This window comes from Halichoerus grypus, chromosome 8, assembly GCF_964656455.1.
Source record: "Halichoerus grypus chromosome 8, mHalGry1.hap1.1, whole genome shotgun sequence".
In the NCBI taxonomy this organism is placed as follows: domain Eukaryota; kingdom Metazoa; phylum Chordata; class Mammalia; order Carnivora; family Phocidae; genus Halichoerus; species Halichoerus grypus.
In genome coordinates this window covers 79026588-79166001 of record NC_135719.1, presented here as the reverse complement: position 1 = coordinate 79166001, position 139414 = coordinate 79026588, and the positions used below count along the sequence as shown (strand labels likewise).

General features: G+C 46.6%; 7 protein-coding genes, 1 long non-coding RNA gene and 1 other non-coding gene across 15 annotated transcripts; 5 read left to right on the top strand and 4 right to left on the bottom strand.

The window, feature by feature from the left end:
* Positions 1-1792: 1792 nt before the first annotated feature.
* Positions 1793-15403, bottom strand: RNASE10 (ribonuclease A family member 10 (inactive)). Its single transcript, XM_036118007.2, has 2 exons — positions 14046-15403; positions 1793-2461 (listed from the first exon to the last, which is right to left on the bottom strand). Exon 2 carries the CDS (start codon positions 2454-2456, stop codon positions 1809-1811), a length of 648 nt encoding a protein of 215 aa, XP_035973900.1. The 5' UTR covers positions 2457-2461; positions 14046-15403; the 3' UTR covers positions 1793-1808.
* Positions 15404-29566: 14163 nt separating this feature from the next.
* On the bottom strand, positions 29567-37891 carry PNP (purine nucleoside phosphorylase). Its single transcript, XM_036118028.2, has 6 exons — positions 37676-37891; positions 34731-34900; positions 31737-31840; positions 31359-31534; positions 31042-31232; positions 29567-30263 (listed from the first exon to the last, which is right to left on the bottom strand). The coding sequence occupies exons 1-6, from the start codon at positions 37684-37686 to the stop codon at positions 30046-30048; spliced, it is 870 nt and encodes a 289-aa protein (XP_035973921.1). The 5' UTR covers positions 37687-37891; the 3' UTR covers positions 29567-30045.
* Positions 33794-33949, bottom strand: LOC118551911 (U12 minor spliceosomal RNA). Its single transcript, XR_004925298.1, has one exon. It is a non-coding gene; the product is annotated as a U12 minor spliceosomal RNA (small nuclear RNA).
* Positions 37892-42587: 4696 nt separating the features above from the next.
* LOC118551882 (uncharacterized) lies at positions 42588-48097 on the top strand. The gene is made up of 3 exons (XR_004925292.2): positions 42588-42631; positions 46380-46677; positions 47566-48097. It is a non-coding gene; the product is annotated as an uncharacterized LOC118551882 (long non-coding RNA).
* An 8022-nt stretch (positions 48098-56119) lies between these two features.
* On the top strand, positions 56120-59752 carry PIP4P1 (phosphatidylinositol-4,5-bisphosphate 4-phosphatase 1). Of its 2 annotated transcripts, none has more exons than XM_036118029.2 (7): positions 56120-56434; positions 56756-56946; positions 57322-57428; positions 57874-57979; positions 58186-58238; positions 58340-58430; positions 58913-59752. In XM_036118029.2, the coding sequence occupies exons 1-7, from the start codon at positions 56272-56274 to the stop codon at positions 59054-59056; spliced, it is 855 nt and encodes a 284-aa protein (XP_035973922.2). In that variant the 5' UTR covers positions 56120-56271; the 3' UTR covers positions 59057-59752. The 2 variants fall into 2 exon arrangements, with proteins under 2 accessions (XP_035973922.2, XP_035973923.2); XM_036118030.2 differs by having other exon boundaries at positions 56121-56413.
* Positions 59753-59837: 85 nt separating this feature from the next.
* APEX1 (apurinic/apyrimidinic endodeoxyribonuclease 1) lies at positions 59838-63100 on the bottom strand. Of its 2 annotated transcripts, none has more exons than XM_036118024.2 (5): positions 62978-63100; positions 62518-62643; positions 62132-62316; positions 60915-61107; positions 59838-60607 (listed from the first exon to the last, which is right to left on the bottom strand). In XM_036118024.2, exons 2-5 carry the CDS (start codon positions 62573-62575, stop codon positions 60090-60092), a joined length of 954 nt encoding a protein of 317 aa, XP_035973917.1. In that variant the 5' UTR covers positions 62576-62643; positions 62978-63100; the 3' UTR covers positions 59838-60089. The 2 variants fall into 2 exon arrangements, with proteins under 2 accessions (XP_035973917.1, XP_035973918.1); XM_036118025.2 differs by having other exon boundaries at positions 62947-63020.
* Positions 63101-63401: 301 nt separating this feature from the next.
* OSGEP (O-sialoglycoprotein endopeptidase) lies at positions 63402-68528 on the top strand. Its single transcript, XM_036118027.2, has 11 exons — positions 63402-63684; positions 65336-65455; positions 65651-65826; positions 66321-66416; positions 66552-66601; positions 66748-66826; positions 67397-67462; positions 67576-67666; positions 67906-67981; positions 68080-68178; positions 68326-68528. The coding sequence occupies exons 1-11, from the start codon at positions 63570-63572 to the stop codon at positions 68363-68365; spliced, it is 1008 nt and encodes a 335-aa protein (XP_035973920.1). The 5' UTR covers positions 63402-63569; the 3' UTR covers positions 68366-68528.
* A 5496-nt stretch (positions 68529-74024) lies between these two features.
* On the top strand, positions 74025-88301 carry KLHL33 (kelch like family member 33). Its single transcript, XM_036118016.2, has 5 exons — positions 74025-74381; positions 80254-81006; positions 84399-85323; positions 85439-85606; positions 85712-88301. Exons 1-5 carry the CDS (start codon positions 74372-74374, stop codon positions 86262-86264), a joined length of 2409 nt encoding a protein of 802 aa, XP_035973909.1. The 5' UTR covers positions 74025-74371; the 3' UTR covers positions 86265-88301.
* A 9647-nt stretch (positions 88302-97948) lies between these two features.
* On the top strand, positions 97949-135858 carry TEP1 (telomerase associated protein 1). 5 transcript variants are annotated; one of them, XM_078053426.1, is made up of 56 exons: positions 97951-98174; positions 98924-99078; positions 101585-102265; positions 103381-103563; positions 103872-104006; positions 104736-104897; positions 105316-105477; positions 105799-105876; positions 107870-107994; positions 108188-108345; positions 111608-111717; positions 112225-112315; positions 112549-112735; positions 115063-115231; positions 115863-116021; positions 116201-116278; positions 117211-117341; positions 117645-117704; positions 118826-118984; positions 119584-119760; positions 119993-120113; positions 120707-120831; positions 121092-121205; positions 121300-121417; positions 121576-121770; positions 121886-122061; positions 122160-122316; positions 122431-122610; positions 123043-123135; positions 123432-123564; positions 123720-123870; positions 124109-124242; positions 124463-124551; positions 124817-124931; positions 125360-125600; positions 125798-125921; positions 126778-126902; positions 127029-127128; positions 127321-127476; positions 127620-127832; positions 128092-128245; positions 128348-128560; positions 129150-129310; positions 129550-129663; positions 130822-130929; positions 131296-131428; positions 131523-131599; positions 131707-131839; positions 131979-132115; positions 132261-132385; positions 133453-133596; positions 133738-133837; positions 134774-134879; positions 134985-135190; positions 135313-135417; positions 135639-135858. In XM_078053426.1, the coding sequence occupies exons 3-56, from the start codon at positions 101609-101611 to the stop codon at positions 135759-135761; spliced, it is 7980 nt and encodes a 2659-aa protein (XP_077909552.1). In that variant the 5' UTR covers positions 97951-98174; positions 98924-99078; positions 101585-101608; the 3' UTR covers positions 135762-135858. The 5 variants fall into 5 exon arrangements, 4 of the variants coding, with proteins under 4 accessions (XP_077909555.1, XP_077909554.1, XP_077909552.1 ...); XM_078053427.1 differs by having other exon boundaries at positions 98896-99078; XR_013440616.1 differs by lacking the exon at positions 135639-135858 and having other exon boundaries at positions 97949-98174; positions 135007-135190; positions 135313-135398.
* Positions 135859-139414: the final 3556 nt, after the last annotated feature.

The following is a 139414-nucleotide window of genomic DNA, read 5'->3' as shown; positions in this document are numbered from 1 at the left end:
CGTTCCGCGTCTGCCTTCGGCTCAGGTCATGAATCCAGGGTCCTGGGATCGAGCCCCGCATCGGGCTCCCTGCTCTGCAGGAAGCCTGCTTCTCCCTCTCCCACTCCCCCTGCTGGTGTTCCCTCTCTCGCTGTGTCTCTCTCTGTCAAATAAATAAATAAAATCTTTAAAAAAAAAAAAAAGAAATTGGGGAATAAATGAAGAAAGAAAAGGAAGGTTAAAGCCAGATCAGAGTAAGCCAAATCTTTTTTTTTTTTCCTTCTTCTCTCCAGTCTCCCATTTATGTATGTCCCTGACTCTGGAGTGTGTTACTGTCTAGTAGAATGAAGCAGAGGAGCCCCCTAGGGTGAGGGAATCTCAAAATTAAGTCACCCAGCAATTTTCTCAGATTCCCTTCTGTGCCCATGCACGTCTAACTACACTTTTTCTTGATAGAAATTAATTCAGAGGAGATAGGCTGAGGGCAGCCACTTACATCCTCTATTTATTCCACCCCATAGTATTCCTGCTCCACAAATAGATCCAATCCCTTCTCTACTGAAATTATTCTTTCACCAACGTTGTTCTGCAGAGCAAAAAGGGGAAGAGGTGATGACTGAAAATAAGACTCCTTTGATCCCATCCATTCTGCATCATTGAACACCTAACGTGAGCACTAGTCTGCTTTCTGGACATAATTTGGAAAAAAGGCTCCCTTTCTCCGCCCTCCCTCCAACTCCCTATGCCAAACTTTTTAGACTATAGAACCAACATCTTCTTACCTGGCATAGTATAAATCATCAGTGTTGGCTGAATAAATTTCTTTTTTTTTTTAAAGATTTATTTATTTATTTGAGAGAGAGTGTGCTTGCAAGCAGGGGTGGGGGCAGAGGGAGAGAAAATACTTCCTCCTGAGGGCAGAGCTGGGGGGCGATGCTTGATCCCACTACCCTGAGATCACAACACAAGCTGAAATCTAGAGTCTGACACTTAAGTGGCTGAATGAATTTCTAAAGGGATTCAGAGAAAGAAGAGGGAGAGCCCAAAAAGAAGAGGAAAAGGAAAACAGAGAAGGGGGGAGGTGTCAGCTGGGGGGGGGATGCAAAAGAAAAAAACAAAGAGATGGAAAAAGAAGCAAAACAAAGAGGCAGGTAGCACAAGTTGGGAGGAGAGAGAAAAGGGTTGAGAAGGGTCAAACAAAAGAGTGCTGTCCTTGCCGCATCACCTGTTCTAGCTTAGTCTGCACCCCCACGGCACCTTCCCAGCAGACTCCTCAGAATAGTCCACTCTTTGAGGGACTCAAGGAAAGAAACCTGATCCACGTGGTTCAGCAGGTGCAGTCAGAGCTAGAGTCACTCATTTGCATCTGCAGCACAGAGGGGCCATGTGGAAAGCCCCAGAGGCTCCTGTGATGGCCCTAGAGGCTCATGAACAGCAGCAAAGAACATGGGTCTAGGATGCATTAACCTCTTACAGTCCATACCCAAAGGCAAAGAGACCAGGGAACAGGCTGATGACCAAAGTCACCACAGAGACTAGGGCAGTTCTTCACCTATCTCTCTCCAGGGCAGGAGAGACGGAGGACCTAGAGACACTACAGATCATTACCTTATTCTGCCACCTCAAACCCCAGGAACAAAATGCAAGTTGGATGAAACCTAGGGCAAAGAAGAATTGTGTTCGCAGGGGAGAATGATCCAGAGTAGGCCAGCCTCTCTTCCCAGAACCTTTTTATGCCGAACACCCAGGACGAGGAAAACGGTATGAGAAAGAAGTAGGAAGGAAGGGAAAGAGGAGAAGGATGAAGAGGAAGAAGAAGATAAGTCGTTTCATTGTCCAGACATTATCTGGACCTTCATGTCATTACAAGATATAATAATATACTTTTCAAAAATGAAAGTGAGGTAATTGCAGTGAGGAGTGACCTGGCCTGGTTTGGACAGCCTGCAGAGTGTCAAATCGAAAGGCCGGGAGCTTCTGTGGCATTTGCCCCCCTTGAGTTCACAGGCAACCACAGGACTGTTACAGACAGCTTTGACCGTATCCAGATCCTCATGGATGAATGTGTACTGGTTTATGCACGTGCGATTGTGCTCCTTCAGCTTGTGTACCATTAGGCTGTTGCATTCCCTGGCCATCAGGTCAGACCTAAGGTAGTCTTTCTGGCTCTGAAGGAGAGGCTCAGCTCCGAGCATCTTGCTTCCCTGAACTTCGTCTTCCCCGAGGACGGTGTCTTCGGCCCAGCCCGGTTGCACCACTCCTTTGTTGCTAAGCAGCAAGGTTTCTGTAGTTCGGCTGCCCTCTCCTTTTGTGGCCTTGGTCTTGTCCTCTGAGTCACTGGACCACAGCTCACTCAGGGACTGATCGCTCTCCTCCAGGACTGCTGCAGCCATCTGAAGCCCCAGCCCCAGGCCCAGCCCCAGGCCCAGTAGGAGCAGCAACATCATGAAGAAGATCTGAACCAGAGTCAGCTTCATTTTTCCTGGAGGGCCGAAGGGAAACAGAAGGACTGACTTTGAGATGAAACTTGGCTCCAGGAGGGACCCTAGACTCCCTAAATACTGACACCATAGTCTTTGGGGTCTCCTCTCCCTTCTCCGCATTACCCCCTCCCCTCAAGGCAGAGATTCTTTCTTGTTCTTTCCCCATTTCTCTGGTCCCTCCCCACAACATTCCTGTTGCTGTACAATAACGTAAGAATCTTGCACAACAGGAAGATGAACAGGAAGACGACCAGGAGAAGCAGTTCTGAAATTGGTTCGCATATGGGGAATCAGTAGGGAAAGTTGACATCAAATGGCTCCTACACAGAAATTAGTTCCAAATAACCTAAGAGAATGGTTGAAAAGCCAATCAAGTACGGTGGCATACTGTCCTTGAGAGAAATTCTTATAGAAAGCCTTATTCTCGGTAAAGGACTAGAATTGCCATAGGACACAGTCTCTCTATTTTTATCCCAAATTAATTTTTGCTCATTCAAGTGTCTATTACAGTCCTCGCTACCCATCCTTCCCCTCAAAAGATAAAAAGGAATAGAAAAAGCACTATGGTCCATTCTTACTCCTAAGCTGAGGCTACGCGGTAGGGACGGGTGGCACTTTGGGGGGGGAGGCGATGCCCAATTTCACATCTCAGGCCCCTGTTAAAACTACATCGTGTCATGCCAGAACCCTTCTACTACTAAAGATCTCTTAGCACTTGGGTATTTCCTGCTGATTAGTCTTGTACTCTCAGGGAAGAAATGGCATAAGAATGAAACCAAAAAAAAAAAAAAAAAAAGCCCCCAGAAGTGACCTGCTGGGGTTCCCCTGCTAATAAAGATCCCAACCAGTGCTGAGCGGAAGAACACGTGTCTTTGTCCTGTGAGGCCAGTTTCATCCCCCTATCAAAGAGAGAACTTCCCTATCAGAAAAAAAAAATTGCTGTAAAGAACATTGAGACAGGGACGCCTGGGTGGCTCAGTGCTAAGCGTCTGCCTTCGGCTCAGGTCATGATCCCAGGGTCCTGGGATCGAGCCCCACATCGGGCTCCCTGCTCGGCAGGAGGCCTGCTTCTCCCTCTCCCACTCCCCCTGCTTGTGTTCCCTCTCTCGCTTTGTCTCTCTGTCAAATAAATAAATAAAATCTTAAAACAAAACAAACAAAACAAAACAAAACATTGAGACAATTGGTAAAATTAGGATAGTCTGTGGAGTAGATAGGATTATATCAATGTTTGATATACTGAATTTGAAAATTATGCTATGATTATTTAAAAGAATATCTTCATTCTTAAAAAAATGAACCCTGAAATACTAAGGAACAAAGGGGCATGCTGTAGGCAACCTACCCTCAAATGGTTCAAAATATAGATTATATGTATGTGTATACATGTGTTTACAGAGAAAGAAAATGATTTTTTTTAATGTGGGGGGAAAATTTTTTTAAATTATGTATCTGGATAGAGGGTTATTCAGGAGTTCTTTGTATTATTGTAACTTTTCTTTAAAGTTTAAAATATTTCAATATTTAAAAAATTTTTCTAAAGAGAAAGAACTTCCCATATTGTTCCCCGGGGCACTCAACACTACTGGGACTTACCTCCACACCTAAGTAGCTTCAGAGACTTTTGTGTTCTCTTGTTCCCCAAGTTCTTCCCTCCCAGGGTTTCCTTCTTTCTAAAAAGTGCCCTGGATGCTGGTCTGTAGAAAAATGGCTAGCTCCTGCTGGTCCATGTGCTTTTAAATCCAGACTTAATTCCTAAGCCCACCCTCCTTCCATTCCTCCCACCAGCACTGAATAAACGCTCACTCAATTCTCTCTGCTCCCACACACACTTTGAAGTAAGGCTATTTGGACATTGAGACAGACCCAGACATCCAAGGCAGGAAATGACCCCAGCCTGGGAAACTGCAGAGTTTCGTTTTGCCAGTTGTCTCACTCCTGGGTTACACCCACTATCCTGAGCTTTATCGCAGCCTGATCTTGCCAGGAAGCTCAAATCAAATCATTGTTTAATATTCTCCACATGTACATCCTTTAACCCTTCCCTGTCGTTTCTAGCACATCAAGATCTTTGGCCTTTATTTGGTTATTTTATAACCATTTAATAACCATATTCCAACATGGTTATTTTGCTTTTTACATTTTAGACTTGGATCATGACTTAATTTGAACATTGGAATATTTGAGACAATCATAAATTTGCACATACCTTAACCTATGAAGCCTAGCCCTGCCCTCCACTCCCTTCTCCCTCTTTCCAACCCAACCAATAACCACATTCCCATCAGAACATCCAGATTTTGCAAACCTGATAATTTAGCCCTAGATAAGACCATATCCAAAGCAGCAGCATCACTATGGGTCCCTGTAGTCTGGGTGAGCAAATCCAGGAGGGTAACAATGTTGATTCTATTCACTTCCTTAGCTAAAAGTGACAGCATGAGAGATTTTTTAAAGCACTCTGGAGTTTATTAAGGCACTACAAAACCTCTTTCTGGATATAAACAAGGCTCTTCAGGAGGATGCTTTGCTTTGTCATTCAGGCAGGAGTTTTCAAATGGGGTCTGGGAGCTGCCTCTGTGATTGGCAGGGTCCACCTGGCTGACCTTTCGCAGTGCTGATGTTGATAATTTACAGCAATAATAATAACAACTAACCAATATTGAGCATTTACTTTACACTAGGCATTTATTACATTTCACTGTCTATTTGCCTGTGCTATCCCTCTTTGGTGTCCATTCTGCCCATTCGTTCTGGTGAGGTCTATTGGCAACATGAAGAGGGCATAAAGAATACTACTCTGCTAAGCAGCCCCACCCCTCATGCTCACTCTCTCTCCCACTCTCTGTCTCTCTCTCTCTCAAATAAATAAATAAAATCTTTATAAAAAATGGGGTGGCTCAGATGGTTGCATGTCTGCCTTCAGCTCAGGTCATGATCCCGGAGTCCCTGCTCACTGGGACCCTGCTTCTCCCTCTCACTCTGCCCCTCCCACCCCCACTGGTGCGTGCGCTCTCACTCTCTCTCTCAAATAAATAAAATCTTTAAAAAATAAATAAAAACTAAATAAAATCAAATATGGACTTAAAAATATGGACTTCCACCTGTAGTCAGGATGGAGGAACAGTGATTGGGTTTTGCCTAAAACTCCTGGAAAAATGAACAAATTATATGAAACAATAGATTTTCAACACATTGGACAAAGGCAATGAAGTCCAGCGATCACTGAGAGAGGGGAAACAAGTGGGATGAGCCTACTTCCCCAGCTTACTCCCTGGGGACAGTTTCTAGGCCAGGTGGCACAGAGACGGGGATGCAGGCAGAGTCTTTCAGTCTCCCTGAGATGAGGAGATGGAACTGAGAGTCCAAGGAGGACCAGGCAACTAGAGTTCATGGGGCAGAATACCAGGGAGGACAGGACTGCAGAGAAAGAAGTCCAGGGACCTGCAGTGGGAAGACACAGCTACACATCTATCAGAATAGCTATAATGAAAAAAAAAATAGTGATAATACAAAACACTGGCAAGGATGCAGAAAAACCGGATCTCTCATACATTGCTGATGGGAATATAAATGGTACTATTACCCTGGGAAACAGTTTGGCAGATTTTTTAAATACTAACTACATACTTATCATACAACTCAGCAATCACACTCCTGGGTATTCATCCCAGAGAAATGAAAACATATGTCCACACAAAAACTTGTACACGAATGTTAACAGCAGTATTATTAGCCCAAACTAGAAACAGCCCAAATATCCTCCACTGGCTGAGGGGCTAAATGAACTGCAGTACATGCACACCATGGAATCCTACTCAACAATAAAGAGGGATGGACTACTGTTACTCATAACAACCTGGATGGGTCTCAAAGGCATTATGCTGAGTGAAAGAAATAATAATATCAAATGGTCATGTACCATATGACTCCATTTAGATGACACCCATACAATATGGAGAATAGTGTTTGTCAGAGGTTTGAATGGTGGGGATAAGGACACAGATGTGACTCTAAGGAGGTACCACAAGAGAGATCCTTTTGTAGGTTTTTTTAAAGTAATCTCCATGCCTAACATGGGGGGTCAAACTCATGACCTGAGATCAAGAGTCGCATGTTCTACGGACTGAGGCAGCCAGGTGTCCCCACAAGGGTAATCTTTGTGGTGATGAAATAGTTCTCTACCTTGATTGCAGTGGAGATTGCACGAATCCACACATAAAATAAAAAGACACAGAACTACACACACACATACATTATGCTAATGTCAATTTTACACATCATGCTAATGCATAAGATGTAAACGCTAGAGGAAACAGGTGAAGGGTACATTAGATCTCTGTGTTTTATTTCGGCAACTTCCTATGAACCAACAATTTTTGCAAAATAAAAACTTATTTTAAGTGTTAAGGCTCATTATAGACGTCTTACCTAACAGTATGGAGAAACACATGCATGCACACACAAGTCCCTCATCTAGACGGTGATTGACACTTGATATATACCCCGCGGTCTTCTGCCACCCCACTCAGCCCTGTGTGGATGTTAAATTCAACATGTCTATTAAAATTACAAGTTGAGATGTCAGCTGGTAGTTAAATATAGTGAATATAGGAGCTTGTACAACTGAGAGTCCAAGGAGGACCAGGCAACTAGAGTTCATGGGGCAGAATACCAGGGAGGACAGGACTGCAGAGAAAGAAGTCCAGGGACCTGCAGTGGGAAGACACAGCTACACATCTATCAGAATAGCTATAATGAAAAAAAAAATAGTGATAATACAAAACACTGGCAAGACGAGTCTGAGCTGGTGACACAAACTTGGGAAACATCAGTATATGACCCGGTATCTCAAGTATGAGACTGAAGGAGCATAGAGAAGATTGGTTTTCTACTTTGTTTTGTTTGTTTTTAAGAAAAGACAACATCGGCTTGTTTATTGATAATAAAGATGAAGCAGAGAAGAAAACCAATAATGCAAGAGTGAAAGGCGAGAACTGTTGGAGCAACGATGGTTGAGTGCTCGGACTCCGAAGACGAACTGCCTGGGTGTAGGTGTGAACACGTGTAATTACATCTGTGAATCACACTTCAGGGTAGTGAAAGGGACATACAGGTATTTGCTATGAAAGCCTGGATGTGGTGACATGGTTGAGAAGCATGGGTTCTGCAAGAATTAGTAACGGTCAGTGGTGTTTGTCCGCTGCGCACGCGGGAGCCCTTCCCTCACTCTGCGGTGGTAGCTGCTTCTGCCCAGTGACAGAGGACTGGAGGGGTGTAAACCCAGCTCAGCCTCGGGCTGGATGCTCTCCAAGCTATGAGGAGTTTCTTAGGATGAGAGACATGAAAACAGAAGAAGGGAAAGGGAACAACGTTCCACTAATAAGGAATTCAACTCTGCTGTGCATCCCAAAGAAGCCATTGGCTTTTGCCCCCAGGGTTTTCATCATGCATATGCCCACCAGATGCACCAAGGTTCCGGGTGGGGGCAGTGGGGTCGGGAGGCATTTTTCAGAGATGGACATGTTATTTGAGATGACCCCATGTGGAAAGGCTGACCTCTGTTAGGACTGCAGAGTGCTCAGTGGTGTGCAGAGCCTAGCGTCCGTTTAGCCGGACCCACCAAACGCAAAGGGACCGCGCTATGGAGGAGACGCCGCAAGCATCTTGCTAGTGAACGCTTCCTTGTGATATCATGCATTGACACTTTCCGTACAGAAACCGTTCTGAGGTTATGCTCTGCTCGAGGGTGGCCAGCCATGGGGGTGCGTAGAGACTGAAACCTAACCATGGTCTGCGCAACCAAGTGCGCAAACTGGCACAGAGCTGACTTCACCCAGAGGAGGTGCCTTTCCTTCCAATTCATACAATGGTGGTATTTAGGCTTTCTGGGGACCTAAATAGATGGCTTTGCGTTTTAGTTCACTTTCACCTAAATGACCTTATATGACCCTTACAACTTCCCCAACAAGTAAAAGGAGCTAAAATTAGTTCTCTTGTTTTACAGTAACCCTGAAGCCTTAAGATGTTAAGTGACTTGCCTCAGGCAGCAGAATGGGAGCGGGAGGCTGATCTGTGGGCTCCCACTGATCATTCCTTCTTTTATCCCATCTGTCTTGCCCCTGATGGTGTGTTCCAGTTGAGGTCATTTTCTCTTGGATCTAGAGAACAACTGGTTACCACTGATGCCAGAAACAATCTTACAAATATCTATCTCATATAAGATGGATATTTTCAGTTCTTTTTTTTTTTTTTTTAAAGATTTTATTTATTTATTTGACAGAGAGAGACACAGCGAGAGAGGGAACACAAGCAGGGGGAGGGGGAGAGGGAGAAGCAGGCTTCCTGCGGAGCAGGGAGCCCGATGCGGGGCTCGATCCCAGGACCCCGGGACCATGACCCGAGCCGAAGGCAGACGCTCAACGACTGAGCCACCCAGGCGCCCCGGATATTTTCAGTTCTTATTAAGAATTCCGACAATTCACATTTATAAAATGAACTCACATAAACCTGGTCACAACCCATAGAACTCAACCCTTCTAACCTCTGCCAGATCTTTTTTTTTTTTTTTTTAGATTTTATTTGTCAGAGAGAGAGAGAGGAGAGAGAGGGAGAGAGTGAGCACAAGCAGGGGGACCAGTAGGCAGACTTCCTGCTGAGCACAGAACCCAACGTGGGACTCGATCACAGGACCCCGGGATCATGACCCAAGCCGAAGGCAGATGCTTAACCTACTGAGCCACCCAGGCATCCCCAGATCCTTCATTCTTATACTCTTTTTGTACCCTCTAATTGCGGCAGTCCCCCTGGTTGGGGCTTGTCTTGTGTAGGCCCTGTCTAGCCCTGGTTCCATTTGGTAGATGACCCTCTGGGGGAGTTACAGCACTACATCTTGTTCTTTCTAATTGAGTGATTTTGGCACCTTCTGTAATGTTGGAGGAGTTTTGCTAATTAACATATGATCAATAAAACAGACCACAACCACCCCACTCTGGTGCATCAGGAACTTCCAGAACCAACAGAGTCTACAGAATGAACTCCCCCAAATCACATCTAAATCCTACTCCTCTGCTAGGAAAGATGCCAGCTCACCAACATTCTGGGTTGCATTCTCTTTTTCTTTCTTTCTTGTTTTTTTTTTTAAAGGTTCTATTTATTTGACAGAGAGAGAGCACAAGCGGGAGGATCAGCAGGGAGAGGGAGAAGCAGGCTCCCCGCGGAGCAAGGGAAGCCCGAAGCGGGACTTGATCCCAGGACCCTGGGAGCATGACCTAAGATGAAGGCAGTCGCCCAACCAACTAAGCCACCCAGGTACCCTGGGTTGCATTTTCTATAAAAATTATGGTCATCCATTTTTATCCATCAGCACAAGTAACATGCACTGACTTCTTTGAAATAAACTTAGTTACCTTTTTTTAAAAAAAGATTTTATTCATTTATTTCAGAGAGAGAGAGAGACCAAGCATGAGCAGGGGGAGGGGCAGAGGGAGAAGCAGACAAACGCAGACGCTTAACCGACTGAGCCACCCAGGTGCCCCAGACTTAATTATCTTTAAAGACATACTGTGTAAAAATTTTTTTGAAATGGCTTTATTACTGGTTTACATACCAAAGAAACAACCAAATTTCCTTGTGAGTTGCATTATTCTTATTAAGAATCTTCATACTTTTTCATATCTGAAAATTATCAGATATAAACTAGCCACAGGCATTATAAGGCTCTGTCACCTATGGGTAGTTTTTGTTTACTGCTGGCCTGAAGGCTCCACTATAAACTACCGACTAGAATTTGTGTCTTGAGTAAAGGACTGTGTCAAAGCCTCGAAAAAGGACTGCACCAGATACTTCAAGCTATTGACACTTTAAAGCATAGATTCTTAAGGACAGGTTTTTGAGTTAACATCACTTAGACAACTTTCATACCAAACCAGTGGACTGAGCCAAGATTTCCAGAACTCTTCTTAGTCAATAAGCAGACAGCTTCATGGGACTGCTCATTCAAGATCCTTCAGAACAAGAATTAGTTGTATGGGACTGAAGGAACTGATAAGGGAAATTTGCAGTTATATGTTTGGAATATTGTTTTAATGCTGTACTTCAATGCTAATGTTGTTTTAATGTTCTATTCTGAATATCCAAATAAGGCTTTTTTCTTTCTTCTTAAACTCTCTGTAACCCATAACAAATTACTAGATTCTGCTTTTTTCTTTAAGATTTTATTTATTTATTTGAGAGAGAGCACAAGAGGGGTCAGAGGGAGAAGCAGACTCCCTACTGACCAGGAAGTCCATGTGGGACTTGATCCTGGGACTGGGACTCCAGGATCATGACCTGAGCCGAAGGCAGTCGCTCAACCAACTGAGGCACCCAGGCGCCCTAGATTCTGCTTTTTTAAACTGAAATAAACATTTTTTAAAAGGATTTTATTTATTTATTTGACAGAGAGAGAGAGACGGCAAGAGAGGGAACACAAGCAGGGGGAGTGGGAGAGGGAGAAGCAGACTCTCCACCGACCAGGGAGCCCGATGCAGGGCTTGATCCCAGGACCCTGGGATCATGATCTGAGCCGAAGGCAGATGCTTAATGACTGAGCCACCCAAGTGCCCCTGAAATAAACATTCTTAAATGATGTCTCACACACTATCACCAAGAATTCAGAAACTTACCAAGTTTCCTTACTTTTCATGGTAGTTATTTGCATAAGTTCAATAAGAATTTGTCCTCCTTTTTACCAGGATATAATGGAAAAATCGGTATGCAACGAAGGCCTTGCCCAGAAGTCATTTTTGAGAATGATGCTTGTTTAATCCAATATGATGAACTAATGTTTACAAAGTCCTCTCAGGAAAACTTGCACAGGACCTGTTTACAGGGTCCCAGTTTTGCAGTAGGTGAGGAAGTTCACTTCTTGGCAGGCCAGGAACTTTAGGAAATTGTGGGGACCTTGAGAAGAAAGCAATTCACCCAAATTTATAGGTACAATGGGAGAAACCTAGAGGAAAGAGTTTCTTGGGCTTGGTTTTTCTAAACCCAATGTAGTGAATAATAGAGGCTTTTAAAAGTCCAATCTGAGATTCCTGAAGGAAATTTCTGGAAAGAAGTAAATTTTGTGGCCTTGTCAATAATATATGGCTCTAGATTTACAAACCAGTTTAAGAAGGCCTATGTGGTCAAATGAACACTCTTGCTGCAAGTGTATAAATAATCAGGCCAAACCAACAGTATTGCCTCTTACTTTTTTTCTCACCAAACTGAGAGTTTCTTATCCTCTCTCTCTTATCCTCAGTGCCTAGCACAGTGTCTGGCATAAAGAAGATGGGCACCATTACTTACTGGAAGAATAAAAATCAGGTTATGAAATTGTATTTGTGCCTGATTCCACCCTCAAGGCAGTGATGGGGGGCTGGGGAGGCAGGGTGAGGGGTTGAGCTCACCAGGCTTGGTCTCCTCTGCTCAATTCCCAGCTTCAACTCGGGGGAGGGGGAGAATCCATTAAAAATAAATTAGCTTCAAAAATACTCTAGGAATAAATGAACACATAAATAAAGATAATAAGATAGGGAGGAGAGATGAAACAAGATGGGCAAAATGTTGATTATCGTTGAGTTGCGTGTGCTGGACACTTGGGGGTTACTTATACTCTTCTCTCCACTTCGGTGCACACTTGAAGTTTTCCATAATAAAAAGTTTTTTAAAATCGCCTTGAGGGGCATCTGGGTGGCTCAGTTGTTAGGCGTCTGCCTTCGGCTCAGGTCACGATCCCATGGTCCTGGGATCGAGCCCTGCATCGGGCTCCCTGCTCTGCGGGAGGCCTGCTTCTCCCTCTCCCACTCCCCCTGCTTGTGTTCCCTCTCTCGCTGTGTCTCTCTCTGTCAAATAAATAAAATCTTAAAAAAAAAAAAATTAAAAAAAAAATAAATAAAATCGCCTTGAAGGGGAAGAAAATTACAAAAAGGAAGCCCAAGGGTTCTGTGAGAAATGGAAATGAGGGATGAATGAGGATGGGCAGTTTTTCGGTTTGGTTTTTGGATTTTTGCGTCCAGTAATTCAAACCATTCCCTGACCCACTTTTGCTTTCCTCTTCTGGCTGTTCACTTCCGGGAGATTTGCAAAACACCAGAGGTTTCGGGAAAGAGTGAGTATAGGGAGGGAGGTGCTCAAGTGGCACCGTTTCAGCGCTGAAAGCTGGCGATCCTCACCCCACACACTGGGCTTTGGCTGAGCCCTGTCAGCCGGATGCTGCCAAGAGTAGAATGGGAATGGAATGCTCTCGGGGCTGAGGAGGAGGCAGGAGAGGGGTGTATGCATGTGGGTGAAGTCAGTGCTGGAGACCAGAGGAGTGACACCAGGAAAGTGGGAAGCACTGTGCCCTCTATTTGTCATTCCTTGCCCTCACTGTGACACTGAAGGAAATCAGGATCCAACGTAGTCAGCCTGGCCCTGGGACAGAGGAACCTGAACCAAAAAATGGACATTTTTCTCTTACGTTCACTACAAATTCTCCTTCAGATCATCTTCAGGGCAACATGGCTGCACGTGGGGCCAGTGCTATGGGTCAACACAAGATAAAAGTCACCTCAGGACACATGACTCTTAAGGTTTGTTTCCATTACACCCCCCAAAAATTCTCTCCTACTAGCGGGTCATACTATGGAAGATTCGACTGTGTGAAATACATTTCTTTAACATTCATCTTCTTTCCCTGCCTTTTTTTTTTTTTTAATGAAATTACCCCCCAAAAGCTTGACACATTTAATTGGGCTTGTAGTCAGTATCAACCTAGTGTGATTCCCTATAACAAAATGCATTGTCCCTGGGAGTGACAAGAAATAGTAGCTAGCATTTATAAAGTGCTGATTATGTGCCAGGGAATTGTGTTAAGCGGCTCTGTTTACACGATCTCATCTAGCACTGTGAGGTAACTGATACTCTATCTCCATTTTATAAATGTGGAAACAAGGCTCTAGGAAACTTCAGTAAAATACCCAGGAGCGAAAGACCAGTAAAGGACAGGGGCAGTATTTGGCCTCTTTTAGAATGGCCACAAAATACTGAAAGAGTGAACTTTGCCAAGAAAGAACCAAACTTTCAAACAATTGTCATTATATGATATTTCAACTTGAGGTAGTCGTCAAACAAGTTTTAGCGGAACCGCATTTAATTCAATTGGCAAAAAGCCCCTGAAACCAGAAGAAGATATACCAGCTAAACTAGTGGCTTCTAACCTTTTAATCCCCAGGGACACTTTTTATTATTCTAGCCCTCTTGAGTCCCTATAAGCTACATTTATTAAGTTATCTTTATTTCTCTTGCTTAGACAGAGAAGAGATAACAAAGGCAACCAGAAAGGCCCGGTTGGCCACAAGGAAGGGCTTCCGGGGTTGGAAGGATTACCCCAGAGCCCCCTCGGGTCCTATACTCAACTCACTGGTCCACACATGATCTTTTTCTGTACATCTGCTGTTTTTCTGACTCGCAGAGTTGACTCATACCAACCACTCCCAAAATAAAACTATAAACAAGAGTTGCACTGAAAAATATGTACAGTGGGCAATAAATCACCAAGGACATAAGAGACCAAACCTCAAAGAGATGTTTGCTTGGTAGGCAGGGGTGGTGAGTAGTTCTGAGGTTCAGTCAGGCCAGCATGAGGATGAGGAAACATTTCTGATTCCGAATTAAGCACCGAGCCAGCATCTTATCCCTGAGTCATGGTGGCTGATAAGGAAGCAATTCCCAAAATTTAGACTTTCTCTTTCTGATCTCCAAGCACCCCCTGTCTCCTTCTTAAAGTATATTTGTAAGCAATATTACTCAACCATCCAAAAAAAGAAAAAAGAAATCTTACCACTTGCAACGACGTGGATGGAACTAGAGGGTATTTGCTAAGCAAAATCAGTCAGAGAAAGACAATTATATGATTTCACTCATGTGGAATTTAAGAAACAAAACAGAGGATCATAGGGGAAGGGAGGGAAAAATAAAATAAGACAAAATCAGAGAAGGAGGCAAACCATATGAGAGTCTTAACTACAGGGAACAAACTGAGGGTTGTGGGGGAGGGGTGGTGGGAGGGGGGATGGGGTAACTGGGCATTAAGGAGGGCACGTGATGTAATGAGCACTGGGTGTTATATAAGACGGATGATTCACTAAACTCTACCTCTGAAACTAATAATACATTATATGTTAATTAACTGAATTTAAATTAAAAAATATATTTGCATGCTTGTTAGTTTGTATCCTTTTATACTTTACCTGTTCCAAGAAAGGATTAAAGGCAGCCCACAAAACTATCTACAATGAATGATAACACAACTCAAATTTAGGTAAGAGGAAAGAGGCAGAATACAGTTTGATTGGTTGAACTTTAGTTGTGAGGATGCTAAAATCATTATACTTGCCTAAGCCTGAATTTTGGTCCCCAAAGCTGGAGTCTGTGGGTTCTTAGTGCCCCCCATTGATAGATTAGGAATTTGGGTAGAGTAGGAGTTTGATTTTACAAATGGTGGTTACTATTTTTTTTTTTAATGATGGTTACTATTTACCAAATGCTGATCTGACCTAACATAGTTAGTAGAATCTCTGATACTAATACAATATTATTTTAAAAGATTCACTTCCAGATAGTTAGGAAGATCATCTTATTTAATTTTCCTCTTTCTGAGCATTCTTTTTTTTTTCTTTTAAGATTTTATTTATTTATTTGACAGAGAGAGACACAGCGAGAGAGGGAACACAAGCAGGGGGAGTGGGAGAGGGAGAAACAGACTTCCCGCGGAGCAGGGAGCCTGATGCGGGGCTCGATCCCAGGACCCTGGGATCATAATCCGAGCTGAAGGCAGACGCTTAACAACTGAGCCACCCAGGCGCCCCAAACTTGTGGTTTTCATTAAGATTACTGAAATGTTAAAATTAGCTCACAGACCTCCATGTTTATAAACTTACATGTAGGAGGGGCGCCTGGGTGGCTCAGTTGGTTAAGCGACTGCCTTCGGCTCAGGTCATGATCCTGGAGTCCCGGGATCGAGTCCCGCATCGGGCTCCCTGCTCGGCAGGGAGTCTGCTTCTCCCTCTGACCCTCCCCCCTCTCATGTGCTCTCTCTCTCAAATAAATAAATAAAATCTTTAAAAAAAAAAAAAAACTTACATGTAGGAAAACAATTTTGAAAGGCAGCCAACAACAGTATTAAAAAAAAAGTCTAGGTCAAGCAAGGAAACACGAGGGCCCCTCAATCTGCAAATCAGATATATTTTCCTTACATAAAGAAAACATGGGAAAAGGACAAAGCTAAAATTTCAGAGTAAAGGGGCTTGCTTTTTCTTCATGAAATTGTCTCTGTTGCCCTGGCCAGGTCATGATGATGGCGGGTGGGGGGCAATCGGTGGTTCAAGGAGCAGAGGCTTTTTCCACGTGAAGCCCACAGACCCTGGTAAGGTCACCAGCAGACAAGCCAGTCCTATGGGCATGATGTTCTTAAATGGCAGATTACAATGCCAAGGACAGAAACCACTCACCAGAGAGAAACTCTGCCTTTTCTGTACTTTCTTGAGATTAGAGACCAAGTTCACTTGGGTTGGCAGACCTTGGTGCAGAATCTAGCACAGAACAAGTAGATAGTACGGTTTGGGGAGGTAGAGAGGAAGGGAGGGAAGGATCCCAAAGCAAAGCTCTAGCCCACAGCCTGGAAAATGAGCTCAGGGGAAAAGAAATGTCCTGGACTCCTCTGAGCAGTGTCCTTCTGGCAGGTTTCCAGATTTCCATGCTCTTAGAGAGTCTCTTTCTTTCCTCCCCAGCATCTAGTTGCTTTGGCTTAGCTGGCTAGGTAAGTGATTGAAGTTCTGCCTTGAAAGGTGAGAGATATAAGAAAGGGGAAAACATTCAGAATCTGTAGTAACACATATCGATAAGTAAGACATATGCAGACCTTCCTGAATTCATACTGATCTTCTCAGGTGAGATACTGTGTTATGTAGGAGAATGTCCTTATTCTTAGAAATGCATGCTGATGGGGGCACCTGGGTGACTCAGTCGGTTAAGCGTCAGACTGTTGGTTTTGGCTCAGGTCATGATCTCAGGGTCCTGGGATTGAGTCCTGCATCAGGCTCCGTGCTCAGTGTGGAGTCGGCTTGAGATCCTCTCTCCCTTTCCCTCTGCCCCTCCTGCTCATGCTCTTGCTTTCTCTAAAAAATAAATGAATCTTTAAAAAGAAAAGAAAAGAAAAAAAAAGCATGCCTGACATACTTAAAAGTTAACCGATGTGATATCGGCAACAACTTACTTTCAAATGGATCAGGAAAAGAAAAAGAAGTGTATATGTGGTATAATGCTAACAACTGAGGGGCGCCTGGGTGGCTCAGTCGTTAGGCGTCTGCCTTTGGCTCAGGTCATGATCCCAGGGTCCTGGGATCGAGCCCCGCATCGGGGTCCCTGCTCGGCGGGAAGCCTGCTTCTCCCTCTCCCACTCCCCCTGCTTGTGTTTCCTCTCTCGCTGTGTCTCTCTCTGTCAAATAAATAAATAAAATCTTAAAAAAAAACAAAAAACAATTGATGGTAGAAGGTACACCAGTTTTCATCACATTGTTCTTTCGACTTCTCTACAGGTTTGAAGGTTTTCAAAGTAAAAAGTTAGGGACAAAGTAGTCGTTAAAATGTCCAAAAAATATATCAAATCCATTGTAATATACCAAACTGATAACAGTGCCTATCTTGGCTGAAGGGTTCTTTTTTTTTCTTTCTTTCTTGTTGTTCTTTATATTGTCCAATTGTTCTACATTAATAGGTATTGTTTTGGTAATCATGTAAGATTTTTATTTTATTTATTTTTATTTAAAATTTATTTTTAGGAGTACCTGGGTGGCTTGGTTGGTTGAGCAGCGGACTTTTGATTTCAGCTCAGGTCATGATCTCAGGGTCCTGGGATCGAGCCCTGCAATGGGCTCCACGCTCTGTGAAGTCTGCTTGTCCCTCCCTTGCGTCTCTCTCTCTCTCCCTCTCTCTCTCTAATAAATAAATAAAATCTTTATAAAATTTATTTTTAATAATAAAATAAAGATTAAAAATAAAATAAATTTATTTTAAAACTGTATCTGTTTTTGTTGTTTTTTACACAGGGCTTGAACTCATGACCCCATGATCAAGACCTGAGCTGAGGTCAAGAGCTTCACACTCGGGGCGCCTGGGTGGCTCAGTCGTTAAGCGTCTGCCTTAGGCTCAGGTCATGGTCCCAGGGTCCTGTATCGAGCCCCACATCAGGCTCTCTGTTTGGCAGGAAGCCTGCTTCTCCTTCTCCCCCCTCCCCCGCCCCCTCTTGTGTTCCCTCTCTCGCTATGTCTCTCTCTGTCAAATAAATAAATAAAATCTTAAAAAAAAAAAAAGAGCTCACACTCAACCGACTGAGCCACCTAGGTGCCCCAGAACTGTCTATTTGTAAAGGCCACAGCAAGGACTCTTCTTTCTGCCCCTGTGGCCCCTCTCACTGCCCCAGACCCCGTGCTCGGCCGCCCCAAACCCAGACCCAGCCAAGCAAGCTCCCTACAAACCATGTTTCTCACTAGTGCTCCCATGCATATCACTAGCTCCATAACCTTCTTCCCCACAAACACTTTCCTCATAAGCGAAGGCCCACACAAACAAAATCTCTCTAAATTGCTCTCCTGGAACAAAAAGCTTCTTTCTCCTCTGACGGCTCCTCTGTGCAAAGCTTCTACCCATAAACCAGTCCATCCCCAAGGTTCCTGTGTCACCCTTCCCCCACCTATCCTCTCTGAGTCAGGCCCCTGGTGAATTCTTCCTGCTGTGCTGCCAAGGGGTTCTCAATTGCTGAGACAAAGAGTTGCCCTTCCCTGCCCGGAGCAGTGAATTGCTTCCACTTTTGTCTGGGATCAGTCACAGCTCCCTCCTCTTCCTGAGCCAGCCTCCCAACTCCTCAGCTCCCATCCCAATTGGGAGCAGGTCAAGCAGAAATGGACATGCGTGGTGTATAATTATTGCAGCATGAAGGCACAGTGTAACATCCCATCTTCCTTTCAGGGAACTGGAGTGTTGGGAAAGCATACTACTGTTACTCAAGCTTTTTGCAAACAAGCCCTAAATGTTTCCAGAGACTTCATTTGAATAGAATGTTAGAGGTTGTAACGTCGAAGAGTCCCCTCTGCAGCCTTGTCAAATAGTCTGCTAGCCCCTGCTTCAACACTGCAAGAATACAACTCGACAATTTCTTTTTTATGGAGGTCCTCACAAACTGAGTGGAATCTCTCTCTCTGTTCTAGTCTTAACTCTCCAAAGCTGCACAGAAAAAATTGGATTCTTCTACATCGGTAGCAACAACCCTATTCAGACAGAGGACTGCTCCTCACTGCCCCATTTCATCTCCATTTGCCATCAAGCTTAAGTCCCTTCATACCTTTCATATTCGATCTAAACATGTGATGTGTTTCCACACAATAACCCCCACAAGTCACTCTCTGTAGATGCAAAGGTACGGAGATGAAAGTCCTGAATCTGAGTCCTGGATTAGCCATTCCTTAGCTGTGTGATGGTGGAAAAGTCAGGTGACCTTTCTTTAAGCCTCTCTTTTTTCATCCGAAAAGTGAAAATGAGAATAACATCAGTGATATTTACTCAATGGTCTCTATAAATATCAAATGGAAAAAAGACAAAGACTGTGAAATCTTTTGTGGGCTGGAAGATCCTGTGTACATGTTCCAGGCTGTGGTTATTCACATTCAAGGTCAGTCAGAGCTGGGTGTCTTCCTCCCTCCACCATAGATTAGGTCTTTCTCTACTTGGCTTTTTTTTTCTTTTCTTAAAATTTGGCCACACATTTTGTACATCAGCATCAATGTTTCTTTTGGAATGATTGTGGCAGTGATTACTCCAGGGGAATCGGTCTATTTATAATAACGATGGTCCAGCCTCAATTTATAAAAAAATGCTTCACCATAATAGCTACAACTTCCCTCTGTACTGGCCATTCTTCCACGCTCAGTCAGCTTTATCATTGCTTCCTTCCCTCCACATCTCAAAGCCTGGCCACATTTTTCTCAAGTATGCCCCAAAGTCTGGAGACTGTGGGGTCTCTAAACTGGATTTGAGTGTTGAGGTTCCGAGGAGGACAGGTTGCATTCTCTTGAGTATCTTTGAAGACTATGTGACAGAGTCATTACCTGCCGGGGACCACCTTGCAGAACCTTCTCTGCTGCCCTCTTATGGACAGCTCTGAAGTCAAGCCAAGCTCCCAGGGTGGACTCGTTTCCTTTCACTACCAAGGGATCCTATTGCACAATCCAGTTGTAACTGTACTGTCATGTAACTGTAGCAAGTCATAAGGCACTGTAGCAATCATCAAGTAAAGGTCCCATTTAACTCCCAGACAGTAGTACAACCCATCTTGTCGCCTCCCTCATCATACCCAAGGCCCATTGGGTTCTTTCCATGTCAAGATGTCTCCCATCATTAAAGATATAATTTAAAAAAAATTTTAAGCCCCTTGCCTTGACCCCCACATCCTTCCTCCAGCTAACCACTTCCCTACATTGCAAAATTTCTCAAAGGGGTTGTACATGTTGTCTCTACTTCCTCATCTCTCATTCTTTCTGATGGCCTCTCCAACCAAGATGTCATCCTTGTTGCTGCACTGAGACTACTTGTCAAGCAGTGACCTTGACCACTCTCTTCACTTGCCCTCTAAGATATCCTGCTTCTGATTTTCCTACTACCTCACTAATGATCATTCTCAGCTCCTTTGCTGGATCCTTCCCCTCATCCTGATTTCTGTCCCTATATGATATCCAGATCATTTGCTTTAATGCCATCTATATGTTAATGACTTCCAAGTTTATATGTCTAGCTTACATCTTTCTTTGATTCCAGACTCATTTATCCAACTGCATACTCCTCATGTCCACCTGGAGGTCTAGACTTTTCAAATTTCACAGCTGTAAAAACAAATTCTTGATTACCCACCCAAACTGTTCCACTCTTAAGGGTCTCATCTCAGTAAAGGACAAATTTTTGGCCTGCTATATTAGGCAGGCCAAAAATTTAGGAGCAATTCTTGATTCTTCTCTTTGTATCACACCCAATTCCCAATAAACTAGCAAGTCCTATCTGCTCCATCTCCAAAATATCTCCAGAATCTGACCTCTTCTTACCACCTTCATCACTACCACTGGCACAAGCCCAAACTAACTTTTGGCCTTGTCTACTGCAGTTAGTGCCCTATCTGATCTCCCTACTTCCATTTTTGGCCCATACAATTGATTTTTTAAAAAATATTTCATTTATTTATTTGAGAGAGAGAGCATGAGCTAGGAGGAGGGGCAGACGGAGAGGGAGAAGCAGACTCCCCACTGAGCAGGGAGCCCAACCAGCACTGAAGGCAGTTGCTTAACTGACTGAGCCACCCAGGCACCCCTTAATGGTCATTGATTTTCTACAAAGTAGGCAGTGAGGGTTTTGTTTTTGTTTTTTAAGGTAAACCAGTTAAAAATCCTTTCGGTAGACTTCATGCTCAAAATAAAACCCAAACTTCTTACCATGCCCTACAACAGCTGCTTACATCTTCAACCTTACTTCCCACAATTTCTGTTGTTCACTCCACTTTAATACCATGGCCTTCTTGATGCTCCTAAATTGCTAAGTCTCTTTGGATCTTTATGCTAGTTGTACTTTCTGCTTCTACACTCTTCCCTAATCATTGCATTGCTCACTCCCTCATTTATCCAGGCCTCTGGTCAAATGCTAGCTCCTCAGGAAGGCCTTCCCTGCACTAACCCACTTGAAATATCTCGCCCCTTTATTACTTTCTTTTTTTAAAAAAAAAATAACCTTCTGAGTTTATTTTATATATCACAAAATTCACCCATTTCAAGCGTACAATTCAATGACTTTTAGTAAGTCATTGTAGTAACTCAGTGATGCACCCATCACCATAAATCAGTTCTGGAATATTTTCACCCCCTAAATAAGATCCCTTATGCCCATTTCATTTCCATTTTCACTCTGAGCCCCAGGAAACCATTATCTACTTTCTGTCTCTACAAGTCTGTCTTTTCTGGACATTTCATATAAATAGAATCATAGAATACATGTTCTTTTGTATCTGAATTATTTTACTCAGTAGGTTCTTGAGGTTCATCCATGACATAACAGTGTTTGTAGTTTGTTTCTTTTTATAGCTGAATAGCATTCCATTGTATGGATATATATATTTTGTTCACCATTTGTTTCATTTTTTGGTTATTGTAAGTAATGTTGCTGTGAAGATTTGTGTGTAAGTCTTTGTGTGTATACAGTTTTTTTTTAAACATTTTATCTTATTTTATTTAAAGATTTCATTTATTTATTTGACACAGAAAGAGACAGTGAGAGAGGGAACATAAGCAGAGGGAGTGGGAGAGGGAGAAGCAGGCTTCCCGCTGAGCAGGGAGCCCGATGCAGGGCTCGATCCCAGGACCCTGGGATCATGACCTGAGCCGAAGGCAGATGCCTAACGACTGAGCCACTCAGGCGTCCCCCCCCCCCTTTTTTTTTTTTGGAGAGAGAGAGAGATTGAGCACAAGTGGGGGGCAGAGGCAGAGGGAGAGGGAGAAGCAGACTCCCCACCAAGCAGGGAGCCCGATGTGGGGCTCGATCCCAGGACTCCGAGATCGTGACCTGAGCTGAAGGCAGATGCTTAACTGACTGAGCCACCCAGGTGCCCCTTGGATATAGGTTTTTTTTTTTTTTTTAATTTCTTAAGATTTTATTTTTAAGGAATCTCTACACTCAACGTGGGGCTTGAAGTCACAACCCCGAGATCAACCTCTACCGACTGAGCCAGCCAGGCATCCCTGGGTGGATATGTTTTTATTTCTCTTTGGTAGATACCTAGAAGTGAAATTGCTGGGTCATATGGTAGTTTTATGCTCAACTTTTTGAGAAACTGCCAAACTGTTTATTTAAAGTGGCAACACCATTTTACATTCCCACCAGCGATGCATGAGGGTTCTTGTTTCTCTGCCTCCTTGCCAACATTGGTTAACATCTGCCTTATTATAGACATTCTGCTGAGTGTGAAATGGTATCTCACTGTGGTTTTAACTTGCCTTTCCTTCCTCTATTGCTATCCATTCCCTTACTTTATTTTTTCTTAACACTTAACCATTTCCTTAGATTTTTTTACATTTGTATTTATTTGTAAATTGACTCCCCCAATTTAATGTGAACTCCATGAAGACAGGAACATTGTCTTGTTTTTCTCTGTTCCCCAATTCCTGGAACATTTATTAAGTAAATGAATAAACATACCTTCCTCATGTGTTCATCTTTTTCCCTGCTGAACAGCCCAGAAAAATACATTTGAAGAGTGCCCTGTCTGAGACGGTGGAAAGCTTCAAGCTTCTTCAAGGTTTCATGGGCAGACAAGAGTTTATAAGTTGATAATTTTGGTTTTTGCAGACATATGCATATATGCACACACGTGCACACATGCACACACACACACGCACATCCCAGCATTTCTGGCTTAATACATCTGATTATAAAGGGACAAAGTTCAAAATAAAGGGAGAAAAAATGGACAAACAAATGCAATCCAGGGTTGTCAGGTAAAAGTTATGGTTATCTGAGTGGCCATTACGTTGATACATGTCAAACCTAGATGCAGATTAATGACAAGACCGGACACAGACATCCCTTGAATAAAAACCAAGCAGGATTATTTATCCAAAGGGCACGAAATAGCTCAATCAGAGAGATGAACACATTCTCCAACTCAGACAGGACCACAAACATCTTGACTCCAATGCCTTTACCAGAAGAGTGCATTGTTACTGAAAACTCTAAGTAAGTGAGGGTCACATGAGAGTCTATAGAAATATAGCAGTCTCTCAGTCCAGCCTAGTTGTATGCATAAACAAGTGTGACTATGCCCAGAGCCCCTCCTTGGATGGAGGCAGCTCATGTGTCTAAGGGTTATACAATACACAATACTGCTGCAGGATGTAGTTTGGTTCTGTAAAGCATCTCTTGGATTCTCCAAGCTAGTAGATCCTGGTCTAAGAACATTTCTGAATCGAGTATTGTGGAACCATAACGGGATCAGTTTCCTAGATCTTTGGGAATCCTGCTATCAAGTCCTTAGACCAGCCATAGAGGTATCTTGAAGTGGAGAGTCACTAGGTAGGAGATATTTTAAAAGCTGGACAACCATAAAGAATGACAGATTAGCAGAAAATATCCAGAATTACTCCTACCATAATTCCATTCTTGTTTTTTTAAACACTAGTGGTTCTTATCCATTTGTGAGGGAGGTGAGAGAGTTGGCAGAGTAAGCATCCAAGGAAATGACTTTCTCCTGGCCCCCAAATTCAGATGCTCACATAATTTTGCATTTCCAGGGCTTCGCAGGCTCCCTCACATCCTATCCATGGATGTCCAGAGTGAGAACCTTTCCACTCCAAAACACGTATAGCAAAAACAACCACTGTGCTAAGTATCAACTTTATCCGTGACAGCAATTAAATTATTTTCATACTTTGCTTGATGGGCTTGGTGGAATACTAACAATGACGGTAACTGTATATTATTATGGGGGGGGGGGAGCAGTGAGATATTGTGAGCTGGAATTGACCTTAAACAACTTTTGATGGTTGCACTGATAGAACTAGAACAGATCAGGCTACACATAGAGTAGTACTATGTTCCTACTAATGTTTTGTGGGGGTTTTTTTGAGGGGGGAGGGGCAGAGGGAGAGAGAAAATCTTAAGCAGGCTCCCTGCCTCGCACAGAGCCCAACACAGGGCTTGATCTCACAACCCTGAGATCATGACCTGAGCCAAAATCAAGAGTCAGACGCTTAACCGACTGAGCCACCCAGGCACCCCAATTCCTACTAATCTTTTATTGTAAAATTATCAGCAGGAGTTCAGATAGAAATAGTCCAAAATAAAATAGGAAAATGGAAGGCTAAGGCCAAAATCAAATAGCTAACAGACAAAATGGCATAAAAAACATGAATAACAGAGAAGACAAAGAAAAAAGAAAAAAAGAGAGATTGGCAGTTGAGACAGTAAGCTTCCTATAATGACAAAACTCAGAATGGAAGTGAATATGAAAACCGAATGGGAGGGGTGGGGGAGATCTTTGACCTAAATACCAGGGAATAAGGATTCATTCCAAACAATACAAATCTAATTGAGTCCAAAACTAAAAATCTGGGGAAAAGGTTAAGGACTGGAAATTTTCCATTTTCATTAAAGTCCAAATCTACAATAACAGAAACACCAGGTAGAGAGCCAGTGTTTTTTCAAAAGATATCCTTTAGAAACACAAAGTAGTTATGAAAAGCAGATGCCAGTTTACAAAGAAAAAAGGAATGCAAATCAAAACCAAATCAGATTTAGACAGGGGGCACAGCACAGAAAGAACAGTTCTGTTCTCCCCCACCTTCCTTTTTTTTTTAAGGTTTTATTTATTTATTTGACAGAGAGAGACACAGCGAGAGAGGGAACACAAGCAGGGGGAGTGGGAGAGGGAGAAGCAGGCTTCCCGCAGAGCAGGGAGCCCGATGCGGGGCTCGATCCCAGGACCCCGGGATCATGACCTGAGCCGAAGGCAGACGCTTAACGACTGAGCCACCCAGGTGCCCCTCTCCCCCACCTTCTTGTTTTAAAGGGATGTCAGGTGGTATTATCTCTGGCTCCTAATGGCAATCAACACATGGACTGGGCAGTGGCTAAAGAACATCAAGGCCGTGTTCTTCCTTTGCTTCTAAAAAACTTGAGGTGACAGGTGTGTATCCTTGACAGAGCTGACCTAACTCATCAAGAAAGCACACTAATATATGATGCAAAACGTCTCCAAGACATAAAAGAAAGTAACAATCTCTCTCTCTGACAAATAAATAAAATCTTAAGAAAAAAAAAGAAAATAGCAAGATGCAGGATAACACATTTAATGCATTAACTTCCATGAATAATAAGAGGCAAAAATAAGAACATGTATTTGCATTTATTTTTTTTTTATAAATCCTGGAAGAATGCACAAGAAACTATTAAGTGGTTACCAGTGAGGTGGGGAAGGAAAGACAGGACAGATGGAGAACAGGATGCGAGGGAAACTTCACTGTACGCATCTTACGGTGCTTAAGTTTTTAACTATGCGCTCAAAGTTTTGTTTCTACCATCAAAACAGCCCTTTCTGCTTCCAGTTTGGTTTCTATCCATCAAAACAGTAGCATGATTTTCACCCATCAGTCCCTACTTAAAAAGCCTTCAATGGCTGGCCATTTTGCCTAAAGAAGGTTCTCACTCCTCAGCCTGGGATCAGACCCTTGAACAATCTAGCCCCGTTCCACCCTATCTCCCACGGCTCCCATTCAAGATTTCTTCAATTTTGCCATTTTGTTCTGTTCAGTGATCAAACATTCCTGAATTTGCCTGCATGGAGTGCCTTCCGCTGTATCCCCTTTACCTATTTTTCCTGTGAGGCCTAACTCAAATCTCACCGCCCCTTCCCACTCCCCATCCCCTGCTGGTTCTCTTTGAATCCCTGTAGCACATTTTATCATTGGCACTTAGCATATGCTACTTTTCACACATTATTCCTTTTTCAAAAATGTTCCAAATGGTGACAACATAGGAAAAGACTAAAAGCAGGTGTAGAGGGCACAACTGATTCACCTTTTCTTTTATGCATGTATCCTGTCTCCCATTTAGATTGGAAGCCGTTTGTCTTTTTACTAATTTATTTTATGGTTTTTAGGACAATACAAAGTCTAGGATATACAAAGTACATGACTAATAAACTTTATTGGTATTGATAAAGATGACCATGATAAGGCCAGGGCAGAAAGCCTGCCTTGAAGTGTATGTTTTGACACCTATCCTGAGATCAAAGAGAATCCATTTTGGGGGGGGTGCCTGGGTGGCTCAGTCAGTTAAGCATCTGCCTCCGGCTCAGGTCATGATCCCAGGTCCTGGGATTCCTGGTATCGAGCCCTGTGTCTGCGAGCCCCATGTCTGGGCTCCTTGCTCAGCAGGGAGTCTGCTTCTCCCTCTCCCGCTGCCCCCCACCCACTTCTGCTCTCTCTCTCAAATAAATAAATAAATAAAATCTTTTTAAATCCATTTTGCAGGCCCCTCTAGAGAGCAATAGTCTCATCACAGGCTGTTTTCAAGAATTACCCTTCTCTGGGTACTCTTCCCAGACCTATCTCCCTTGACTTGCTTTTATTTTCTTGCTCACCTAAACTGATACATTCAGTTTGGGTTGAGTTGGTTGGCATTTTGAAGATACTTGATAAAATGCAGTATATCCATGCAATGGAATATTACGTGGTTATAAAAAGAAACAAAGTACTGATACACGCTACAACTTGGACGAACCTTGAAAACATGCTAAGGGAAAGAAGCCAGATACAAAGTCTACATGATTCCCTTCATATAAAGGTCCAAAATACTTCTATCTATAGAACAGAAAGTAGATTAGTGGTTGCTTGGGGCTAGGGAGTGTTGGGGGCAGAGTAACTAAAAGGTACAAGGTTTCCTTTTGGGTTGATGAAAATATTCTAAAATTTCCTGTAGGGATGATTACACTTACCTGTGAAAATACTGAAAACCATTGAATTATTTACTTTAAATGGATAGATGCTATTGTACGGAAATTATCTCAATAAAGCTGCTTTTATTCTTCTTTTAAGATGTTATTTATTTGAGAGATGGGGGCGGGCGGCAGAGGGAGAGGGAGAAGCAGGCTCCCCACTGAGCAGGGAGCCTGATAGGACGGGGGTGGTCTCGATCCCAGGACTGGGATTATGACCTGAGCCCAAGGCAGACACTTAACCAACAGAGCCACCCAGGTGCCCCAATAAAGCTGCTTTTAAAAAAGAAACTGAAGGCATTTTGTGTTCATGTTTTCTCCCTCCAACCCATACGCCTTGAACTTAGTACTCTAGTGAATTTAGAATACTCATTATATGTGATTAAATAGTACTTGCCGATAGTATAGCTACTATCCTTATCGTACCTTAGTCTTACTATAAAGAATGTAGTTTTGTTTTGTTACCATGAGGGTATATTTAATGGCCCAACATGAATATAATAAACACTTGTATAAAGTCAGCAAATCCTATTTTTCATACTTTGACTTGGAACTGAAAAATTAAGACTTTTTTTTTTTTTTTTTTTTAAAGATTTTATTTATTTATTTGACAGAGAGAGACACAGCGAGAGCAGGAACACAAGCAGGGGGAGTGGGAGAGGGAGAAGCAGGCTTCCCACCGAGCAGGGAGCCCGATGTGGGGCTCGATCCCAGGACCCTGGGATCATGACCTGAGCCGAAGGCAGACGCTTAACGACTGAGCCACTCAGGCGCCCCGAAAAATTAAGACTCTTGAATTAGGATGCCAAATGCATTCTTCTTGAATCTAGTATTCTATCATGAATAGGGCAAATGGGCAAACGGACTACTAAATCTAAAAAGCTAGAGATGTGCTTAAATATTCCACTTGAGTCTTTCTGGGATCTATTTTTCAGATGGCACCATTCTCATTCCTGAGACATCTCACCATGAGGCAAATCAGGGCTAAGAAAGCCGAGCACCAAATGTGTTCTCCTTCTAACCTCCAAATATGTTTGCCCGTGTCTCATTAGAGCCTTCATGTCCTCTGTTCTCATCACACCTGTTGGGACAGTGACCCATGAACATGTCTAGTACTTTTTATAGCTCTGTGCTTTGGCTCACCTGGTGTGAAATCCTTTTCTTCCCTTCCATCCTTTAGGACTGAACTCAAAGTTTTCTATGAAACTTTCCTTCAACAGCCCAATCCTCAAGGTCCAGTGTATGCAATTGGTCTATCTGTTAGGCTCCCATTCTATGCAACTTGTACATATTTTCTACCATCTTCTATTAACAGTTAATGGTTTCACAAATGCATCTTTCTTAAGACTGAGGGGCAGTTAAGAGGACCATTGTTATATTCTCAATTTAACATTTTCTTGGCTGAGTGTGTTATAGAGGTAATTCAATAACTTGATTAAAAAAAAACATTTATAAACCATCTCATTAAACGAACAAGTTGGAGTCCATATAATCTGAAGGACACACAGTACTTCCCTCTAAACCAGCTCTCATGGACACATGGCAAATGCTAGCAGAGCGCCTAAAGATCCAGGGAGGGTTTTAGAGCTGCTGGAGGTACAAAGAACTGACGAGATAGAGAGTGGGGACAGGGCCACTCCAGAACGCTTTTTCTTTGTGCTGGACTCAGGTAGGTAGGTCAGTTATCAAACAAAAGATGATTTCAGAGGTTTTTAAAAGTTTTCAATGGACAACTGACATATCACTACTATTAGTGGCTCATCCAACTTGATCTTTTCTCAAAAGGCAAAGGGGTCTGGGAGAGTAGCGTGGTTTTGCGACACACGGGCCAGCTGCATGCAAATTGATAAGTGCATAGAACAGTGCAGCAAGCCAGCAAAGGGCAATGCCTGGATGCTGTGTCACAGACGGGTTCTGATCAAGCAAAAGTGAAGAGAAAGATTAGAACCCAGAAATGAAGCAATAGGACGGAAGGAGGGGCTCAAAGAGAAGCGAAGCATGAGCCAACTTCACAGGTCTGCCTGGGCCTGGCAGGACTCTAATCTGCAGCGGGGTGACTGTAGTAGAGAAAGAGGTATTCGCCACTGCATTGCCAGAATGCAGAGAAGGAATGTAGGGGTGCCGTTAATTACGGCAGAAGTTAGAGTAGGGGAGAAGAAAGAAACCAACAGGAAATATCATCAGGCCTTAGGAAGAAAATAGCAACTGTGGGACAGCCGAGACCAGCGAAGCAGTTCAGATACTCATGAGAGTACAGACAGGGCGTGAAACAATCGGAAGGCAAAGGACCGAGGCAAGACTGGTCTGAGGAAAGGGGCCCTCTTGTGCCAGTCGTTAGCCCTTCTTTCTTTATCTTCTAACATCTGTATCTTTCCTCCTTCCGTGCATTCACACACCACCTCATCAGTTCTTAGCTGCTTGTCTCAGAAGCAGATAGTCACACAAGACATGGGATCTCAGTCTTTCATGCCAAACTCGGCCTGTGCCCCTACCCTCATCCCAAACTGCACAAAAAATATATTATTTCATCTTTCTTTTTATTCTTAAAATAGGGTAATACAAAACTCCAAGGGGTATTGGACTGGGCCAGCCCCCGTGTGGGCTCTAGTGCTTTGGAGGAGGCAGAACCGAGTCCCCAGGAATGTGAAAGCGTTACAGCAAAAGGACAGCAGTAGCTACCGTGCCAAGTTCAACAGCCAAGTCACACCCAGGGCATAGACACAGCAGGGCTTGGGTTCCAGCTCTTGGCCGGGGGGGGGGGAGGGGGGGGCGGGGAGAGGGGGGAAGGAGATGATTAACTGCTTTGAGATAACTGAGCAAAAGAGCCAGTGCAGAAGGGTCTGGTGGGAGAAATGGGGGAGGTGAAGGATAGGGATCTTCCTCTCTCTTCTCCTCCTACTGAAGGGCAGAGGCACGTGACACCAGCAAGGGGCCGAAGTATGTAGTAGCTAGCTACTTGGATCCCATTATGGAGAGGCCAGACCGCTCCAGGGCTGGTTAGCTGGCTTTGGCAGGGGGTGGAATACTGGTCATAAGAATAGAGACAAAGCGTTCCAGTTTTTTTGCTGCTTGTCTCCCAGCCTCTAGTACTTCCTCATGATTGGCCTTCTCCTGGGCTTCATAATCCAAGACGACCTTGTTAGTGATGAGGGAGAAGCCAAAGACTCGAAGGCCACAGTGCCTCGCAACTATAACTTCTGGTACTGTGCTCATGCCTGATGAGGAGAGAGAGGAGATCAGCCGTCAGGATCCTCAAAGGACTCTTCTTCACCCTTTGGCCTCATCTCCATTCATTACCCCACTGACAATTTAACATCTCAAAAAATCATCCAAAGAGGGGCACCTGGGCAGCTCAGTTGTTAAGCATCTGCCTTCGGCTCAGGTCACGATCCCAGGGTCCTGGGATCGAGCCCCGCATCGGGCTCCCTGCTCATGGGGAAGCCTGCGTCTCCCTCTCCCACTCCCCTGCTTGTGTTCCCTCTCTCGCTATCTCTGTCTGTCAAATAAATAAATAAAATCTTAAAAAAAAAAAGAAAAATCCAAAGAAGCAGCTAATTTCCTGTCTAGCTTAGGTTGTTCTGTATTGCTTCAAAGAGTGGGGCCTCAGAGGGCCTTACACATTACTTACAAATATGATCATTACTTCTACATCTGTTTCTGGTCATTTTGAAGTCAGTTCTAAGGATGCAGCTCCATCTTGCAGCCAGAGGTACACAAAGTGGCTATAATACTATTTCTTAGAATAATCCTTAGAAATAGTATGGAATCGTGGATGGGTCATCAGCATTGCAGCTCTTAAAGCCCTAAGGGCTGGGTGGGGAGGCTGACAACACACCAAATCTCAACACCTTTCAAATCAGTTTAACTCAACCTTCCCTTAAGTTAGATCCTCTCTCAACTTACCATCCAGGTCTATAATCTTTGACCCCTTTCCATCCCTACTTTTACCACGTCCCTCCCTCTTTAAGCCTCCAGCCACGTTCCCCTTCTCACCAACAGCATCTGCCCCCAGCTTCTGAAGCAGCCAAGATTCAGCCACAGTCTCAAAAGACGGGCCTGCCACCATCACATAGGTGCCTTCCTTCAGCTCCCTCTGCTCCCCCATCTCTTTCCAGGCCCTGTGAGCCTTCTGCCGCATATCCCGGTCATAGGCATCGGACATGGCAGGAAAACGAAGTCCAAACCTAGGGCACAGGTTGGAATCTCAGATTATTGCAACCACATGAGCCCTCTCCTGACTCCCAGACAAGTCCTTAAACCCTACCCAGCTATAAAAAAAAAAAAAAAAAATTAAAAGGCAAGATACATACCTTTCGTCATTGAGCCCTATGAGAGGGTTCACACCACTGAAGCCAGGTAAGTTGATGTGATCACGGATGAGCATGATATCTCCGACCTCAAACTCAGGGTTGAGTCCTCCAGCAGCATTGGTGACCACTAGGGTGTCCACGCCCATAAGGAAGAAAACCCTCACCGGGAATGTCACCTTACAAGCCCAAGATAAAAGATCAGAAAGTGTTCTTTAGAATTTCATCAATCCACCCACACAGATATGCAAGATATAGATCAGGAAAGAGGAGAAAGGAGGGGACCAAAATCTATCTAGCCCAGGTAGCTAGGCAATAAAATAGGATTGAGAACTCTCTCCCCCTTCTTCCAGATCCATCCAGGCTATGCCCCTGATTTACCTTCCAGATCGAGTAGCCTTCATACATGTGGAACCTGCCCTGCATCATCACACAGGCCCTGCCATTCAGGAACCCAAACACCAGTCGACCAGCATGACCAGGCACTGTATGTAAAATAGAAAGGAGAAAGAATGGGGTGATGCTTTCACAGAACACATATCCACTGAGCACCCACTACCAGCCAACTCATTGTGCTCAACATGTGAGGCCATAATTAAGCCCAAGAAACATTATCATCTCTGCTTTCAGAAAGCTGAAGTCTGGTGGAGACAGAAATAAATCAATCATAAGCCTACAAATAAGTATATAAGTACATCCTGAGATTGGGGCTATGTGAAGGTAAGGATGTTCAATGTGAACCATATATCAAGGCAAAGGAAGGAGAGGTTTTTTTAAAGAAACTTCAAAAGAATAAGGAAGCCATACTACAAGAGAATGAAAGTGAGTAAAAAATTGAATAAGTGGGTAATAATAATTGCAGTGAATGTAGTCATTACAGATCACTTTTCCAAAAATTTTAAAATTCTCAAAATGTATAATCTTATTTCTTACCCTAACTAAACCATGTGCCTCCTCACTCTTGAAAGGGAGCTCATGGTATATTCTGGCTTCCCAAAGAGGCTACTGAACGGCGGGGCAAAGGGGTTGAGTTTGGACCCATCTAAGTCTCCTCCATTATGACCCACAAAACAGTCCTGTAGGAATACATGCCCCTGATGGGGCCTGCAGGGATGTGGGAGGGCAAAATAACTCTCCACACAGGACATAAGAACCACTATTACCATTTCCCTTCTCTGGCATTTCTCCTCTAATGGACCGGACCACCTATCCTGGAGGGAATGTGTGGTGTGAGAGAGGGACCCAAATCAAGAGGAAGAGTTGAGGGATGGTCAGAGATAAAAGAGCTTGTAAAAAAAAACTGCCAGTAATAGAGCAGAGATAACAGAGTTAGGAAACCGAAAAGCAAATAGGTCGATCGATAAAGTTTAAAAATTAATCCACTAATCACTTAGTGCAGCACCCTTCTTGGGGTGGGAGAGAAGGACAGGCGGAGCCAATGTCATTGTTATCTCCCTCAGAAAACTTTGCCCTCCGGGGTGCCTGGGTGGCTCAGTCGGTTAAGCGTCTGCCTTCAGCTCAGATCATGATCCCAGGGTCCTGGGATCCAGCCCCGCGTCAGGCTCTCTGCTCAGCGGGAGGCCTGCTTCTCCCTCTCCCACTCCCACTCCCCCTGCTTGTGTTCCCTCTCTCCCTGTCTCTCTCTCTCTGTCAAATAAATAAATAAAATCTTTAAAAAAATTTTGAAAAAAAAAAAAAGAAAACTTTGCCCTCCCTCTCTCTCTCTTTTTAAAGATTTATTTATTTGAAAGAGAGAGAGAGCAAGCGCGCACAGGGGGAGAGTCAGAGGGAGAGGGAGTCTTAAGCAGACTCCCTACTGAACGCCAACAGGATTCTGGGCTCCATCTTATAACTCTGAGATCAGATCTGAGCTGAAACCAAGAGTCAAGGGCTCTGAGCCACCCAGATGCCCCGCCCTCCCCCTCTTTTTAATACTTCTTTCCCCAAACCCCACTCCCACCTCCCTGCTCTGGTCTCCCAATCTTGCTCCATAGGGTTTGAAAAATATCTGTGCAAAGTCTTAATTCTCTGGAGAAAAAGGGAAGGAAGGTAGAAATTTATAACATTAATAAATAAACCAATGGATGTTAGTTATCTGAGAATTAATAAGCAAATCAAATAAACTACCCTTGCCCTTATTTCATCTGGCCTCTCCGCCCTTCCCTCTCTTTTCCTCAGAGAACTGGCTAAGGTCATTAACCTAAGGTTCATGAACCATAGATAAAAACAGAGTTTCACAGGTGGTAAATAGAAAAATGTTGTTAAATTAAGAAATTCAGCCAACATGGGAGAGTAGTGAAGGGAAGTGTGGGCCGCTCCGGGGGTTGCCTACAGGGGGCCCATAAACCCCGGAGTTAACCCAGTTTATTACTTATAGGAAATAGGCACTTCCCAACCTCTGGGAGTCGCGATCTGCTCCTGCTCGACCCCTTTCACACCGGGGGGATGAGCCTCGCGACTCCCAGGCATCTTGCAAAGTAGGCGCGTCACCTTAGGGGCAATCTTTACCCGCTCAAAAATTCATCTCACATTAGCAGTGAGGATTCGGGCGTCACCCCAATTCGTTATTTTCCTTATTCATAAATTGAAGGTATGGCTTCCCCCCCTTTTTAAACTCTACCCCCAACATGAGATTTGAAGTCCCAACCCTGAGACCAAGAGTTGCATACTCTACCCACTGAGCCCACCAGGTACTCCCTACCTGCCTCTTTTCTAAGGGGTAGCCTTAGAGTTTTCTAGCTGCTATTAGGTTGCTGGATATGCTATCCTCAGATCCCACAGAGCTCCATGTGCATAGGGGCCATCTGCTGCTTTCCCCCTCCAAAGGGTCAGTGTGAATCAGGTCTACAAGAACATGGCAGTCTGTGTGTTCATTTATTGCTGTGCACTTGTGTGTGCCTTATCCTGGGACAGGAGCTAGAGCTGGGGAGATTGGGAATGGCAGGAAGACGTAGGACAGGGCTCGCCTGACTGTCCTGGGAGGTTACGGGCACTACTTTTACCATTTAATCTGCAGACTGACGAAATGAGAGGGGCTGTGTAGATGTGCTGACTACATGGTGTGTGGCGGGGAACAGCATGGGAGCGAGGTGCTGCAAAGCTTTACGGAGTTCAGAATCATTACAGCACCGGAAATATGTCATCACGTGGTCCCCCTGCCGCACACATGCCCTGTGTGTTATGAAATCTCTACTGGGGGGATTTCTAAAGTCATTCTGATTCGTGGTGGTCTTTTTTTCCCCTCTCTAGTAACCAAGTTGTCTTGAGTCAAATGCTGTACAGGCCAAGCGGGTGCAGGCATGAGAGAAGCATGCCTTCTCATCGGCATCCCATCAGTATCCTTCGGCCCCGTCCTTCGCGGCCCCCTGCCAGTACCTGTACTTCGGGGAAAGTTTGGAATCTCGCTGTAGTCAAAGCTCTGGCTGTCAGTTAATTTATCGGCCAGATTTCCTAACCCAGAGCCACAGATGATTGCCACTTGAGGTCGGTGCTTGGTGTGGCACAGAAGCCATTCACTCGTTTTCTGATAATCATCATACGCAAATCTAGGAGAAAAGTAAAATCAAGGTAAGTTTCTCTCCCATCCCAAGGGCATCACAGACTAATGACCTTCGGTGCAGAAAGGCTGGGAGGTGTGCCGGGGTGGTAGGGGACACAGAAGCTAGCCTAGGAGCTGCCCCAGAGAGGAGGATCCTTGCTCTCAGGAGGAGCCACACTAAGCTCATCCACCCCCCCACTCCTCTTTCTGAATCAGACCCACCGAGAAAATACTGCCGGGAAACTCCCTCCTCATTCCAGAGCCGGGCAAAAGTTAATGATACCTATGTTTCCACCTCCCAGCCCCAACTGTAGTTTTGCGATCACTGGCAGGTTTAATATCTCTCTTAATGGCAAGGATTTAGAGAGGAAGGGCCTATAGATTCTACAGAGAAGTACAGTGAAATAATCAAATCAAGGAGGCTAAAAGGGTCGGGTTTCAGGATTAGACCTTCTTTAGGGCAATGACAAGCCCAATGCAATCCTCCTACCCTATCTATCACAAAGGATACTCAAAATGTAATTAAGACTACCCTGAGGGCAGGAATAAACCCAATTTCCTTTTGGACCCTTACCCTCCACATCCTCCCTCAGACAAATACTTTTTTTGGTTAACCTCCCCCCCCCACCCCCGAAAAAAACAAACAAAAAAAGGAAATGGGAACACTCCTGGTAGAAATCTATGTGCCAGTTAGTTCCCCCACATCCATATTTCTGGTACACCCAGACCAATACAGACCCTGTCATATGTAACTGCAAAGGGTAATTCAAGACCAGCGACCAGGTAAGCACAAAAAAGCAGAATTGGTTGTCAATGGCTGAAACAGAACTGACTGCCTCAAGTTTCTCAGCAGCAGCTGGTTAAAAATACAAATTCTGGAGCCCACCCCTAGAGATCCAGAATTCTGGGGAGAGTCCCGAGGATCTGTATTTTTTACAGAAGTGTTAGGTAATTCTGATTCAAAAACCAGGTTTAGTTATTTCTGGTCTAGAGGAAAGCAGAACTCAATCTGGATTCTAGTCTCAATTTTGTCTTTTTAAGCAAATAACCTGTGTTTCAAAGTCTTTCCTCAAGTATAAAGCAAAGGAACGTCATCATCCCCACCTATTTTATAGGTGCAGTTTGAAAATGAATTAGAAACTTATCTGTAAGTTCCAAAGACCCTAGACTCCATAAATCAGGGTTCAGGTCCACAGTACTTGAACGGAGTTCTCCCGCTTTCGCCCCTGCCAGTGTGCTCCACCCTGCTCTCTTTATCTCCTTTCTCCTTCAAGGTTCTTTGCTCTTTAGAGACCTAACCACTGATGCTTACCCAGAACCCATACGTCCCCAAGAACCAACTCAGAATTTTTCTCACAATCCAATCCAATTCTCAAACACCCATCTGGAAAAACCAAAGATTGGGGGAGAGGGGAATGGGACTGAGGTGTGACAAGAGCTGAAGACAGCTAACCAAACCTCCAAAGAAAATCCTTTTCTTCAAAAGCAGAGGCCTTGAAACTAGATGACTCTACAGTACAACAGGCTACCCTCAGGGAAGTAGCTGGGTAAAGGGATGCGGGTGGGGACAATGGAGCTGGGGCCACAGGATGATGCAGAGAAGCAACGAAATGGTAAAAAGTTAATCAAATAGCATCCCCAAGAGATGCAAAGGAAATGAAAGAAGTGAGAAGCCCTGGACACCTAGCATATCTAGCAACAGCTTATTCAAACTTCTTCATGGGCCGTCAGTCTCCCAAGAACACCCTGGATCCGGGTGCATCCAAGAGTTACCACGATCCCTAAAGCCAGTGACTTGGAATGGGATTTCTGGGACCAAAGCAGACAGAAGAGTTTTCAAAGGTGTGAAGTGAGAGGAATGCACAATCTTTTGCTCAGTTCAATAAATAAGGATTTCCTTCTCTCCTTGGAGACTCCATCCCCAATTTATTAAAAAAAAAAAATTGGGGGGGTCGGTGGGCGCCTGGGTGGCTCAGTCGGTTAAGCGGCTCACTTCGGATCATGAGGCTCAGGTCATGATCTCCGGGTCCCCTAATCGAGTCCCCCCTTGAGCTCCTTACTCAGCAGGAAGTCAGCTTCTCCCTGTCGCTCTCCCCTCCGCCCTGCTCCTGCGCGCATTCTCTCTCTCAAATAAATAAATAAAATCTTAAAAAAAAAAATTTTTTTTTTAATTTTAAGTAGGCTCCACGCCCAAGGTGGGGCTTGAACTTACGACTCTGAGATCAAGAGTCACATACTCTACGGACTGAGCCAGCCAGACGCCCCGACTCCAACTTATTTTAATTGAATCTCCAATTCGGAAGGAAGGGAAGGTGTTGTGTGGGACTTGAGCTCTCTCTCCTCTGAATGCAGGCACCAAAAGAATCTCGCCGCTTTACCTAGAATCTACAACGGGAATCTGTGACAAGCACACGGGGTGGGAAGACCTCTTCCCTGTATGCGTGTCGGGGTGGCTGGGGGATACGGAGTAAGCCTCCCCGCGACACCTGCACCTCAGTGCGCGCGTGCACGCACAAACACACCGGCTCCTTTCCCAAGTAGACTACACCGTACTACACGGGTCCCCTTCCTGCTCCCGTGACGCCAGCCCTGCTCGATTCCTGCCGCCTCACTGCTCTGCCGCCCTGCCCCGACACCTGGCTCCCCGCCAGGCCTCTCTGCCTCTCCCGGGCACTCGTGCCCCCCCTTGGCCCCCTGGGGGCCCGCTATCGGGCTTCCAGGTCTCGGTGACAACCATTCCCCGCCCCCCCCCCAGGTTCCCCGGGCCTGGCGGCCGCCTCACCTCTTCTCCATGGTGCCGCCTCCGCCCTCTCGAGGAGCCCGCCCTTGGCCTCTGGGATCCGGTCCGCTGAGCAGCGCCGCGCTGAGCTGTACTCGCCGGGAGCGCTGTGCACAGTGTCTGCACAGTTACTCGCGGCTGGCTTCTATCCCAGCCCGGCGTCCCCAGCCAATGGCAGCCGAACACGCAAGCCGGCCCCTATCTCCATGGTGACACACCCAGATTCAACTGCCCAAGGCTGGGCTAACAACTTAATCTGAGTTCTTTCCAACGCTGGAACCTGACTCGAGCCCCACCCCACCCCCTGGAGGCTTCTAGCACTGCATCCCTGCCCTCACTTCCGTTTGCAAGGCCGGTTTCCCTCAAGGAAGCCTCTGCGAGAAGAGGGCTAGAAGCCCGAGGAGAGCCCCGAAACCTTTAATCTGTAACCCCACCCCCGGTTGTGTCTAGAGCAAACCGCGAGAGATTTGAAAAGACAAAAATTTAAACCTTACATCTTGCAACTACAGAATAAAATTAAGTGAGCCCATGTCTGAGTTGTGTCACACAAAATTTGCAATGAGGCTGCAAGGCAAATACAAATTTATTTGGGGTCTTAGGAACTACAATTTGGGAGACTTGGATTCCGGAGGAAAACCAAATTGTTTTCCCCTCCGCTGAGGGGAAAAGGGTAAAAAAAGGCCGGGGGTGGGGGGAGATTCCAAGAAGACTTACATAAGTTGTTTTGCAAAATTATGATTGGCCAAAAGAGTCTAATTTCCGTTGAATTTCCAGTTTGCCTTCTGGGACTGCAAGAAGCCAAGATGTTGCAGTTTGGGAATGAACTATAAAGTTTATGCTCTGCTCGGAGGTGCACTACGTAAGCCCCACTTCCCTAATAGCTTCCTGGCTCCATTTTTCCTGACAGGAATGATTCCATTTCAGATTTTTTGCTTCATATTTTTCCCTTTTGACCAAGATCTTTCCTTGGAAAGCATTGATGATCAACCATAGGATCATCTGTTGTCCACCTAGCTCAGAAGGTTCATTCCTAAAAGGTCATGTCCCACAGAGGAGGGAAAGTGAAATGTTATAGATGATGTATGTCAGGGAGAGCATATAGTCACAGCAACAAAGAGGTTTTCAGGAAGCAAGTCTTAGACATTGTCCTCATCTTAAAAGCCCATGGAGTTGACTTGTCTTCAGGGATTGGCAATGGATAGCTGTGGTTGATCATTTTAAGCCTTTGTGTGACCATAATTTTGACATCTTGGATGGCCAAACAACAGCGAGATATACAAAGCATCAGTAATTTAATTATAATTAAAAAGGAGCACATAAGTACAATAGTAAATATGATTATTTGTAATCCAGATCTTAGAAGGGCTTCAAGTCCTATGGGGAGTCCATTGAAAAGGTCTGAAAACTTAAAATTAAACCGACTTAGAGGGCTGAAAGAAACTCCTTTTAACGATGGCAATATAAGTATTTTGGTGGTTTTCAACTGAGCCTGTTTGTGAGGTGCAGCAGGAAGTCTTAGGGATGGCACAGACTCCTTGAGCAGCCCCAAGTAATCCAAAGCTCTTCTGTTGTCTAGTACAACTCAAGCAAGGGAATCTAGAGACCTCTGCGCTTTAATGGCCCTAGCAGTGGATCTGGCTATTCTATTAACAGTCCAGGACAGATTCCATATCATGACCTCATTTGCAGCAGATCCTGCCAGAAAAAAGTTCCAAGGAGATCCATTCCTTCATTAGGATTGTATCCTGTGGGAGGTCACAGTCCTGAGAATGTCTATAGCGATTGTCTTCGATTTGGAGGAGTCATCATCTGGGTGGTCATTTATAATGGATAGAGCTCTCGTTTCTTTCTTTTTTTCTTTTTTAAAGATTTTATTTATTTATTTGACAGAGAGAGAGAGAGATCACAAGTAGGCAGATAGGCAGGCAGGCAGAGGGAGGGGGAGAAGCAGGCTCCCTGCTGAGCACGGAGCCCGATGCGGGGCTGGATCCTGGGAGCTAGGAATCATGACCTGAGCCAAAGGCAGACGCTTAACAGACTGAACCACCCAGGCACCCTGAGCTCTCTTGTTTCTATGGTGTCTTTAGGGCAGGAGAGATCCCTGTGACCAATTGAAATACAGTGAAGGGAGAAACTGCATATTCTAGGAGACACTGTCCTGTCATTCTCTATCTATGATGAGGGAGCAGAAGGCAAGCTGAGGACAAAGCACATGCTGACACCCCACAATGCACACCCCCCGCCCCCAGGTGGGATCTGTGTGATGTCTGTGTGATGTTCCTCAGGCACTCCTGGCTGCCCTAAAACTAAGGAAAGGGAAAAACAAATGGCTAACTAATAGAGAATACAGTCCTGCAAGACAGGAGTCTCCATCAGTTTACCAATGTCTTAGTGATTTACAAGATAAAAGCATTCTTATCAATAGCCTAACTCCCAGACACCCATAGACTCAATTTCCTGGAGCCCTAACATCACCCTCCCTTCCTTGAGTGATGTAGGAAGCTGAGGCAGAAGGGAAAGTAAACTAAATGTCTTCGTGACCTGCAGCCCACTGACAAGGACCTGAGAAGGGCAGAGTATGACGTTCCTCCAGGAAGCTCCCAACTGTCTTAAGGTTGATGCCTTACTAGAAGGAAAAACAACCCTAGCTTGACAGTAGCCAGGCCTGTAGCATCCTGAGAGTCTTCTTTAGCAGATCAAAGTCCTTTTGGACACCTCCCTTTTTCCTTACCTCCCCCAACTGCCAAATATATAATCAGCCACTCCTCAGAACCCCGGGGCAGTAGATCTTTCTGCCCATGGATCCTGTCCCCGTGCTTTCATAAAATCACCTTTTTTTGCACCAAAGACATCTCAAGAATTCTTTCCTGGCCATTGGCTCCAGACCTCACCAACATTCAAAGACTACATCATCTAGGCAGTCAGATGTCCAAGGTTGCCCCTTGTAGGCATGGACAAAAATATATCCTGTGGGAGCGCAAAATATTTCTTTTCAAGTCTGATTATTTACAGACTCATCTGTAGGTATGGAGGGTAAGACAGGAGAAAACCAGGGGTCTGTTTTGTTCAAGCAGCCAGATAACTGCTTCTTTTGATATCAAAGCTTAGTTGACTCTTTTGCAAAGGAGGGTCTTACAGCCGGAAATGTCTATTGGAAAACCAGTTGGGCTCCCACGTGTTTTTACGAGCCAAGTATAAGTGGCAGGTAATTCTTGATGAAATTTAGAACAGGGATGGAGGGTGACTTTATCAGTGGGTTAGGCCAGTAAAATGAGATCCCCAATCACTATGAAGTTCAGAGGGGACTCCCCAGGCAGGAATAGTCTTTTCTAACAATGTGTAGCTTACGGCTGTAGTGGTGGCTCTCCAACATGGAAATCACTCAGCCTGGTGAGAAAACATACAAATCATTACTTATATCCTTGGGAGGGAGGCAACTGGCTGAAGTCCATTTGCTATACCATGAAAGGTCCAGAAGGCAAAGGAAAATATCCCATATAAGTATGAATAAGCTTTCTGGGTTATGCTTTGGGCAAATCTGACAACTCAGGTATACCTGTGAGGTAATTTTTTTAAAGATTTTATTTATTGATTTATTTATTTGACACAGAGAGAGAGAGTGTGTGGCAGGCAGAGAGAGAGGGAGAAGCAGGCTCCCCGCTGAGCAGAGAGCCGGACGTGTGGCTCAATCCCAGGACCCTGGGATCATGACCTGAGCCGAAGGGATGCTTAACCTACTGAGCCACGCAGGCACCCCTGATAATTTTTGGTGATGACTTCCAATAGTATTGTTTACCCCATGAGACCACCTAATCAGTTTTCTAATGTGTCCAATCATGTATATATTACAGGACCTATCTCTGTAGGCAATCAGGGAGAATGAGCTGATTGTTAGGACCTATCCATAGATTTCATCTGGGGTCAAATTTACAACCTTGTTCTGCCTATTTCTTTCTAGTTTGCCAGTTAACTGTGGGGCTTCTGTTATTTTATCTTTTTGATAGCAAATTCAGGAGACATGGAAGTTGCAGGTGGTAAGTAATAAGGTAGGGACTGACTTAAAGCAGCTGAGTTAGTAGCTGCATCAGCCAAATGATTTCCTTTGCTTTTCTCCATGTTTGCCATAGAGTGTCCTGGAATTTTAATGACCACCAAAGATTTGGGCAGTTGGATAGCATTTAGAAGATCTAATACATAAGAACAATTTTTTATTTTCTGTTCAGAAGTCAAGAACCCTCCTTTATTTCCAGAGCATACCAAAACCATGAGTAACACCAGAGGCCATCTCCTACTGGTATAGATGTTAGCAGCCTTATCTTTACCTAGAAAATAGGCTGTAGTTAGTGCCAGAGAGTTCTGCCTGCCGAGCAGAAGTGGCCTCTGGTATGGGTTTAGCCTCAATGGTTTCAGTTAAGGATATTATAGCATCATTGGCTCAGTAGTGACTGGTTTCATCCTTCAAGTAGGATCTGTCAGTAAACCAGATTAATTCAGCATTCTTTTTTTTTTCTTTTTAAAGATTTTATTTATTTATTTATTTGAGAGGGAGGGAGAGAGAGAGTGAGTGAGGGAGGAGCAGAGGGAGAGGAACAAGCAGACTCAGCGCTGAGTGTGGAGCCCATTCGGGGCTCAGTCTCACGACCCTGAGATCACGCCCTGAGCTGAAATCAAGAATCACACACTTCACCGAGTGAGCCACGCAGGTGCCCCTGATTCAGCATTCTTGAGAGGCATTTCCTGTTTATCAATTCAAGGGGTTAAAAGTTGGTCAGTCAGCGTTAAATGGTTTTCATCACTTGGCAAAGGAAGAGTGGCAGGGTGTAAAGGGCTACAGGAAGCAATGGTCATATGGGGGGGGCGGAGCGAGAAAGAATTTTGTAGGAGGTTAGCCTGCCAGTAGATAAGAGCTGAGTGTGGGGAGAGTAAAGCAAAGCTTCTGGTGAGCGGGGCACATAGATGGTAAGTGGAGAGAGCCTATCACTGTTCCTGTTCTGCGTTGTAGCAAGTTGGCTAGGCAGGAGCGGCAGTTGCCCTTACTCAAGGAGGGAAGCCCCTAGCTATTGGATCTAATTGTTGGCTCTAATATCCTATGGACCTGTGTTGATCCCCATGGCATTGAGTAAGTGCCCCTAAGGCATTTCCCTTTCTTTTGTGGACAAAAAGGAAAAAAGGCAACTTGTAGTTTAGGTGACCCAATGCAAGTAAGTCACGAAGGCTGTCTTTGATAAGGCTTCTTGGGTCTCTTTTGACCAGATGAGAGATTTGGTCTGATTAGCTATTAGAAGAAAGTATAACCACTGGGCTATGGGGAAAAAAAAACAAAATTTAGAATCCAGTCCCTGAAATCCTCTGAGCTGTCTTTTTGTATTGGGGCAAGGAAAGGTTAAAAATGCCCTGACTCCTGTCTGGATCTAGAACGAGGCCATGATCAGTAATTAGATGCCCAAGTATTTAACTTGAGGTTTGCAAATTGGAGCTTTTCTTTTAATACTTTATGTCTCTCTTTTGCTAATTCTCAGAGGAGATGGAGACTATCCTCCAAGGATGCTTCCTTTGAGGGGGAACAGAGGAGGAAATCATCCATATATTGCCAAAAGGGAGAATTCAGAAAAAAAAAAAAAAGTGACATCAGCAATATCAGGCTTCAGAATTTGAGAAAAATAGGTGGGGATTTTGGTATAGCCCTGAGGCATAACAGTCCAGCTAAATTGTTGATTTTTTTTTTTATAATAGAGCTGTACTTAGATTTTATTTATTTATTTGACACAGAGAGAGAGCGAACGCGAGTGCTCACACAAGCAGGGGGAGCGGCAGGCAGAGGGAGAGGGAGAAGCAGGCTCCCCGCAGAGCAGGGACCACAATGAAATGCGATGCAGGGCTCCATCCCAAATGAAGGGCTCAATCCCAGCACTGACTGAGCCACCCAGGCGCCCCTAAATTGTTGATTTTCCCACATAAAGGCAAACAGGTATTGGCTTTCAGGGTCACTACAAAGGTCTATTACAGTGAAGGTTGTACTTTCTGGAGATATGGCTGAAAGTAGGGTGTGAGGATTTGGCACAACTGGGTGCTAGGGAATAACTATATTTTTGATAACTCTTAAGTCCTGAACAAACCTCCATCCTCTTCCATGGGGTTTTTGTACAGGAAGGATGGGGGTATTCCAAGGGCTTGTATATAGAACAATTAGGCCTTGTTTTTTTGTTTGTTTTTTGGGGTTTTTTTTTTTTTTGGCATTGTTTAATATATTCCTTAATTATGGGCTTGATTCTTTGAATAGCCTCTGTATTTAATGGATATTGGTAAATATTTGGCAGAGGCTATCTTTCATCCACTAGGATTTTTGTAGGTGGTGCAGAGTGGATGTGGCCTTGGTCGGTGGCATTTTTTTTGCTCAAAGTTCCTCAGGGATAGAATCTGGGAGCCTGTTAGGTACATGAGCTATGTTATTAAAGAGCACAGGGACGGGGGCGCCTGGCTGGCTCAGTCGGGGGAGGTAGAGCATGTGACTCTTGATCTCAGGGTTTTAAGTTCGAGCCCCACACTGGGTGTAGAGATTACTTAAAAATAAAAAGAATCTTTAAAAAAAAAAAAAAAAAGGATAAAGAACACAGGGACAGTAACCAAGATATCTTCTTGAGGTTTTTTCATCAGGTTCAAATGTAAAAATATTTCCCTCCTTTGGGAAAAAATATATGTGCCTCATGGGCCTCAAGGAAATCTCATCTTAAAGGATGAACAGCTGCTAAGGGACTAAAAGGAATTGGTGAGTCCCTTGGATGAGTCCCATCTGAAAAGGGACTGGTAATGATTTTAAAACAGTTATAGGTATATTAAAAACTCTCACTATTTGAGTAGTTCCAGTACTCTGGGGAAGAGTGTAAGGGAGGCGGGTGGGGTTAAGGACAGACAGTGTTGTCCAGTGTCTACAAGCTCTGGTCACCTCATCTCCCACAGTGAAATCTATCTCCTCCAAAGGACTGATCTGGAGAGTGGGAGAATAAACAAACCAAAACCTGTGGGGCCCCAGAGCAGCCCTAATGTTGAAATTTGGCTTGTCTTCCTGGGAAAGTTGCAGTGAAATTTGAGGACGAATCATCTTGTCATAGCCTCTCAAGTTTGAGACAGTTCTTCCAATGCCTAGGCTTTCTGCAGTAGTGGCAATCCCTTAGGGGTGATTTGCCTGGAGGGTTTTGGTAAGAAGGTTTAGTCAATTGCTGTTAATTGCAGGCTCATAACCTGGGTTGCTTATATTTGAGTATTTAGGGCTTGTGTGGGTTTCCTTTTTGTAATGTTTTGAATAGCCTGCCAGAGCTTCCCAACAGTAATTAACTGGATCATGGGGTTGGTTGCATAACAGCCCAGTTAAATTGCAGTTTTTTTAAATTTGATTTGCAAGTTCCTCTTACGAACCTTCAGTAAAAGCAGAATTTAACAGTATGATGGTCAACTTTTTCAATGCCACATAGTTGTTCAAAATTTTTCTCAAATCTTTCAAAATAATAAAGATCCCATTCATCAGATCTTTGGACACATATTTGAATTTTTTTTCCAGTCAGTAGTATGGGGGAAACCATTAGGAATCTTTTTGTGGAGTCTTTTAGTTAATTTTGAGGCTTCTTTCATGCCCCAGGCCTTTTTGTGGGGAAGTCCAATAAAGACTCGTTCAATCCCCCTTTTGCATCCATTCTCTGGCAAGTTTTTCGCCTACTAACATGTGAAAGAGCTGATAAGAGAAAGAGAATCCTGGCTTGTAAATTTGGACTACAATCAAGAATTCTCTAGCAAACCCAACAGGGTTTTCTTTAGGGTTGGGGAACTGCTTGGTAATAGCTCAGAGTTCAGCTTTAGTCCAAGGAGAATGAGAGACCTGGGGCCCTAAAATGTCATCTCCTGGCTTAACTTGAAAAGGGGTACATCGTGGCCCACCTGTACATCGTGGAACACCTCTGTGGCTCAGTTGGTTAAGCGTCTGCCTTTGGCTCAGGTCCTCAGGTCATGATCCTGGGATCAAGTCTTGCCTTGGGCACCCAGCTCAGCAGGGAGCCTGCTGCTCCTTCTGCTTATGCTCTCTCTCTCTCTCTGACAAATAAATAAGTAAAATCTTTTTTTTTTTTTAAGATTTTATTTATTTGACAGAGGGAGACACAGCAAGAAAGGGAACACGAGCAGGGGGAGTGGGAGAGGGAGAAGCAGTCTCCCCGTTGAGCGGGGAGCCTGATGTGGGGCTCGATCCCAGGACCCTGGGATCATGACCTGAGCCGAAGGCAGACGCCCAACGACTGAGCCACCCAGGCGCCCAAATAAGTAAAATCTTAAAAAAAAAAAAAAAAAAAAGGGTGTACCTCTTGAGGAGCCTCCAGATAATCATTATAGAAAGGAAGTTCAGCCAGCAAGGGAGATGGATGGTGGATAGATAAGCAGGGGTGGAGCTGATGGAGGGCGGGACGGAGCCGCAGAGGATTCTTCTAGTTTAGTAGGTCTCTGAGACAATTCAGAATTTGCCTTAGTTTAGAGTTGGTATCATGGAAAGAAGCAATTTTTGAGTCATTAACACATTTTGAGGCCTTGAAATACTAATTAGAATAAGCTTCCTATTCGGGTTGTTGTTGCCTTATATCCTTTCTCTAATTGATTGCACGGATAAACTAAATTAGGAATCTCGAAAGAGCCCCAAGTTGACCAATTAAATTTTAAATCATTCCAGGTAATCATTTTCCAGACAGGAATTTGCAGGATGAGGGCCCATAATTCTCACACATAAAACCAGCAGGATTTCCAGAAGGCTGCCCAGCAGCCTATGCCTCAGAAAGCCAACTTTCCATTTTCAAGAGAAACTGAGTGCTCACTCAGGCCGCAAACAGAAGTGAGGTCCTAAGAACAACAGCTGGCCACAGAGGATGCTCCAATAAAGCAGAACCTCAAACTGGGAAGTTCAGATTACAAGAGGACTCCGCAGACTCTGCCTGGGAGCACTGGGGAGATAACGGGGCACAACGGACTATGTAAGTACCTTATTCGAATCCATGGTAGAGTCAGAGAGGGGAGGTGAGATACTGCAGGCCCACTTCTGAACCATGTAATAGCAAACAAAATTTGCAATGAAGCCGCAAGGCAAACAAAACATTTCTTTGGGTAACATCCCCGTATGATGTGAAAAGGATATTCAATCATTCTCTTGCTTTGTTTCCAAGTTTGGGATAATTTTTCTTAAGCGCTCTCTTTCATTCTCCCAACACGTCCCAGTTCTGACAATAAATTACATGGCGACCAAACGTATAGCACATCACAGACATATTCTCCACCTTCCTGGCTACCCTTCTCTTGACATATTCTTATACAGGTTTATCCTTTAGGATGTGGCACCCAGAACCAAAAACTAAAAATCTCCACATATGCCTTGAACCATGCAGGCTACAAAGTAATTCGGACCTCCCATAATTTCAACACTATCTCAGCACCACACATGGAATGAACAAAGATCACATTAGGAGCCACATGGTATCATTGGCTTATGTTGAACAACTGAAATCTTCAAAGTCTTCTTTATCTAGAATGCTCCTTTTGTAAATATATTTTCCAATGATGATCCCGTTCCTCTGTAACATAAAGTATGGATCCTAAATTTGTAAACTCTTAGAACCATAGCAATTATCCTACCTACCCCCCAACCCTGGCAAACTGTACCATAGCCACCTAAAGAGTAGCCTCATCGGGTGCTCAGCGCCTGGGCCATGAGTCTCCAGTTGCCCCACAGCCCTCTGCTTCTGGCACACTTTTGTTGGTTTTGCCTCCTAATGGCCACCCTAGCTCTGATGCTCAGTTATTTGCTCCTTGTTCCTGGCCTCTGATCCACTTCTCCTCTCTTGAATAATATTCCATCCCTCTTATAGATCCATGGATAATGAGCCCTTCTTCCATCAGACCCCAGATACTTCTTTCTGAGTCCTGCCCTTTCATGCCTGTGGACAAACTTGGTGTGTCCCCAGCTGTGCTCTACTCTTGATAATCCAAGAATAGTTGAGGCAGGAAGAGGATTGCCAGAACCTGTATCAGTTGAAATTCAAGGTCATGAAAACTACTCCCACCTTCTGCCAATTTCCTTTGTGAGAACTTCACCATCACATTCTGAAACAACTTCATCCCGCCCCCATCTCCCAACCTCTGTATCCTTTAGTTCATCCTCCAGACCAGGGATTGGCAAACTGAAGCCCACCGGCCACATCCAGCCACTGCTTGATTTTGTTAATAAAGTTTTGTTGAGGGGCGCCTGGGTGGCTCACTCGGTTAAGCATCTGCCTTTGGCTCAGGTCATGATCTCAAGGTCCTGGGATCAAGCCAGGCCCCACATCAGGCTCCTTGCTCGGTGGGGAGTCTTCTTCTCCCTTTCCTTCTACCCCTCCCTGCTCCTTGTACACACACACTCTCTCTCTCTGTCTCAAATAAATAAATAAAATCTTTTTTAAAAAGTTTGATTGGACTATGCCAACACCCCCCAAATTTATTTGGGGTCTTAGGAATTGCAATTTGGGAGACACAGATTGGGAGAAAATCCAAATAGTGCTCTGCTGATGGGTAAAAGCACGGGGTATCTAAAGGCAAAAAAAGGAGGGTGCCTGGGTGGCTCAGTCGTTAAGCATCTGCCTTCGGCTCGGGTCGTGCGTGGTCCCAGAGTCTTGGGATCGAGCCCCGCATCGGGCTCCCTGCTCCGCGGGAAGCCTGCTTCTCCCTCTCCCGCTCCCCCTGCTTGTGTTCCCTCTCTCGCTGTGTCTTTCTCTGTCAAATAAATAAATAAAATCGTAAAAAAATAAAATAAAATAAAGGCAAAAAAAGGAATTCCAAGAAGGCTTACATAAGTGGTTTTGAAAAATTATGATTGGTTAAAGAGTCTAATTTCTGTTGAATTTTCAGCTTGCCATCTGGGGCTATAAGAAGCAGAATACTGCAGTTTGGCAGTGAACTATATTTAAAGGTCATGTTCTGTGCAGGGGTAGACCTGCATAAGCCCCACTTTCCTAGTGGCCTCATGATTCCAGGTGTGCTTTCTTGACAGGATTGATTTCATTTCAGGTTTTTACCTTCCGAGTTGCTTCCCGGACAAAAGAAACGGTCAACCCTAGAAACAGTGTTGACCTGGAGGTTACAAAATTTGGGAGAACATCAGATCTAAACGCAGGCCCATATGGGGAGAAGAAGGAGTCTCAGGGAAAGAATTCCTGGATCCTTAAAACAAACAAAGAAAGGATGGGGATGAGGTGGGGATGCGGTAGGGATGGAAGGGGGAAACGCAGACAATCTGTACACTGACAGCATGATTTTAAATGATGGATAAGATCAGTCATAAGTAAAAATCAGCCCAAGGAAATATTTATCTATATTTGATTGCTGAAAGTGTTCTTTAAATGCCCCAAATCCATTCCAATTTACAGAAAAGACAAGATTATAACATGATCATATTTAAGAAAGTGCAAACTTAATCAATTTTATGGACTCTGTCTAAAGTAAGTGTATGTAAACCAAAAGATGGTCTGCAATAAATCTACAAAAAGGCAATCGGGGATAAGGCTCAATCTTCTGTAGCATTTCTTCAGTGTCATGTGGGGAAGAGTCTGCAGTATACAAATATAAATAAACATTTTGGGCACCAAAGAAATGTACTGTTATGTGACAGGCAAGGAGAGTTTACCAGACTGCTCCTTGGCCAGGGTGACATAATGTTTAGAACTTCACAACATACTTTATTCTGAATTCAAGTTCAGCAACCAACCCCCAGTATAATCACTTAGACCCCCAATCTCATTGGATTCACCAATGGCCCGGAGAGAAGTTTACCCTGTGAGATTCAGCAGGCCTCCTCAGACCAATCTTTATCTTGTGGTCTATCCAACAAGAGGGCCCAGGTTCCGGGTCGCATCAAACCCTACCTTGAATCCCAACCTGCCCCTAACTTGGTTGGTTTACGTCCCTTACTGCTTTCCTCACAGGTTTTTGACCTGTAAAGGGTATAGACTCAGGCATTTTGAGTGTGTATATCTGCTGCACTGTGAATATTGTTGTACAGTAGATACTTAATGGTTGAATATATGAAATGTCTGGTATTTCTCTTTAAGCCATCTCAAGCCAACTCCCCACACTCTATTCCTTTATGACCATCCTGATCTGCTTTCAACATCCCAGTCCAGACATTCCCAGTTTCTCTGTTTATAGTGCACTTAGTATCTCAGCAATTTTTTACAGCACCTGTAGGTCAAAATAAATACCTAACACATATACTTTTTAAGTACCTCATTCCTAACAACTTAGCAACCACTTAGAAAAAAATAATACACACAAGTTGAAGGAAAAAATATATAAACAAATACTTGTTTATATTTTTTTACCTTAATAACCACAAATAATGATTAAGGGGATGTGTGTGCCCGTTGGACACTGCACAACTCAAACCTTGGAATCCAACACTGCTACCCTCATTTCCTCTTCGGGGCTGATTTTCACACAGTACTTACTTTTTCATCAGAGGGACCTCCTAAAACCCAGCTTCACAAAAATATTTTGTCATCAAAAGGACTGTTGCAACAAACTAATGTTCATATTATGAATTAGTTTGAGCCAGTAGTTTCCATAGTATACAAGAGATATTGAATGTGGTTGTGTTTTCCTTAAAATTTTAAAACATCCCAGGGCGCCTGGGTGGCTCAGTCAGTTGAGCACCCAGCTCTTGGTTTTGGCTCTGGTCAGGATCCTGGGGTTGGGATCCTGGGGACCTGGGATCTAGCCCCATGTCTGTGCTCACCCCAGAGTCTGCTTCTCCCTCCCCCTTTCTTCCTCCACATGCTCTCTCTTTCCCCCTCAAATTATAAAATCTTAAAAAAAAATTTTTTTTTTTAAATATCCATTGGTATCCCTGAGAATTTGCACCTTGGCACAGTTTGGGAATTATGGCCCCAGTCACCTCATGCCCACCTATATTACTGAGTCTATGTAGTGTAGATGAGTGGACTGTGTAATCAAAAAAAAAAAAAAAAAAAGTGTGGTAGGAATGAAGTTGTGCTAATGCTGGAGCCTAGGCCTAAAGATGTCTTACAACTTCTCCTTTCACCCTCTTGGACCACTGCCTTAAGTAACACCATGCTATAAAGAAGCCCTGTCATTGGGACGTCTGGGTGGCTCAATCGGTTTAGCATCTGCTTTCGGCTCAGGTCATGATTCCAGGGTCCTGGGATGGAGCCCTGTGTTGGGCTCAGCAGGGAGGCTGCTTCTCCCTCTCCCCCCTGCTCATGCTCTCTCTCACTCTCTCTCTCTCAAATAAATAAATAAAATCTTTAAAAAAAAAGAAGCCCCATCAAGCCAGCACATACTGTTGCTAGACATGTGAGTAAGGCCATCTTGGACCATTCAGTTATTTCCAGTCACCCACTGTGTATTCACAAATGAGCCCAGGTGAGACCAGTGAAAGAACCATCCAGCCAACATGCAAAAACACAAGGCAAAAAAAACACAGATCACTTTGTTTGGGGGTTATTCATTATGTAGCAATAGACAACTGAAGAGCAGAAGAAGTATTCCTCTCCTCCATGCTGGTAGGGTTTTTTCCTACCTCTTTTATGGCCCTTCTCACAAATTACTACCTTGCTTTCTGGGTATGTGTCTTCTGACCGCTACCAGACTGTAACGTTACTGAAGGTGAAACAATTTATTGGCCTTAGATTTCTCCTAAAGTACTATACTCAGAACTGTAGGTAGTAGATGATGAGTCCGTTTGCAGAATAAGTAATGGCTCCTTGGAATTCAAGTCCCAGAGGAATTTATTATAAGGCAGTTTTCATTGTGAGAGCACTTAGAGAGCCACTGTCCTTCCTTAGCTCTGTCCCACATGTATATGGGTGGAGGTGAGTCCAGCATTGAAAGGCATCTCTAACAGGACATATTCAGGGATTATTCCATCACACCTTTCGTCAGTGCCTCACATTCCTGTCCAACAGAACATGCTTCTTATTGGTTAATATTTACGTCTCCTTTTGCTTCTCTAGCCACACATTCCTATATATAACCTAAAATGAAAACATCACCAAGAGCCCAAACTACTAAAAACATGAGCCATTCTACTCATCCATCCCTTTAGGATCCTTAGTACTGTATCCCCCTCTCCTTCTCTCTCACATTTTTATAAAGATAAAACTACATTTAAATAGACACCAAGGAAGGGCCATATGCACCCCAATGTTCATAGCAGCAATGTCCACAATAGCCAAACTGTGGAAGGAGCCAAGATGCCCTTCAACAGATGAATGGATAAAGAAGATGTGGTTCATATATACAACGGAATATTACTCAGCCATCAGAAAGGATGAATACCCACCATTTGCATCAACATGGATGGAACTGGAGGGGATTATACTAAGTGAAATAAGTCAATCAGAGAATGACAATTATCATATGGTTTCACTCATATGTGGAACATAAGGAATAGCATGGAGGACAATACGGGAACGGAGGGAAAACTGAATGGGAAGAAATCAGAGAGGGAGACAAACCATGAGAGACTCTGGACTCCAGGAAACAAACTGAGGGTTACAGAAGGGAGGGGGGTGGGTGGATGCGGTAACTGGGTGAGGGATATTAAGGAGGGCACGTGTTGTGATGAGCACTGGGTGTTATACGCAACTAATGAATCATTGAACACTCCATCAAAAACTAATGATGTATTATATGTTGGCTAATTGAACATAATAAAAAAATAAAATAAATAGACACCAAATATAGCTTTGGGGAAGGTGGAGAGAGTCATAAAAGGACAGGTTTTGGAATGTAAGTGTAACCAAGGTACAAATAATGATTGCTGCTCCACTCTAGAGTGAACATTTGCATTTGTGTGCCAGAAATACCAGAAAGAGCTGCAGACTGGCCTGTCCCCTGTAGAGCTACAAACCCATCCCCATTTTGTATCCAGAGGTTCCTTAGTTCATTAGGTGTCTGTGGGACGTAGCTGGCGGAGGGATACCAGCATCTAAGTAGAAGCTGCCCGGCGGAAAGTTGTCTAACAATCAGAACCCAGGGGAAGTCTCCAGCTCCTGTAGCAGCCACAAGTGCTAGACAACAGCAAGTCCTTTATCATTGTATATTTGGGGTGGGTTGTACTTCCTTCAATGTTAGGCTCAGTGGAGAGGCTTCTGGCTAAACTGGCCATGGTCCTTGGAGTTGTCTTTTCAATTCCTTGTCGCCTCCCAGATGTAAAGCAGTTACAGTTTGAGCTATGACCTGGGGAAACCCCACGTGTGGTTTAGGCTCCCATAGAGACCACACGAGATTGGAAAAGGACGCTGGTGGGGACACTGTCTGCAAAGGTTGGGTTTGGAGGTTACTAGTAGACATCAGAGTTCTCCTTTGGTTTCTGGGGAGGGGGTAAGGTAGAACCCTCAACTGAAGGGTTCTTCAGGAAAAGGCAGCCATTCCAGCATTATTTTCAGTTGAGGAGCCTCTACATTTAATAGACCTGAGCTAAAATGGCCCGTCTGTCTCAATCAGATATTTACCATGACCACGAGCAGGAACCATCTCCCTGGACCTCCCAGTAGTTCTTTTTCCTATGACAGTGGGGTCCTTCCCATCTGTACTTGCTTAATTAGAGGAAATTACTTCAGTAACATCCAAAACAAAGATGATCTCTTTAAGGTTTTATTCTATCATCCATCATTAATCCCAGAATAATAGTCTACTCATCCTACACTTACATAATTAAGGAAATCCTCCTACATTATTCTTTACATAACAAGGGGTCATTCACCTTGACTTCTGACCCTGCCCAAGTTGAAACACCCAACAAAGTTGAAAGAACAAAGTTCCCTAAGTGGGGGGATCCTACACATTTTCTCTCTGTCTGGGTACCCATTTAGTAGAGCACTTTGGTAGACTTGAAAATTGCAGGTATCCCCTACTTTTTGCAAGTTCAAGTTATGCCACTTTGGTTTTATGAAAGACCTACATTAGTACAAGTATACCTCAGAAATATTGCGGGTTCAGTTCCAGACCACTGAAACAATGAGAATATCACAATAAAGTGATTCAAGTGAATTTTTTGGTTTCCCAATGCATATAAAAGTTATGTTTACACAATACTGTAGTCTTTTAAGTGTGCAATAGCATTATATCTGAAAAAAGTACTTACCTTAATTAAATACTGCTAAAAAATGCTAACCATTAATAAAAAATTAAAAAAAACCCAAAGATACATACCTTGTCATCACTGTCTACAAAAGAAAATACAGATGGACATAAATATTTAAATGTAATATATTTTCGGAACAACATGGCCTAGTTGGACATAGAAAGATATAATCCAAAGGAGGTGAAGCCAACTCAAACGTGCATTCAAGAAGGAGCATAAAGAAATAATTTAATATTCCTAGGATCTGTTTCCACCTAACAAGTAGCTGAGAAGGGAAAAGCCCTTGGTATACTGACCCAAAATATTTCTGTAATGAGGCTTACTCATTTGTTAACAAGTAACTCATATTTTTGAAAATTTCAAAATGTCATAATTTATTAGTGTTGCTTTTGGAAGGATGGATTTCATGAGGCATCCAATTATGAAATAAAATTTCCCACCTGGTGAGAAAAAGGCTAACCCATCATCTGCGCTTTCAGCAACTTATCATCACTGATCACAGATCACCACAACCAATATAATAATAATGGAAAAATTTGAAATATTGAAGAATTACCAAAAGGTGACTCAGACACGAAGTGAACAAATGCTGTTGGAAAAATGGCGCTGATAAAGTTGCTTGACACATTGCCACACCTCCAATTTGTAAAAACCGCAATACTTGCAAGGAGTAATAAAGCCAAGCGCACTAAAACGAGGTATGCCTGTAAATAGTTCCCTAAGAAATCTGAAGGGGATTTTCGCTTAAAAAAAAAAAAAAAGCAAAATAGCTTTCACTGTTTTGCCCCGAGCTCCGGTGGAGGTAGTACGCCTAGGAGAAGGGAAAGTGGCACCACCCAGCTCCTTCCCTGGGAACTACACTCAGCATGAAGCCGCCGTAGATTTGAATTGTGTCTTTGAACATCTGTGCTTTTTTTCTCCATGTATTTTGTTCATCTCTTAACAAGATGTGTCCTAAGGTATCAGAAAAGCCTACGAGAGATTATTTTTCGGGTTTGGGACCACTCAAAAAGTTTTCCATAATAATTAACGGTAATTGTTTCTTCCCTTTATTCACTTCAGCTGAGGAAAGACTTCATAGGACTCTCTTTTCGGATCTGGGTGTATGGGGGGGAACTTGTAGTCTTATCAGCTATGCAAGTTGAGTATGGAGGAATAGGGATGAACAGGAGGGTGAGTAGGATTGGCTCTATGTTTAAACGCCCGAGCTGCTCATGAGCTTTTCCAGTACTTGTCAGAATAATCTCCATTAGCAGTATCCTGGTTGGGGCAAAGTTGTGACTAGTCTAAAAACTGTCTCCCATCCAAGTACTAACCAGGCCCCACCCTGCTTAGCTTCCGAGATCAGACGAGATCGGGTGCGTTCAGGGTGGTATGGCCGTCTCGTCAAAGTAATTAAAATATCCTTATACTTAATTGGTTAACTCAATCAAAAAACATTTATGCATACGTATTTAGGATTGGGAGGGGCCAAGAAATTAAGTGAAACATGAGATATCCTTGTAGTGGTAGATCCAGACTCATTAAAAAGGTAATTTCATAAAGAGGGATGGGAGTGGGAAGGTGGAGTCTCCCAGGTAGGTTCCTGGAGAAGCCAGGCTTGGGTTCTGTTCCAGAAGTGACTCCAGCGAGAAAGGTTGGGTGATAACCTTAACGTTTCAATCCATTTCCTACTGGTACACCTTTACTCCAACTTTTTACAGGTTTTTTTTGTTTTTGTTTTTTTACAGGTTGGTTACACGCCGCCAACCTTCCTCCTTTCGCTACTCCGCCCAAGCTCCGGCACTTTCACGGCCCGCTCCTTCAGCCACGCCCCCTGCTTCTGGACCTAAGTTCGGACCAATACAGTTGCACCCCACGGGTCACGGGACCAGAGAGGCCAGCCAATTGGAGACCAACTATAACCGCAAAGAGGAGATGTCTTTTAGTGGTACCTTTGGGCCAATGAGGAGCAATGATTATGCACCTGCTCTGGGCGCGTAACGGAGGACGCGCGGCTTCCTGAAACACGTGACCAGTGAGCAGAAGCAACCTAGCCCCACCTCCTGGTCTGGAGGTAACGCGATGGGCCACGCTTCCAATGGCTCGCAGAACCTCTCGTCACGTGCAGTTTTTGCAGGCCCAGCGGCCTCCGGGAAGTCATGTGACAGTTGACGTTACCGCGGCGCTCCCCAATGGAAAAAAAGAGCTGCCTTGGCAGGACCAAGAATTGATTTGTCGCCACTAATAACAGCACGGCCGGGGCGGGGATAGCCTATCACGTGCTTGCGGGACGGAATCGGGCGGGGTAGGCCACTGGTTGCGGGGCGAGCTGGGCGCGAGGCGCGCAGGCGCCCTGGGCACCCGGTAGCGGCGGCGGCGGCGGTGGCTGCGGAGACGGCAGCGGCGAAGAGAGCCGGATCCTTGGCCGAAGCGGGAGGCGGTGGTGGGGGCCATGGCGGCAGACGGAGAGCGCTCCCCGCTGCTCTCCGAGCCCATCGACGGTGGCGCCGGCGGCAACGGATTAGTGGGGCCGGGCGGGAGTGGGGCTGGGCCCGGGGGAGGCCTGACCCCCTCCGCACCACCGTACGGAGCCGGTAAACATGCCCCGCCCCAGGGTAAGCCGGGGTGGGTCCGAGGTGTTCCCGGGGGTACTCTTGAGACGCGGGAGGGGGCGGGGCCCAGGGCGGAGGCGGGGCCCAGGCGCCAGGTGCGGAGCAGTTGCACCTGTGACTGGGTGAAGCTCTCTTCCTTTCGCAATTGCCACGGAGCTTGGGAAAGGAAGGGGCTTCTGGGGAAGCTGATCGAAGCACGGATTGTAAGAAGCCCGCCGAGCTAGGTCAGAAGGGTTGAGGACCAAAAAGAGTTCCCTGACCCTTTGGAGCATCAGTGGGGGTGTCTGCAAGTGATGCCACCCTCCTTTATACTTTCCTCTCCAGCATTTCCCCCGTTCCCTGAGGGACACCCAGCCGTGTTGCCTGGGGAGGACCCGCCCCCCTACTCACCCCTGACCAGCCCGGACAGTGGGAGTGCCCCCATGATCACCTGCCGAGTCTGCCAGTCTCTCATCAACGTGGAAGGCAAGATGCATCAGCATGTAGTCAAATGTGGCGTCTGCAATGAAGCCACTGTGAGTTATACATATCTATGAAATGGGCCCTGTTTCCTAGATCCTCTTTCTGATCCCTCGATTCTAGACCCTTGACCTTCAGGTGTTAGCCAAGTGGTAGTCATGAAACCCCGGTTTCAGTTCCAGGAGTCTCACACTGCTGTTTCCCCAGAAGCCACTCACCAAAGCTAATGTTTACCGTCCTGCACCTTCACACCTATCCTGGATACTTAAGCCTAGTCTTTATTTGCAAATCTCATGCTATATGCTTTTCTTTCATCTCTCTGTCCTGGCTAAGACCTTATCTCTATGATCTCTCCTCAGAAGGTGTTTTTGGAGGAAATGGAAGGGATTGGAATTAGAGGTTTGCTTACCGATGTCCTCATTATTCTCTAGCCAATCAAGAATGCACCTCCAGGGAAAAAATATGTTCGGTGCCCCTGTAACTGTCTCCTTATCTGCAAAGTGACTTCCCAGCGGATTGCCTGCCCTCGGCCCTACTGGTAAGAGGCATAAGGTGGGGAAGGGCATCAGTGGGAAAAATTGGAAAGCCGTAAAAGGGATGAATGTTTGCAGAGAATGTAAAGGTGAGAGAGCCTGGTGTTTATTTAGAAGGAGAAAACACTGCAGACCATTGTACCTTTAGAATGCTATAGCCATCTTACTCATCTCACAATAAAAAGATTGGGATGAAATGGTGTCTTATAGGAAATAGAGAGTCTAAGGGGCTGGGTGAATTAGCATGAGATAAAAGGGAAATTAGAGACCTGAAGTTTAAGCAGTGTTATTCCTCAATTCCCTCGGGGTAGTGTTGGGGTGGGGCGGGGTACATTACATGTACAGAGAAGCAGAGGAACTTAGGCAGGGAGTGGGGGATGTGAAGGAGGGATAGTGTGGGAATCTTTAGGATTAAAAATTATTTAAACATAGTCATTTTCTCCTTTATAGCAAAAGAATCATCAACCTGGGGCCCGTGCATCCAGGACCTCTGAGTCCAGAACCACAACCTATGGGTGTCAGGGTCATCTGTGGACATTGCAAGAATACTTTCCTGGTGAGGAGGAGTATTGGGAAGCCTTGAGAAGGAGGGGGAGAAACAGAAGTAATCATAAATGTATTTCTGAGTTATGATAATGAATCCTAAGAAGGCTTGTTCTAATTTCTCTTATGTTCCATTTCCTACCCTCCCCTGCCCCAGGGCCTTCACTGGACATGACCCTGCTTCTGTTAATTGGTTTCTTCCTTTTTTGTTCTCCATAGTGGACAGAGTTCACAGACCGAACTTTGGCCCGTTGCCCTCACTGCCGGAAAGTGTAAGTGATTGGAGAGTGGCATTGTTGAGCTGGTAATTGTTAACATGTGCAGGAAAACCTATAGGGCCATTGCAAACATCCATCCATTTGCCTCCCCACAGGTCATCTATTGGGCGCAGATATCCACGAAAGAGATGTATCTGCTGCTTCTTGCTTGGCTTACTCTTGGCCGTCACTGCCACTGGCCTTGCTGTGAGTAACCTTGATCCAACCCCTCTCGTTCTTCAGCCTCATCTCCACAGCCTAAGACTGGGGAAATGGCTACCCTAAAAACAGTGAAAGAAACTGAGGGATTTTTGTTTATTTTGTCTTGTTTTAATATCTAGGTGAGCTGAAGTCGAAGGTAACGGATAATCTTGATTGTTACTATGGGAGTAAAAAACAGCCATCTTCTTTATGCAGAAGATAGGGCAGTGGAGAAGTGGGTTAAATTAAGAGTTGCTGTTAGGAAATCTGGCTCGCCTGTCAGACACTAAGAAAAACTGACAGATGTGTGGGATTGTATGACTTATGTACCTGCCTAGGGGAAGGGAGCAGAACTGGGCCTTTAAGAAGGTCCCTGAAAGTGGATACACATGGATAGGGCACCAGGGATTGAAGCTTCCATTCTGTTACTGGGGTTTCGAGAAAGTGGTCAGAGCTCAACAGTAACGCCATCTTTCTTCCTTCATCAGTTTGGCACCTGGAAGCATGCACGGCGATATGGAGGCATCTATGCAGCCTGGGCACTTGTCATCTTATTGGCTGTGCTGTGTTTGGGCCGGGCCCTTTATTGGGCCTGTATGAAGGTCAGCCACCCTGTCCAGAACTTCTCCTGAGCTCCACGAGGACCCACAGACTGTGCCTGGCCCCTCCCTGGTGGGGACAGTGACACTACAAAGGGAACTGTGGTAAAAGGCTCCCTCGGCTTCTGTAAGGAGAGCCAAGCAGCTGCCTTCCTTTTCCCTGGGGAGAAGTAGGAAGGAACCAGGCCCTCACCTAGGTTTGGAGGGGTAGAGACCACTGCTGGCCATCTGCTTTCCTCCAAGGGCTGCTGTGTTTAGGGTGAAATAGGCAGAATGTTGCCCCTAAACCTGGGTCCTAAAAGAGGGTTCTAGCCTTGTCCTTCCTAATATGCTCCCTGAGAGCCATTCCTGTCCCTTAAACATTCCAGGGCAGGGTGGCCATGGGTAGCCCTGGGGGTTCCCTCCCTCTTGTGCACCATTAGGACCTTGCTGCTGCTATTGCACTTCACCAGGGGCTGGCTCTGGCCTCAGTACCCTCAGTCTCCTCTCCCCCCATTCCGTGTCCTGGGGGGGTGGGGTCAGCCGCTGCTCTGTACAGAACCACAGGAACTGATGTGTATATAACTATTTAATGTGGGGTATGTTCCCTTAGTCCTGTATTTCCCTTAATTCCTCCTTCCAACCTTACCCCCTAGTTGCAGTATTTAACTGGGCTGGGTAGGGTTGCTCTGTCTTGGGGGAGGCTAGGGATCCATCCTGTGCTTGTAAATAAATAAGGTCATGACTATCCTTTTCCAGTTGTTTATCTTTATATGTGAAAAAATGAGGGGAATTTGTAGCCCCACAAAGGGGTAGAATACAAAGACAGCAAGGCTGGAACTATGGCTCTTTATTTCATGTGGACAATTCAAATCATCAGTAGCTTTTGTTTAATGTAAAAAAAAAAAAAATTGGGGGTTTAAAGAAAAGCATCAGTAGGAGACTGGCTGAAGGATTCGTATTTTTAGAAGGGAAATACAGTGCAGATATCTCTAGAGAGCAGTTTTTAAAGAAGTTTGGGGAGGTTAAGTTTTAAAGCTAGCTTGGGGGGCTTATTTCCCAGGTTTAAAGTAATTTGGGGGCGGTGTCACAGTGCTAAGTATAAGGTGATAGGACAGTGGTCACTGCCCAGGGCCTTGGAACGGATCTTGCTGTCACACAATGCAGGTAACAGAGAGTGAGACAACAAAAAGTAATCAAGGCGCCAACCGACATTTTTGGATCGAGCATTCATCATGTAGGTCCAAAAGGTATAGGCATAGGCCGTGTTGGGGTAGAGGTGCCGGAAGCTGTCAGCCAGGGGCACGGCCTGCAGTAATTCCCCAAAGCCTTGACGCTCTTGGGGAGTGAAGCCCGCATTCTTTTTGTTGCCCTTGGGGTTGCGAAGGTCGATTTCTTCATGAGCCACATTGAGGTCCCCACACAGCACAAGGGGCTTGCGGGAAGCCAAACCCTTCAGGAACTTGCGAAAGGCTTCATCCCAGCGCTGCCGGTACTCCAAGCGTACCAGACCTCGGCCTGCATTAGGTACGTAGGCTGTTACTAGCACAAACGTGTCAAATTCAGCCACGATCACTCGGCCTTCCTGATCATGTTCCTCCTCACCTACAGAAACGATGAAACAAAATCAGCATAAAAAAGTGTAAGGGGTGGCTCAGTTGTTAAGTGTCTGCCTTCAGCTCAGGTCATGATCCTGGGGGGGGGTCCTGGGATCGAGCAACGCGGGAGGCCTGCTTCTCCTTCTCCCACTCCCCCTGCTTGTGTTCCCTCTCTCGCTGTGTCTCTCTCTGTCAAATAAAATCTTTTGAAAAAAGTATAAGAAAAGGGAAAGTAAAGAAACATTAGGGGCTGGAGTGGGGTATTAGCAATTGGTTTGGAAGAGTTCAGGGATTAGGAATCAACAGGGTCTCACCAATGCCATAGGAGACTTTGAGGGGGCACTGGCGGGAGAGCAGGCCCACACCACTGTACCCTTCCTTGTCTGAAGGAGCTGACCAGTACTGATGGGATAGTCCAGGTAACTCTTGAAGTTCAGCTGGTAGTTTGTTCTCTGAACATTTGGTCTCTTGGAGGCAGAGGATATCTGGGGCTTCTTCCTTTACCCACTGTGAGTGAAATGAGAAGTAGGAAAAGTACTGTCAATTCAGACATTTACTGAAGACACTGTGCCAAGTACTAGAGCTACACTGCTTAGACACAGTCACTGCTTAAGTTTAAGAGTCTAGTAAGCATGGGGCGCCTGGGTGGCTCAGTCGGTTAAACGTCTGCCTTCAGCTCAGGTCATGATTTCAGGGTCCTGGGTGAGCCCTGGGTTGGGCTCCTTGCTCAGTGGGGAGTCTGCTTCTCCCTCTCCGTTTGCCCCCCCACCCCCCCGCCTTGTGCACTCTCTCATAAAGTATTAAGAAAAAAGTCTGGTAAGCACATCTAAACAACTGGAAAAAGATAAAATGAGTGTTACATTCAATACTGAAGAGATTGTATTTTTTCATAGGCAATGGATGACACGTAAGACTTTTAAGCAGTATTTTTACAATTTTAAGTAAACTCTGGGCCACATGTGGGGCTCCAACTCACGACGCCCCAACTGAACCAGCCAGGCACCCCTAAACAGTAATTATTTAAATGGAAGATATACTGGAAATGAAATGAAGCAAGTCCAGTAACAAGGTTTTTGTAACATGCGGGGGAAGAGATGAAGCCATTAATTAAAACAATGGAAATGGAGTTGAAAAAATGGACACTTCAGAAATACAGTAGTTCTGGGGCGCCTGGGTGGCTCAGTCGTTAAGCGTCTGCCTTCAGCTCAGGTCATGATCCCAGGGTCCTGGGATCGAGCCCCGCCGCATCGGGCTCCCTGCTCCGCGGGAAGCCTGCTTCTCCCTCTCCCACTCCCCCTGCTTGTGCTCCTCTCTCGCTGTGTCGCTATCAAATAAATAAAATCTTAAAAAAAGAAAGAAATACAGTAGTTATAACTTGGTGAAGCCCCCTCCTTTTAACTCACAAAAAAAAAACCACACACAAAGGAAAAATAAAACCTACATGTTGGGACTAAAATGGGAAAAGGTGGTTAAATCCCAAGATCATGCAATATTAAACAATGTCCCTTCCCACTCCCTGTATTCCACTCACATCTAAACCTTTCTTCTTAATCCAGGCCCGAAGCCCATCCACATTCCAGGAGCAGATCTTGAGGGTGGCCGATTTACCATTGGGCGAGGTTTTCTGATCTGGGGGGTCCTCATACAGGACTGGCCCCTCTCCTGCCTCTTTTTCGTTTTTCTTTGTTCCCACCTTACTCTTCTTGGCTTCTGGCTCTATAAAATAATATACATTTATAAAAAGTTGTCAGAAAGCAACTTTGATCCGATTTACTATAGACCCACTGAGAGCCTACAGTTGCTGCGACTTTACAAACTGCAAGAACAGAGAGTAGGTTCCCACTTCCCGTTCACCGAAGGAATCGGAAACACCCCCACGGCAGTCTCTAGGGAGAGGGGCTCATTTCGTTCTCTTACCAATCTTAGGTTCTTCCCCGTCTTCTGCCACAGCTCCCTTTTTCCCACGCTTCGGCATCACTGTAACGAACGCCCTCCTGAACTTGTACCACGTCGCCCACCGAAGCAGTATTTTTACCGCGTTACCTGCAGACGAGAGGTCGTGAAACCAGCTAAGGCTGGGGAAAGACTCTTCCCTCGGGCGCCCCCGAACTAGGTACCACCTTTCAAACCATATTATCTCTGAATCCTTTCCCCGCCTCCAGGCACTACAGGCCCTCCAGCCCCTCACCCACAAGACTAGATCATTTCAGGGTGCCTTGAGCCGTCCTCGCGAGATCTGCCCTCCGGCCAATCGAGGGCCTTAATTTAGGGTTCTGACTTAGGCTTGCGGATCAGACATCCAAGAAGCCCCTCTGCTGGGCAAACAAGAGCAACCCTGTATCTGACCTGCTCGGGACTCAGCCTGGCTCCTCCTTACCCGAGCACAAAGAGTCGTGCACGCTCTGCCCCACGTGGGTAACTGGAGTGGTCACGTGACATGAGGCGCGCCGCCTCAGGCGGAGGAATGCGTGTGACTGGCCTGTCTGTGACCACGTGACAGAGAGGCTCGGCCTTCCCCGCTCCCCGCCTCCAAGTCTCCAAGGGACTGAAGGCCCCAGCCTTTCATTTCTTGGGCTGTTTATCGGTGTGCCAGATGCACGACTCATTCTGCCACCCCGACCGAAGATTCCCAGTGCTGGGCAAGAGGGAAAAAAGTCAGTGGAGATGTCTGGGCTGAACCACGGGAGAGAAGTAAGGGAATGGATAGGAATATAAGGAGCAGATGCCGGCTCAGCGTCCCTGGCAGTTAGGAGGACAGGTTCTTGAAGGGGCCTTGACGGGGGCGGGGCTGGCGCGGGCGCGCGACCCGCGGGAGTGCTTTGGGGTTAGTCCGGGGCGCGCTGGTGCCCGGCACCTGGGGCCTGTAGTCTTCCTGTGTGTTCCGGCATCTGCGGCCCAGCGCGGCCTGGTGAGGGCTCCCGGGCTCCAGTGGTAGCTAGCCCTGCCGTTGTTTTCTCCCAGGCTCGGCCATGCCGACGGTGCTGGGGTTTGAAGGCAGCGCTAACAAGATTGGCGTGGGAGTGGTCCGGGATGGCACGGTGCTGGCGAACCCGCGGCGGACTTACGTCACGCCTCCGGGCACAGGTGCGTGTGTGGGGGACTGAGAGTTCACCGCGCGCTTCTCCGCACGGCGGCACCTTCCATCTGCCTAAACGCTAGCAAAGTAGGGCGTGGAGCGCATTGTCCCCTCGTAGAATTTTTGATCCGAGTCTCTGAGATTTATGTGACAGTATTAACATCACAAGGCAGATGGTTAGAAGAGTCGCAGGCACTTGGACCTGTATCTTCTGGGTTTGTTTTGCTTTTATTGAGCGCCTTTTATATGCTAATCGGCTGCTGGATACAAAAGTAGATGTTACGAACTGCTATAGAGTCGGACATATAAGCAAAACTTTACAGTATGAACAGTATAATGTAGATGCAATCAGAATTATCTAGAATGAGAAGAAGTGTAAAGACTTCCACCTTGGGTGTTAGGAACAGCAATATTTGTGTTCAGTATTTGGTTTTGGACTTACGTTCCTTACTCTTTAAATGGAAATAATAATACCTGCATTATTGGGTCTTGAGAAATAAATGAAATTACCAAACATATTACAGCTTTTAACAAATATTATTTTTAAGTTATTATGTTGTATTTTGTCTACCCTCCCCTAAAATTCCTGTATATAAAGGAGAAGACAACTGACTAGCTTATACCTGAAAAACCTCCCTGAACAGGTGATGTTGTGACGGGTTACTCATTAGAAAAAATATGTATCTTATGTTTAGCACTCACTTTTCTAGGCATTTTGGCACCAGGAATACAAAGATAAATAAAATAGCCAGTGCTTTATGATGCTCATGGTAACTGGGAAGCTACAAATAATTCTCTAATTCTTATATATCTAATTCAGTGTTTAAAGTATAATCGTGTGATCATGCATGGGGTTTGTAGGGTCACAGAGATCACCAAAGGGTATTAGGTAGGTATCACTCGAATTGAGTTCTGAAGGCTGAGTTGGATTTGGGTATGAAGAAGAGCATTTCTGAGAGCTGATAAGCCTAGCTAAACAGGCTAGAAAGAGTGTATCTGAAAACCTGGAAGACAAGATGCTTGAGGAGAGTGAGAGGGACTCTTCTACACTGTGTAAATGTTAAAAGCAAAATAGCCAGTTGTTTTACCAGTAAAATGGGTTTATTCAGGAATAGTAGAGAATTGCGATTTGGATCAGGGAATCTATGGCAAAACCATAGACGAGTCTGGAGAACAAGCAAAAGGGATAGTTGGGAGGGGCTCTAATTTAAAAAAGTCCATTGATGGGGTGCCAGGCTGGCTCAGTCAGAAGAACATGTGACTCTTGATCTCGGAGTTGTGAGTTTAAGCCCTATGTTGGGTGTGGAGATGACTTAAATAAGACTTAAAAAAAAAAAAATCTTAAAAAGTCCATTAAAGTAAACTGAGAATTCCAAGTGTAGTGGCTTTTCATTGGCTGGAAAATCTCTTCCTCTTGCTGGGGTGGTAAGTTATAGGCTTCTTCCTGTTGGGAATGCAAGGTATGTTCTCTTCCCATTGGGGTCTGCAATTGAGAAGGAGTGGTAGGGTGTGAAAGCTTCCCCTTCTGGCCTCCTGACTCCATTTTAAATGAGATTTCTTTTACTCTGTTTCACAACTACTTAAACAGCTGCTTTTGACTTCTACCTACCTTTGCTATAGAAAAACCCTGTGATCTCTGACCTGTGTCCCATCTCCTAGGATTCCTTCCAGGTGATACTGCTAGGCATCACCGAGCTGTTATCCTGGACCTGCTACAGGAGGCACTGACAGAGGCTGGATTAACCTCCCAGGATATTGATTGCATTGCCTACACCAAAGGTATAACTGGGAGAGTGGTTGACAACGGAAGAATATACCTGGAGCTTGGCTAGCTTAGAATAGCCCGCTGTTCTCCTCTCCTACCACCAGTACCCCTACCTCACCTCTCACATCCCTTACTTTCCCCAGCTCTGGTTTTCCCATTGTCCATAGGATTGTCCATAGGATTCTAACTCCCATTTCTGTCCCCCCTAGGCCCTGGCATGGGTGCCCCACTGGTTTCTGTGGCTGTTGTGGCCCGCACTGTGGCCCAGCTGTGGAATAAGCCATTGCTGGGCGTGAACCACTGTATAGGCCACATTGAGATGGGCCGTCTTATCACTGGAGCCACCAGCCCAACTGTGCTGTATGTCAGTGGAGGAAATACACAGGTATTTGGAGTACTCCATCATTCCCTCTTGATTTCTAAGGCACTGTACCAGCAACTTTCACGTGGTACGATAGTGGTGGTAACTGCAAGAACAAAGCTGGGCTCATCTGAACCTAAAATGTTATACGCTAGAAAACTCACAAGAAAGTTTGCAGTATTGCAGATTTGGGCAGGATGATCACAATGTTGAATGGCATTCATTCATTTTTTCATTTATTTATTTATAAGATTATGCATTTATTTGAGAAAGAGAGAGCATGAGCAGGGGAGAGAGGCAGAGGGAGACGAATCTGCTCTGGGAATCCTCAGGGTACATATAGGCTTCTGAGATAAGAGCTATGAGAAAGTACCTATTCAGGGTTTGGGTGAGTTCTTTTGTTCCATTTCTTATTGGAAGCTGCAGCGGCCATATTGATCCTCTGCTATGTTCTTCCCCAAAGCCAAATACTCCTCTTTACAGACTTGAGGTTTCACGGACATCCTCATCACCCTTAGGTGATTGCATATTCAGAACATCGTTACCGCATCTTTGGGGAAACCATCGATATTGCTGTGGGTAATTGTCTGGATCGTTTTGCTCGAGTGCTGAAGGTAAGCCATGGGGGCTAGAGAAAACATAAGGTGTGGATAAATTCTGGGGAGCCATGGAAATGGAAGTAGAAAGTAGTAAATTAGCTTCTTTTGCTTCCTGGATATCTGACTCCATCCTCTTTTTCCTTCTGCTAGATTTCCAATGACCCAAGTCCAGGCTACAATATTGAACAGATGGCAAAGAGGTAAGGGGACATAAGGTGGAAGGAGGCTGACTGGTGGGGCTTCTGGGATTTCCCTGTATATACAGTAAGGAGGTTTGGGAGGGCTTTGGAGGGTGAGCAGCCAGCTGACTAGAGGCTTGGTGCCTTATACACTCACTCCCACATAGAGGCAAGAAGCTAGTTGAGCTGCCATATACAGTAAAGGGGATGGACGTCTCATTCTCGGGGATCCTGTCTTTCATTGAGGTGAGTGTGGGACCGGTGAGGAGCGAGCACTGTCATGCTTTTCAATGAGGCATATCTGTTTTGTTCACCACTGTATTTCCTGCCTATAGTTTAGTTCTGGTCTATGTTAGATGCTGAATAAATTCATTTAGCAGATATTTATTAAACATTTTCTGTGTGCCAGCCACTGTTTTAGGCAGTAGCAATACAAGATAGAGCAAAATAAAAATCCCTGTGTACTTGGAGCTTACATTCTAATGAGGGAGGGGGGTGACAAATAAAGAAAGAAGCCAGGGGAAATAATAAAATAAAAAGGGTCAGTTAATGATAAGCGTTATGGAGAAAGTTAAGCTGAGTAAGGGGTTGGGGGATTGTGGGTGCCAGGGCAGGCATTTGTAATTATTGAATCCCGAACGAATGTTGCCCGTTCTATAGCTCAGTGCCAGTGAAGAGCAAAGTGTGATGTAGACACACTGGTAAGTTGAACTGTGGTGAGACACGGTGATCCTCCAGGTGCACTAATTTTTGCTCTCATGTCATCCCCAAACCACAACTCCTTGTTTTATTTATTTTTTTCATCTTTAATTATAGGATGTAGCCCAGCGGATGCTGGCCACAGACGAATGTACTCCTGAGGATTTATGTTTCTCTCTGCAGGTAATGGGATAAAAAGCTGGGAGAGAAAGTTGGGACTGGAGGAGCTTTTATATAGTAGAGCAGAACTAAGCTGGGCTCTCCTCTGGTGTTCTCATTTTATCTGTCGCCCACAGGAAACCGTGTTTGCAATGCTGGTAGAGATCACAGAGCGAGCCATGGCACATTGTGGCTCCCAGGAGGCCCTCATCGTGGGAGGTGTGGGGTGTATGTATCATTGAACTGTGCCCCTCTTTTCCTGTTCTTGGACATTAGCATCTCCCTCCTGCTAGTCTAAATCTCTTAAGGGTTTGGGGAAATTAGAAGTTTCTGCTTCCCAACCCTTGCCCCCTAAACCCCTACTTCATTTTTGTAAGTAAACACACATGAGGTGTGTTTGAGGTGTACAGCTGAATCATGCGGAAAGGGCTAAAACCAAGGCAACCCAACCCCCTACCTCTTCATAGGTAATTTGAGGCTACAGGAAATGATGGAGACAATGTGCCAGGAACGTGGAGCCCGGCTTTTTGCCACAGATGAGAGGTAAAGGTCCTTTCCCTTTCTTGATTTCTTCTTTTTTTCTCCAATGACTATGATTCTTCACCTGTGAATCCCAAATTTCTTATCTTTTTTCTTCCCAGATTCTGCATTGACAATGGAGCCATGATAGCTCAGGCTGGCTGGGAGATGTTTCGGGCAGGGCACAGGACCCCCCTCAGTGATTCTGGGATCACACAGAGGTGTGTACCCTTCTGGAGGGGGTAGATAGGATTATGTGGGAGGTAGGCAAAAATCAGCAGGGAAGAGGGTCCAGAATCATGAGGGCAGAGAGGAATGGAAGAAACTTAGGGGTAGCTGTCCACCAAGTTTTCCGTGTTTTTTCACAGGTATCGGACAGATGAAGTAGAAGTGACCTGGAGGGACTAACGAGGTTAACAGGATCAGAGTAGATAGTGCCCTAAGTGGAGCCTCCAGGAACTTGGGCCTTAATCTCTGTCCTGACCTGGGTGTCCTGGCAAGGCTATGGACTCCTGTCTCCCATCCTTTGAAACTCAAGTTGACTCAGCAATAAAATATTTTTGGTTTGGTATGTTGGTAATTGGTTTGTGTTACTCAAGAATGATACAGAGTTGGCCCTGGATAAATTCCTGTTGATGGGGTGAGTGGATGAGGAGGCAGGGGTCAGAGCAGGGCCTTGGCTGACCAGGGCTGCTGCTCTGAGCTAAGACGGAAGGGGCATCTTAGATGCTTGCCTAATAGTGTTAGCATTACTAATACTGTTTTAGTGTCCTGCTTTGTGCCAACTGCGTTGTGTTTGTCATCTCATTTATTTTCTCTGAAGTAGGTTCTCAGGACTTGCCTCAAAATAGCCTGGAGCCAGGTCTTATTCTGTACTGATCTGTAACTGAAGAGTAAAACTGTTCCTTCTCCATGCACTTACTCGTGCATACTCCTCTGTACACTTCCAGGGGCAGGCTCGTGAGGGTGCCCCGATCCTTCCTGGTCACAGCTGCCGGAACTAATGTCGTCATGGCCTTTCTCTTGTTTGTCAGTCACCAGCAGAAGTCCCAAACTACCAAGTCACCTCCCAGCTTTGCACTCTAATAACCATTACTCTCCACCCCTTTTTTGTTCCTTCTCAAATTCTTTTGTGCTCTCTGGAACTAATAGCTGGTTATTAGTAAAATTACCTGTGTCCTCACCCTCTCTTCTGAATGTTCTCTTTATATTCCTGCTCAGAGCCCCGGTGTCTCCTGAGGACTCTGCTTCTCCTATCACCTCTAGTGGTGCTGTTTTCTCTCCCCCACATCCTCTGTACCCCTGGCCCTGGAGATGGTACGGGTGTCCTCATTTTTCCTCACACTGTGTTCGGTCGATTCCTTTTCATCCCTACCACACCTTAGCTTTGAAACATACCATTCTTAAGATTATACCATGCCGCAACTGCTCCTGTCAGATCTCGATTTTAGGGGCGCCTAGATGGCTCAGTTGGTTAAGCATCTGCCTTCGGCTCAGGTCATGATCCCAGGGTCTTGGGGATTAAGTCCCATGTTGGGCTCCCTACTCAGTGGGGAGTCTGCTTCTCCCTCTCCGTCCCTCCCCCTTGCTTGTGTTCTCCCTCTCTCTCAAATAAATAAAATCTTAAAAAAGACCCAAATCTCAATTTTAGTACCTGTATGGATCATCCTTCTAACACTCTGGTCTCAGCTCTGTGCTCCTCCGGTGATCTTGTCCTCCACCCCCACTGCAGCTACTCATTCCCTTGGTCCTAGTCTAGACCTACAGCTCCTCCATATCTCGATCTCAGACATCCCTCCTTTGTCTTTCCAGTTCATTCCCTTTAGTGCACTGAATCTAACAGTTCTCTTTATCAGGCCCTGCCGGCTGTTGATCTTCCTTTCCACTGACCTCATCCCCTACGTGTCTTCATTTCCCTCCAGCTAAACTCCAGTCATGAGCACTTCACTACAAATGCCTCACCTCCTTTGCCTTTCTTGCTTTTGTCATGCTTCAACTCTTCACATACTTGATTCCTAGAGCCACGCAGCTGAAAGGGCTAGTGAAAAACAGGCTGACTCGTCTTACGTTAAATCCATCATCCTAAAACTTAGGCCACCTTGCAATATTCCCTAGTCCTTTCACTTGCTCTCTTTCCAATAACCGTTTTATACCTTCTGGCCCCTCAAATCTATGTCTCCCCTGATTCTCACTCTTACTTTGGCTCCTATTTTAGTGAGAAAGATAGAAGCAGAGAACATTCACGAGCTCCCACCACTACATCTAACCACCTTCCAGTATTTATTCCCATGTACTCTGCTTTCCCTTCTGTTCCTGTATTAACATTAACACCTGTTACTATATACTCAGTTGGGATTGATTTTGCTCCCCAGAGGACATTTGATTGTCACAACTGGGAGACAGGGCTACTGGGTAGAGGCCAGTGATGCTGCAAAATACCCTGCAATGTACAGAACAGCTCCCCACACAAAGAATTCCCTAGGCTAAAATGTCATTGGTGTCAAGGTTGAGAAACTGCGCCATAAACAAACTGTCCGTGCTTCTGTCCAACTACTTCTAAGGTCCATCCCATCCTCTAGCCTTTCAGGACATCTCTCAACAGTTCTCTCTCCTCTTCTGCAGAGTCCATATTTCCCTTTCTTTCCTAGATCTTCTTCTCAGCACACAGTTATGCTTTCATTTTCCTCATCTTAAAACACATGATTACCTCTTGAGCCCATTTTCCCCTTTCAGTTGCTTCCCATTTTTCTGCTCCATTTTGTAGCAAAACATCTTAAAAGAGTTGTTCCCAATTCCTCTCAACCAACTCCCTATGAAGTCCACCCCACCAAGGCTGTTCTTTTTTTTTTTTAAGATTGTATTTATTTATTTGAGAGGGAGAGAGAGCACACATGTGTACATGAGCAGGGGGAGGGGCAGAGGGAGAGGGAGAAGCAAACTCCCTGCTGAGCAGGGGCTCCATCCCAGGACCCGGAGATCATGACCTGAGCCACCCACCAAGGCTGTTCTTATCACGGTCACCAATGACTTCACATAGCTAACTCTAATGGCAGATTCAGCTTCATCCCATGTAGGCGATCAGCAGCATTTGACACTCCCTCTTTGAAATACTTTCTTTACTTGGCTTTAGGACACATTCTCTGGTTTGCCTCCTAGCTTACTGACTGCTCTTTGTCTCCTTTGCTGGTTTCTCCTCATTTCCACAAGCTAGTAACTCTAGGGTTCAGCCCTTGGACCGCTTGTCTATTTACACACACCTTCAGTGATTTCATCCAGTCTTATACGTTAAAATCATTTCTTTCTTTTTCAAGATTTTATTTATTTGACAGAGAGATAGCGAGAGAGGGAACACAAGCAGGGGGAGTGGGAGAGGGAGAAGCAGGCTTCCTGTGGAGCAAGGAGCCTGATGCGGGCCTCGATCCCAGGACCTTGGGATCATGACCTGAGCCGAAGGCAGATGCTTAACAACTGAGCCACCCAGACGTCCCACATTAAAATCATTTCAATGTGGATGACTCCCGATATTTTAGCCCCAACCTGGACTTCTGTTCTGAATATCTAGCTGCCGATTGGCATCTCAACTTGGATGGCTGATAGGCATCTCAAATTCGGCATACACAAAACTGAGCTTTTTTTTCTCCCCATCTTCATGCTGCAGACTTCCCTATTTCAGTGAATGACAACCCCATCCTTCTAGTTGTTCATGTCAAAGCACGCTGGCACCTCTTTTTCATCTCATCCAATTCATCAGATCACACCGACTTTACCTTCAGAATATATCCAGAATCCTGTTTCTTACTTCCACTTCTGCCACCCTGGACCAAGCTAGAATTCTCTGTCTCTGAGATTATTGCAGTAGCTGGTGTATCTGCTTCTACCACTGTCCATCCACTTAAGGTCCGTTTTCAACGCAGCAGCCAGAGTGAATAGTGTTACCACAGAAGCCAGATTATGTCACACTGCTGCTCAAAACCCTCTGTGTCTTCCTATATTGGAGTAAAAACTAGAGTCCTTCAAAGGCCCGTGAGACCCTCCATGATCTGCCCTGCCTCTCTCCACTTACTGTTTTGACCTCATTTCCTGCTACTCACCTTGTTCACTCTGCTCCAGCGACAGTGGTCTTTTTGTTTTTCCTTAAACACTGAAGATGTGCCAGCCCCTCAAGGTCTTCGTACTTGTTGCTCCGTCTGTTTCGAAAGCTCTTCCTCAGCTAGAGCTTGTTCCAGCAGTCTCATAATCTTTGTCTTTGCTCAAAGTTTTTCCTGTTTCTAGTGAGGCCTTCCTGACAACCCTACTTAAAATTACACTTCTCCAGCACTTTCTAGCCCCCTTCCCTGTTTTATTTCACTTCTTAGCACTTATCATTTTCTAATCTAATAGTTTTATTTGTGTTTGTTGTTTGACTCCTCCCATTAGAATACAAACTCCATGAGACAAGAGATTTTTGTTTTATTCATTGCCATGTAATCTCCCAGTACTTAGAATAGGGTGGATATTCAGTTACCATTTGCTGAATGAATGGATAAATTGATGTGGAGGTAAACCAGAGATAAAGACTATCAAGTAAGAGTTGGGCCAAAAGATAAAAAGAATTAGGATTATATGCACTTGGGAAAAGAGTAAGTTTCTGGTTACTTACTCTTTTTGGTTAAGTAGAAAGTGCTGATAAACACTTTTTTCAAAAAAACAAAACAAAACAAAAAACCACTTTTTTCATTGACAAAGGATAGACCTATAAATGGGTTGAAAATACACTAAGACATGGACGTTTACAATCACATTTTGGAGTGGAAGATAGAGTGTTTGGGATACAGGTAAAAAGATAAATTCTTCTTGAATATATTTGAGAACAAGAATGAGCTCTGCCTCTAGGGTTGGGGAGTTAATTTTATAAATGGGAATCAAGCATGTTATTATGTATTAGCCTCGGGTATTTATTTGTAAGTTTTTTTTAATATTATGGGATGGAATGGATCTTGGAGGGAGGACCTTCTTTAGCACTGTAGACCCAGCTGGTACTGCTTAGTAGGAGACTTCTTTCTTTAGGGAGCTTTGGGCTCTTGGCTGAGGCTTCTCAAGATAGCCTCACAGTTTTGTAAAATCAAGAGACTAAAAGCATGGCTCCTTGAGTCCTAAATGGTGGACTTCTCCTAGCTCAGTCTCTCCCGAGTCTCGTATTGGCAGTACAGGGTCAGTGTGTTCTGCTGATTTCCACGAGTGAAGGCACCGGGGGATTGTCAGGCCCCTGGACAGCATCCAACTGAGTCATATATAGGGCCCCAGGGCAGGCTGATTAAAGGATCTGAGGTAGGCTCCTGTTACAGAAGGCAGTGTGAGGAAGGGAGCCTCTTCTTCAGTTTACCTAGCCATTGGACTAGCTGTACCCCTGGGATCTTTGCTCTGTAGTTTGGAATTTCCTCAAATTCAGGACTATGAGGGCAGCATCCTGGGAATATTGCTGTAGGACTTCATGAAGATACATGCCACTCAGACTACACGATTAGGAAGAATGAGCAGAGGAGAGGTGAGCACCATGGTCAGTTCCTACTCTGGGACAATTTCCCCACTTGCTGGCACTGTTCCTGAATACCTACTTTTGATTTGCCTGTAAGTCCTGCTCAGGGATGTAGCCTGAAGGAACAGGAATGTTGAAAGAAGTACATTTAGGGTTTCCCCTTTGGTGGTTCTTCTGCTTCTCTGGTATAAGGCCACCGTATCTTCAAAAGCCTTTCGGCTGCAGAAAAAAGAAACCCCAGATTCAGCAAGGAACAGAGATCAGCTCTTCCCCACCTATTGGGGGATTTTAGAGAGGATTTTAGGGAGAAACCAAGAATATTAGGCTTCTCCATCTCACAGCACAATGAGGGAGTCTGGGAACCCTGATTCCTGTGGCATATGCTCTGCCATGGAGCATCCTTCCCCAGGGAGGCCTACTCTGTCTACCCTGCCCCTCCTGGATTTGGGGGAGCTAGTTTCCTTTTATGGCTAGAGCAGGGATTGAAAACTCAAAAGCCTGTAAGAACCAGACATATAATATCAAAGACTAAAGTGGACCAGGTGGGAACTTGTGGCAAACGGAAGAATACGTGCCCTGTCCCATGGAACAGCAACTTACTTCACTCCAGCTGAGTGTGTCCTGTGGGATGGAGGCCCCAAACTACCAGGTGCATGTTAAATATTGGCAGTTAATTTTAAAAATTGTAAATTCTGTACAATCTGAACTAAACTTGTGCAGGTAAGATCCAGTCCAGAGGCCACCAGTGTTCAACCTCTGGTCTAGAGACTCCCTCACCAGAAGTTCTTGACATGGTCCTGCACATTGATCAAGCTTACTGAATCGGATAGCGCCATGTGATAGATGCCCACCTGGACCGAAGAGCTCCAGTTCACATCTGCTGAGGAAGGGGGTGCAGAATGACTAGAGGTGGGGCCTCATTTCTCAGGCAGGAGAGGAAATGAATTACTGTTGGTAGTTCCGGGTTTCTTATGGGTGTTGGCCTTGTGCTGTATCTCATGTCCTCATTCCCTTACCTGCCTGCCCACTTACCAGGTTTCTTACAGAATGTGTAGAGCAGCAACAGAAGGATAAGCAACATAGCAACGAGGGCTGCCCACCAAGTGAGAAGGAACACGGTGAGCGGGCAGAGCAGAGAGCCCATGAGGGAGAGCCAGGGCCTGTACCAGTGGACGGAAGGACACCAGACGGCAGGGGAGAGTGAATGCAGCCTATCTCTTGTCCAAGCCTCAGTACCATCCACTCCTGCACCCCAAGGGTGCTCCTCCAACTCTCCCACGTCCTCCCAATCCAGAGCCTGACCCCATGCTAACACATGCCCACACTAACCAGGGAACCACGTAAGGGAGGCGTGGGAACAACCAAAGTTGACAAGGGCATAGGAGCAGGGGAAAAAGTTGGAGATGACGGGGGTGGTGTTCAGATCAGTTTTGGGAGAGATGAAAGGTCAGAAGGTCGGTCTCCAAATGAGTCATGGGTTTGAGGTCTAGAGAGACAAGGACAGCAGATTCTGGCTTCCTTCCCCCATACTCTAAAGCCCTAAAAGTCAGAGGTAGGGCAGTGAGGGGCACTGTAGCCTGGGAAAGGTGATTCATGAAGGCCTGTGTAGGGGTGGAGGAGGAGTGCTCACTGATAAGGATGAAGGAGCAATAAGGAATGTGAGCGGAGGGCCTCACATAGGTTCATGCTTCCTGTCTTAGCTTTTCCCAAAAAAGCCCATGACTGGGTACAGTTTGTTCTGGCACAGCAACTCTAAGAGGGCATGGCAATCACTGGGGAACGGTCCCAGGAAGAGGGAGAATGATTGCCCCCTCCTCCTCTCGAGAGGCAGGAGGGAGTGAGGAGCACAGAGGAAAGAGCTGAGGGAGCTTAGGGTTATTAACGGGAAGAACGGATGACAGTAGAGTGCAGTGGGACGCCTGGTAATATGGGATGGGAAAACAGGGGAGGCAGGTGGAAGAGAGATCCCCTCCCCAAACTTTGCTTGATGTACAGGCAGACTTTGAATTTTGCTATGTGAGCTTGGACTGTCTCTTACACCGGCCACCCAGTCATCTCCACCTCCCTACATCATCATCTAACTCCTGGTTGCTGAGACGGAGCACTCTTGTACTCCTCCTCCTCCAAAAATTATACTCTTAGGATGGCCCTAGACTCTACCTACATTTTCTCCTTTTCCCCCCAAGCCTCTTGGTAAGATACCAACTAACCTGGAAGACTTTGGGGGTTGAAACAAAGCAGGAAAGGGCAGAGGACAGAATGGCACTGAAGATTCTGGGCAGACATCAGGGGGCTAGAGGCAGACACCATGCTCAGTGCATTCCACTCATATTTTTACCTAGCTTTCCCACAAGTTGCTAGACATACTAAATTTTATCTTGTCTTTGTAGGTTTTACCCCACCCATATGAATCCCCTTAGGTCATTATTGGTTTTTGAGCATCTACTCTGTGCCAGGCAATGGGCTAGGTAGGGTTTACCCCTCATCTTCCCCTCTGGTTCACTCACCTGGTGGTGATCAGAGAGGGCATATAGGCAGGACCCTTGTTCTGGACAACTGTGGAAATCCTAGCTGTACTGATACTCTGGCCCCAGGCAGCTCCCATTCCGCACACCCACGTCAGTCCTATTTCCTGGATCTTCTCCAATCATACAGGAGCCTGGGAATGAGATTGGGAACACACGTTCCTTCGTGGGGAGAGAACCACATCGCAGAGCAGTAGGACTATCTAGGTACCATCAGTGCCAAAGGGCGGAATGGAAGTTTGTATGTAAGATGGGAGTGGGGGGAATACAATTTTTTCCCCCTTTTTTTTTTTTAAAGATTTTATTTATTTATTTGAGAGAGAGAGAATGAGAGACAGAGAGCACGAGAGGGAAGAGGGTCAGAGGGAGAAGCAGACCCCCCGCTGAGCAGGGAGCCCGATGTGGGACTCGATCCCAGGACTCCAGGATCATGACCTGAGCCGAAGGCAATTGCTTAACCAACTGAGCCACCCAGGCGCCCCTTTTTTTCCTTTTTTAAAAAAGATTTTTATGTATTTATTTGAGAGAGAGGGAGAAAGCCTACGAGGAGGGGGGAGGGGCAGAGGGAGAAGCAGGCTGTCCGCTGAGCAGGGAGCCCCACACAGGGCTTGATCCCAGAAGCCTGGGACCATGACCCAACCTGAAGGCAGATGCTCAACCCACTGAGCCACCCAGATGCCCCAGGAATACCAAATACCAAATTTGATAATCAAAGAACACCACACAATTTTTTAGTGAAATGAGGGATGGGGAGAAATGGTGAAGGGAGGTGAGGGCCTACCTGCATGTAAACTACTTCTAATGTGATTGATGAAGTGTCTTGCTCATTTCATCACCTATATCCTCAGCCCTCAGAGAGGCAGAAAGCAGGGTTCCAGGTCATTCTGCACAGAAGGCTGGAGTGGAGGGCCTTACCACTTGTGGCAGAGATCCCCAGGTAGGAAAGCGTCCACATGATGGCAAGGATAGCTGTAGCAGGGTCCTGGAAACAAAAGTGGAATCATTAGTGGTGAGAGAAGGGGGCAGATGACGAGTATGCTCCATACCTTGGTGTGGTTCTCACTCTGAGGTCTCCAGAGATATTGGTCCCTGTGAGTACCCCAGTGGCTAAGGAGAAGAAGATGGAAAACATACCAAAGAAACTGCCCTCTGGACCTCATCACTGTGGGACCATAGTTTCCAAGAAAATTTGTATTTATGTAAAAGAACAGAGAGAAAAACTGGGTTTTTGAGGGGGCAATTCCTGGCTTCCCTTCATTCGGCCAAGATCATAACCCCTGTACCCAGTTTACTGTCAGTGACTTAGGTTATGCTGGGACAAATAAGGCAAGATTGTAAACTAGCCAGCCCAGGGACTTGTAGGACTCTGAGTGTTCAGATGGTTAACTTGCAAATGACATACAGAATCAGAAGTCACGGGGTCTTTTCTGGGGAGGCTTGGGCTAATGAGGTACCCTGCTCCGAGGGGAGGTGACATTCTGAGGCATGCATCCCTTTAATACATTTCTCAGCCAGCTTCCCATTGTCTCACCTGGGTACTCAAAGAAGCAAGTGGCTTGTCAGCTGGGGTTTGTGAGGAGGAATGTTCTAGCAGATAGTTGATAAAAGAGAGGATCGGTGGGGTGCCTAGGTGGCTCAGTCGGTTAAGCATCTGCCTTGCGTTCAGGTCATGATCCCAGAGTCCTGGGACCCAGCAGGAGAGTCTGCTTCTCCCCCGTTCCTCCCCCTGCCCCTGCTTGTGCTTGCGCACTCTCTCAATCTCAAATAAATAAATAAAATCTTAAAAAAAAAGAGAGAGAGGGGGGATCAGGAAGATCATTTGGAGGAATACCATGGGTGACAAAAAAAAAAAAAAAAAACAAGTGAGTGGAAGGGGAGAAAGAACTCCTCCTCACTCTCCTCTCCCATCCTCTAAGTTCCCTTCCCATCAGCCTCTTCCCAGAAAGGAGTCTGGCTAAATGGGTGTCCTTTTCCTTCTTGCCTCAAATTGTAAAGTTTCCCTTCCCTTGCCAGAGGGGTAGATCTCAAGATTGTAAATATCTGGGAGCAGGAAACGGCATTTCTCATCTGGTAGTCTTGTCTAGTGCTCATCCCAGCAGATCCCTAGAATGAGTCCTTATTTTTCCCTTAAAGAGTTGACATATGGAGTCTGTTCCAGCAAATCTGTCCATTTTCAGGTTGGGTCCCTGAGAACCTGCTCTGCCAGCTACACACACACACACACACACACACACACACACACACACAAAATTCCACATCTCCCCACATATGGCCCTTTCCAGATCTGTCCAGCTCTCACGGCTATCTCCTCAGTTACTCTCACCCCCCACCTTGACTCCCTGGCCACTGCCTTGGACCTCCACTCCACACTGGCCATTGCCAAGCACAAAAGGACAGTCATGGTCACCATGCCCACCAACCCTAACTTATTTTCCAGATCTATGTTAGGTAGGTGCACCCATGCTCCTGGAAGGGCAGAACGCAGAGGTAGTGGATTACAGAGACTTTAGTGACTGATTTGATGCCTCCACCTGATTCTTAAAATGACTTGTCCAGGCTGGAGTCACAAAAAGTGCAGGCTGGTGGTCAGCGGACTTGGGAAAGGCATATCAAAGGAGGGGATAAACATTACCAGGAGCAGGTTTGAAAAGATCTCTGTGAAGCCTGCCTTGTGCCTAGCCAGGACTTCTTAGCCAAAGCGAAGATGATCCAGATGGAACTGCCAAGTGCTGGACCCAGGCTTCTTGAAACGGGAAATAGTGCCGCTGAGAGGAGAGGAAAAAGGAACCCGTCTGGTGTCACCCCTCCCCCACGTGAACGCCACCCTCTCACCCAAGTGTAAGGAACAATCGTGCTTAGATCCCCGGTTAAGTCAGCCTGTTGGGTCAATCTATCCAGCCTGGACCAATCTTTTTTTTTTTTAAGATTTTATTTATTTATTTGACAGAGAGAGAGACAGCGAGAGAGGGAACACAAGCAGGGGGAGTGGGAGAGGGAGAAGCAGGCTTCCCGCTGAGCAGGGAGCCCGATGTGGGGCTCGATCCCAGGACCCTGGGATCATGACCTGAGCCAAAGGCAGCCGCTTTAACCGACTGAGCCACCCAGGTGCCCCTGGACCAATCTTTTTATTGGCCAGGGAATCCACCCCAGCAGCCCCCAGCCTGTCCTACCTTCTAGGGAGAGGGGAGAAAAGAGGCATTGCTGTCCCAGTCCCTAAATTCCTTCCTCATGAAGATACCTAGAACTGCAGCGAAAACCCCAGATTTAGGGAGTCTCAGAATAAGAAAGTGGTGTTATCCTGGATAGAGGGAGCAGCTGTTGGTGTCCTGCCTCAGTGAAAATGTTTATGGCCCCCCAGGACTTTCGTCCCCCCAGCAATGGAGATCACCCCACCTTCCACAGTCCTCATCCCAGAGACCTAGGTGAGGGTTAGACTCACCCCGACTCTCTGAACACACAGGGTTGGGCTTCTCTTTCTCACCACTGACCCCACCCCAGGAGGGAGGAAATACTGAGTTGCGGGGTGGATCACCTGCATGGTCCTGATCCCTGCCCCTTCACCTTCACCAAAGCCTAGAACTGACCCCAAACACACCCTTCCCTCTTCTGGCCCCATGCTCCCTCTGGTCTGCGCAGACCAGACTGCCTTCCCCTTCCCCCTCCAGACCCATCCGGTGAACGCAGCCTTTCTTGCCAGGCTCACTCCCCCAGTCACATCCTCCTTGGCTTCTGAATTTGCCTCGCTCAGCACAAGGATGTGACCTACAGGTGGAAGGGAGGAGGTCATCTCGGGACAAGGCCCGGGGATTGGGTGTCAGAGTTTGGGCACCCGGAGCCCAGTCCCCAAGCCCGCCAGCACCGGCTATAATTAGTCAGGTGGGGCCACTGACCTGGTTAAGGCGCAAGTTCCCTCTGCCACACAGTCCAAAGCTGAGAAGGTTCAAGTGAGAGGCAGGAGGAACGCTGGTGTCTCCGGAGGGTGACTATTGGGATGGGATGGGGGCAAGCCGGGTGGGATACGCTCGGGGTACTGAGTCCGTACACAGGCGCCTTGTGTGCTTCGCCGCGCTTCGTGAGTCCCAGAGTTGGGCAGTATAGCCTAGCTGCTCGAGCCTGGGGATGGGGGTGGGGAGTGGGGTTTGAAGTAGGGAGAGGGGCTGTCATGTCGCTGGGCTGGAGGCGGGGGTTCCTCCGGCCTCTCTGGGTCCAGCCCTGAACCCCTCCTCTCTTCCCTCTGTTCACCTGCGGCAAAGCAGCCAACTGGACAATGAGCGTCTCGGACTCCGCACATCGTCCCTCCGACCCGGGGAGCGTCTCTCTTCCCGCCCAGAAGGACCGCCTTGACCTCCCTTTACCCGACCGGAGAACGCCCTCCTGGCCTCCTTCCCCGGATGAGGATCCCAGTTTGCCACCCTTTCCTCTGGAAGAGCCTGTCCCCAGGCCTAAGGCCCCAGGGAACCTTCCGTCACCAGCCTTGTCCCTAGAGGAGGAAGAGAATGAAGACGAAGACGCGGCGGAGCCGGAGGGACTGCGCAGCGAGGAACATCCGAGCCAGTTTTTCGCTGAAGCACAGCGGCTTCGGGAGCAGAGGTTGTTGCTGGACGAAGAGGTGTCAGTTGGGGGGCGAGTATACGGGGTGCATCGGGTAATCTTGGCTGCAATTAGCAGCCTTTTCCGAGACAGGCTGCTGGGCGGCAGAGGTCCACGACCACCCCTCAGCCTCGATGTGGCCGCCGGGGCCTGGGAGGCCGTGCTGACCTTTGCGTATGAGGGGTTGCTGGGCCCTGCCCCGTGGGGAGATGTGCTGGTCGTGGCCGAGGCTCTGGGAGCACCCCGGGTGAAGGCCGCGGCCCAGGGGAGACGCAAGGGGACTGGAAGCGCCAGGGAAGATGAAAAGCAGCCCAGCCAGGCAGAGGAGCTGAGGGAAAACCTGCGTAGCATCGAGCTCCTATACAAAGAAGGCGTTGGGTGTGACCTGGAGCTGGAGGCAGGCGGCTGCCGGCTGCGGGGTGAGGACCTGTGGGGCATTACCTTACTGCAGGTGCAAATATGTGTGTGCAAGCTGCAGGTGGTTTGATCCCTACCACAGCAGTTTTGATCCCTGCCACAGTCAGAATTTCCATGGGGGTGGCCTTTGGTGCCTTTCCTGACCCACAGAGAGTGAGGCATGCGCAGCTGAGTTGTTTACCTGGGAGCACTGACAGATTTAAGATGACCCTGTGGCTTTCCCTGGGGCCAGTAACAAGGAATTTCCAGCCAGCTGGCTGGTATTAGGAATATAGTCTAAGCCAGGAGAACAAGCAGAAAGTGATTGACTCAAACAGGGATTAACCAAAGGCCCTTCTTGGCATCTTCTATTTAGGATACAGGAAAGCCAGAGGAATATGGTGGAAAAATTCACTGTGTCCTCTCACCTAAGGATGCTTGACACCATGGTAGATACGAGTCCTACAGCTAACGAACAAGGTCTGGTTTTGTTTTGCCACAATCTTAAGACCACCAGGACATGGCACTTTGAAGTTAACTGTGCTCATCACCAGGAAAACTAACGAGGGTTGAATAAGTTAAGTGTTATTCAGATTCTACTAACTTAGAGAGGTACTGGGGTCCAGGAATTTTTACACACCTCATCTCTTTTCATTCTCACTGTAAACTAGTGAGGTGGGTACCATTATTCCTAGGTGCAGGGGAAGAGCGGTAAACTCAGAGATGTTAACTGGTGAGAACCAGGATGTAAGCTGTTATTCACTAGCCCAGTCTGCTTTCACTAGGCCATGCATTCCCTCCTAAGCAACCAAACCAAAGACACAAAGGATCTGACAAATGGGAGTTGGAATGCAGGCACATACAAATTTAAAATTAAAAGGTATTGATTCAGAGATTGTCTACTTCAGCTTGTATACTTTACTGATAAAGAGACCAGACTTTAAGACATGTCCAAAGTCACATAGCTACTGGTCATTAGAATGACTGGAACCCAAAGTGCTTCTGGGACTCCCAGAGGAAAAAGCATCCTGTCTTAGCTTGGACTGCTTTAACAAAACATAAGACTGGGTGGTTTCACAACAGAAATTTATTTCTTACAGTTCTGGAGCCTGGAAGTCCAAGATCAGGGTGCCCCTATGGTCAGGTTCTGGTTAAGGCTCTCTTCCTGGTTTGCAGAGGGCCACCTTCTCACTGTATCCCCACTCGGTGGAGGGAGACTTATCTCGCTCATGCCTCTTCTTATAAGGGCAGTAATCCCATTCACGAGGGTTCCACTCCCATACCTAATGACCTGCCAAAGACCCCACCTACAAATATCACCACACTGGGGACTATGGCTTCAACATATGATTTGGGGGGAGGGGAGACATAAACATTCAATCCATAACAGGTCTCTAAAGTGCTTGTTATCATTTCTGATAGTAGCAGATGGAGGGGGGATTTACAATTTCATAGTTATAAAATTCTTTCTAGGGTTTGGAATTTAAACATACTTATATCCCTGCTTTCATTTCCCTAAGAAACATTCCAACTTAATGGTGGAAACCTGCCCGGTAAAATTCTAGGGAATACTGATGAGTAGGAGGGAGAATACAAGTGGCTGTGACCCATTCCCGGTGGCCCTGAGTTGTAGGTTGGTTGATTATATGGGAACTGAAATGGCTTACCTGCTTTGATGAATGCAGATTTTCTCAGGCAATATGTATTTGAAAGCTGTCACTGATAATCACTTCTTCGGAAGCACCGAGGCGCTACCGACTGCTTAAAAAGACAATCACCTGTCCTTTGAGAGAGGCCAATGTGCCACAGTTGGTCAGAGCAGCTGGAGGTTCGTAAGCTTCCCCAGGAGTTCGGCCCTGTTAGCTGCCTGAGAGGACTTCCAGCAGCATTTCCCCCTTTTTGGTTATGAAGCACTTCAAACACACAGCAAATTAAGAAAATATTAATACGAACACTCAAACACCCATCTCCCAGAGTTAACAGTTAACATTTTTATGATATTTGTTTCGTCTCTTTATTTTAGTTATCACTGAAGTTTAAATCTGTGGCATTTTGCTGACAAATACTTGGGTCTGTGTCTCTTTAAAAGAGGTCATTACCATAATACCTTCCTCATGTCTAACAAAAGGAACAATAATTCCTTAGTATTACCTAGTCCACGTTGAAATTTTCCCACTTGGCCAAAAAATGTCTTTTAGCGCTGGTTCATTCAACCCAGGACCCACTCAAGGACTATGCTGTGCTCAGATATATGTCTCTTATGCTTCCTTTACTCTTGTATGGTCCTCTCTCTCCCTTTTTATGACTTGACTTAACTGAAGAAACAAGATTAGTTATCTTAGAATGCTCCATTTTCTAGATGTGTATGTGTTTTCTGTCATTGTTTTAACTTGTTCCCTTAGCCTCTCAATTTCCTATAAATTTGAATTGAGAGCTAAAGGTTCAGTTAGATTTAGGTTAAATATTTTGGTCAGAATACTCCAGTCTGGATGCCAAATATCTCAAATTGAGTTGCATTGGGAAGCATATTAGTCTAGGGAGTTAGTAGCATTTGTTAACCGGATAGTTTCGGTGTCACGAGGCCATGCAGACAGGAAGGGCACTGATACGAAAGCATGCCCCTTGCAGCCTGACGTCAGTGCCAGTGGGTGGTGAAGATTAGCTCAGACAGCCATGGAATAGAAAATAGATCACTTCCTTTCTCTAGGACTCAGTTTCCTTCTCTTAAAAGGAGTGATTGAACAGGATGATTTTGAAGGCTTCCGGTTTAAAATTCACGACTCCATGAATTGTACTGAGATCGGGGGCGGGGGGGGTGGTGCAGAGAAAAGCTGCACACGGGAAATCTTAAGCAGGAAATGGCACTTAGAGGAGGTTAGGTCACAGCCATTCCTGAGTGTGGTACCATTTTCTAAGTAAAACTGGACTAACGGAATGACTGAAGCCAGTGGCTCTTACAACGGTAAAGGAAAGAACTTTATTTTGTGCACGACAGAGACCTATGTAAGTTGCACCTTGGTCTTTGCAGTTTATTTTGTGCCCCCTTTTAACAAATGCTGTCTAGAGCATCTACTCAACTTGATTGATCAAGGCTCTTTTTCCAGTTGACCTGGATCAAAAAAACCGAAGCAGTGTTTATCGCGGTGTCTTCAGGCCACTAACATGAGATTCATGCAGGGTGCTTGAAAATGTTAAGATACAAATTTCTGGGGTCTCCATCCAGACCTACTGAGTCAGAATCTCTGGGGGTGGGTCCCTGAATCCTGCATTTTAACAAGCACCCCGTGGTATTCTGTTGCACACCACAGTTCGGCCTGGGGCCTTGGGTGGTGGGCCCAAGTTGGGGGTGTGAAGCTGGGATCGTGCCTGGCAATTTGCAACACTCTGGATTCCTGTCTGCTTTTCCTTCTTGCAGTGCACCGAGCAGCCCTGGCCTGTGGCAGCGAGTTCTTTGGCGCCATGCTCCTGAGTGGGATGAGGGAATCCCAGGGCACAGAGGTGTCTCTGCACACCATCTCTGCCCAGGACCTGAGACTGCTCGTCTCTTTTGCCTACATGGGTGCTGTGCGGGCAGGGTGGCCAGGACTACTGAGAGCTGCCCAGACTGCTGTGCAGTACCAGAGCTCTTCTTGCCTTGCTCTGTGCCAGAGAGCCTTGGCACGGGGCCTCAGCCCTGCACGTTGCCTGGCCCTGTTCCCCATAGCTGAGGCCCCTGGGTTAGAAAGGCTCTGGAGCAAAGCCCGTCACTACCTCCTCACCCACCTGCCTGCCGTGGCTTTGTGCCCCACTTTCCCTTCTTTACCGTCTGCCTGCCTGGCTGAGCTCCTGGAGAGTGATGAACTACACGTGCAAGAGGAGTTTGAGGCCTTCACGGCTGCGTGGCGTTGGTTAGCTGCCAACCCCGAGACCGAGGAGTCAGAGGCCAAGGCCCTGCTTCGATGTGTTCGCTTTGGCCGCATGTCCACCAGGGAGCTGCGGAGGGTACGGGCCGCTGGGCTGCCTCCCCCCCTGCCCCCAGACTTGCTGCATCAGCTCCTGGTAGAAGCTGCCGTTCCGGGTCAAGAGAGGCGGAGGGAGCCTGACCAGGCACTGGTAGTGATTGGCGGGGATGGGCTCCGATCAGACATGGCCAGAAGACAGCCCTCCCGAGGAGTGTGGTGGGCCCGGGCCTTCTGCTGCGGCACGGGACTGGTTCGAACCGTGGAGTGGGGACGGCTCCCTGCCCTGCCTGCCCCAGGGCGCTTCCGGCATGGGGCTGCGAGCCTGGCAGGGAGCCAACTCTACGTGTGTGGGGGACAGGATTTCTACAGCCACTCCAACACCCTGGCTTCGACTCTCAGGTATGGGCCTCACAGAAGAGCAGGCCCCAAGGTGGGCAGCTGAGGGAAATCGTTGGCCCGGCCACCCACAGAGTCCTGGGGTCACTCTTCTCTTCTTTTGTTCCGCTGTGTCCAGGTGGGACCCCGGTCAAGAGGACTGGGAGGAGATGGCGCCTTTGTGCCAGGCTCGGAGCTTTTTTCCCCTGCTGGCCCTGGATGGACTACTTTATGCCCTGGGTGGCCGAAATGGTGATGTTGCTCTCAACTCTGTGGAGGCCTATAACCCCGAGCTCAATGTCTGGAGGTGAGCAGGGAAGGGGCTGTTTCTAGACATCAGGGAAAGACTAGGGGACTTGGAAGAGAAGTCGAAGAGGACTTTTGCCTGATCACGTGCCCTGTTCTCCCTTAGGCCCGCACCTGCCCTTCCAGCACCACGCTTTGCCCACGCAGCTGCTGTTTTGGAGGGCCGATTGTACGTGAGCGGAGGCTGCAGCGGCGCTGGCCAATACCTGGCCTCGTTGCTGCTCTATGACCCCAAGCTTGAGAAGCCAGGGACACTTCTGAGCCCTATGGGGGTACCTCGGGCTGGCCATGTCATGGCTGCTCTGGGTGGCCGGTTGTATGTAGCAGGTGGGCTAGGTGAGACGGGAGACCTACTGAGCTTTGAGGCCTATGAACCGAGGACTGATAGCTGGACTCATCTGGCACCTTTGCCCTCCCCCCATGTGGGGGCTGCAGGTGCTGCGCTGCAGGGGGAGCTACTGGTGCTGGGGGGCTACAGCCACCGTACTTATGCCCTCTCGCACCTCATCCATGCTTACTGTCCTGGCCTGGACCGATGGCTCTGCCTGGGAACTCTGCCCAGGCCTCGGGCTGAGATGCCTGCCTGCATCCTGACGCTGCCCTCTGTGCAGCACATAGCTTTGGTTCCCACACGGCACCAAACCAAACCTGCTGGCTGAGTGGGGAGCAGCAGTGGATGGGGGCAGGGGGCGGAGGAAGGGATCAGAAACATCATGAGAGAAGGACAGAGATGATGGGGGGAGAAAGAGAAGGTTTTATTCACGATAGCATTTTATTCCAGCACAGTGTTCTATAACTCACAAACTGCTTTTGTATATATGATCTTCATTGAGCAAAAGGTAGCTCCAGAATTCCTGGAAAAGGCTGCTGGAGAGGGGGAAGCAGCTGAATGCCTGGATAAGGCGAGGAGGCCCAGGAGCCACTCTACAAGGTTTAGGGACCCTGACCCCGTTGTTGGTGGGGCAGGCACATCTGGCTGGGAAGATAATTAAGAAGGTCCAATAGTCAATGTGTAGGGGCCATGAGAGGACAGTCAGAAATCTGATGATTCTGACTCATGGATCAAGATGAAAACTGTGGAAAGGCCACCCCTGAAAGAGTTTGAGAAGTGTGGGGGAAAGGACTGTAATTGTCATGCTCTTCCCTTTTTCAGGACTTGCTCCTTTCTACTCTCCAACCCCTGGGACACCTAAGCCCTCTTGGCAATATTCTTTCTCAGGTAATTGCAGGCTCAGTCCGGCGTTTCCTCAGCCCACACACTGCACGCTGCCCCTAAGAGCCTCTTGGCAGAAGTCCTTGTCCCGACCTGGCGCTGCACAGGGGCTTGAGTCGCCCCGGTGAAGAGGTGGGAGTGCTGTGTGTGGGGAGGAGGAGGAAGGCCAGGTGAAGGAGTGAGGCGTCTGTAGTGGGAAAGGGATGGGATGAGGTTTGAGGGGGTGGGGTGGAAGAAGCCAGAAGCCTGACTGGCTTCTTTCCTTCCTTGGGGGTGGGTTCAGGGGTCAGGATTGACAACAGGACAGTTGCTGTGTGAGGTCCTACCTCAGTTGTGAGAGGAGTTGTGAGAGGAGGCGGCAGAGAGAAAAAGTGAGAGGCAGAGAGGACTCAGGAAAGTGTTTTCCCCCTTTTCTTTCCCTTTCCTCTAGAGTTTTTAAGATCCATTTCCCTTTTTTTGGCCAGGAAAAGTTAAGTCAGATGCTTCCTTTCTCCCTTTCTCCACCCTGCTCTTCCTTCCTTTTTTCCCCTTTTTTCTTTTCACTTCTCCCTTCTCCTACAGAGTGATCTATCACCTACTATGTTCCAGGCACTAAATGAGGCCCTAAGGACACAGAGATCAGAGAGCTCCTGACCAGCAGGTAGACTTGTCAGTGGACTTAGGAGTATGGCCACTTATCTCATCCTTCGTATCCCTCGCTCTTAGAGGTATGATAGCCCAGACAATGGAGGAGTGAACTCTGCCCAGGGAAGGCTTCTGCTAAGGAAGTCATCATCAAATGGGTGTAGTTTGAGTTGGACTTTGAAAACCCCTTGGAAACTCACCAGTCAGAGAAGGAGGAAGGCATTCCAGTCAGAGAAAAGAAGCAAGTGGGACATGTAGTGCCCTGTGTCTCTCTAGCAAAGGAGAAGTCCGTATTCCAGAGGGTTCTTCGGAGGCTTCTGCTGCTGTTGCCAGCCCACCCTCTTCTCTGGAGCTTTTCTGAAGACAGTAGCTTTCACTTAATTGTATATTCCCTCCATTCACAACTCCCCTAAGTCTTTCCTGTCTGGTATTTCCATTTCTGACCCCTGAGCTGCTCAGGGCAAAGAAGGGCCAATTCTTTGTGTAGGTCAGTTTTCTATTACCATTGTTTATTAAGATTCTCGTGCTCCTAAGGGTGAGATAAAGGAGCCTCTCTTGTACCTTTCTTCATCCTGGCCTGGAGGCGCTTGACATACTTTTGTTTATATTTTTGAGATTTCATTATTAAGTTCTTTTTTCCCCCTATATCTCTGTTTTGGAGCGTAGATGAATATGAGGAGGGATAAGTAGGATATATATGAGAAAAGGGAAGAAAGATTGAAGAAACCAGAGAAGAAGGAAATTGAAGGTCCCGAGGAACTATGAGGATTGAGTCTTTAGGATGAACTTCTGTGAACATGTTCTTTGCAGTTTGTAGGCAAAGACAGGCTTAAATAAATGTTTCATCATTATCAAATGATTCTTGTATGAGTTTCTTTCTTATAAAAAGCATGTAAAAGTCCCCTGTAATTTGGCTCCTATCTCCACCACACTATTGAAACTACCCTCCCTCATTGTCACCATGACCTACTTCTCACCAAATAATCTAAGGCTATCCTCATTCTTCTTCATCTTTCTGCAGGATTGGCTTAAAATTGGCTCTTATCCTAAATATTTCTCCTCCCCTGGCTCCAGAGAATGCATTCTCCTGGGCCTTCTCTTATTTCTCCAATCCAAAGAGGTGGCAGAGGGGGTGCCTGGCTTGCTCAGTCAGAGGAACATGTGACTCTTGATCTCAGGGTTGTAAGTTCAAGCCCCATGCTGGGTGTAGAGATTACTTAAATGAATAAATACATAAATAAACTGAAAAAAAATTTTTTTTAAAAACCCAAAGAGGTGGCAGAAAGCTATATTGTCCAAAAGGGCATGGCTCCATCCCAGGTGGAGCTGACAGCCAAAGGTCCAAAAGTATGCAGATAAGAGTAGTTAATTACAGAAGTCTCTAGCTTTCATTATTTAGGGTTTTTGTTTGTTTGTTTGTTTGTTTGTTTTTAAATGTAGGCGTCACACCCAGAGTAGAGCCCAATGCAGGGTTGAACTCATGACCCTCAGATCAGGAGTATGTGGCACAGTCTGGATAATGAAGAGGAAAACTTTTGATGAAAGCAGTTTCCAGGTGACATATCTTTACACGAGGACCAAGAGGCTGGCTTGGACAAGCATCACAGTTTAGGCCTATAGGCAGGAAAGTCTTAACTACTCTTTCAGGGCCATAGACTACATTCCAAATCCTGGCTAACCTCTGGGATCAAGGGGCTTTATGTGGAAGAGTATGAATTTATCACAGTTCATGGTAATACAGGACAAAAAAATACACACACACACACATATATATATATGCAGGGATATATGTGTATGTCACTAGCAGTGAGATTATAGTCTTTTTTTCTCTAAGAGATAGGATGTTCATGATATTATTTTTATAGCTGATAATTTAAGATGTAATCATCTGTATTTCTGATTAGAATAATGAAAAAAAAGGGCAGCTTGAAAGTGTACTGAATTAGGGGCACCTGGGTGGCTCAGTTGGTTAAGCGACTGCCTTCGGCTCAGGTCATGATCCTGGAGTCCCAGGATCGAGTCCCACATCGGGCTCCCTGCTTAGCAGGAGTCTGCTTCTCCCTCTGACCCTCTCCCCTCTTGTGCTCTCTCTCTCTCTCTCTCAAATAAATAAATAAAATCTTAAAAAAAAAAAGTGTACTGAATTAGAATCAGTCACTTGGGTTCGAGCCCCAGATCAATTGCTCCTTTGGTAATTGTAAGTCCCTTAATCACTTTGAATGCCAGTATCTTAGTCCATAAACTAGGGATCATACCTGTACCATAAACATCATAGTGCTAGTGGAGTCGTGAGCTCCAGAGCTTGGGATAGTCTTAAGGACTTCTAGGCAAATCTGGAAAAGTATGCCCTGGTAGTCTGTAAACCAAGTTCCAAGGCCACATCCTTTTTGATCAGTGAACTAGATGATGTCAAACAAGATAATGTGCTGTACAGTCCCCTGGGACCATGAGTGCCACACACAGGGTTACGAGGTATATCCCCAGCTACTCTGGCCTAAAATTGCTCCTAAGATAAGGCTGTGGGTTCATCTGGACTCTAGCTAGGGCCAAGGCATTTAGAGGGTTAGGGTCTCCTAGCTATATACCAGCTTGAGTAATCATCGGATAGGCAATGTGAACCCCAATGCATACTTTTCAAGCAAACTGTCACTGATGAAAGCCAACTCTCTCATAACAAAGTAAAAACTGCTTGTTTTATAGTGCTTGCTATGTACCAGGCAGTGTGTTAAATGCTTTACATACATTATCTCATTTAAATGTCAATACAACCCATACAAAGTGGATGCTATTATTATCCCCTTTTTACAGATAAAAAAACTGAAGCTTAGAGGAGTGAATTTATTTACCTAAGGTTACATAGTTTGTAAATGTTGAGTGTATATTCAAACTCAAGTAGAAGGATTTCAAGCCCACTGTCTTTCTTTCTTTTTTTTTTAAGATTTTATTTATTTATTTGAGAGAGAGAGAGAGAAAGAATGAGTGGGGTGGGGAGGGGCAGAGGGAGAAAGAGAAGCAGACTCCCTGATGACACGGGTCTCCATCCCAGGACCCTGGGATCATGACCTGAGCCCAAGGCAGATGCTTAACTGACTGAGCCCCTCAGGCGCCCCTGAGCCTGCTTTCTTTGTTTTGCTACCTCTCCAGTGTAGATCCACCTCCACAGAGTGGTACACTTTATTCATGAAACTCATCATTGGAATCTGCAAATGGGAGCAATCAACGGGTATAAATGGCATTGGAGGCTTAGAGACATAGTCCTGAGGAGTCTGATATACAACTGCTGTAACACATACTAGTTGTGAATTTCAAAGAAGCTCAGCCAGAGCAAGGGGCTCTTCCTCCCAGTAGTTTGTTTCATTTGCTAGGATGTGTTGAGCCAGGGATTGTTAATATATCAGGTGAAACTTTTCAAAGAGAGGATCTTGACTGGCCCCTTTACCTTATCAGCATCATCTGGACTTATTGCAGACTCAGAGACCAGTCTCTTACTCAGTTCAGGGTTTATGAGATTATTTACCTTATTTTCTTCTGCAGCCTAGGTCACACAGCTCATCAGTAGCAGAGCAGAATTTAGACACAGATCTGTTGGACTCCAGAGTGCACATTTAGTTACTATACTATACCATCTCCACCCCCATCTTAGATTACTCTAACATGGTGGCCAAGTATTCCACTCTTCCTGGGACTATCCTAATTCCCATGTTTGATTTCATTATTCCTACAAGCCATTAAAAGATTCCCCCAAGTCCACTATTTTTACATCCAAAGTTTACTTTGAAATGCCCCATCCACCCAGAAGCAGCACTCAAGTCCTATGTGAGATCAGGTATCCCGATCATGTTTTTAATGTGATTACTTTTTTGACATGAGTCTTTACTCCTCAGGCAGGTCCCATCTTCCAAGACTTATAGACTGCTGACATATTCTTTTAATGTGTTCATGAAAAGGGCCTCTAGGGACACATGAGTGGCTCAGTCAGTTAAGCGTCTGCCTTCGGCTCAGGTCATGATCTTAGGGACATGGGATCGAGGCCCACATCGGGCTCTCTGTTCAGCGGGGAGTCTGCTTCTCCCTCTCCCTCTGCCCCTCCCCTTGCTCATGTTCTCTCTCTCTCTCAAATAAATAAATAAATAAAACCTAAAAAAGAAAAAGAAAAAAGCCTCCAGGGCAACAGTTCATTTTAACAGTGGTCTTCTGTAGGCAATAATGCTAAAGACATGTCAAAGGGAGCAGATTACTGTGGCCAAGGTCTGGACTGGGAATCAAGGGACTTGTATTCTAGTCCTAGCCCTTTTTCTGACTGACTATTTCAACCTGGGCAAGTCATTTGAACACTTTGGACTGTCAAGTGAGAAATTAATGAGTAGTTAGGAAAGTGATAACAGCTGTTTTTCTCCAACTGCTAAAATGCGGCTAGCAAGCTATAGGCAAGATTGTCCAGCCCTGTTTACAGCCTCCAGGATAGCTGATCCACAGCATGGACTCCTCTTCTCAGGCCCTCACAAGGAGCAGTGTTATGGGATGCAATGCTAAGTGCCAGAGTACCTGGCCATAGTAACTTCTGTAGTGAATTCGGGTAAGTTTTTGTTAGGGCTGCATATCTAGAATGTGGCCACCCAAAATGGCCTCTAACCACTTGTGTAGTCTGTCCAAACACATGTTTGCTAATATGCACAGAGCAGGTGTTGAAGTTACCTATTAAGTGAGTTTTAGACAGCAGGGATTATTTAGTGCTAATACTCTTTAACAAATATCCCAAGACGTTATGAAAGTTGATATTATATTTTTATGCAAAAGGCGGAAGAAGGTGGAACAATATATTAAATCTGTTCACTGTCTTCTGTCAAGACCTCTTCCCAATACCTCTCTGTAGGCTGAGAAACAGGTCCACTTCCCTGACCATAGTGACTAGACAGATACTAGGGCACAAGGGTGGGAAGGAGTGCTGAATCTGATAGATCACCACAGTGTCTCCTTGGATTTGTTGACTACAACTCTGGGGCTGTACAGCTATTAGGGAAACATGACTTCACTGCCTACATCCGAGAGGTTGGTTTGGATGCTGATTAATTTGATGTCAATGAATAAATATTTGTTGGATGAATGATGAGGGATTGTAGCCAATTCCATAGATATGAGGCTCCTTATCCAGGCAGAGAGGCTTGCCACATGGATTGGCATCTACTTCAGCTAACCTACCTCCCAGGATGAGCAATTCTACTACAAGGAACTATTGCACAAACCAATGTGTTACGAAGTGATTTAAAAGGTTTAAGGACTGTGGATTGACTACAATGTAATCTGATGTAAACTAGCCTTAAATGTTGCAGGTCTAGTGTTCCAGGTAGCCAATGATGCATAACAAACTACCCAAAACTTAGTGACTTAAAACAACAACTATTTTACTATATTTCTCATGATTTTATGTGTCATTGGTTTCACTTAACTTTAGGCAGGGTTTAGCTAGATGATTTTTCTGTTCTATGTTCATTGATGGAAGTTACTTGGTTGTATTCAGCTGGTCAGTGAGCTGGTCTGGAGTGCCCAAGACAGCTGGGTTCACATGTTTGGTGCCCTGGTGGGGGTGGCTGGAAAACTAATCTCAGCTGAGATCGTAAACTGAAGCACCTGCATGTGACCTCTTCCATGTGGTAGTCTAAGGGTAGTTGAACTTACTCGGCAGCCTCCAGAGGGATTATTCCAAGAGTCCTGGGTGGAAGGTGTGAAGTTCCTTTGACCTAGCCTCAGAAGTCCCAGAATGACACTTCTGCAACATATATTGGTCAAGCAAATCACCAGGTCATCCCAGATTCAAGAAGTGAAAAATCAGACCATTTCTTAGTGGCAGGAGAAGCAAAAAAATTTTGTCTACTTTAATCTGCCATACCTGGTAAGGAAGACTAGGCAGAGAGGGAGGGCTTATGATGGGAAACATCCCTTGAAGGAAGGTGAAGAGAGGTGTTAGTTAATGTTAACAGGCCAGAGACCAAATGCAGGGTTGTTTTGAGTTAGAGGAGTCAGAAGGAAGAATGCCCTAAAGTTCTTGCCACCTGCTGATGTGGCTTTCAGATGTCCCAGAAGGGCTGCTTAGGGCTATCAGGTGTTACCGAATAAGTGCTTGTTCATGTATCACAACTTGTATGATGTTTCAAAGTTGGCAGTAGTTAGACTGAACAGAAACATAAGCTGTAAATCTAAAGGTACTTATTCACAAAAGAGAACAAATCCATTGAAACCAGTGGCCTTTACGTTCCCCAGGCTTTCACTCCTCTCAGCTTCTTATCGGAGGAGGCCCGCCCTTCCCAGTTCAAAGTCCTATCCCTCCAGGAAGTTACTCAAACTCCCTACCCCACATAATCCTGTAGTTTGTTCCCTAGTGGAATATAGCATGTCTCATAATCCGCCTATTATTTTTGTGACTTCTGCATGTGTCTGTCTCCTTCTTGAGATCGTGAAACCTTGAGAAGAATGCATGTTTTATACATTTTACAGGCTATCATTTGCACTTGGTAGATGCTTAACAGATTAAACAATATTTTAATTGAAGTGTAGTTGACATATAATATTATAGCGAACAGGTGTTTGTTGAATCAAAATGGGAGGACAAGAAGTGTGCAATAAAACAGACGAGAAGAGATGAATAATTTTCATAGGTGGTAGGGCCCTTAATAAAGGGGCTTCAAAGAGCTGAGAGGATGGCAGAAAGGAATCAGCCTGGACACTACAATCTGAAGAAAGGTTGCTTCAACCGAAGAGAGTGGCTAATTTAGAAAAGCAGGACTCAAAGGAACAAATATTGGCAATGTGCATTTACAACTGTCCACTGGAGAGAAAAACTAAATTTGGACTTTGTAAACTTTTTGCCAGTCGAGAGATTTTGTCTGTTACAAGGCAGAGATGGTTTATCTGGCTATCTCAAAATCCAGCTGAAATATCTCTTAGGGATTGGTCAGTGGCTCTCTAACTGGGACAGAATCAAATTGGGCCCAATAAATATAAAGTATGTATATGAAATTCAGGTGTGGCAGGGGCTTTCCTTATTAAACTGCAGTGGGGTAGGAAGTTACTCTCTCTCCATCTGGGGAATCACTCTAGACCAGTGGTTTTCAAAATGTGGTCCCAGGATCAGAGATCAGAATCAACATTACCTGAGCAATACTTGTTAGAAATGCAAATTCTTCGGTCCTATCCTAGATCTACTGAATGAGAAATTTTCAAGGGGTGTGGAGGGTGGTGAGCAGCAACCCCAGTTTTAACCAGGGGTTATTAAACTGCGGCATATATCAAAATCACCTGAAGAGCCTGTTAAAACACCAGTTGCAAGACCTTGCCCCCAGGGTTTGGAAATGGAGACTCCAGGGCCCATTCCACTTGTCAAGATAAGTGCTTCTCTATGTTTAATGTGAGTGGGAATAATCTGGGAATCTTGTTAAATTATAGTTTGTGATTCATAGGTCAGGGGTGGAGGCTGAGAGTCTGTGTTTCTAACAAGGTGATGCTGATGATGGTGGTCCACAGCCCATAGTTTCATTAGCAAGACCCTGGCGCAGAGGTTCCCAAACTTGTCTGCACATTAGTATCATCTAGGGAGCTTCAAAAATTACTGGGGTCCGGGTCCTACTCTGGAGACTGTGATTTAATTGGTCTGGGGTGTGGCCTGGGTTATGGAATTTTTAAAAAAAGATTTTATTTATTTACTTATTTATTTATTTGAGAGAGAGAGAGAAGGAGAGACTGCGTGAGTGTGGGGTGGGGAAGAGTAGAGGGAGGGAGAGAGAGAATCTCAAGTAGACTCCCTGCTGAGAGCAGAGCCTGCCACTAGGTTGGATCCCATAACCCTGAGATCATGACCTGAGCCAAAACCAAGAGTTGGAGGCTTAACCAACTGAGCCACCCAGGTGCCCCCGGGGTTATGGAATTTTTAAAATATCTCCAGTGGTTCCAGTGTTTAGGCTTTGCCGGCCTTGAATTTCTTTGTTGCTACAGCTAACTGGAAAGTAAACTCTAGATCTTCCTAGTAAATCAGGAAGTGGGGGTCCCTGTTGCTATTCTTCCTGCATCATTAGTGTTCTCTGATCTGAGGCTTCAATGCTCATTGGATTAAGTTGGAAGGGCTTGCATATCCTATTCTTTCACTGGTAGGGCAGATAGTTCCCACAGAGAGCTACAGACGAGGAGGCCTTGAGGTGGGACAATTATCTAAGGTATCCCCCTTGTTCCAAGGGGAGGAAGCCTTGGAGATTTAGGCCTTCAGAAGGAAGTCATATGTGCAATCCACTCTTTTCCTCTCTTAAATATGTCACCATTCCAGTCTCCTTGCAGGACCTCTTCTTTCCTGTTTCCTGTTTTTTTTTGTTTTGTTTTGTCTTTTTTTTTTTTTTTTAGAGAGAGAGAGAGAGCTTGGGCATAAGGAGGGCGGGGACGGGCAGAGAGAAAATGTTAAGCAGGCTCAATGCCCAGTATAGACCCTGACCCAGGGCTCCATCTCATGACCCTGAGATCATGACCTGAATGAAGTTAAGAGTCGGAGGCTTAACCGACTGAGCCTCCCAGGCGCCCCATGGGTTTCCTAGATCTGGTGTTCCTTCACCAAACTCTTCTCTTTCCCCTATAGACGGACCTCCAATGAGCAGTAATGCACCTAGGGAGTGGATTCAAAAATTTGTGGAGGCTTTTTTTCTCTCATAATTATTAGAGTTATCTGTAGACATTTAATGGGCAGGATTAATGTCTAGCCAAGAATGCTAGACATTCAGCAACTGTGCAGGGCCCTCCCACATAATAAGGGACATGCCTACATCACTGACAACTTTGAATGATTTGCCAGTCACTCATGTAGTTGAAAACTCATTGTAATTAGGGATCTGATTTTATTTTAAATATAATCATAAGGCATTTTATATATGGTTTAATATATCCTGAGCTTTCTAGGAATGCCACTACTATAAATATTATGGGATGATCACACCTTGTTTTTTCTAAAATTTGCCAGAAATTATTTGTCATTTTGGAAAATCATGCCACATCAGCACCTCTATTCATGGTATTTGAATCACCATCGTAACATCCCCATATCATGCTGCATTTGTAGTTGTTACAGTCAAGGTAATTTTATATAGAGCTGCATGTATCTGAGTACTACATTGTCTTCTTGAATGTTGTGCCCAAATATTTACATATATAAACACATAGTGTTTTATTTATTTTTTTAAAAGATTTTATTTATTCATTTGAGAGAGAGAGACAGAACACAAGCAGGGGGAGAGGCAGAGGGAGAGGGAGAAGCAGACTCCCTGCTGAGCTGGGAGCTGGAGCCTTGGGCACTGAGAGATCATAACCTGAGCCAAAGGCAGATGCTTAACCTTCTGAGCCACGAAGCGCCCCCACATAGTGTTTTATAATAAATCATCTTCCTTCTATTCTTTTATATCTCTTTAGACATTTTATAAATTTTTAAATTGTGTGTGTAGGTAAAATACATTTTTTATACATTGTAGGTCAGCATTGTAAAGGTGGCATAAAAATATTTGTTATAAGAAGGGCATGTTGGTGGGGCGCCTGGGTGGCTCAGTCGTTAAGCGTCTGCCTTCAGCTCAGGTCATGATCCCAGAATCCTGGGATCGAGCCCCGCATCCGGCTCCCTGCTCGGCGGGAAGCCTGCTTCTCCCTCTCCCCCTCCCTCTCCCCCTCCCTCTGCTTGTGTTCCCTCTCTCGCTGCGTCTCTGTCAAATGAATAAATAAAAAAATCTTAAAAAAAAAGAAGGGCGTGTTGGGACTGATAAGGCAGGTAGCAAGGGAAGCATCTAAGGAAAGAAACTGGAATCTGGCTCAATAATTTGAGAAGATAGGATGCCCCCAAGTCGGAGCTGAAGCTCAGGTGTTTACCCGAGAATGAAGGGTACCTCCCTAAGGAAGGGATATTTTCCAGAAGACAGATAATCTGTCTTACCCAAGGTAAGCATATTTCTCCTGCAACTATCTGTTTGGTTCTGCTCTTTATGAAATGGTACTAGCAATACCATCCTAAAGGTCACTTGTCTCTTTCCAGAGCCTGGTCCTACCTTCTGGGAAAAATTCTGCTTAGCCTTTCAGGATGGCTCCAAATAGATTCTTTGTAATCCACGGCTCTCTCCCAGGTGGACATTGGCACGCTCGCAGTTCCCTCTGCCTTCATTATTCCGTATCTACACCTGCTTACAGGCCACTGCCTTTCACCTGGTTACAGACCATTAAACTTTCTCTCACCTTTTATTTCCACTTTCACCAAGTAATTTTAGGAGGAACTAAGAGTCCAACTATCTTTGACACCAAGAGAAAAGGATCCCAGATAGGTAGAGAACATGCCAAAATCCTTCCCAAGAAACGGAGTTTGAAGATGCAACAGGAGAAAGGAGGCGGGGGTGGGGGGTGGGGAGGAGGGACGGGAGTGGGGCGGGGACTAAACTCAGGCCCCGGAGAGGCTGCAGCGTCCTCTACGGGTTCTGATCCCGGCCGGCAGCTCAGTTCCCCGCGGCCCGGTGCTCGCTGCCAGCACCGTGGGCGCCGCGTCGCGCCCGAGCCGCGTTTCCGCCCGTGCGCCGTCCCCTCCCCGCTCCCCGTGCCCCGCCCGCTCCTCCTCCGGCTTCCACTCTGCCCACTGGCGGAGCCGAGAGCCCGGCGCCGGCTTCCTGCTGCCGAGAACCGTCAGCCAGCGTCTGCAGCCCCGTGGGTTCCGGGGACGGTCCGGGTGCAGGTAGAAGCTGGCGCGGGCCCTGGGTCCGGGGCGCTGGGCTCGGCAGCGGGGAGCCGGCGGGAAGGGCCTAGCGCGGCCACCTGGGACGCTCGGGAGAGTCGGGAGGGCCTAGCGCCGGCGGGGAGCCTCTGCCCGCCGCGTCCTCCGGGCTGCTCGGGACGGGGTGTGGGTGTGAAAGGAAAAGTGCAGGAGCCGGCGGAGACCGTGAGGGAGAGGCAGGGGCGGGGGATGCAAGGACACGGAAAGAGACCAGTGAGAATGAGTCACTCCTCTCCTGTGTGCTCCTTGGAAGGGAGAGTGGCTGCCAGTACCGAGCAGTAGGTGGTGCGCGCACTGCTTCTAATAACCGGGTGTGCTGAGGCAGGAGAGTATCAGCCCGCTTCAAAGCGGCTGTGGATGTGTTAACCCGGCAAGGTCTCCAAGATATACTAAGTGCAGAGTAGTGTCTAAAGCGTGGTCCTCTTTGTGTAATGCAAAAAAAAAGGGGGGGGGGATAAACTTGTATATGTAGAGAAAAGCGTCTGAAAGTGTTCCTTCAGAACTGTTAGCAGTGATTATCTCCGTGGAGAATGGAACTGGAGATGGGATTTTTACTTTTCGTTTGTAGTCCAGCTGAATCTCCCTTCACAAACTCCAGGGTGCAAAAAAAATATTTCACTGTATTTTTATGTTAACTTAGTTTTTATTGTAAGACTCTTTAAAAATTTATTTTTTTTTAAAGATTTTATTTATTTATTTGTCGGAGAAAGAGAGAAAACAAGCAGGGGGACCAGCAGGCAGAGGGAGAAGCAGACTCCCGGCTGAGCAAGGAGACTGATGGAGGGACTGGATCCCAGGACCCTGGGATCATGACCTGAGCCAAAGGCAGACGCCCAACAGACTGAGCCACTCAGACGTCCCTATCGTAAGACTTTTTATTTTGCTTTGATATATCTTGAGTCAGTTCTGAGATTTCCCACTCCTTTCCCTAGGGGCTTATATAGTGCAAAGACCCGAGGGAAGTGTGTAGGCACAGAGGCCATCATTCTTGATGTAATTTGTTCGCACTGATGCACTAGTGTCTGGTGAGATATCATTGTCTTTTCTAGTTTTGGATTGTCAATCTATTCAAGTCTTCTTGGAAGTATTCTGCATTCTTGTCCCTCAGCTCTTGTATATTAAGATCTAAGTGATTGACTTAACAACGTACTTATTCCTAAAATACTTAAACATAAATAGGAGATAAGCACTTGTCCAAATAAGTAAATACATTCCTAATGATATAAATTTAAGCATTTTCTCAGGCAGAGGTTCTTAATTTGCAGTTAATGGGGATTCTAGGAGATCCATGAATGGATTCCCTGAAAATGGTGTGCAAAATGGTATATACTCATGTTTTTCTGTGAAAAAGTTATACAGCTTTCACCAGATGCTCAAAAGCCTTTAAACCCCACTGACAAGGCATTATAGAAAAAATGGTGAACAAGGTGAAAAGGGTCTCTGTCCTCAGGAACTTATAGTCTGGTGGGGGAAAGACAAACAGGCAATTACAATGTAAGGAATGTGTTCTGTGATAGAGGAGGTTTGCTGTTGGTGAGAACATAGAGAAAGCCATGTATATTAGACTAGGGCTGCCTGTCAGCAAAGGCTCCTTGGAGGAACTGACTATTAAATGGAGGCCTGCAGAGTGGCAGGAAAGTAGAATTTGGACTGCTAAAGGAGGGGCCGGGGAAGGAAGTGCTCTTGGTAGAAGGAAGAGTGTTTTAGGCATCTGCCTGTGTAAAGATCCAAAGTCAAGAGATACCTTGGCAATTCATAAACTTAAAAGAGTGTGTATGACTGCAGTTTAATGGGAGTAGCAGTAAGAGATGAGGCTGGGAGAGGATCAAAAGCCAGGTTATGTGTGTGACGCTGGCCATGCGGAGGTGACCCAGACAGAGGAGCTCCCTGACCCTCAGGGAGTTTTATTTTAGTAAGGAGAAACAGGACACAAGTAGGCAAGTAAGCAAACAAAATAATTCTTTTATCATGGTAAAATAAACAAGGTGATGTAGTAAGTGGTGGCTGGGGTATATATTGAGGAGCTGCTTTAGACAGATCTACATACTGTGTGCCCCATGGATAGGAGGGTTTCAACAAAGGTAGTGGCCAGCAGAATGGAGAGAACTGGATAGATTTGAGAGACATTGAGGGAGTAGAATCAATAGGATTTGGTAGTTTACTGGATGATAATAACAAATAACAATAGCTTCCATTTATTGAACACTTACTAATTACCAGGCACTGTTCTAAATGCTTAATACATTTTTATTTATTCCTATAACAACTCTATGAGGTAGGCATTTATCTCAATTTTGTAGATGAGGAAACTGAGGCACAGAGAGTTTAAGTAACCAGCCCAAGTAGATTCAGCGTCCCATCAGGATTCAAACTCAAGTCTATTTCACTCCATATCCCTGTAAGCAGAGTAGGGAAAGGAGAGGGAATAGAGTTGAGGAAGAGTGGGAGAAAGAGGATACATTTGGGGTCTGGAGTTTTGAGTATCTTTCTGTCTTCCAAGTAGAGATGTCCAGTAGGCAAATGGATAAATGAATATGAAGCTTAGATGAGATCTAGGTCAAAGAATAAATTTATGAGTTGCCAGCACAGAAATGTTATTTGGCGCCTATCCTGGGAAAGTATACAGGATTAGAATAGAATTCTAAGGAGCCTCAGCTTTCAAGCGATGGTGGAAAAGAGCCTTCATGAAGAGGGGGTCAGAGATATGAGGGAAACCAATACAGTGGCACCAAGGCAGCCAAAGAGAAAAGAGAGTTTCAATGAAAGAGTGAGCAACAGTGTCATATTCTGCTGAGAAATGAGGTAAGATAAGGGCCAAGATGTGCCTGTTCTCATAGTAACAAGAATTCCATTGGTTAGCGAAGAGGACAGTGTTGGAGGAATAGGGGGGACAGAATCCCATTTAATTGGTTGAACAGTGAGTAGGAGGCAAGGAAGTTGAGGTTGGTGAATATAGACATCTTGATCAAAATATTTGTTTCTCTAGAGCTAAGAATCTAGAATCTATACTTAGAATCTATACTTAGTTGGAATCATACTAACAGCCCTAGGAGGCCCCTTTACCCCTTCATGAGGAGACCTGTCCCTTTCGTCTCCAGCACTTTTTTTTTTTTTTTTAAACTTCTCTGCTCTTCGGCTTCTGCCTTATCTTTTCCCTACTCCTCTCACTTAGAATGCTCCCTGCATTCTCTCTGTATAATATTTTCTGAATACATCCTTAGAATGAACCCACTCCTAGAAAAAGAAATATTGGTTGTTCCCTGTCTGCAGGTTACTGACATTACCAGGAGGACTATGGGAAACACATACTCCCAGTGCAAACACAGTCCACTGTACCCAGGAGCTCATGACCTGTCTTTCTCTCCTTCTAGGCATATACTGGTTGGGGTCCAGCTATGGAGAAACTCCATGGGCATGCGTCTGCCCACCCAGACATCCTCTCCTTAGAAAACCGGTGCCTGGCCACACTTCCTGACCTGAAGACCGTGGAGAAACCACATGGGCATGTGTCTGCCCACCCAGACATCCTCTCCTTAGAAAACCGGTGCCTGGCCACACTTCCTGACCTGAAGACCGTGGAGAAACCACATGGGCATGTGTCTGCCCACCCAGACATCCTCTCCTTAGAAAACCGGTGCCTGGCCACACTTCCTGACCTGAAGACCGTGGAGAAACCACATGGGCATGTGTCTGCCCACCCAGACATCCTCTCCTTAGATAACCGGTGCCTGGCCACACTTCCTGACCTGAAGACCATGGAGAAACCACATGGGCATGTGTCTGCCCACCCAGACATCCTCTCCTTAGAAAACCGGTGCCTGGCCACACTCTCTGTTCTAAAAAGTACTGTGTCTACCAGCCCCTTGCTTCACTGTCTCCAGAGAGCTGACCTGGTGCAAGCTGATCTGCGTAGCCTGAACATCAGCAACTGCCCACTCTCTGAGCTTCCAACCTGGAGGGCCCAGGGCCTCTCTGAGGAGCTAGGCTGTCCCAGCTGCCCCAGGGCCTTGAAATCCGTCTCTGCCACAGAGAGAGCTCCTGAAACAGCTTTGGTAATAGCTCCAGGCACTCATCCTGACTCCACCCATGTCTGTTGGACGCCCTAGTCCCTAGTCTTTGGTGCCACAGTTTACCCTCTGTGCTGCTCTGTGTCTCTATAACTTTTGTCCTCAGAGCTTCTTCCTGAGGTGCCCTTGACTCTTGGGCTGTCTTCTTCAGCGTCATTACTTTTATTGCATATCAAGTTCAGATATTCTGGACAATAGAGCCAAAACAGGCCCTGTCCTTAGAAAGCGTCTGCTCAGGAGCAGGGGCAGCATGGTGTTGCAGTAGCAGCCCATCAAGCGCTTTTATCAAGCAGGAGATGCGTCTGCTATTCCGGGCCCACTTCCTTGTATGTACACGTGTAAACGTATGTCCACTTGTACACGTCTGTACAAACACACTTAGCACACAGGGCAGAATCGGTAGACAAACACACATTCCTTCTGTATGGACTTGGGATTCAGACTGAGGCAAAGGCTATGCTGTCTCGGCCAACCATAAGCCATACAACCTTGGCCAAGACTTAAGCTTTTGAAGCTTTGATTTCTTCCCCTTTAAAATGTGGTCAATGAAAATCTATCTCAGAGGGTCATTGTCAGGATTACTAGTGCCATCTTACATCTATTTAGGGCTTTGCGATTTGCAAAGAGCCATATATATATTATCCGTTTAGTCTTCTAATGGCACCATTAAGTAGGTAGTAGGAAGTGAAGAAGCTGAGACTCAGAAGTTAAGCAGCTCACGGTTGCTGGGGGATTGATCTGGGACTTGGCCCTTTTTCTTCTGAACCCGGAATATCTTAATAGTGTCATAGGAGGTGTGTTGTGAGGGGCCCCAGGCTCCTAGGCTGTGGCATCAATAAGGAGATGACAGCAGGGGAAGATCCCAAAGCGTCTGAGCAAAGGCTCAGAAGGTTGAGTTGGGTGTGTGTGACAGTGAGGTGTCACTCCGTCAGCCAGGAGAGTTGGATGCTGGCGTGTGAAGGGGGAGGGAGGAGGAGTTTCGGTGCTGGAAGACAGATGTAGACTCTTCCTGTGCCTGGGATCTGCCTTCAGATCTGTCTATGTTTGAGAGATCTGCCTTCGGATATGTCAATGTGATTAATAACTGCCACTGTCCTCAGGGTCATTGTTCCTCTTCAGAAGAGAAAATGCCGGAAGAGGAGGAATGGGTAGAGGTTCAAATGCCTTTTTATAATCTAAGCTTGGGAGAGGAGGAAAAGGTAGAGGAGCCTGTCCTGAAGCTCACCGCTGGGGACTCTGAATCTCATCCTGGGCCCACTGACCAGGCCCTTAAGGACAAGAAGGTAAAAGTTCCAGAGTTGGGGAGAGGTTGATGATGGTGGAGAGCAGGGTGTGAGGTGGTGTGGAGGGGTGGTGACCAAAGGCTGAACCAGATCCCCTCTGCAGATGGAAGGGGAAGGAGGGGGCATCACCCAGCTCTTATTTCTCACTCCCTAATCACCTTTTCTAACCTTGCAGTTGGACAAACATCTTTCTGAATGTGGGGTCATTTCTCTCTGCTCTTGATTTCATAAATCGGCCTGAGTGGGTGCCTTGAGTTGGTCCTCATTACCTCTTTCATCCTTTCTCCCCTCTCTTTCCTGATTCTCAGATGGTTCTCATAAGCTTGCTGTGCTCCACTCTGACATCAAAGGTAAACATAGAAGATGCAGCTGACCCGACTTCGGGTACTCTCTTTGAAGTCTGTAGTGAACTTGCCCCCTTGGAGCCTGAGTTCATCCTTAAGGTACTGTGGTGTGAAGGAGGGGATGGATGGGAATGGGAAGCTGGGAGGTAGGAACTGTGGCCATGGTGTGGGAGGGGGGTGGTGGCCAGCTTGGTGGGAAGGGAGTAGGATCTCTGGGTGAGTCTGAGGGCTAGTCCCTGGGGTTCTCTGAGGAGCAGGGGAAGATGAGATTGGGAAAGAATATACTAGGGCTCATTTGTTTAGTAAGTACACAGGCTAAGTACACAAAGCTAGGCCTTGAGGGTCATTTCAACAGATATAATGAAACTTGGCTCTGGCTCTTAAGGAGCTTATGATATTGTTAGGGAAGCAGAACACTCCCAAGTATCACATAAATGCAAACGGAGTAGTAGGTAGTGAATGTTTCAGAAGCAGAGAAATGGTGGGGGAGTGTTTTCTATGAAGCTTTGGAAGATGGTAGGTTTAATCAGCAGTTTGAACCCTGGGTAATTTTCAATAGACCTTGATGGTGGGAAGCCTTCTACGTACCTGGTTGACTTGGGAGGTGATCAGTAGACTCAGAAGAAGCCATGATGCAAAGGTGGATAAGGGCTAGATTATGGAGGACGTAGCGTGCCAAGCCAGGAGGCTTGCGCTTTCTATTTTATAGACAATGTGAAGGGGTTAGGGAAGGTTTTATGCAGGCGGATTAGGCGAGCAAGTTAGTTTAGGACATGATGCTATGGGACAAGTGGCTGAGATGCCAACTGTCCCCACCCTGTGCCCTAGGCATCTCTGTACGCCAGGCAGCAGCTGAACAGCCGGACTGTGGCCAACAAAGTGTTGGCCATTGCTGCCTTCTTGCCACTCTGCCGCCCCCACCTGCGACGCTATTTCTGTGCCGTTGTCCAGCTGCCTTCTGATTGGATCCAGGTAGCCGAGTTCTACCAGGTATGGCACTCCGTGCCCTGAGCTTTGGCTCTCACTGCTTGCCTCTCCTTTGCTCATTGCATCCCTGTGGAAAATTCTCATCTAGTTTCGCCTCCCCTCAGCTGTCTCCAGCTTTGCTTCCCAGACAGGACAGCTTCTCCCCGGATCGGGTTGGGTTGCCCAGTAGGGAGAAGGCGACTGTGAAGAGCTGGACCACAGTTGGAGAAAAATTGGTCCTATTCGTGTTTATGATGTAGGAGATGAGAATCGGAGAAGTCTGCCAACTGGCCCAGGATCATGGAAATGATCACTTTAGAGCTGGGGCTGGAAACCGCCTCCTCCTTCTGTGCTCTCCTTTAACCCTGTCAAGTGGTCTGGCCTTGTTTTAGAGGGTTGGTTTGTGTCTCACTCCTGATGGTCTTTCCTCCCTCTCTGGTAGAACCTGGCTGGAGGAGAGGAGGACAAGCTGGCGCCCCTGCCTGCCTGCCTGCGTGCTGCCATGACTGACAAATTTGCCCAGTTTGATGAGTACCAGCTGGCTAAGTACAACCCTTGGAAGCACCGGGCCAAGAGACGCCCCCGCCCGCCTCCCCGCCCTCCAGTCAGTCCCTGCTCAACCTGGTCATTCACAGGCCAGGCCCCTTGTCTCTGGAAGGGCGGGGTGGGGGGGGGCGGTCAAAGGAACATGCTGACCCTGGGGGATCCCACACTAAGCATCTGACATGTTCCTTCCACCAGAAATAAAGGAGTCAGAGAAAGGCAGAGGAGCCGAGTAGAGCTCAGGAGGCAGAGAGGGCAGGGCCTACCTCTTTCTTGGCTGGCTTCCTTTTTGGTAGAGAGGGGCTTTTGGAACTATTGGAATGGCTCTCTCCAAGGACGAGTTCCTTTTCCCATTTTGAAATTGCTTCTCCTGTCCCTACAGAAGACAGGGCGCCCATTTTCTGAGACACAAACATATTTGCCGAGGTACCTTAGGCCTCTTAAAGATGAACAGAAGAAGGTGAGTGCCTTGTTCTGGGGTTCCATATGTGCATGTAAAACCTTTTCTGAGCTGATATTTAGACATGGAATTCCATTTGGTTTAGAAATACTAATGGCTGGGGCGCCTGGGTGGCTCAGTCAGTTAAGCGGCTGCCTTCGGCTCAGGTCATGATCCCAGGGTCCTGGGATCGAGCCCCGCATTGGGTTCCCTGCTCTGCGGGAAGCCTGCTTCTCCCTCTCCCACTCCCCCTGCTTGTGTTCCCTCTCTCACTGTCTCTCTCACTGTCAAATAAATAAAATCTTAAAAAAAAAAAAAAAAAAGAAATACTAATGGTGTGGTATGCACATGCCAATTTCCTACCTGGGGATTTCTCAGTTGTGATTGTAGGGTCAGGTTTGAGAGCACTGGGAAAGGCTCCTTTTATTTCCCATTTTGCTCGCCTTGGTATTTACTGACAGGTGGCATGTTCAGCTGGATAAGTGAGTTAAAAATGTATGAAATAGGAGCACGTGGGTGGCTCAGTTGCTTAAGCCTCTGACTCTTGATTTGGCTCAGGTCATGATCTTGGGGTCATGGGATCGAGCCCCGCGTGTTGGGCTCCTCACACAGCAGGGAGTCTTCTTTTTTTGAAGATTTTATTTATTTATTTGACAGAGAGAGACAGCGAGAGAGGGAATGCAAGCAGGGGGAGTGGGAGAGGGAGAAGCAGGCTTCCCGTCGAGCAGGGAGCCCGATGTGGGACTCGATCCCAGGACCCTGGGATCATGACCTGAGCCGGAGGCAGATGCTTAACGACTGAGCCACCCAGGCGCCCCAGCAGGGAGTCTTCTTGAGGTTCTCTCTCCTTCTCCCTCTGCTCCCTGCCCACCCCTGCACATACACACACTCTCTCAAATAAATAAATAAAGTATGAAATATCTACCTTCCATGGGAGGTTTTAAAACCGAACCAACCCTTTGCATTAATGACAAATAAGGCACTGCACTTTGTGGTTAAGAGCATAGAATCAGGATTTAGACCTGGGTTTGAATCCCCCCACCAGCACCACTTGCTGGCTATGCAACCTTAGCCAAATGACTTACCCTGTCTTACCTCAGTTTCCTCAGATATAAAATGGAGATAATAGCAGCACCTCATTGGGTACTTCATTGGGTTTTTGTGAGGATTAAATCAGTTATTGAATTTAAAGTACTTTTTTTTTTAAGATTTTATTTTTGTTAGAGAGAGAGACGGACAGAGAGAGAGCATGAGTTGGGAGCAGAGGGAAAGGGAGAAGCAGACTCCCTGCTGAGCAGGAAGCCCAATGCGGGACTTGATCCCAGGACCCCGGGATCATGACCTGAGCCACCCAGGCTCCCTGAATTTAAAGTCTTTCTAACAATACCTGGCACTTAATAAGTGTTAGCTACCACCAACATCATCATTAAAATAGATTATTAGGAAAATAATATGGTGGTGTTACAAGAGAACACATTCTCAGTTGGTCAACTGATCTTTTCTCTTCATCCTAATAATATATCCCAAACTTAGCTCTTCTGCCATAGAAGATTCTACCATGGAAGATACCATAGAAAGCCAACTTCTTTCAGTTTTTTCACTCCTCACAGCTTGCATTGTGCTGATACCTCCATTTATCTCCTCCTCCAAGTCTCAGTGATTTAAATAAAAGCTGCTTTTCCTTTCCCTCCCTCTAAGAACAAGATGTTCTCTGTTCATTCCATCCCCATCTTGTTTTTCACAAGCCAATTATCCCATGTTAACTATTGATAGTTCAATCTTGTGTACATGAAACACAGTGACCCCAAAGAGCTGCTATGGTATGCTCACTGCAGGAGCGCTTGTTGCTCCCTGGGGGAGACTTTTGCCCCCTATTCCTGCTCTTTGCCCACATCTACTTTGGGGGAAGAAATTACCTCATAGGTATAGGAGGTCTGCAGTTCTGATTTCTGGAGCAAGTGACTATGGTTGTAGGTTAAATGACTGCTGTGGGACTTGGGATATATTTCCACAGTTTGAGGAGACCTACAACGCAGTGCCAGAGAAAAAGAAGCAGCCGAGGTTCACTCTCAAGAAGTTAGTACGGCGACTGCACATCCGGGAGCCTGCTCAGCACGTCCAAGCCTTGCTGGGCTACAGGTGAGAAGACACACCCTGAACACCCCTTCCACCTGGGTGACCCCGTGGCTTTTCAGCCTCCACGGCCCTGGCGCCTGTAGTTCTGACCCCAGCAACATTAGGGGCAAGCACTGGCTTTGACTGACTGACCTTTCCTTTTCTGAGTTATTTTCAGCTGGCTTTGAAATGATAAGCTTTTCCTCTTCTGTCCCAGGTACCCCTCCAACCTACAAATGTTTTCTCGAAGTCGCCTCCCTGGGCCATGGGATTCTAGCAGAGCTGGGAAGCGGATGAAGCTTCCTCGGCCAGAGACCTGGGAGCGGGAGCTGAGCCTGCGGGGGAACAAAGCTTCTGTCTGGGAGGATCTCATTGGTAGAGTAACTTTGATCATATATTCCCTTCCTCTCTTCCCCATTCACACCTCTACATGTTGGACCCTGACTTAATTTCCATGGCCTGATGCAGTTATTCTCTTGCCTGGTGGTTGCCTCACTGAAAGTGACTGGATTTGTGAGGTTTGCCGTCGACCATGCCCAAGCGGACCGGTGGTGCCCGCTTTGAGTGGCTCTGGCATCATAGGGAGATCATTATTCCCGATGTGGGTAGGTGATGCACAAGCCTTGATGAACACAGGACAAAAGTGGTACCTTCTCTCTGATTTCACCTGTATCATACTGGGTAAGTCATCCAATCAAGGGAGGACTGGCATATTGGAATCTCCGCAGGAACCCGTAGTTAGGACATGGACATTTTAGGTAATTTGCCCATACTGATAAAGAGAAAAAAAAAATTAAATCGGGAGGCCCAAGTTATTTCAGTCTTCTCTTTGTCTCTTTTTATTGTTGTTGTTAATTTATTTTTAACTCTACAAGGCTCTTTCTGTTCTGTCTTTTTTTATGTCCTCTTTCATCTTTGAAAATTTCAAGTCAAGTTCTATCTGTTGAAAAACATCTTGCTGTAGAGTTTGTGACTTTCAGAAGCCCCAGTTTTTTTTGTTTTTTTTTTTAATCTCTTTCTCTGCGAACTGCCACGTGTGGATTGTGCTCAGGGCAGCCTGAATTCTCAGCTGCTTATCTGTCACTGCCCTCACTCTGTGGTTGTCGCTGGGGGTATAGCATCAGAATCACATGGGAATTAAAACACACACATGCGGGGCGCCTGGGTGGCTCTGTCGTTAAGCGTCTGCCTTCGGCTCAGGTCATGATCTCAGGGTCCTGGGATCCAGCCCCACATCGGGCTTCCTGCTCCGCGGGAAGCCTGCTTCTCCCACTCCCACCCCCCTGCTTGTGTTCCCTCTCTCACTGTCTCTCTCTCTGTCAAATAAATAAATAAAATCTCTAAAAAAACCCAAAAAAACACACACATGCACACACCCATGCCTGACAGCCTCTTCCCCAACATTTGATACCTTGGGTGGAACAGGATAAAGTAGCTGGGATGGCAGCCAGGATGTGTAGCTGATCCTGGTATGTGTCATCTCTACTTCCTCCCTCTGCCCTTGAAAATTAAAATTGTGTCATTTATCTAGGCTGAGTCTTTTTTTTTTTTCAACTTCAATAGAGCTTTTATTTTATTTTTTTTCATTTGCATGTAGTTTAATATTAATGGAATCGTAAGTGTTCTAGGCAGTAAAGATTTCTTTTTTTTTATTATGTTCAGTTAGCCACTGTATAGTACATAATTAGTTCTTGATGCAGTGTTCAAGGATTCATTTTAAGTGTAGGCTGAGTCTAATGCCCATAGTCTAATCCACTGGTCTCCAGAGTTTTTTGATCATATATTGCAAAAAAGTTTTGGAATTCATCAGAATGTGTGTATATATAATTTAAACAATTTTATATATGTACTAAAGAATTATGTATTTTAGGAAATACATAAAATATAATTTTATAAATATAGATCTGAAAGTATGTATAAAAAATAAAATATAAAAAATATAAATATATGAATAAAATATAAGACAAAATGTAATTAGATATACAGACCCCTCTTTGGAGAACACAGGGCTCATTAATAACTCATTAACAGTTTTTTTTTTATTTTTAAAATTTATTTATTTGACAGAGACAGCGAGAGAGGGAACACAAGCAGGGGGAGTGGGAGAGGGGGAAGCAGGCTTCCCGCTGAGCAGGGAGCTCGATGCGGGGTTCGATCCCAGGACCCTGAGATCATGACCTGAGCCGAAGGCAGATGCTTAATGACTGAGCCACCCAGGCACCCCTCATTAACAGTTTTTTTGAATGAAATCAGTGAACTTCTCAGTCTGAAGGATAAATGTTCAATTTATTTATATGATATTGGACTTAATTTCTTATCTAAATGATCTAGAAAACCTCTCATACGTAGCAACAGTTGAGAACAATTTATGAGCTGACAAAGGATGTAATAGTTTATGAGTTGTCACCCATCATTTACATGGTGTACACAACCTAATTGTTCTATACAGCTTGTGAACAGAATTATGACTCGAGAACCGCAGGACTTCCAGAAGGCTGGAAGCTTCTAGCTGTAATTCAAATGAGACTTACATCACCTTAAAAAAAGGCACCACCACTCTCTTGACAAAAGCTGCTGCTAGTGCCTGGGGGTGGGGCTGGGGGCTGATACGCCATGTCTCTACAGTGGTCCGAATCCACCTCTGGGCGTACCCAGGAAAAATATCACACCTCCTAGTTATGGTTTCCCTTGTCTAAAAGAAAGGATTTTCCCAATATTTAACCATACAGATCACACCCCTATGGTCACTTAGTCCGTGTGTCGTATGGTACACGGCACATATGAGAGTTCAGGTTTGTGGAGGAAGAGTATGGGTTCCACAGTACAAGGACATCCACAGAGCCCCTCACTCTTTTTTGGTTTCTGCATAATGACTTACCAAACTTATCCTTGAATTATAAGTGGATTTAGAATTATTATTCAGTCTTAACTAAACTAACCATCTAAAATGGACATAGGCCTTAAAGACATTATTATTAAGAAACTATGATTTGAAGATGATACTAATATCACAGAACAAACGGACAATATGAAAGTGATGGGGTGAAATTCTGCTTTAGCGCAAGTCTTTTCATTTCAATGAAAAATAATGACTGTTTAATCAGATCTCACAAGAAGTTTGCCAGAAAACTTAAAAATTACCAGGAAGATTATTTGAAATATGAATTTACATACACTATTATTAAAGGTGAACCTTACCTTAGGTTATGTTGTGCCTCGAAATATTAACCCGATGATTACACTACATGTATACAATTTATAAATAAATAAACATACACTAGGAAATTTCATGTTTCACCATCTAAAATGTTTGGAAATCATTACTCTAGATTAGAGAATATATTTTGCCAGTTGAGCCCAATCTCGTGGCTGGACCAGCAGACAAAATAATAATAGGGGTTGTTTATTCAAACAGCAATCTCATAAACAGTGTTTAATAAATCTTGCTCCACACTTTAGGCCAATCCTGTTTTTATCTTTCCAGACCTCTAAAACATTTTGAGTAGGGTAGATCATATGTTAGTACCTCACTCCCTCCATCCTGAATTTTCTATGTGGCCTCTGAACTTCTTGCTCTGCTCTGTGACCTCTCTCACTCATCCTTTGCTTTCCTCACCCTGTACCTGACCTTCCACAGACCATGGGAAGCTTCCCTTCATGGCCATGCTTCGGAATCTGTGCAACCTGCTGCGGGTTGGGATCAGCGCCCGCCACCACGAGCTTGTACTCCAGAGACTCCAGCATGAGGTATGTGTGAGGGGCAGGGGGACTGGAGGTGGGTGCCGAGATGCTGCTGCATCTTCCTCGTGGCTGGGGAAGGTCATGGCCACGAGCTGTTTCCATGTGGGCTGTAAACAGGTATGGAGATATGGATAGGGGGCAGACAGATCTGGGGAGATAAGCCCCAGAGATTCAAGTATAAGATCTTCCCTTGGATCACTGACTTACCAAGAAGAGGCACTTTTGTGATGTAACTGACTTCAGAGGGAGTCTGATATAAAAGAAACCAGGCTCCTTCCATTACTTGCTCTCCCTTCTTTCCCTCTTCCCATATTCTCACCTGACAGCTTTCTTTTTTCTTTCTTCTTCTCCACCTTTCTCTGTATCTCTTCTCTAATATCCATTTTATCCTTCCTCACTTTCCCACAAATCTAATAGAGTGGTTATCTCCTATTCCTGGTCCCCGAGGCCCCTGAGTAGCTCCGCCCCCACACTCTCTGATATGTTGCTCATGACCCCTCCCTTGCTTTCCAGAATTCGGTGATCCACAGTCGGCAGTTTCCATTCAGATTCCTTAATGCCCATGATTCCATCAATAACTTTGAGGCCCGACTCAAAAGTAAAGGTATTATCATCTATCTTCTGAATCCTGTTTGTGTCTCGAGTCTGAGAGTAGATGAACTAGGAGCATTGGTATGTTTCAGCCTCTTGCCTTCCAGTCTCAGGGTGTGGGGTGGGCAGAAGTCAGACAATTGCCAGCTCAAGGGTCAGGGCTTAGGACAGGTATTGGTGGGAGGACATAAGGAGGGAACAGAAGCTGATAGACATTGACTCACTTACTTATCTGTCGCCACACAGCATTGCCACTGCCTTCCAATACAAAGCTGATACGTTCGATAATGACTAGAAATGCAAAAAAGGACAAGAATTGGACCTATCGGAGGTATCCTTACAACCCAAGTCGTCGGAAACTTCGGACAACAATGATGATACCGGTGATATATGAGCAGCTCAAGTGGGAAAAGCTGAAAATACAAAAGGCCGGGTGTGTGTGTGTGTGTGTGTGTGCACGCGCGTGTGCATGCTATGCTATCTGGGAACAAAGGGTGGGCAACAAGAGGTGTCCTTACAGGGCTTGGGAGTCATCTGGGAACCCCAGCTTTTATTCTGTGAAGACATGCTTGCCCCAGTGGCTCACTGTCTTTGTATAGCAAACCTTGCCTTTAACATTGTCCTATGGAGAAATCATGAGAAAAAAACTGTATTTGGGCCTCCAGTTTATTATCTGGGATTGTTTTATTGGTTTCTTTGGGTTCCGTGAATCTGTGCAGCATTCTCCTTTCTCGTAGTGTACGCTGGTGTTCTCTGCTCCTGCTCTGGTTCTGTGTCTCTTTCTTCTCCATGGTGTCTGTTTGTTCTTTTTGTTTCTCTCTCTCTCCGTCTTTACTTTCCAACCCATTTGCTTTCTTTCGTTCTTTCTTTTTTTTTTTGTTTATACATATAAAGATAGTTATCACCGAGCAGGCTCAGTCAGACATAAAACCTGTTCTTAGTCCCAGCACTCTGTCCTTTAGATGCTTCAACAGGATCTTCATTCAAGACAAATGCAGGGCTCATCTAACCTACTAATGAATCTGTGGCTGAAACCGGGGCCACTTAAAAGTCAAGCCTGGGGTCCAGTCCAAACAACATGCCTTCGCTGGCCAGTTCAGCAGCCACTAGCCACACTTGGCTATTTGGAACTGAGATGTGCCGGATTTTGAGGACAGTATGAAAAAGGATGTAAAATATCTCCTTCGTAACTTTTGTATTAATTACATGTTAAAATGAAAATTGTTTGATATGTTAAATCAAATGTCATATTAAGTTAATTTCTCCTGTTTATTTTTACTTTTTTCCTCTGGCTACTAAAAACTTTTATTAGTTACATGTGTGATTTTAGTTTTGTTTCATTAATTGTAACTTAATTCTATTGGATAGCACTGGTAGAGAATACTGAATTTTCTAGATTAAAAACATTATTATGAAAAAAATTTTAAACATGCACACAAATAATGAGAATAGTATAATGGACTCCCATAAAACTGTTAGCCACATTCAGTGATTATCTAGATTTTATCACAGTTCTTTTAGTGGTCCCTTTCTTCTTTTTTCTGGGAAGGTGTTTTTAAGAACAAATGCCGAATAATAGGATACATTTTATTTCATCCCTTCCTATTTCACATGTGTCTCTTAATACATTTTATTATGTAGTTAGAATGTCATTAATATACCTAATAATTATAATAATAATAATTGCTTGGTATTATCCTTTATTATCTAGTCCATATTCAAATTTCCCAATCATCTCAAAAGTATGATTTCACAATTTTATTCAAATCAGAATCCAAACAAGGCATACACATTACATTTGATTATTAAGTCTCTTATATCTATTTTAATATTTTCATTGTCTTCATGCTATTGACTTACTGTGGAAACTGGCTTCAGGGACCCTGCAGAGTGTCCCACATTCTGGATTTGTCAACCTCCTCATGGTGTCTTCTAACTTGTTTCTCTATTTCATGTGCTGAGGGCATTAACTCTGAAGGCTAATATAGCTTCAGATTTCACTTTTTTTTTCCTTGCAAGAATATTTCATAGGGGATCCTTTGTACACTGTGAGACCACCAGACTTTTTTTTTTTTTTTTTAAACCCTGTAATAAGATACAGGATCAGGAAGCACCAAAGATCTGGTGGTCCTACTCATAGTGATGCTAAGACTGATCCATGCTTTTAAGTGATTATAGCCTGATCTCTTCACTGTAAGTTGATGGTTCATCCATTGGTGATCTTTGCCTGAACCAGTTCTTTCATTAGCAGTTCTAGAGTGGGAGTTTTCTATCATTCCCCATATTTATTAGCTGGAACTCTAGAAAGAACCTGTCCTATTAACTTAAACTATTCGGTTACCCTGAAGTAAAGATTCTACTGGAAAGGTGGGATGAATGTTCCCTTCTTTCCTCTTTAATTTCCAGTTTTCAGAATAGGAGTTAGTATTTGTTCTTTAAAATATAATTAAAGAATATGGAGCAGTTAAGTCTTGCCTCATGAAGTAGGTATGGATTGATGTGGGAAGTGTGGCAAGTGATTTCAGAGAGTGAGTCTCCAGATGACTTCCCCTCTTCTGCCATGAGAATGGGTTAGTAGAGGCCTTTGGAATGGAAGCCCGGAAGCTCTGCCCCAGTCCCCCCTACCAGCCGTGGAGGCGGGCTGTGGCAGGGGTGCGAACGCTCAGTACTGGAGTGCCAAGTTCTCATCTTCCCGTCTGCCTCAAGGTGGCAAACAGAGAAGCCCCTGAGCCCTTCTGTCTGTGTCTTTTCTGCCGGCAGATGGGGAAAATATGATAGTGAGATGTTGGCTCGGTACCGGCAGGCCCTGGAGACAGCCGTGAACATCTCCGTGAAGCACAACCTGCCCCTGCTGCCCGGCCGCACCATCTTGGTCTATCTGAGGGACATGGGGACAGATGAGCTCTTTCGGAAGAGCAACCTACAAGGGGTAAAAAAAAAAAAAAGTTAAAAGGTGGGGATTAGTAGGATGCTGGGGGTCCTGAGAGCTATCCTGTTCCCAGACACGGTTTTCCCAAGGAAGTACTCAGAACTGAAATAAATGGCATGCATTTGCTTCTCAGTATCGGGTCTTGGTTCCTAAGGACAGTTCCTAGAATGTGGTCTCAAGCCTGTTCATGGATTATCATACTTCTGTATTTCACATTTGGCTGGTATTTAATTCTCTCTATATTTCTGTCACCAAAGTATATCTCATTTTTACTTCCCTACATCCCAGTGTTGAATGTGGGCAGGAATCCTGGCCCTTCTCCACCTTCCTCCCTGGCCAGCTCATCCTGAGAGCTGCTGAAGCTGTCTCTTCCTAACTGGAGATTTTGTCCCTTTTCCCCAACCAATGGAGGTGTTTGACCTCCAGGGCTGGATGGGCAATGGTGGGTTTCAAAATAGGGGAGCCTGGTTTCAAAATCCTGGCTGCCTTGACTGGCTTAGTTGGTAGAGCATGCAACTCTGGATCTCACAGTGGTGAGTTCAGGCCCCATGTTGGGCATGGAGCTTACTTAAAAAAAGTGGGGGTGAGGGGTGAGGGGAGCTGTATTTCACTGTGATGTTTGTCCAATCAGCCCCCCATAAACTATGTGCTGCTGCTGATTGGGATGATGATTGCACGGGCGGAGCAGGTGGATCTCTTACTGTGTGGAGGAGGCACTATAAGGACTGCAGTTCTTAAGGCAGAAGAAGGCATCCTGAAGACTGCCCGCACGCTCCAGGCTCAGGTCCAGGTCAGACACCCACCCGCACCATACAAAAAGGCAGGAAGGACCCGGTCCTGGACACAGCCTGATAAATCAGGAAAGGCTTGGATATAGATAGTTCTGAAGATTTCCCAAGCAAAAAGTGGTGTTTGTTGCTTACTGACCATCTCCCGTGCCAGCAAGGAACATGAGACTCTTTCCTTCAGGATTTGGGTGAAGAGGGTGAATTGTCCATGAACACTTTTGGGAAGTACCTGCTGTCTCTGGCTGCCCAAAGAGTTCCTGTGAGTACTTCCCAGTCCCTGAGAAACCCTTGCCCCCTTCTTACTTTGCCCTCCACAACTGATGGCTCTGATTTCTCAGAGGTTGTCTTTCAAACTACGTACCGTACCCACATCCACTCCTAGCTGGCTGTAGCACTCTACCCAGTGGTACGCTGGTAAATGCTTCACAACCAGCTCTCCGGAAAAGATAAGTCTTGGTTAATAGCATTTGCTAATTTCTGTGGTGTTAAATACTCCTATCATAGCTGAGTTCATCAGTGAACAGAGTTGGGAAGTGATGCTCAGTAGCACACCATTACATGGTATTTCTACGACATAGATACAACAGATGTAAATAAGACCAAGAGTAGATAATGGTAAAATGTAGTAAAATAATTAGGAAGTGATGAGTTTTGAGTATTTGTTGCCTTTATTTTTTATACAATTTAATGTTTAATAGTGGCCATGTTTAACAACTGGCTCACAAAATTCCTAAAAAATTACTTTAATATTTTTAAAAAAGATTTTACTTATTCATTATTCATTTGAGAGAGAGAGAGCACAAGCAGAGGGGAGAGGGAGAAAGAGAAGCAGACTCCCCGCTGAGCAGGGAGCCCGATGCGGGGCTCCACCCCAGACCTGGAGATCACGACCTGAGCCGAAGGCAGGCGCTTGACCATCTGAGCTGCACAAGCGCCCCCCTAAAAATTTATCAGTCAGCTTCTGTGAGCCTGAATGAGCCAGTTACAACACACCACCTCCCTTCCCCCACTTTCTTGCCCCTCCGTGTCAGGGTGTAGTGGTTTCCTCAATCCTAAATGCTCTCTGGAGAGGCAATTTCCATTCCCCTCAGAGCTGTCCTAATCCCCTAATCCCCAGGGAGCTCTTCTTTTGATATCCTGAGTTTATTAGCATTTCTTCTGTCCCTCTGCTCCTTCCTTTTCATCTTACAGGTGGACAGGGTCATCCTCTTTGGCAACACTATGTATAACAGACTGGTAGATGAGGCCAAACAGCTTTTCTGGCAGCATGTGAATTCCAAGTGCCTCTTTGTTGCTGTCCCCCTGGAAAGGACATATAACATGTAAGGATGCTCAGACTCCTTGTCCAGTGCCAGAAGATAGGTTTCCAGACTTCCTCTCTACCCCTACTGTAGTTGGGACACTCCCACTCACCAGGCACGTCCCTGTCTCTGGCTCTTAAGTACTAGAGCCTTCTCTGAAGTCTTCAGCCTAGCTCCATGCCCCTTTGTGAGGGTCCACCCCAGCCCTAGCCTAGCACGTACCCCTATTAAAAGTGCAGAAGTGGGGTATCCATCCTAGAGAGCAGTGACCCTGTGTTCCTGGCACGGTTTCTGATGGGTAGTGGCTGCTTCTTCCTTTGCCAGATTACCAGATTCGAATCCCAATAATGTGACACTCTCAGGCTACACTGACGGGATCCTGAAGTGAGTACAGAATGGACACTGAAGGGGTTGGGGGTTTTGTTAGAACATCTTTCAGAGATTACCTGGCTTCTACTCCCTTTACTTCTCTTTTTTTTTTTTTTTTAAGATTTTATTTATTTGCGAGAGAGACAATGAGAGGCAGAGAGCATGAGAGGGAGGAGGGTCAGAGGGAGAAGCAGACTCCCTGCTGAGCAGGAAGCCTGATGTGGGACTCGATCCCGGGACTCCAGGATCATGACCTGAGCCGAAGGCAGTCGCTTAACCAACTGAGCCACCCAGGCGCCCTTTACTTCTCTTTTTAAGCAAGATAGAAGCTTATTCCTCTTTTGCAGCTGTCCTGGTATAGCAGCAACAGTGCTAGAAGGGCCCAGCACCTTCTATCTTACTGCTCCGTCATCCTCAAATACTCTGCTTTCACCTCATGGCTCAAGACAGCTGCTCCAGCTCCAGCCCTCATTTTTATATGACATCTAGTATGAAGAAGGAAAAGGGACAGGGGAGGTTGCACTGTTTGCTTTTAAGGGAACAACTCAAGAGTTGGTCACATAATTTCTATTCTTTTTTTTTTTTTATTTCTGTTCATTGTTTGTGGCCTCTGTTCCATTCTTGATCCAGAGGAAGTCTCATGCTAAATTTATTTATAGACACCAAATTTACAGAAATCTTTTTGCTTTGTCTTTCTCTCCATGTTCTCTCATTTACTTGTTTTCTCTCCTACCTTTTCCTTTGTATGCCTCCACTGCCCCCAGCTGCTATTAGGAAGACTCGTGCCCATTCCTCCTTCTCCAAGGAACTTTTATGGCTGATACAGAGCTGATGGCCTTAATCTTTAACCTTTAATCTTAACCTTTGCCAGCCTAATTGCCCCTCGCCCAAAGAAAGCCCATGATAAGCATGCATAGCAGGAGGGACTAGAGCTGGGTTTCTTCTCTCTTCCTTCACCCCTTGGTTCTGCATTCTGATTTATTTTAAGTCTACATTCCCTGCTTATGGTTGTCTCCTTAAGGAGCTCCAGTTAACTGGGTGACCTTCCCTAGCTGTATCTTTGTCCCCTGCCCCCTTGGAAGATCTGATTCTGCCACTGGTATTCGCTCTTATTTATTTGGTCACATTTATGTCAGGTTCATTGCTGAGCGTGGGGCCTCCCGTCTTCTAGAACATGTGGGCCAAATGGACAAAATGTTCAAGATTCCACCACCCCCAGGAAAGACTGGGGACCTGTCTCTCCGGCCACTGGAAGAAAATGCTCTAAGCCCCTTGGCTCCGGTTTCCCAGCCTGGGTTAGTCTATGTTTCTTTGCCTTTGTGAATTGGGAGAGGCTATGGGCAGGTGGCTGCATTTCTGGCTGTTGAGATGCTGCTTGAGGTATGCTTCTGGTTTCCCAGGTAAGGATTTCTCTGACAGAGGAAATTGTCACATTGTGAGCATGCTCCTCTCTCTACTGGGGAAGGGGGTCAGACTGTGAGGCGGGCTCAAGGAGAGGGCTCAGGAGAATAGGTTCCGGCTTTCTCATCACAGCTTTGCCAAATAGTAGCTTGAATCTTGGGCTAGTTGTTTTTCATTTCTTAAAGCTTTAGTTTTTCGATTAGTAAAATAGAGATAATGATTGTGCTTTCCTCACCGTGTCGTCACGAGCACACCGTGGGCAAATAGTAAGTGTCTAATAATCAGCTGACCAAGGAGGGTGCATGAGAAATGGCAAGTAGGGTTTAAGCTCCAGGGCTCTGCAGTTGAGGCTCTGAGGCCCACTGGACACCCCCTGCTGTCCGTCATACCTTACTTGTGCTGCCTTGTGCTGAAGGGTGATCGCAGCCGCATCTGTGGAATTGGGTTGTGAGGCCCATCCCTAGACTGAGCCTAGGCCTCTGCTTACCCCCAGATGGCACAGCGTCCGGCTTTTCATTTCCTCCACTTTCCGGGACATGCACGGGGAGCGGGACCTGCTGCTGAGATCCGTGCTGCCAGCACTGCAGGCCCGAGCGGCCCCCCACCACATCAGCCTTCATGCCATCGACCTGCGCTGGGGCGTCACTGAGGAGGAGACCCGTAGGAACAGGTGAGGGGGCCACAGAGAAGAGGAGCCAGGTCAGGGACGAGGGGCTTGAGTGGTAGAACTGACATGGGTAGGGTGGAGGCTGCAAGGAAGGCTGAGGGCCTAGGGCAGGGGAAGCTCTTTGGATGCTAACAAGAGCAGCCTGTCTCCGCTTTGCTCAGCTGTGAGCCACGGCCCTGTCTTCCTATTTGTACCTGTATCCCCTGATCTGATGCCTCCATAACCATGTCTGCAGACAACTGGAAGTGTGCCTGGGGGAGGTGGAGAACGCACAGCTGTTTGTGGGGATTCTGGGCTCCCGCTATGGCTACGTTCCCCCCAACTACAACCTCCCTGACCATCCTCACTTCCGCTGGGTAAGGCAGACAGCAAGGTTGGAGCAGGGTCTGGGGAGGAAACAAAGGTTGGGGCAGAGGTGGAGAGAAGCCCCAGTGTGTCAGGAACCTTGGGACTATGGACAGGCAGCTCCTTGACACTTGAAGTGAATCCCAGGCAGAAGATTGTGCAAGTGGCCAAGTCCCAGATGAGGGGATTCCTTTGAGAAGTATCTTTCAGTTGGCCAAGGGAAGCGAGAGGTAAGAGGGTAGGTCTGTTTAGGTTTTGCTATCAGACGTATCTGAGTTCTGATCTCCCTTCTGTCAGTTACAGATTGTGTGACTTTGTGGGACATGGCTTATCCTAACCCAGCCTTAACTCCCCCATGTATTGAAGCGGAACGGTGGTGTCTATACTGCAGGGTTACTGTGAGAATTGGAAACCTGTTTTTAAAAATGCTCAACGCACGACAGGCATTCAATAAATGTTAGCTCTTAGCTGGGTTTTATTGGCTTGTGTCTGGGGGGAGGGATCATTACTGAGATGCAGGAGGCCTGGGACCTTTGCACATCTCGAGGGAGGGGTTAGTGTGACCCGGGACCGAACCCATCTGTCCTCTGCCTTCTCCCCGCAGGCCCAGCGGTACCCTCCAGGCCGCTCTGTGACAGAGATGGAGGTGATGCAGTTCCTGGACCGGGGCCTGCGCCTGCAGCCCTCTGCCCAAGCTCTCATCTACTTCCGGGATTCCAGCTTCCTCAGGTACCTGTTGTCGCCTCTGGGCCTCGCAGCTCGGTGGCCATATCTTCTCTCCCCAGCATTCAGAGTGTAGGAGGCAGGAGGCTGGAAGAGAGCACGGGGCTCAGAGAGCTGCCTCATGGCACCAAATCAGCCTTGCCGCTGAAGCCAGGAGATCTCCATTTGTGGAGTTTCAGGGAACCACAGCCAGGTCTGATGGTTGGGGGTGAAGAGAGGCTGGCGTCTGAGCGTAGCTCCACTCTTGGGTTATCTTTGGGGGTCAGCTCTGTGCCGGATGCATGGAAATCTGACTTTACTTCTGAGTCTGAAGAGGCTGCACATCGGATCTCAGAACTGAAGAGCTTCCTGAGCAGACAGCGAGGGATTACCTGTCGCAGGTGAGCTGGGGGAGGTAGAGAGCCCCTGCAGGGAGAGATGTGGGGAGGGGAGCCAGGCGCAGTCTGACTCTGCTTGTGCTCACTTTGCCCACAGATACCCCTGTGAGTGGGGGGGTGTGGCAGCTGGCCGGCCCTATGCTGGGGGTCTGGAGGAGTTTGGGCAGTTGGTTCTGCAGGATGTGTGGAATATGATCCAGAAGCTTTACCTACAGGTCAGCAGGAGCACCCATGGCCAGAGGAGTGGAGAGGGTATAGGGTGGTCTGGGTAGTCCTGGGTGGGAAGTAACTCAGTGGGGGCTCTGTGAGTTTTCAGGCCTGGGGGTCCTGAGGGCATGGAAACATTGTCAGTTACTGTCCCATTTGCCCTCAGCCTGGGGCCCAGCTGGAACAGCCAGCGTCCATCCCAGATGATGACTTGGTCCAGGCCACCTTCCAGCAGCTGCAGAACCCACCGAGTCCTGCCCGACCGCACCTTCTTCGGGACACGGTGAAGCAGCTAATGCTGCACCGAGAGAGGCTGAGCCTGGTGACTGGGCAGTCAGGACAGGGCAAGACGGCCTTCCTGGTACATAGTCTCAGAGCCCTGGGCAGGAGGAAGGAAACGTGTGGGCGAAGGAAGTGGGCCACATGGGGTCGTGCATGGAAAATGTGACTGTGTTTTCTCTTTGCTTTCCATGCAGGCATCTCTTGTGTCAGCCCTGCAGGCTCCCGATGGGGCCAAGGTGGCCCCCTTAGTCTTCTTCCACTTTTCAGGGGCCCGCCCAGACCAGGGTCTTGCCCTCACTCTGCTCAGACGCCTCTGTGCCTGTCTGCATAGCCAACTGCAAAAGCCGAGCGCCCTCCCCACCACCTACCGGTGCGTGTCCCCCATTAGCCCAGCCTTGTTGATGCCACGTGACGCCACCCATGTGTCTCCCTCTCCTCCTGACCCCAGTCCTTACCCTGCACACACAGGGGCCTGGTATGGGAGCTCCAGCAGAGGCTGCTGCCTGAGTATGCTCAGTCCCTGAAAAGTGGCCAAACTTTGGTGCTGATCATCGATGGGGCTGACAGGTTGGTGGGTCAGCATGGGCAGCCAGTCTCAGACTGGATCCCGAAGAGCCTTCCCCCGGTGAGTTCTGAGAAGGAGGTGGGGGTGGGATGCAGTAGTGGGGAAGGGGGCCTCTCCCACATTGTCCTTCTCTTTTTCCTTCTACCTCCTTCTCCTTTTGCCCAAATATCACAGCGGGTGCATATGGTACTGAGCATGTCTACTGATGCGGGCCTGGGGGAGACCCTTGAGCAGAGCCAAGGTGCCCATGTGGTGGCCCTGGGGCCTCTGGAGCCATCTGCCCGGGCCCGGCTGGTGAGAGAAGAGCTGGCTCTGTACGGGAAGCGGCTGGAGGAGTCACCTTTTAACAACCAGGTTGGATGTAGGCCAGGGCCGGTGGGTGTGAGGACCCTGTGCAGCCCTGCTTCTTCATTTCTGAAGGAGCTCTGTGCCAGGGGGAAGCTGTTGATAAGATAACTGGGAATCCTTATAATACCAGCCAGCCTTTTCCCCCTGGCGAATGGCCTCCCAGGGCCTGTCCCCGTGAGGGGAGGCGTAAGGCTGTGGTCACTGGGTGGGGTAGGCTGAACCATGGGAGCTTTCCAGAAAGGGGGGCTGGTTGGCAGAGCAGCGGAGGGAAGGGGTGGCTATGTTCTGAGGTGAGGCCATCAGGTGACGCCTGCTGGGGACTCTCAGAGGAGGCACTACCCTGCAGTGGGCTTGGCGCTCGGGGTGGAGCTCAGGGGGCTGACGGCTGGCCGTGGCAGGCTCTCTGCTCCCCGCGCTGAGTCCCCTTTGTCTTGTCAGATGCGGCTGCTGCTGGTGAAGCGGGGGTCCTCCCTGCCGCTCTACCTGCGCTTGGCCACCGATCACCTGAGGCTCTTCACGCTCTATGAGCAGGTTGGCTGGGGACGTAAACCCTCACCCCTCATTTTCTCAGTCCTAATCCACTTCCCATTCTTCATTCAGCTTCTTTCACCCCCATCCCTCTACTTTTCCTACCCTCATCCTGTGCCACCTTGTGATCACCATTCCCCATGCTCAGCTCACCCCTACCCCCTCCTCCCCGACCTTTTCTCTTCTTTTCTTCATCCTTTCCCACGGTTCCTCCTGCTGCCCACTCCCCTCCCCACAATGAAAGCCGCCTCTTCTCCTCCCCACTCACTGACTGAAGCCCAGTCTCCCTCCTCTCCCAGGTGTCTGAGACACTCCGGACCCTGCCTGCCACTGTCCCCCTGCTGCTGCAGCACATCCTGGGCACCCTGGAGCAAGAGCATGGCCCCGATGTCCTTCCCCAAGCCTTGGCCACCCTTGAAGCCACACGTAGTGGTCAGTGGTTGGGGTGGGATGGGAGACTGAGAGCGCAGGGGTTCGATGACATTGGCTCATTTGGGGTCTCAGTGAGTGGCGTGAGGAGGACCAGGTGTCATGGGAGGGGTATGCTGTGTGGTTTGGTGAGAGCCTCAGAGAGCTGGGGTTTTCAGGTCTGACTGTGGACCAGCTGCACGGTGTGCTGAGTGCATGGCGGATACTTCCCAGGGGGTCCAAGAGCTGGGAAGAAGCAGTGGCAGCTGGTAACAGTGGGGACCCCTACCCCATGGGCCCGTTTGCCTACCTCGTCCAGAGTCTGCGCAGGTACAGGTGCCCCCAGCTGAGCTCCCACCGACCCCCTGTGCCTTCCCATCTTTGAGCCAGGGCCCCATGTGATCCTTTCTTCATCCCATCCTTCCCTGGGTGTAGCCCCCGGGACCCGAATGGGCTGCCACTCAGTTTACCACTCTGTGGGTGGGCGTGGGAGCCCACAGCTAGGCCCGGTGCTCACTGACAGGCCTTCTGCCCTCCTGCCTGCCCTCTCTCCCTCACATGAGGACAGTCTGCTAGGGGAGGGCCCCCTGGAGCGTGCTGGTGCCCGGCTCTGCCTCCCTGCCGGGCCCCTGAGGACAGCAGCTAAATGCCGATATGGGAAGAGGCCGGGGCTGGAGAAGACGGCACACATCCTCGTTGCAGGTGACTGTAGCCCGAACTGGCCCGAACCGGCCCCGGGGCACTGAGAGTGGGGCCTACACCTGGAGGCCAGGGCCACCCACTGGTGCTCCCATTCGGCTGGCCCTCTTACCTGCCACCCCAGTGTGTGGATGGCTTTTGCTGTGACCTGTGGCATGCGATCTTTGGAGATGCTTTAGGGCTGAGCCCATCTTAATGTCTGTTCTGTGACCCACACCTGCAGCTCAACTCTGGAAGACTTGTGACCCTGATGCCTCAGGCACCTTCCGAAGTTGCCTACCTGAGGCTCTGGCAGATCTGCCTTACCACCTGGTTAGTCTCGAGATCCCATAGGCACCTTCTCCCAAGCAACTGCTTTGACTATTCTGAGACCCCAATCCCCCTTGACCACCACCACCGTCACCACTGCCATGACCCCTCTCTACCTTTCTCCGTCCAGTTTTCCTGCCCTCTTCCTCCAGGTCCTTTGTCCCAGCTCCTAGGTCGAGGTCCTGGCTGCACAGGCAGGGCCTAGAACTAGACTCTTCCTTCTCACCTGCCTCTTCACATCCTAATGAGTCCAATCTGACCTTCCCAGCTCCAGAGCGGGAACCATGGCCTTCTTGCAAAATTCCTTACCAACCTCCATGTGGTGGCCGCACACCTGGAACTGGGTCTGCTCTCTCGGCTCCTGGAGGCCCATGCCCTCTATGGTGAGATAAGTCAGTGGCTTCTCTGAGATATTGGCCTCCTGGGTGTGTTCACGGGGGGTGTGCTGGGGGTGGGGCAGGAGGTATAACGCAAAGAACAGTTAAATTTCTGTTCCAGGCTGAAAATGCCAAGAGGGTAAGCAGGTGATTTTCAGGGGGACCTTCTGCCCAGATCTCTTAGACCAAAGGTTCTCACAGGCATAAAATTACCTGGGAACGTTGTTCAAATTGCAGATCTCTGGGTCCCCAGATTCTGGTTCCCTAGGTCCAGAGTGGGGCCTAAAGCTTTGTACTTTTAACAGGTGTTCCTGAAGTAGGGCCAGAAGGCCTCAAGACTTAACATTTTAGACACATCATATGACTGTATTCGGTCTTGGGGTTAATGGGGGTCCAGGCTGGCTCCCCAGTGATGCTCTGCATCTTTTCCACAGCTTCCTCAGTCCCTGCAGACAGACAAAGTCTTCCTGAGGCCGACACTGCTGTGTTTCACACGTTCCTGAGGCAGCAGGCTCCAGTCCTCAGCCAGTACCCCCTGCTCCTGCCCCAGCAGGCAGCCAACCAGCCCCTGGACTCGCCTGTTTGCCTCCAGGCCCCACAGCTTTCCCGGCGATGGCGCCTCCAGCTCACGCTACGATGGCTGAATAAACCCCACACCGTGGAGGGCCAGCAGAGGTAAGGCCCATGGCCCCGGATGCTGGTAAGCCCGCCAGAGAGCAAGCTACAGCCCTTTCTGAAAGTGGAGAAGAAAAGACAGACCAGAGTCCCCATCAAGAGAGGGGGATTCAGGCACAGGAATGCAAATGTGAATTTCCGTTCCCTTCCTTCCCTGAATTCCTCATTTCCTTCCTTTCTTCCTATTCTTTCTCTAGCTCCAGCCTGTCTCTGGCAGTTTCCTCATCCCCCACAGCGGTGGCCCTCTCCCCCAGTGGGCAAAGAGCTGCTGTGGGCACTGCCAATGGGATGGTTTACCTGTTGGACCTGAGAACCTGGCAGGTAGGACACTCAAGGTGGGCAGAGTTTGCCTCCAGAAAAAGCCTCACAGACTGCCCTGAAGACCTTAGCAAGCCAGCCCCACCTGTTGTCACCCTGTTTGATTCAGCAACTTGTATTTCCCTCACATCAGATCAAAGGCTTGGTATTAAGTCAATCACGCCTTCCAAATTATTTGCTGCACACCTTCCATTCAAGGCTGTACTAAGGCTGTACTGTATTCAGCATTGCAAGGAACACAGGGCTAGGACTTCATCTTTGCCCACCAAGTGGTCAGCTTTGTTGAAAGATATGACATACAAGGTGAAAAGGAACCAAAACATAGCCATGTGACGGAGACAAGAGCTGAGTGCATTGGGTACTTCCAGGAGAACATGGGATAGGCAAGGGCATGCATTCCAGTTGAGTGAACGGCAGAGGGGAGAATGTTTCCAGGAAATTACTGGGAATGATTGCAGCAGAGGATGCTTCAGGGAAGGTAACAGCAGATTAGGCTGGAGAGGTGGGTCCCACAGCCACAGCCACTCCCTCTCTCTGCCTCCCACCCATATCACCCCCTACCGCCATGTATATATGCATGCATACATACAGCCCCATCAGAATCTTCTGTGACTTGAGGATGCATATGAGCTTAGGCATAGGGGAGAAGATGTGGCCCCACTCGAACCAAGGCTTGGCCTACATCTGGAGTGGGGTGCAAAGCTTTTCACTTTTAATAAGTGCTCCTGATGTGGGACCAGAGGGCCACCCTTTCTCCAGCCCGTCTTGCCTTGGCCTCCTTTTTGGTTGGAGCTTGAAGTAGCTGGACACTGGGGGTCAGGGGAATGTCCTGAGCATGCTTCCCTGCTCGTTCTCATAGGAGGAGAAGTCTTTGGTGAGCGGCTGCGATGGGGTCTCCTCTTGCTCATTCCTCTCGGACAGGGCCCTCTTTCTTACTGCCTTTGACGGGCTTCTGGAGCTCTGGGACCTGCAGCAAGGTTGTCGGTAAGGGGCCCCTCCCCCATGTCTTGGAGTGAGGGCCTTCCCTGCTTGTCGGGAGTCCCCCGGGGCAGGGGAAAGAGGTGGGAGGTCAGGGGGTCGCAGAAGCCTAACTTTGTCTCCCTGGGATAGGGTGCTCCAGACCAGTGCTCACCAGTTCCAAATCACCGGCTGCTGCCTAAGCCCAGATGGTCGGCTGCTGGCCACCGTGTGCCTAGGGGGATGCCTAAAGGTAATGACCAAGGGGCAGTGGTAGTCAAAGTGGCCCTAAATGCCAAGTCAGCCCCGTGAAGTTGTTCTCTTCGTGTGGCAGAGTTGCTGACTGCTTGGCCTGGGGAAGGCCTTTCCTGCTGAGGGCAGGGGACTGGACAAGGTGGCCTCCGGGACTGAGAAGTCAGGCATCTGTCTCTCCTCTCTCCTGCAGCTATGGGACACAGTCCGTGGGCAGCTGGCCTTCCAGCACACGTGTCCCCGGCCCCTGAACTGCGTTGCTTTCCACCCAGAGGGGCAGGTCATAGCTGTAGGCAGCTGGGCTGGCAGCTTTAGCTTCTTCCATGTGGATGGGCTTAAAGCTACCAAGGTGAGAAGGTCCTGTGTCGCCCTGGGGGAGGAAGCCCAAGAGGGTGGGAGCGGAAGATATGGGATGACGGATGTCCACGGTGTTTCACTTTGGGTTTGTGTTGAGAGTAGGTCCTCACGTTCCATTTCTACTTCCTCGTGTAGGAACTGGGAGCCCCAGGGGCCTCTGTCTGTACCTTGGCGTTCAGTGTGCCTGGGCGGGTTGTGGCTGTGGGTCGGCTGGACAGCATGGTGGAGCTGTGGTCCTGGCTCGAGGGGGCACGGCTAGCTGCCTTCCCTGCCCACCATGGCAGTGTGGCTGCTGCCGGGTTCCTGCGCGCTGGGCGCCAGTTCCTGACGGCTGGACAGGATGGCAAGGTCCGGTGGCAGAGTGCTGGTGGTGGGTTAGGAGGAGGGGGGAGGAAAGGCCTATTTGGGTGAGGGTGGAGCCTTTGTGGGGGAGACTGTGGAGGAGCTTCGCTGGTGCAAGCTGCAGGGAGAGGGGTGCGGTGTATGCATGGGCCGCCCTCAGGAGAAGAGAGGCAAGGACTTTAGGGGGGAGGAGGACTTTAATGGGGGTGGCTATCACTCTGGGGGTGGAAGTGGTATGTCTTTAAGTCCTGTTCTTGGCCCTCAGGTTCAGGTGTGGTCTGGATCTCTAGGTCGGCCCCGGGGGTGCCTAGGTTCCCTTTCTCTCTCTCCTGCCCTCTCTGTGGCTCTCAGCCCAGATGGTGATCGGGTGGCCGTTGGGTACCGAGCAGATGGCATCAGGATCTACAAAATCACTTCAGGTACTGGAGAGGGGATGGGGTGTTCGAGCCTTTGGAAAGAGCCTCCCCACCCTGAACTCCCTTTCCACGTGTCTCACTCTTTGGTTTTTCCACATGCCCTAGGTCCCCAGGGGGCTCAGCGTCAAGCACTAGATGTAGCAGTGTCTGCACTGGTCTGGCTAAGCCCTAAGGTGTTGGTGAGCGGTGCAGAAGACGGGTCCCTGCGAGGCTGGGCTCTCCAGGAGAGTTCCCTTCAGTCCCTCTGGCTCTTGTCCAGATACCAGAAGCCCGTGTTGGGACTGGCCACCTCCAAAGAACTCTTGGCTTCTGCCTCAGGTACTGTTGGGCAGTGGGCAGCTTCCTTTTAAATATGCTCATACCTTTCCTCCATTTGTATGTGTATGTGTACAGGAAACACACGTAATTATTTTTACAACTTTCAAAGTGCTTTTAAATGCATTTCTCTTGCATCATCAGTCTGGACTGTTTCTTCTTGTTTCCAAACCCTGATTCGGGGACCTCTTTGTAATCCTTGTAATCCTCTGAGTTTCTGCCCAGGGGGAGACTTTGCTGTGTATAGGGCTGGGTTTCCCTTACGAGGAGGAGAGAGATGTTGAGGTGAAAATGCAGAGTGGTCTTAGTCCTCTCTAGGTAGGAGACTTGGTCCAAGTGATAGTGGTCACTTGAGAAGGGGAGGGTCTGGAGGTGTAGCAGGGAGTTAGACAGCTGAAGAGCCAGAGCTGGGAGTGCCTAGTGTCCCTGTCCTGAGACCTCATATGATGACTGACCCTTGTCACTCAGACTGTCTGCAGCCTGTGACTCACTGTCGTCGAATATCATGCTCACCCGTGATTGCCTTTGTCCTTGGGGTCCCGTCTCACTTCCTCTTTCAGGGGCTCTTCCTTTCTCCCTCTTCCCAATGCAGAAGATTTCACAGTGCGCCTCTGGTCAAGGCAGTTGCTGACGCTGGCACAGACAGCAGAAGACTTTCCCTGTGGCACTGAGCTCCGGGAACATGAGGCTCCCGTAAGCTGCTGTAGCTTCAGCACCGATGGACGCAGGCTGGCCACTGGGGGCAGGGACCGGGTGAGCCACGGGGGTCCTCCCACCTTGAGCCCACAGCCCCTCCGGGTCCTGGATTCCTCAACAGTCCATTTCCCACGGCTCCTGAGGCATGTTGCTTTGCCACACCTCCTAAGCTGCTTCCGTCCACCATCCCTTCCTTGATACTCCCTTTTCCCTTAAAATTTCTTGCCGGAAATGGCCCTGATGTTCCTGCCTCCCTCCTATGGTCCTGATTGCTCCGTCTCTTGGGACCTATCCAGAATCTCTTCTGCTGGGATGTGCGGATGCCCAAAGCCCCTGTTCTGATTTGCTCCTTCTCTGCCTGTCACCGTGACTGGGTCACTGGCTGTGCCTGGACCAAAGACAACCTACTGGTAAGGGAAGGGGTGGGGGTGGGCAGAGCTCAGCAGGGTTCCTGGGGGAGGACCACGCTGCCCATGTCATCTTGTTTCTGACACCCATTTATAATAATAGTAATAGCTGACATATATTGAGCACTTAGTACGTGCCAGGCATTGAAGTGAGCTCGTCATATGTCTTGCCTCATTTAGTCTTTACAACTCCCTGTAAGGCAGACGCTACTACTATCTCTATTTCACAGACAAGGATCTTGAGCCCAGATAGATTAAAGAACATTTCCAAGGTCATGTAAGTGATGAGGCTGAAGCACTAAACATAAGAAAGCCCACACTCTTAACAAGAATACAGAAGTGTCTCCCCAATGGTTTAGGGCGCCCTCTGCAGTTAAGGCTACTGCTGTGATTTCTTTGGTCCTAAGGCAAAAAAAAAAAAACCCTCAAATTATGCACTCAAGGTTGGTGAAGCCTAGTTTTCCAGTGCAGAGTCCCCACACTTCTTTTTTTTTTAAAGATTTTATTTATTTATTTAACAGAGAGAGACACAGCAAGAGAGGGAACACAAGCAGGGGGAGTGGGAGAGGGAGAAGCAGGCTTCCTGCAGAGCAGGGAGCCCGATGCAGGGCTCGATCCCAGGACCCTGGGATCATGACCTGAGCCGAAGGCAGACGCTTAACCGTCTGAGCCACCCAAGCGCCCAGTCCCTGCATTCTTAAGAAGAGATGAGAAAGGAGTGAGAATCAGTTGACTAGAGTTGTCATAGTCTGCTCTCTACCCCTGCCTTCTCGGCAGCCGGATCTTTCCTTGGCATTGCAGACTGTTCACCTTTGTCTGGGTTTGTTGACTGACAGTATGTTAGTAACAAGGACAATAGCCACTCTTTATGCAGTGCTCATATGTACCAGGCAGTCCTTCCTGTAGGTGCGCCAGCCCCACATCAAATAGCTACACTGTTATTATCCTCATTGACTGGATGAGAATCCTTATAAGGCGCAGAGAGATGAACTTGCCGCAGGTCATAAAGTAAAGAATGGTGGAGCTAGGATTTGAACCCAGGACAGTCTATGTTCTTAATCACAAGCCTTAATGCGCCCACCCCGCCCGCCCACATTATAAACCTACAGAAATGCTGGAGGCCTGCTGATAATCCCGCTCCTCTAACCTCTGACTGTGCAGGTCTCCTGTTCCAGTGACGGCTCTGTGGGGCTGTGGGACCCAGAACGGCAACAGCAGCTTGGCCAGTTCCTAGGTCATCAGAGTGCCGTGAGCGCCGTGGTGGCCGTGGTGAGGAGGCGGTGCAGAGCTCACTGGGGGCCCTGCGAGGGCTGAGGAGGCTTTGGGACCCTGGGTGCATTGGGTATCTAATCTCAAAGGCAAAAGAAGTATAAAGAATGAGATGCCGGGGCCTGCATTAGAGCAGGATGAGGGTATTGAGACGGAGGGTTGGAGCGAGGGGAGGGAGAGGGCAGCTCGGTATCCGGACCTCGTGCAGGATTACAGTCCTGAGCCACCCAGCCTGTGTCCCCGGGTTCTCCGCACTCTTGGACATCTCCTAAGCCTTTAGTGCTCAGCCCTCACCTCAGTGGTAGGAGTCATACTCCCCACGTCCTGCTCAGTGCGACTTTGCTCTGATCCCGTGCTCTGGGGCAGGAAGAACATGTGGTGTCTGTGGGCCGAGATGGGACCTTGAAAGTGTGGGACCATCAGGGCGTGGAGCTGACGAGCATCCCTGCTCACTCGGGACCTATCAGCCACTGTGCAGCTGCCCTGGAGCCCCGGGCAGGTAGGGAAACGTCAGCTCCCTTTTCTTCCCTTCTCCCCCACCCCCCACCCCCCGCTTCTCCCCTTCTTCTGACTTCATCTCTGTGCCTTATCAGCTGGGCAGCCTGGGTCAGAGCTTCTGGTGGTGACTGTTGGCCTGGATGGGGCTGCACGGTTGTGGCATCCACTCTTGGTGAGTTCCCTGAAAGGACTGGGGTGGACGGAGTGGAGAGGGCAGAGCGGGACAGCTTCCTGTGGCATTGACCCCCCTGCTGTCCCACCTCCATCCTCTCCTCCTAGGTGTTTCAAACACACACCCTCCTGGGACACAGTGGCCCAATCAGTGCAGCTGCAGTTTCAGAGACCTCAGGCGTCCTGTTGACCGCCTCAGAGGATGGTTCCGTACGGCTCTGGCAGGTCCCTGAGGAAGCAGGTGCGTGAGGCATGGAGAGAGGCAGCGTATGAAAGAGGGCTGTGTTAGTGGGGCCATGAAGGTCAAGGGTGGCCTGATATCTCCTCTCATGTCCCAGCGGTGGTCCAGCTTCTAATGCATCACTTCCTTCCTTCTCCAGATGACACATACACGCCCAGGAGTCCTGCAGCCATCACCGCTGTGGCATGGGCCCCAGATGGTTCCGTGGCAGCGTCTGGGAATCGAACTGGGGAACTAACCCTGTGGCACAAAGCTAAGGCTGTGGCCACAGCACAGGTGAGTTGGGGCAACCTCGGTGCTTGTCTGTGTGACTTCTGCCCCAGCTGTGCATGGACTGGTATGTGCATAGATGGCTGGGAAGGGAAAGAGGGTTAAGCCTGGCTCCTCAGGAAGACTGAGACGGACTTGTTATGCTCACAAGGCTCCGGGCCACATCAGTGCTCTGGTGTGGTACTCGGCACACACCTTGATTGTTCTCAGCGCTGATGAAAAGATCAGCGAGTGGCAAGTGGAACTGCAGGAGGGTTCGACACCCGGAAATTTCAGGTGAGATGGGGCAGCTGGGTTAATGTGATACGTCGATGGTCTCCTTATACCCGGGATTTTGTGCAAATCACCCCACCTCTACTTCTGAACTAGGTCAATAGGATGTTAGTTAAGTGGGAAAAAGTCCTTGGGAAATTGTTTTTGGCTCCCCATCATGTCAATTTAAATAATAATTATCAAGTGCTTACTTTATGCTAAGCTCTGAGCCAGGCTGTGTGAACCAGATTGAAATTACCTTTTAATTTAGGAAGCACGGTAGAGGAATATGCACTTAAGTAAACCACCAGCAATCAGCAGAGTGGTTAGTGCTGTAATGAAGAGAGAGGTCTATATAACTCTCAGAATTTGAGAAATTTATAAAAAGAGTTGCTATTTGAGGTTGGGCTTTAAGGATGAGTAGGACTTTTCTGGACCCATAAGGGAAGGGAATGGTGTTTCAGGAAGAGGAGGTGGTATTAACCAAAGGCAAGGAGGCATGAGAATGCATGGTATATTCTGGGCACAGCTGAGTAGTTGGGTTCTTGGTGAGAGTGGGGGCAGGGGGGTGGGGGAATTGGATTGAAAAGATAAACTGGGGGCAGGCTGCAGAGGGCATAGTGCTAAGGATTTTGAGAATAATTATCTGCAGTTTAGGAAGAGGACTCCAGTGGCAGTATGGAAAATGGACAGTAGTAGAGAGAATTAGAGGCAGGGAGACCACCTTCATAGCGTTGCTCTAGTCCAGGGAAGACATAGTGTGGGCCCCGAGCCAGGCAGGGAGATGAGAAGGAGGGATAGAGATTTCGGCGTGTGTTGGCAAGTAGAATCCACAGTGCTTATTGATCAGTTGGAGGTCAGGAGGGAAGGAAAAGACAAGAAGGTTAGAGATTCCTCTTTTGAGCAGGTAAGGGGATGGTGATAATGAATACTGATACAAGAAAAACAGAAAGAGGAAGAGAATTTGTAGGGAAGGTCATTGATTGTGTTCTGTACTTCGCTCCTGAGGAATTCATGGGGAGCCGAGGAGCCTGAGAGAGGCGGACTAAAATAGGATCTTTCTTTGTCCCTGTACCTTTTGTGAGTTGCAGTCTTCACCTGAACCGAGTTCTGTGGGAGGACTTAGGCTTCCTGACAGGTGTGGCCCTGGCTCCAGACGGTCACTCCCTCCTCTTGGCCGATGCGGGTTTGCAGTTACAGTGCATGAAGCCAGGGGATGCTCCTTCTGTAATCTGGTAGGATTCAAAAAGCTGTTTCCTCTCAGGCTACAGAAAAAGGCAAAGTGGGTTATGAACTTGGGTCTAACTTAGAACAAAACACTGGGGTCTTACAGAGAGATGTTCACACGTTCAGCCTCTTTCTTTCTTGTAAACCAGGAGCAGCCACTATTCAGAATGTGCTATGTTATTGTCCACCCATCAAGACTATGGTGTGTTTGTCCTGCAGCCAGCGGAACCTGGAGGCCTTTTTTTCTTAGTAAGTCCTATGTGAGTGTGTGTTAAAACATTTGTCCAGGGCCAATACTTTTAAAACCCTGGGGCCGTGATTGAGGATAAGAGGAAGGGAAGGGCACTGGTTCCAAATTCCTTTCTCTTCCGTCAACCGGAGCAGCTCTACTTAAGAGCATTCTATAGCGGGTTTCAGCTTCCCTATAAGATTTTATTGATACAAAAAAGGATTCCAGTGTTTAAAAAAAATCATGGGAAACCATCAACATAGGAGTTTTCTTAATTGCATTTTTTCTCATGTCTCTCTTGTCTTGCCACTGCGAGTACTAGTGTCTGGAACAATACAGACACATCTCGTAGGTGTTACGTTGGGTGAAAGAAGCCAGACACAAAAGAGTACATACTATATGATTTCATTCAAATAAAGTTAAAGAACAAGCAGAGCTAATTTATGGTGACAGAACTCAGAATATTGTTAGCCCTGGGGGTGGGGGTGCTCTGGTATTGACCGGGAAGGGTCATGAAGGCATTTTTCTAGGGTGATGGAAATGTTCTACATGTTGACCTGGGCAGTGATTGCATGGATGTATACATATGGAAAAGTTCCTTGAGATGTACATTTAAGATGCGTGCACTTAGGGATGCCTGGCTGGCTCAGTGGGTTAAGCGTCTGCCTTTGGCTCTGGTCATGATCCCAGGATCCCAGGATCGAGTCCTGGGCTCCTTGCTCGGCGGGGAGCCTGTTTTTCCCTCTGCCTGCCACTCCCCCCGCTTGTGTGCTTTCTCAATCTCTCTCTCTCTGACAATAAATAAATAAAATCTTAAAAAAAAAAAGATTCATACTCTTTACTGTGTCTAAATTACAGTTAAGAAATTGAACAGCTGAGAGCCGAAAACTGTTGCTTTGGCTGGGTAGGGTCAGGTGCTATGAGGAGGCTAAACAGAATGGGCCACTCTTTCGTAGAGGCAGAAGGAGTCAGGGGACTTTGAGGAGAACCTTGAGTTTCAGCTGGACTTGGAGAATCCTACTGGGACCTTCGTGTTGGTAACCCAGGCCAAACCGGAATCTGGTGAGTGGGATAGGAGGACCTACAGAGTCTGGAGATGCCTTGTAGGGAATGGTGGGTCCTTTGAAGCCGGAGACCCAGCTCTAAGCTCTGTGCTTGAAATGGCAGAGTCCTCGTTTTTGTGTGCCAGCTCTGATGGGATGCTATGGAAACTCGCCAAGTGTACCCCTGAAAGAGAATGGGAGACAGGCAACCTCTGGCAGAAAACAGAAATGCCTGAAACCCCAACTCCAGAGACAGCCTCATCTGTGAATGACAGAAGCACAGGTAGCTGGTCCCCACCCCCACGGCTGGCGACTCAGCAGCGCAGGAAGGTGAGTTGGAGGGATGGGTCACAAACAGAGGGGAGGAGGCTCTCGGTCTGACAGGTGGATGCTTCCTCGACCGAGGAGGGCCCACTGAAAGCTCACCACATCCCTTCTCCTTCCCCTCCAAGATTCACTCGGGCTCTGTCACAGCCCTCCATGTGCTGCCTGGATTGCTGGTGACAGCTTCAAAGGACAGAGATGTTAAGCTGTGGGAGAGACCCAGTATGCAGCTGGTAAGTGTGTACGTGTGTAAGGAGGGCTAAAGGGATTCCACAGAGAGCAAACTTGGGCAAAGAAAGTACAAAAGAGCAAAATTCTGTTTTCTCCTATCCTTGCTGTCATGCGCAACTAACCTGTTTCTAAATAAAAGGCATCGCTGCGAGAGAAAAACAAGTGAGTAAGGACGCCCTAGGCTTGTAGCCCTCATCTCGCTGTCTCTCGTTCCCCATTGTAGCTGGGTCTGTTCCAATGCGAGGCGGCTGTCAGCTGCCTGGAACCTTGGCTGGGCCCCGACTCTGCGCTGCAGCTTGCAGTGGGAGACACACTGGGCAACGTGTACTTTCTGTCCTGGGAGTGAAGATGCACCACCCACTTGTGCTAGAGATGCAAAGCCGGAAGATACCAGTGGCTACTTTCTTGATTAAAATTTTTAAAATAAAGTGTCAGAAAATCTCCAGTGCAGTCCTGCCTGTGTTCTGACATGGATGTGGATCAAGAATACGACATTCTCATGTTTCTTTTCTGATTTAACATCAGTCCTTACTGGAACCGCAAGAAAGAGAACCAGCTCTTTAATAGATATTCTTTGAAACCAGGCTTTAGAAATCTTGTGTCATTTGCTGGCCCGAGGGTCCTGAGACGCCATTCCTGACGGGGAGGAATGAGTGATGTTGGCCAGCGCTTAGTTGGAACAGAGCGCTGAAGAAATCTCACTTGGTCAAGAAGTAATAAAAGAAGGAAGCGTGAGTTGACAGTGCCCCCCAGGCAGGGCATTTAGAGAGAACATTAGGTTCCTCCCATAGAAACAGCCTCTTCTGTGCAGAACTAACTGCCCAGATGAGCGGTGAGAAGCCGGGGCGCTGAGTAGAACCAGACTCCTGGCTTTCACAGCCTCTGACCGAACAGCACCAGCCACTTGACTTGCACACGTTTGTCAATATAGTAATTTGCATTCTTGGAAGAAACCACAAAGGTGTAGCTCTCAAACTGAAGTTCACAAAGATTAGAACGAATGGAGAGATGGAACAGTCCTACCCATGGACTCACCATGGACTGTGATCCTTTTAAGTTCTAGAACCTTATTTTCCTGTAATTCTATCTTATGGGAGAGGAAGTTGCCTGAGGCTCTTTCTAAGGGTTAGGGAAAGGTTAAAGGTCTTCTATGTCCAAGAATTTAAGGACTTGTGTATGATAAGCCAGGCTTACAAGATTTTGTCCCAGGACGGTAGGGTTCTCTCAGAGAAATACCACTGCACTCTGATCTAGAAATGAGTTTTGAGGAATTGGGGAGTTGAGGGGTACTGAGTTTTGTTCTCACTTTGCCCTGATTCCAGGTTTTCACGGACAAATCACCTAAGGGACTTTTTCCTTATTTCTATCAGTGCCCCACGGTCTCCCTCAGCCAGAGGATAAATATATAAGAAATGCCATCAGCTGATGTCTTAATCATAGGTCATGCTTCTATATTTTCTCATGTGTCTCATGCAAGGGCTCTAAAAATACCTTCTAGACCACCTCCTCCACATACCTTGTGACCAGAATCCAAATTAAGGTTATTTGAAATTTATGATTTATAATACTACCCAGAAATGCTACAGAGAACCATGGCATGGCATCATCCTAAAAGTTGCTGCTTTCAATCTTTTTGCCTTTTGCTTCCCTGAGAGCATGGGCCAAGGACAGGAGGAAGCCCTAGATGTCTGTCTTCTATGCTCTAAAAATTCTACAAAAGCACCCTATCTAAGGCTGGAGGAATGGGGATGGAGAAAGTTAAGAAAAGGCTAACTTGACCTTTGCTCAATAGACTCAGCCTTGTTGGCCAGGCCCTCTTGAAGGTTTTTTTCTTTCTTACCTTGTAGGTGTACAGCAAGGTCATAGTATAATTGCTGTGAGTGACAATAAGAAGAGACTCTAGGTAAAAGTAAATATGTGTCCAAGGGAGTTGAAGGGAAAATTAATTTAGGTTGTAGTTTAAACATCTTCTGAGATCATTGTTTTTGTTTTTTTAAGATTTTATTTATTTGACGGAGAGAGCCAGAGAGCACAAGCAGGGGGATGGGGGGGGAGAGGGGGATGGCAGAGGGAGAGGGAGAAGCACGCTCCCTGCTGAGCAGGGAGCCCCATGTGGGGCTCCATCCAGGACCTTGGGATCATGGCCTGAGCCGAAGGCAGATGCTCAACCAACTGAGCCACCCAGGCGCCCCAATTTTGATCACTTTTACGGGTAAGGTGGTTTTTGTTTTTGTTTTTTACTGTTATTTTTCCATAATCTGTTAGAAACAAGTCACTAAGCCCAGCCCCCACTTAAGAGGAGGGAGACTAAACCTTGTAGAGGGAGAGTTAGCAAAGAATTTATGCTCCTATGTTAAAATTACCACAGTAATCAGTAAATCTTGAGGTAGGTTTTTTGAGACTATGAAAGTTATCCTGTTCCACTAATTTCAGCATTCATCCATTGATCTTGACTATAGCAATTATTCCCGAGCAGGCTCCATGCTCTGTGCAGAGTTGGATGCAGGGCTCAGTCTCACAACCCTGAGATCATGACCTGAGCCGAAATTCAAGAGTCAGATGTTCAACTGACTGAGCCACCCAGGCGCCCCATTACTGTGGTTTTCTAAAGATTTTCTATTTCCCTCAAGCCTTCTACATTAATTGAAATCCTTCTGAAAGGATTATTTATTCCTTCTTCCCCATTTTCAAAGGAGTCATTCATCCATTTCAGTCTTTCTGTGGGTTTTGCATAGATGTCGTTTATCAGGTTGAAGAAGTTCCCTTCCATTCTTTGCTGAATGTTTATCATGAAAGGGTGCTGGATTTTGCCAAATGCCTTTTCTGCGTCTAATAAGATAGTCACGTGACTTTTGTCCTACACTGATGGATTTTCGTGTGTTGAACCAACCTCACGTTCCTTTGCTAAATCTCACTTTGTCATGGTGTATAATTCTTTTTACGTTACTGGTTTAGGCTTGGTAGCATTTTATTGCACATATGTATTCTTAAGGGACATTGGTCTATAGTTTTCTTTCCTGGTGGTATCTTTATCTGGTTTTGGTTTCCTATTGCCTGATAGAATGAGTTGGGAAGTATTCTCTTCTACTTTTTGGAGAAGTGTGTAGTCTAGTTTTAACAGCAGCACAGTAGCTCAATGAGTGCGTATATTTAACTAGTTCCTTATCTAGGGATCTTTGCATATAACAATGCTGCACTGACATAATCTATACAGACAAGCACATCTGTAGTTTTTAGGTCAAAGGGTATGTATATTTTATTTTCTTTTATTATTTTTTTTAAAGAAAAAAAAATTTTTAAATTTTTTTATTGTTATGTTAATCCCCATACATTACATCATTAGTTTTAGATAAAAATTTTTTTTTTTTTTAAGATTTTATTTATTTATTTGATAGAGACAGAGATAGCGAGAGCAGGAACACAAGCAGGGGGAGTGGGAGAGGGAGAAGCAGGCCTCCCGCCGAGCAGGGAGCCCGATGCGGGGCTCGATCCCAGGACCCTGGGATCATGACCTGAGCCGAAGGCAGACGCTTAACGACTAAGCCACCCAGGCACCCCAGGGTATGTATATTTTAAATTTTGATAGATCTTGGTAATCTGGTCTCTAAAAAGTTACAGGCTACTGTTTTCATTTAAATAACCTTTACTTTTATCTAAGGAAGTATGGTGTACGTGTGTGTGTGTATGTGTGTATGTACGTACGTGTATTTGTGTTGCATGTGTTTACAAATAATCAGGAAGTCTTTGGATCTGACCTGGACTTTGGTACTTCTTAGGTGGAGCAGGGCATGTCAAAACTCATTCTGTTTCTCTCCTTTCCTCCCTGAGATATATTTAGGGTTAGTGACAAGTCCTCTAAGTGCTTCCAGATTTTTGGACATCTGCTGAACCCTAGGATAAGTGGTGGGAGACCTGGTCTACAGTTGGTAAACAGGGGAAAAAGGCAAGTTAGAAGATTTGGATGGGAGCAAGGGAACAATGCAGCCTCTGTTGTCTCTA

Coding starts and splice junctions, on each gene's coding strand:
- RNASE10 (XM_036118007.2), bottom strand. CDS start 2,456: ATGAAGCTGACTCTGGTTCAGATCTTCTTCATGATGTTGCTGCTCCTA.
- PNP (XM_036118028.2), bottom strand. Junction 31,233..31,358: donor ATAGGGCTCAATGACGAAAG/GTATGTATCTTG, acceptor CCTGTGCCCTAG/GTTTGGACTTCGTTTTCCTG. Junction 30,264..31,041: donor GCTGGGGGCAGATGCTGTTG/GTGAGAAGGGGA, acceptor TCTCCTCATCAG/GCATGAGCACAGTACCAGAA.
- PIP4P1 (XM_036118029.2), top strand. CDS start 56,272: ATGGCGGCAGACGGAGAGCGCTCCCCGCTGCTCTCCGAGCCCATCGAC. Junction 56,435..56,755: donor TAAACATGCCCCGCCCCAGG/GTAAGCCGGGGT, acceptor TTTCCTCTCCAG/CATTTCCCCCGTTCCCTGAG. Junction 58,239..58,339: donor TGCCCTCACTGCCGGAAAGT/GTAAGTGATTGG, acceptor GCCTCCCCACAG/GTCATCTATTGGGCGCAGAT.
- APEX1 (XM_036118024.2), bottom strand. CDS start 62,575: ATGCCGAAGCGTGGGAAAAAGGGAGCTGTGGCAGAAGACGGGGAAGAA. Junction 62,317..62,517: donor CGGGGAAGAACCTAAGATTG/GTAAGAGAACGA, acceptor ATTATTTTATAG/AGCCAGAAGCCAAGAAGAGT. Junction 61,108..62,131: donor TTAAGAAGAAAGGTTTAGAT/GTGAGTGGAATA, acceptor TTTCACTCACAG/TGGGTAAAGGAAGAAGCCCC.
- OSGEP (XM_036118027.2), top strand. CDS start 63,570: ATGCCGACGGTGCTGGGGTTTGAAGGCAGCGCTAACAAGATTGGCGTG. Junction 67,463..67,575: donor ATTTATGTTTCTCTCTGCAG/GTAATGGGATAA, acceptor TGTCGCCCACAG/GAAACCGTGTTTGCAATGCT. Junction 67,667..67,905: donor CATCGTGGGAGGTGTGGGGT/GTATGTATCATT, acceptor ACCTCTTCATAG/GTAATTTGAGGCTACAGGAA.
- KLHL33 (XM_036118016.2), top strand. Junction 81,007..84,398: donor AGGCGGCTGCCGGCTGCGGG/GTGAGGACCTGT, acceptor TCCTTCTTGCAG/TGCACCGAGCAGCCCTGGCC. Junction 85,324..85,438: donor ACCCTGGCTTCGACTCTCAG/GTATGGGCCTCA, acceptor CGCTGTGTCCAG/GTGGGACCCCGGTCAAGAGG.
- TEP1 (XM_078053426.1), top strand. CDS start 101,609: ATGGAGAAACTCCATGGGCATGCGTCTGCCCACCCAGACATCCTCTCC. Junction 104,007..104,735: donor AGCCTGAGTTCATCCTTAAG/GTACTGTGGTGT, acceptor CCTGTGCCCTAG/GCATCTCTGTACGCCAGGCA. Junction 135,191..135,312: donor CGACTCAGCAGCGCAGGAAG/GTGAGTTGGAGG, acceptor TTCCCCTCCAAG/ATTCACTCGGGCTCTGTCAC.